The sequence below is a fragment of the Siphateles boraxobius genome, unplaced genomic scaffold, assembly GCF_051911475.1.
Source record: "Siphateles boraxobius isolate OS27281-9 unplaced genomic scaffold, OSU_SipBor_1 5, whole genome shotgun sequence".
Lineage (NCBI taxonomy): Eukaryota > Metazoa > Chordata > Actinopteri > Cypriniformes > Leuciscidae > Siphateles > Siphateles boraxobius.
The window spans coordinates 1,571,998-1,716,176 of NW_027509141.1; the positions used below are offsets into that span (position 1 = coordinate 1,571,998).

Here is a 144,179-nt window from a genome sequence, read left to right on the forward strand (position 1 = left end):
CTGAAGTACACAGGGGAATGGTCGCAGCGAACACGGACAGGAATGTGCACCTTTCATGCGCTGTCTATCTCGCTGGTGTGCTTGGCTCCGAATTAAAAAACTGAAGTGCAATCGCATCTGCTGCTCATTATATACCCGCGCTGCGTGGCTGAATAGCTGATGCAAATGATTGTACGCCAATGTGCATTGGCTCATTTAGTTTCATTCGAAGTAGATTGGCCTCTCTAATGAAATTCCTATTTGTCGGTCAAGTCGTATGTCGAGAGTGACCGACTGATAGGGAACTGAAAGAAACTGTCATTCACATTTCTGTGAATGCTATATAAAGTTCTGCCACAATCGGTGCTTTGCTTTCTTCTCATCTATGATGGTGAACAATGTTCACAAGTGCTAAATCAACACTAAAACTCATCGTAATATTGCTCGGAAATTTAGTGTGGGAGGTCTGTTAAAACGTCCAGGTGGAACACTGTCCTACACATTTTTATAGATCCCCCGTTTTGGGTGGTCCTGAGCGGCACGCATTATGTTCAGAGTTTCATAACGGCGTGTGTTCACAGAAAACACAGAGGAACACTGACCTACTTTTCTCCTCTACTCTGATTCACTGGGACAGACGCATGTATCATTCATGAGAAAAGCTGTTACTCTAAGCAGCTGTTTGCATCTCATACTCCTTGTTCAGTTAAAAACAGGTCGTAGAGGAATGGACATTCACCCACGGAAGGCTTTTTTGATCTATGGGTGTTTCGACAACATCCCTTTACTTTCCACAACAGCTGACAGCATCCTGACGCTTAGCTGTCTCATTACAGTTTCAGCGGAAATGTGAATGTAGACATGTGGTGTGGCATATGCGTATATAGCAATAAATTAACAAAGAAGGGTTTGAGCCAAAAAAGTATATTGTTTTCAGTTTTTTATGTCACATGTCAACTTTATTTAGGATTTCGCAATATGGCTTCCTCTGTAGATGTCTAGCTAAGCTTCCTCAAACATGTGGCTGTGTGGAGCTATACATTTACCATATACTGTTAAAAAGAATAACTTTTTTTGGTTCCCCGAAGAACCTTTAAGTGAACAGTTCTCAAAATAACTATTATTCCCTCAGTGTGTAGAAAATTTTAAAAATCTAAGCCAATAAAATCTCTTCATGGAAATTAAAAAAAATCTCTTCATGGATTCCAATAATGGAGTGTATTGCAGTCTCTAAAAGAAATAGTTCACCAAAAATGCGAAAACCATTTGCTATATTAGATACTTTATTTATTTGCTGGTATTTTTTCTCCATGTTACAGAAAAGGAGAATTAAAAAATGTAAAAAACGTGCATGCAGTTCTTTTTCATCGGTTAGGGTTAGGGTTAGTTACCATCCAGTTACCATTCAATTCAGATTGAATTTAGGTTTTTATTCACATGTAAGCATTGATCAGCGAATGTAATGATTTCCATTACACGAGAGTAGATGTTAAAACTTCATGCTGATTTGTACTCGGCTTTCGCCAAGATAATCACCAACTAAGACGTAGCTTTACAGTAACCTATGCTTCTCCATCCATTTACGCTTCTTTCCATCTGGTGACGTGAATCTCCTTCTGTCTGGTGTTAATAGCGTCAGCACACATAATGGCTGCAACCACAGTGCGGTCCCCCCATAACAACCCTCTGGATTGAGCGGAGTAGGGAACATCTCTAGGAGCTTCAAGTGGGCACCTTCCGTCCTCAGTGTTTCGTCGACTAGCCCACGACACCTCAAGAGGGCTCGACAGTGACTCTGGCGTCCCAGAGCCAACACCCCCGTCCCCCACTCAACTCAGCCCAGCTTACTGACCTCTACTTCCCTCTTGCTGCTGAGACCTAACCACAATCTCACAATCTCTCCGCAACCCAACCATACGCGCCAACCCGTTTGACTAAGGCTGTCGAGCCCCACTGGTGCGTTAATATGCAGTTTCAGTGGCAACGGTTCCGTATGGCATACCACCTACCACAGAAGCTCAACAGTACCTTCTTGATACGTGAGAACAAAACTCATTGGTTCTTACAGAAGCTCAAAAGTGCAGTGTAACACAAGACTGAATCTCATTGGTTCTTACAGAAGCTCAAACGTGCTGCGTAATATAAGAATGAATCTCATTGGTTCTTACAGAAGCTCAAACGTGCTGCGTAATATAAGAATGAACCTTATTGGTTCTTGCCCGTCAAGTGAACATGCTTGAGCTTCCTTTTACCACAACTGATGTGTGTTGATGAATGTTTATATGTAAATACATTTAATCTGTTCATCATATAAAGCGATCGAGTCTCTTCAGAAAATTTGGACTAACCCGTCTGAATTATGAATTAGTTTTACAATCTTTTTATGAACTTTTTGAAGCATCAAAGTGGTAGTTGTGTAGCTGTCAATCGGGGGGACAGAAAGCTCGCAGATTTAATTAAAAAGATCTTCATTTGTGTTCTGAAGATGAACGAAAGACTTACGGATTTGGAAAGACATGAGGGTGAGAAATTTATGAAAATTTTCATTTTTGGGTGAACTATCCCTTTAAGAAAGCATCTAATCAATCGATGTGGATATGTTTGCACAAGCTCTGCAATTCACCATTATGGTATTAAAGTTTGACTATAAAGTATATTTGTGACTATAGACTATATCTGACTATGTGAGACTATAGTCTGAATTAATCCCTTTTCTGTGCATAACACAGTACAGAATTCATTATCCTGACCATCGCATACATTCATTTCCTGTGTCATTCCTGTGTTCCAGGCTCTCAGGAACGCTCAAGGAAAATCCAATTTTCCCAGCAAAAACGTCAGTCCTCAGGCTTTCAAAGACAATATAGCCCCGTTAAAGTACCATAGTCCATGTGACTTATTCACTATATTTGTATAGTTATATGATAACATCCGATGCAGTTCTCAATTATAATTTTCTGTTCCAAATATACAAACTAGCACCTCGCATTTAGTTGCAGCACACTAGAACTATTATCTAATATTTTGTGCACAAAAAAATACAAAATAAATAAAAATAGCAGCATGCAGAAACGAAAGAGTGTTCATTTTAAGTGAATGATTCCTTTAAGTCCAAAATGCTGTGGTTCTGTGTTGGGCTCTGGCAGACTAATGAGCCGCGCATATTCATTTTCTGTCTTAGATAATTAGCATTGAAAGCTGAAATCCTCCCATCTGTCAGCTGAAGACATGCAGCCTTTTTTTATTTGACACGGTAATTACAAATAACAATATGCCTGGATAAGGGGTAATCGGAGGATGATAATGAGAAACAACAACATTAGAGGCACATTCATTTGTCATGTTGGACGTGGGCAGTCTTGGAATGATAAGCCAGTCAGGATGCTCGAGCGCTAGCAGAGGTCCATCATCCGCCAATCAGATATGACGTGTAACATGAAGGACGGCGGGATTCATCAATTAGACAGCTCTTTGTCAGACTGAACCGCCCGCTCGCTGTGTGACTGATGATAGTCTTAATAGAAGTTCCTGTCCTCAGTCACACCCTGACAATATTTCATGCCATTTCTGACTCCATCCTGCTATTTCTACCCTTCGTTACAGCATGGGCATCATTAGTTTAGCCTCAAACTGTCTGTCATACGGTGCGTTTTCCTCATTTACAGTACAGAAGACCTGAATGCTTAGCTTAAAGCAATAGTTTGGCCAGAATTTATTATTAATTCACCCAAATGATTCAAATATGTTAATGGGTTTCCTTAATGGTCTACTTTGAACAGAATATTGATAGTTAAACTATTATGAGATTATTAATAGAGCTACGTACATATTGTTGAAAAGATTTATGAAGAGAGGGTGTTTCATGGCAGTTTTGGGGATTGTTTCCACTCATAAACAAATTCCTAACATTGTGGGCAACTTTTTTCCAAGCTGTTCTCCAAGCTTTAGCTACGTTCCTCCCCACGAGCTGCTGTGTGTCTGCCAAACTAAGCCAACCGATGTCACGTTAATCAGGTCTCAAGTTAAAGAATGACAGCTAGTGGTTGAAATAGGTACTGCAGTCCAAATATGAAATATTGAAGATCGTTGTTTCCCCGCCCCCTCCTCCTCAGACCTCACACACACACAGGTCGCCAGTTTCAGGACACGCACAGGAACGAGCGCAATTGACAATGAAAGCAAAGGAGACTTACTCCTCACTTGTAAGTTGATTTATCTGCGTTTTAATATGCTCTCGTTCATAGAGATTTTTAGATGGATATCGAGGCTTTTTAGGTTGGGTAGAATCTGCAATCTCTGACCCAGTTTGTTTGCTGGCTGCAATACGTTGTTTTTCCTACCAACTGGCATCTGGTGGGGTCGAAATACTATTGGGTGAACTGGCAGTGGGCGGAGTCACATCGGCCAAAACAAAAACACACATTCCAACACAGAATGCACATTTAAAAGTAAAATAACTGGCTGTAGAAGAGAAACGAGAATGTGAACTTGTATTTGTATGCTTTGGAAGAATGAAAATGTTACATACAGCACCTTAAATTAAAAATCTTCAGAAGATTCTTCATAAGTTCTCCTTTTGTGTTCCAGAGGGGGGAAAAAATAGCAAATGGTTGTGGTGGAACGACATGAGGGTGAGTAGATATAATGAGAGAGTTTTTGGCCAAACTGTTCTTTTAATGTCCAAAAGCCAATTTAATTATCCAAACCATCTCTTTCTTCACCAGCGTAATGATCATTTTCCACAGCAGCTGGGCACTGATGACATTACATTAGCATTCTCGCCAGACCAAATAATAATGCTGTCAGCGTGTGAGCGTGCAGCTTTTGTTGTAAAGAAACACGGAGCAGGTGATTTGTGAGTTTCTGTGTTCATATATGTCGGCGTGGGAGTTTGCGGATGCGTGTGACGTTGAAGAGCTGTTGTCAAGGAAACTATGGTGAACTTACAGACTGTTTTGTTTTCTCATTACTTCAAATCTGCCCTGTCAATCATGACAGAAGACAATGACACAAATGGGGCAACCAACTTCAATTATTCATGGTGCCCTGCCTCTCATTTATGGCATGCAGGCATGACAGGACTGTCATAAGCTCAGCACTGATCATTTAAGATTGCAGAAGATGGAAACGCTTTGCACTCTCTGTCAGTAACAGTCTATTTGTTGTATGGTCTCGGACCGAGAAATTAAGGTTTGGTCTCTGAACCCATTAGAAAGAGCAACAGGACAGATTTTACCAGAGAACATCTCAACGGGAAATGGTGTTATTATTTTGGACTGCCATCACTGGAAGTACAGCTTGAAAATGGTCAGACATGCTTTTGTGGTTTTTTATTTGTTTATTCTTACACATGTAGTAAGATCCCAACAGTCTGAAAGTGCCACATGCAAGTAAACATTAAGTTTGGAAAAAAATTTAAAGGTACTATTTAACTTGCAAAAAACAAGCGGCATGCATTTTGAGGATGAACATTGTTTTGGTTTTTCTGGTTTGTGCTTTGGCTCTGCGTGACTGTGCGGATGAATATTTTTATCTTACTGCTCATAAAACATTCACTACTAAACTTAAGAGATATAACCAGTTTAGATGGAAATGATCTCAAGCTGACTAGCTGAAGACGTTACTGTAGTTTTACTCATTAATAGACACGCTACTTCCTTGAAAATAAATTCCGGCTCAGTGCTACAACTACCATAATGAAATGAGCTTCACAATATTCAAATTTCAATTCAATTCAAAATTATTTGTATAGCGCTTTTCACAATACATATTGTTTCAAAGCAGCTTTACAGAAAGTGCATTTCAGAAATGTACATAGAAAAAATACAGTTAGTTAATCATGTAGTAATTTAGGGCATAACATATCGCCGGCGTTGAGTCATCTCTTCACAGGCGTTGAGTCGTCTCTTCACAGGCGTTTGGTCATCTCATCGCAGGTGTTGGGTCATCTCATCGCAGGTGTTGGGTCATCTCATCGCAGGTGTTGGGTCATCTCATCGCAGGTGTTGGGGGATCTGAAGTCTCCGTGAGAGGCTGGATACAAACTGGAGCTGATGAACGCCATTTACCTCGGGACTAACGTCCCGAGATAACAGCAGAAAAGCAGATGGGAAATAATTAGCATAGCTGCTGTTCATAATATTAATGCATTCGATCTGATTCAACAGTGGTATAAAAGGTAAGCATTATGTGAATGCTTGGCTAAAGAGATGCGTCTTTAATCTAGTTTTAAAGTGGGACAGCGAGTCTGAGCCTCGAACAATATCAGGAAGGCTGTTCCAGAGTTTAGGAGCTAAATGCGAGAACGCCCTCCCTCCTTTAGTGGACTTAGATATCCTAGGAATGACCAGAAGCCTCGAATTTAGTGATCATAAAGAACGCAATGGATTGTAGGGCGATAGAAGGTCCATTAAATACACAGGAGCTAAACCATTAATGGCTTTATAGATCAGTAGTAATACTTTGTAATTGATACGGAACTTAATAGGTAACCAGTGTAGAGATGATAAAATAGGTGTTATATGATCATATTTTCTTGACCTAGTAAGAACTCTAGCGGCTGCATTTTGCACTAACTGTAGCTTGTTTATTGAGGATGCAGGACAGCCAGCTAATAAAGCATTACAGTAATCTAGTCTCGAGGTCATGAATGCATGAACTAACTTTTCTGCATCAGAAACAGATAGCATGTTACGTAGCTTAGCAATGTTTCTAATGTGGAAAAAGGCTGTTCTTGTAACATATGAAATATGATTTTCGAAAGACAAGTTGCGGTCTAGTATAACACCCAGGTCTTTTACTGTAGTGGATAAAGTAACAGAACATCCTTCTAAATTAAAGTTGTTTTGTACAAGGTTTTGTGGGTAGTTTTTTGGACCAATAAGTAATACCTCCGTTTTATCTGAATTTAATAGCAGGAAATTACACGTCATCCAGCATTTTATATCTTTGAGACACTCTGTCAATTTAGATAAGTTAGTGTTTTCATCTGGTCGTGATGAAATATATAATTGAGTGTCATCAGCATAACAGTGGAAATTAATTCCATGTTTTTTTATAATATTACCAAGTGGCAGCATATATATTGAGAATAGCAGAGGCCCTAACACCGATCCTTGCGGCACTCCATAGTCTACTGGCGTTATCTTTGATTTTTCCCCATTTAAACAGACAAAATGGTAACGGTCTGATAAGTACGATCTAAACCAGCTTAATGCCTGTCCCTGAACACCAGTGTAGTTTTGTAGTCGATCCAAGAGTATTTTATGATCTATAGTGTCGAACGCAGCGCTAAGATCGAGTAGAACTAGTATTAAGATAAAGCCTTGGTCAGAAGCTAAAAGTAAATCATTTGTAATTTTAACTAGCACAGTTTCTGTGCTATGATGCGGTCTGAATCCCGACTGGAATTTTTCATATATCTCATTTTCTTGCAAGAAAGAGCACAATTGAGCGGACACAATTTTTTCTAGAATTTTAGACATAAATGGAAGATTTGAAATGGGTCTGTAATTTGCTAAGTTATTTGGATCTAATTGCGGTTTCTAAATGAGAGGTTTTATTACTGCCAGTTTGAATATTCTTGGAACATGACCTAAAGATACAGGTAACACTTCATTCAGTAGTTTAGTGGGTATTGGATCTAATAAACATGTGGTTGTTTTAGATGCAATGATAAGTTTATTTAACTCTTCCTGTCCTATAGTTGTAAAGCGGTGTAGTTGTTCTTGAGGGGCCATAATTGAGGCTGAATCATAAGACACCATAAAAGATTGTACATTTACAATTGTGTTTCTGATGCTTTCTATTTTCTCATTGAAGAAATTCATAAAATCATTACTACTATATTGTAACGGAATATTTTTCTCTGGTTATGTCTGTTTATTTGTTAGTCTAGCTACGGTGTTGAATAAAAACCTTGGATTATTTTGGTTATTTTCTCTTAGTTTGCGGAGATGCTCAGCCCTGGGAGCTTTTAGAGCCTTTTTATAACGTGACATTCTGTCTTTCCACGCGATTCTAAAGACCTCTAAATTAGTTTGTTTCCATTTACGCTCTAAGTTACGAGTTTCTCTCTTGATAGCATGCGTAGCACTGTTGTACCATGGTGCTTTAGTTTTCTCTCTAACCTTTTTTAATCTAATTGGTGCAACAATTTCTAGTGTACTAGAGAAAATGGTGCTCAAACTGCTAGTCATTTCCTCTAGTTCATCTGTTTGTTTGGGTTCACTGAGCAGCTGAGATAGATCAGGTAAGCTATTTGAGAATCTATCTATAGTGGTTGGAAGGATTGTTATGCCTGGTCGATAACGTGGCGCAACATGACAAATTTCAGGAGTACGTATTATACAAGTTATCATGTAATGATCAGTGAGATCATCACTTTGCGGTATAATATCTATATCGGTTGGATTGGTTCCATATGATATAATTAAATCTAGTGTATGATTTAGACGATGAGTGGGACCGCTGACGTTTTGCTTGACCCCAAAAGAGTTTAATAAATCTGTAAACACAGCCCCTAACGCATCATTTGTATTATCTACGTGTATGTTAAAGTCTCCAACAATTATTGCTTTATCGACATTGACCAATAGATCTGAGAGAAAGTCTGCAAACTCTTTTAAGAAATCAGCATAGGGCCCTGGAGGTCTATATACAGTAGCCAAGGCTAGAGATAATAGGGATTTCTTTCTTACATCTAAGAGCGTAACATTTAGCACAAGTACTTCAAACGAATTAAACCTGTGACCTGTTTTCTGAGTAACATTAAGAATATCTCTATAGATTGTTGCAACACCGCCGCCACGACCGATCAGACGGGGCTCATGCTTATAACAGTATCCTGGTGGAGTGGACTCATTTAGACCGAAATAATCATTTGGTTTGAGCCAGGTTTCAGTAAGGCAGAATACATCGAAACTATTATCTGTGACCATTTCATTTACAATAACCACCTTAGGTGTGAGCGATCTAATGTTTAAAAGACCTAGCTTTAGAAAAATTTTGTTCACTGATATTGAGATTTTCTGGTTTAATTACAATAAGATTATTCCTAGATCCTACAGTAGATTTATTGTTTGGCCTCACTAAACGAGGAATAGACACAGTTTCTATATAATGTTCTACACTACTTATATCAATTAAGTTGGGACAGCAAAGACTGTGATTTGGACTTTGACTTACTAGTCATATGGTGTGTAACGTCTTGGAGATGTTGTCCGACAGGATAGCCGCTCCGATTCTGCTGGGGTGCAGGCCATCAGCACGGTAGAGCCTAGGTCGCTCCCAGAACAGATTCCAATTATTTACAAAGAGCAGTTTCTGTTCATTACACAATGACATTAACCATTCATTTAGTGCAAATAATCTACTGAACCTTTCCTGTCCTTGTCGGTACGTGGGAAGCGGTCCAGACACGATTATCGTTGCTTCAGGCGATGTGCTGCATACCGTCTCGATCAGGCTCCTGTAGTCCTTCTTCAGAACCTCCGTCTGCCGCAGCCTGATGTCGTTCGTTCCCGCGTGCAGCACAACAGCTCCGACGCGCTCGTCACCGTTCAGGATCTCGGGAACATGTGCAGCGACATCTAGAACACGAGCACCAGGAAAGCAATGAGTGCGCACCTTACCTTTACCTGAGGTAGCGCGGACATGACGGACGATGGAACTGCCGATGATCACGGCGTCGTCACGTTCCGACTCGCGAAGAGGGGAGAAGCGGTTCCGGGTGGAGATCTCGAAGACCGGGAGGGGCGGAGAGGTTCTTGGTCTGGTCCTGGCTCGTGTCTTCCGCTGAGGAATCACCAGGGGCCCATGGTGTTGTGTCGGTGCCGGAGTGAATGAAGCCAGGGATGATCGCGTCCTGGGTGCTTGCGTCCTGTACAGAGAAGCACACGGAGTAGACGAGGTCAGAGTCAAAAAGTTACTAACCACTGACTTGTGAGCATCGGCACGTGATGTTTCAAGCGCTGAACGCCGATATCGCAGCTCGGCTTGCCTCTCTAGCAGACCACGGATCTGCTTCTCCACGGACACCAGCTCCAACAGCACCGAATGCAGCTCGAATGTGTCCTCACCTGCACTCAGAGGTAACGTTAGACACACATCCGATATATTCGCCATTATAACAGATGAACTGTAAATTAGTAGTGATACTACCAATATCACTACTAATTTAGGACTGAAATCCTGGATATTACCCGTATCCTTTCAGTGAAACGGGTGTAAATGAGACTATCAATTAGCAAAAGGCCACGCGTGCGATGCTAGCGGGCTAAAGGAGAGTAGCGGAGATTCGAAAAGTTGGATCTAAGTAGCGAAATCAAAGCAATCCGATTGTTTTTTATAAGGAATAGTATCGAAGATAAGTTCACATGCTATAAAAATAGAAAGTGCTTGTTTATAAATGAGTGGTAAAGAAGAAAATCAAGGATTTATGAATCAATTCAACGAAGCTCCAAACACAAACACAAACCGCATGCGCAAATCGATAGATGATGATGCTTTACAATCAGCTCTGTTAGAGAGATACATGACAGTTTACCTGTTCAAGAAAATACATCACTCACCTGTTGAGAAATAAAAACGGCATCATCTCCGCATTGCTTCAAAGCCCTCAATTCTTGCTATCTCTGAAAAACCAACAAATCTCTGAAAAACCAAGCCGATGTTGATTCTTGTTTTATTACGAGCTCTGTCTCATTCTCTTTTTGCCAGGAGATTCTCCTCTGTTCAGCGTTTGTTTAAAACGGGTGTTTCCTCTGAGGTTGGAGATTTAGCAGCTCCATGTCAATGTCTCGTTCTCACTCGTGACAAATAACCTCTGCCACTTCCACACACACACACACACACACACTCAAATAACCTCTGCAATTTACAAACACACACACAAACACGCACACATACACACTCAGATAACCTCTGCCACTTCCACACCACACACACACACACACACTCAAATAACCTCTGCAATTTACAAACACACACACAAACACGCACACATACACACTCAGATAACCTCTGCCACTTCGACACCACACACACACACACACACACTCAAATAACCTCTGCCACTTCCACACCAGAGACGCGTCAAAGCAGCTGGAGAAATCTTTCTCTGTTTACAGATATGACGAGACACACAAGGACGAATCACGCAAGTACGCAATTTCGTGAGAAACTATAAAACACTATAAAATTAAATAAAAACTTATAAAAGGTTTACCATAGTGAATTACCGTAAGACAAAAACAGGGTTTGGAACAAGGATTGATGGTGTATTAAAAAAAAGTAAAATAAAAAAAAAGTATTGACTCATTATTTAAATTGTTTTAATTTTGAACAATAAAAAAGCATGATTTTGGAGCACTTTAAGAAAAGTTAATTCCTCGTTGATCTGTAAACTGAACTGAAATATAATTCAATCCAAAGACATTCCAACCGCCTACTAAATAAACATTAGTCAACTTGCAGGTCTTCTAGCAGCTTTACAAATATTTTTACATTTAGGCCTACCATCAGAAGTTTAAAATGTAATGTAATACAGATGTAACACAGTCCAAAATTAAATTTAACATTATGCTTAAACAATACATTTATAGTAGTTATAGTATTTTACGAAAGTTAAATACATTTATTATTATTAAGTTATTGTGTACATTTACATTTACTACCATCACATCATTCCCTTACATCCCCTTTTGAACTTAAATGTTTGCAAGATTTTAAGAACTAATTATTTCCTAAAGCTGACAAAAGTGAAGTTCTTCTTATTGAGTATATGATTATCTATCTAAAACACAATTTTTTCTCTTTTTATTGACAGTTAGTATTTCAACCCAAGTGAAATAACTTGTTATTTTTAATGGTATGCTCTCTTTGGGCTCTCATATCAATAATATTTCACATATTGCATATAATTTTTTCATTTACAGTACGTAATATTGCTAGACTCCGTTCCTCACTTTCTCAGTCTCAAGTCCTTATTCATGCTCGGTCAACATCACAGATTGATTATTGCAATTCTCTTTTATTTGGTGTCCCTGAAAAACTTCCTCAGCGACTGCAGTTGATTCAGACCTCGCTGAAAGGATTGTTACCCGTACACATATTCCTGACTCCTGACCATTTAACACCTACTCTTTTTCTACTACACTGCCTTCCTGTTCGGTTTCGTGTCCATCACAACATTTTATTGCAGCTCACCTATTGACCATTTGAGTGTTTGCAGCAGTGATGACATGTTTTGTGGCTGGAGCCTATACATATACCTTTGGCACTGTGGTCTAAATTACAATTTATTCGGCCTGGTTTTGCACTCAATTGTTAATGGTGATAAAGATAGTTTTATAGTTTTTTTTCCCAGTAAACCTGTGGTAAACATAATGATACTTTTACACTGCACATACTCACACTCCAAACTGTCTTATTTAGATACTTATTAAAAACATACATTTTCACTATAGCCCCTTTCACACATGCAGCAATCCTGGTAAATTACCGTAAAATTACCTGAATGACTTTACCAGTAAATATACACAAATATGCCGTTCACACAAGCAACGGCATTCTGGCTTTTAACCGGTAAGAGACCATTCACACATCAGCACCAAAATACAGGTACATTTTGTGATGTCAGTCATCAGAAAATATCTTTAAACGCAGCTCCGTCGTCTTCATTCATCCGGATGAGAAGCACTTTAGTTTCACTATCTGTTCAATTTGATATGTGATTGAAAGTCATAACAGATGATCAAACAGAAGGCTTGTTTGCTCTTAAAAACACGAGACGTGCATAATAGAGTGTAACAGAGCCGAGCCGCAGCACTGATGAATGGAAAAGAAGGCTGAGTCTCGAGCGGCGCGCGACAAAGATGATCATTCACATGTAGAGCATATTTAAATAGAAAAACTATAAAAAATCGTACTGTAAACAGCGCGGAGTATCACGTCATCTTCATAAGTCTTTATGATTGGCCCAAAGCAGGCTTCTTACTTCATCGCGTTCTGACCTCGTACGTGATCATAGCGGTAATCTTCATTCCACGTTCACACATAGCACGTTACCCATAATTTAATTGTAATGTTATAACTTTCCTTACTGGTAAGTTGCCCAAACCAATTTACTGGTATTTTTGAAAAGCTCCTGTTCACACATGATATGACCAGTAAAGACTGTATGTGTGAAATGGGCTGAAAGGTGTGTGTGATTTACGTTGTAGAACAAAATGTCAAAGTATATAGTCAAGTTGTGTTTACCACAGGCTTTATTTTACACATAAACTGAAAACCCCCACAGGAAAATCTCGAAGGAACCAGAGGCAAAATAGTCCTGCGAGTTCAGACCTCATACCTGTCCTGCACGTCTCTATGCACTTTGTTTTCACCTATTTCAACTTAAAAATTTGAGTTCAGTTGCTGCCTTAATTTTTCAAGTAGAATCAACTTGGTTATACAAGTCATTTAATTTAATGAATATTAAAGGACTGAAAAAAATTTGTTTAATCTTTTATAATTAAATTGTTTTGATGATTTAAATCATGTAAAAACATCAGTTGCCATGACTTACTGATCATAAAATGTTTTACAGTGGTGTATGAATTTTATATGGTTATTTTGTCATTCAGCATCCTCCTCCGCTACAACAGTTCAGTATAACCTATGAAGTGTCCAATATTCCACATTTTGCTTTATTCGGTTAAATAAGCGAATCATCCGGGTATTTAAAGTGCACTTTTTCTTCTTAAACTTCTCAGTGTGAACACTCTACTATAAAACGGCATAGCATAAGTACGTGAGATCCACTTTCATTCTGACCATGCTATCCTAACAAGCTAATAACTATGTTTGGTCATGTTAGCTGTAATATACTATAATTAACATTACCGAAAAATCTCTTGTAGGAGAAGAGTACTCTGCTCACTCTTCAAGTATTTGTTTTTCTGCCACTTTTCTGGTTTATTTTCATCTGAACAAAAGGCTGAAGTGGTTGTGGTGTAAATGACTGGGATATTTCGACCTCTGTGCAAATAGTCACCCTGAAACCATACTACTACCCCATAATCAAATAAAGCACATAAATGATGCAAAACGTCATTTATGCTTGTGCGTGAGTGTGCTGTGTATGAGATGATGAACGTTTGCTTGTAATATTCTCAATTATCCATGATGAAGTGTCTGTAGTGGGAGGTGGGAGGGTTGCTAGGCAAGCGGGTGCCATGGCGATCAGACTGGCCCCGCCTCCTTCTCCCTCTAGAACTTTCTACAGCATTCTGTTCCACCACTGGAAATAGCCCAACACCAATTGTTGCATTCAGTGATAATGCTGATTGAATTGCATTTTGTCAGTTCAGGTCATTTTATTTGTGCTAGTGTTCATAAGTAATACAGAACCACAACAGGAATGTATTCCTTAGTTAGTTTCTGAATGGCCACACTCATAAAGAATCCAGCGGACTGTTCCTGACTATGACATGTACTGGATGCCATGGTCAGGAACACTCAATTGGATGGATATTTAGCATTTTTTATTTTCAGTTCCCTTTCGAGGGAACTCAACACTGCGTCGTTGAAAACGACTCTTTGGGGACGCTCCCTTAGCGTGCACCTCTGAAGTATGAATGAAACTAATCCAATCCTGATTGGTGTTGCTTCTTGACGTAACATGTGACGGCATAACCGGATGTATAAAAGGAGACGCCGGACACACACACATTAGCTTTCGCTCTTCAGCAAGCGCTCTGTGTTGAAACTGTCTCTGTCTATTTGGTGTTGTTTGTCTGATTTAAAGCAAGAAAAATATTATGGCGAGTGAACAGTTTGTCAGATGTGTGCACCCCTGCCCAAGATTTATCACGGGTGGGGACACACATCAACTTTGTGTAAACTGTCTGGGAGTGCAGCTGGCACAGGCAGCTCTTGAGGGATCTGCCTGTGAACACTGTGAAGCACTATCTATGAGAGTGCTTCGCTCCCGCTTGGCTATTTTTAATAAGGATGGCCAAGCTCGCGATCCCTGCGGTTCAGGACCCGTGTCTGTTGAGGCTGCGCGGAGGCTTAGATCGTGGGGATCGCAAAAGGATCTCGCAGATGAGAACTAGACTGCTGAGGCACTTTCTCTTTCATCATCTGGGGATTCAATAGGGGATTCGCCAGCTCATGTTCCCGCATATGAGGAGTTGGTAGAGGTTGTGACACGTGCTGTGGCCAGACTCAACATCAGCTGGCCACAAGATAAGCAGGAAGATTCTCGTCACAGTAAATTAGACGAGAGATTCCTGCAGCACAGGTCACAGCCTCAGCGGCGGGGTTTGCCATTTTTCCCAGATCTTCACAAAGAGATCGCTAGATCCTGGGAAAAACTCCACTCCTCTCGCATCTCAACCTTACACATCGTGTGATTATAGCAATGTGGTGGGTGCGAGGGAGGCGGGGTATGGGAGGATGCCGCAGATGGAGGAAGCCTTGGCGAGTTATCTTTCTCCTGAAGCGGCATCTTTGCTTAAAACCCCGGCGCTTCCCAGCAAACCATGCAGGGAAACATCAGCTTTGGTTTGTAGGGCATATGTGGCGGCTGGTCGGGCTGGTGCGTCTCTGCATTCGATGGCTATCTTGGAGGCGTACCAGGCCGACCTCCTTAAGGATTTAGATGAAGGCGAGGGACCCACTCCATCAGATATTGCGGAGTTAAGGAAGGCCACAGATTTGTCTCTCCGGGCCACTAGAGAAATGGCACACGCTATTGGCCGTTCTATGGCAGCTATGGTGGCTACGGAGAGGCATCTGTGGCTCAATTTATCTGGGATTAAGGACAAAGATAGATCCTTCCTGATGGATGCGCCGCTTTCGCCTTCTGGCTTGTACGGCAACACAGTTTCTACTGTTGTCGACAATTTTCAGGAGGCGAAGAAACAATCTGCGGCGTTCCATCAGTTTCTCCCTCGCCGCTCTAAGTCTTTTAGGAGGGCTGGTCCAAGTTGCCAGCCACAGCCGTCAACCAGCTCCTCATACCGGAAGGAACAAAAGTAGAGCGTTGCCTCTAGAGCCCCTCCCTCGGGAGCTTGGCAACAGAGGAAACGCTCTCAGCCGAAACCCACCGGCCAGAAAAGCAACCTGAGGGCCGCCATTCAGGTCAAGAGAGCGGGGAAGAGGTCCTAACCGAGGTGGTAGGACCTCAGAGGGCTGTCCCCCCCGCTGTGAGGCAACCGAGGTTGTTTTCACAGCGGAGCCCTCAGGAAAAAGATGTTATCCCGCCATCTCTGATGCTTCGGGCCACATCAATTTCCAGCAAACATCCAACATGGTGTCTGCCACAAAAGTTTTTAAAAGAGCAACAACTATGGTTACAAAATATTTCTCATCTAGCTCCTGCCGTTGTACCGCTTCAGGAAGTCGAGAACAGTGCTCAAAAGATACCCGAGACAGCCGTTACTTTATAGTTCCAAAGAAGGATGGAGGACTGAGGCCGATTTTAGACTTAATGCATCTGAATCTGGCTCTGAGGAGGTTCAGGTTCAAGATGCTCACCATTCCCATTATAGTGAATCAAATCAGGTGTGAGGACTGGTTTGTCACGATAGACCTAAAAGACGCCTATTTTCACGTCTCCATCCTTCCATGTCACAGGAGGTTCCTAAGGTTCGCTTTTGGGGGCAAAGCATACCAATATCGGGTCCTTCCGTTCGGCCTAGCACTCTCTCCCCGAACATTCACGAAGACTCCAGGGCATACGTATACTAAATTACATCGACGACTGGCTCATTCTGGCTCAGTCGCCGGAGATGGCAGTTCGGCATCGAGATGTCGTCCTTGGTCATATTCAGAATTTAGGGTTGAGACTCAACTTAAAAAAGAGTGTGTTAGAACCAGTTCAGAAAACTACTTTTCTGGGTGTGGTATGGGATTCAGTTACGATGCGGGCACATATGTCTCCCGCACGCATCGAGTCTATCCTAACCATGGTTTCTGGGATAAGACTAGGCCAGGCCATCACTGTAAAGCAATTTCAAAGACTGCTGGGCCTCCTGGCAGCGGCATCAAACATAATACCTTTGGGCCTTCTCCACATGAGGCCCCTTCAGTGGTGGCTGAGAGCCAAGGGGTTTTCCCCCAAGGGGAATCCGTTCCGTATAATAAAGGTTATGCGCAGATGCCTTCGTTCCCTATTAATATGGAAGAAACCTTGGTTCCTGTCCCAAGGGCCAGTGTTAGGGGCGTCATGTCGCTGGAAAACCGTTTCGACAGACGCCTCCCTTACTGGCTTGGGCGCGGTCATGGACGGCCGCTTTGCCAGGGGTCTGTGGCAGGACCATCATCATTCTTGGCATATAAATTGTCTAGAGATGTTGGCTGTTTTCCGGGCTCTGAGGAGCTTCCTTCCAGACATCAAGGGTTACCATGTCCTGATACGTTCGGACAATACATCAGTGGTAGCTTATCTGAACCGACAGGGGGGACTCAGATCACGCCCTCTATCCAGATTGGCGCATCAGATAATTTTATGGTCCCAAGGGAAAATTGTATCCATCAAAGGAATATTTATCCTGGGGGTTCAGAATCAGGGAGCAGACAACCTGTCGAGGCAGGGGCTGAGGCAAGGGGAATGGAGACTTCATCCAGAAGTGGTGAAGTTAATATGGCAAAAATTCGGACGAATGGAAGTGGATCTATTTGTGTCTCGAGAGAAGTCCCATTGTCCACTTTGGTTTTCCCTCACTCATCCAACCCCACTGGGGTTGGATGCCATGGTACAAGCTTGGCCGAGGCTTCGCCTGTACTCTTTTCCCCCGATCGCTCTGCTCCCAGGAGTCCTGGAGAGGGTTCGCCAGGAGGGCATCAGTCTTCTTCTGATAGCCCCGTTCTGGCCGGCCCGAGTATGGTTCTCAGACTTAGTGACACTCCTGATAGACCAACCATGGCAGATTCCTCTGAGGAGGGATCTGTTGTCTCAAGCAGAGGGCACAATATTCCACCCTCGCCCGGAGATGTGGAAACTGTGGGTCTGGCCCCTGAGGGGGCTCAGTACTTAGATGCTGGTCTATCAGCTGGAGTAGTTGAAACCATACTTAGCTCTAGGGCTCCATCCACCAGGAGATTGTATGGCCTCAAGTGGAATGTGTTCTCTAATTGGTGTAGAGAACATAATATAGATCCAGTCAACTGCCAGGTAGCTTCAGTTCTGGAATTTCTTCAAGACCGCTTCTCTGCAGGTCTCTCCCCATCCACTTTAAAAGTATACGTGGCTGCCATTGCGGCTTTCCATCCACCTTTAAACGATGGGCCTTTGGGGAGGCACCAGCTGGTCATACGGTTTCTCCGTGGTACTTGGAGGATAAGACCGACAACCAGGTCCAGGGTTCCTTCCTGGGACTTGGCAGTGGTTCTCGAAGGGTTATCCCTGGCCCCCTTCGATCCACTTCAGTCGGCTTCACCGAAGGACTTGACTTTTAAAATGGCTTTTCTGTTGGCTATTACCTCTATAAAAAGAGTAGGAGATCTCCACGCCCTGGCAGTAACGCCGTAGGGAGTTTACCTTGAGAGGTCCTCTTCCTGGAGGAGGTCGGACCAACTTCTAGTGTGCTTTGGATCACCTAGGAAGGGATTACCTGCTTCTAAACAGACTATTAGCAACTGGATAGTTCAGGCTATTACTTTGGCCTATAGGGTGCATGATTTACCTTCACCCTTGGCTAATAGGGCTCACTCTACTAGAGGTATAGCATCCTCTAGGGCCCTTCATGTAGGAGTCCCCATTCATGAAATCTGTGAGGCGGCCTCTCCTCACACTTTCATTAGATTCTATAGTCTGCACCTCCCTAGTACGCCTGGCGCACAAGTGCTCTCGTCCTAGCTATTGCATGTTTCAGTTTCACTCTAGGACAGGTTTCGGTGCATGGCTTAGTAAGAATTCGTTCCCCAAAGAGTCATTTTCAACGACGCAGTGTTGAGTTCCCTCGAAAGGGAACGTCCCTGGTTACGACTGTAACCCCTGTTTCCCTGAGAAGGGAATGAGACACTGCGTCGTCTTGCCACGCCCCTCTACACCTAGGAGCGGCTTGCTTCGTCGCGAGGCTAATGTATGTGTGTCCGGCGTCTCCTTTTATACATCCGGTTATGCCGTCACATGTTACGTCATGACGCAACACCAATCAGGATTGGATTAGTTTCATTCATACTTCAGAGGCGCACGCTAAGGGAGCGTCCCCAAAGAGTCGTTTTCAACGACGCAGTGTCTCGTTCCCTTCTCAGGGAACAGGGGTTACAGTCGTAACCCGAGACGTTTTTCTGTTTGGCCTGAGCACAGATGCACTGATGCTTTCATTCTCTGTCTTCATAGTTTACTGGCTTTGTTTAACAGTTCTATCAAAAAAATGTATTAGACAGAACCGTTAAAGAAAGAGAGTGAATGTTATCTTCAATTATTATATTTCTCTATAATTCTCCCATCATAAACAACAAAGTGCAGATTCGATGTAAGAGATTCATGTCGCAGTGTAGTCAGTTTCCGTGATTTTAACGGGAGTTTTGTTTGAGTGCCTAAACTCGCGCTAGACTCAAGTTATGGACAGCCTCTTTATTTGGCGTGCTCTTTCTACTCAAAAGTAATACGCGCATCTGGTACGCAAAATGTTGTACCCACAAATACCCAGCATTGGCTGGGTATGTATATTTCGTATCATATGCACGCAAGTGCGTATCATATGTAGCCTACGCTAAAAAATTGCTTATCGGATGCACGTAAAAGATCATTTATGCATATAAAGAGCATGCAAAGCTCGATCGGTCACATTCTCGGCTCCCTTTCTGTATACAATTTATTCCAGTTAATATAATTTATTCATCATGCTGATAAGAATATGTGTAGTCTTAATTTTCTAATGCGTAAACAGCATTAATATAATTAATAAATGGTTCTTAGGTTGTTTTATCTGTGTAGCCAGAATATGATGTGCAGTTTCCCAAAACACAAAAACATTTTTATGTTGCCTATTCCTATTGAAGACGTTTGAGTGGAATTGTATTTACTGAATGAGATTGATCGGTATTATTTACAGAACTACAGAATTGATCGCCCTTACATTTCCCCCAAAGATAAGTTAAGACATCCTGTTTTGACAGAAATAAATTATAGCTGTTAAATATATTTACATGTGTCACTCTTCACAGTTCCTGGTAATTCATGCAGTAAATGGCTGATTTAGGTGTTTAAAAAGCAAAAAGTGCTTCACGCTGGGTCTTAAAAAATGTTCCTGCTTTTTTTCACTTGCACAATCACATCTCTGGTTATTACATATACATGTATCTTGCATACGACTCATGTTTTTACACATAATATTCAGCTTTTTATGGTTTATTGCCATTTTTTACATTTAGAATGTTATGGCGCTGCACAATTTTAATGTCTAAATTATGGATTTATTGCTATCTATCAGTCTGTCTACCTACCTATCTATCTATCTATCTATCTATCTATCTATCTATCTATCTATCTATAATTCTATCGGTTTGTCTATCTGTCTATCTATCTATCTTACTTTTTAAACATTTATTAATTCTGTTTGTGTTTGATAAACAAGGCCCAATTTATCTTTTAAAAAGGCATGTAAATGTGTGTGTTTTTGCCATCAGGCTGCCAAGCTTCCCATGTCCATCATTATTGTCGGAGTTGGACAGGCTGAATTTGATGGTAAGTGTTTCTTTAAGGGCTGTCAATTAGATCTATTATTTTACTACTATCAATTATTTAAAAAAAATATATTGTAATTATAAACTGGTCTCCCACAGTAATATGATGACTTTAAATTATTATTATTTTAATTCATCTGATTAATTAATCACCTTGTCGTGTAATTCATTTAATTATTTTTCAATCATTGGAGAGTAATAAAAAAAAAAGCTTTATCAAAGTCAATAACTCAAATCTTTCATTTCAATCTAATCATTCAACCCAGCTGAGTGCCTCAAAAGTTGTGTCTATATCGAATAGTCAACTAAGTGCTCCAATAGCAATTACCACGGTTGTTTTTCTCGTTCAGAGCTGTGTCTGTGTGTGCAGTACATATAATCAGGAGATTGTTTAACCCTCTGGGGACGGATTGGGCGGTACTGCCCAAAATGACATACTTCTGCAAATGTGTAACTATCTTAAAAACTATTAATGATAGAGAGGTGCGGTCTTTTTTGCCGTCTTCCTCAGATTCCACTGAAAACAGTGATAACAAACTTACCCGGCTTGTATACACACTTCCTTGTTGCGCAATACCACTTCGTCAAAGACCAATGAAATCGATGTTGTTTGGCAGATTCACGAGCAACAACCAATGGAAAAATTGCCGATGGAGGAATATTTTTCTTACCCAATCAGAGGAAGGTTACCATGACGTATTCTAGCAAATCGGAGGACTCTGTAGCCTTGCAAGGGGTGGTACTATATACTATTACGCAAACAGCGTTGAGTGGCAGAGACGACAGAAAGCGAACGGACGCTTCGAATATAAACAAGGCTTTACGGAGCGAGAGCGCACAGAGATATGAGAGAGAGACAGAACAATTATAATATATATATATACACATACAATTATAGCATCATTTATTGTTTTAGCACTTTTATGATGGCAAGCAGTAAACGATTTACGGTGGAACAAGCTCTGGAACAATTACTGGAGAGTGACGAGGAGAAAGCATTGCTTAGAAAATTCACATTTCAGTCATTATCATTATCAGATATAGTCATTATCAGATATATTGCAATGGAAATAAGCACATACTATCATGTCAGGGCATGTAATGATCCGTTGGACGACTTGGGAAGTCAAAAGCTACTTTAATCAATATTGAAATAGAGCTTCCTCCAAGAATAACCACATCCTGTAGCTCACGCGCTCAAGAGCTGGAAGATGAGCTCCTATCGGATGAGGTGAGCGGGTCATGTGGAGAGAGCCTGTTGTTTGAGGAGTCCGTAATTGAAATCTCTCTGTGCATTCTAGTTACACAGACCAAATACATTCAGCTGGAGTCAAAGCAGTATGAGATGATGAAGGAAATGATGGCCCTAGTAGTTTTGAGACACCTGAAATGAACTTTACAACTGAATTCATCACTGCTATGCACACAATGGCCCTCATTTATCAAAAGTGCGTACACCAAATTTCCAGCGTACACCTGGCGTACAACCCAAAACCACGGTGACTTTGTTATTTATCAATATGGACGTTGGTGTACAGCACGCTCAAATCCTACGCCAGGTCAGGAGGGGGTGTACATGTACGCACGTTTTGAGTTAGTGCGGAAATGCGCAGAAAAACAATTCCTAACACCACAAAACGCACTGACAAACTAAAAGATATGAGGAGCTCTTTTACAAAACGCGATAAACGCCATCTTTAAAAATAAATTTGTATTTTACTTCTATTAATAAACTAGTGTTGTGTCTGCAAAGATGAAATTGATGATCACCATATCCGTAGTGAACGCACCTATAGAGAGAGTAGCCTATTTCTTTTCGTTTATAATTGTTTTGTTTTAAGACATTTCAAGCTTTCTTTATAGATATATTTCTCATGTCTGTGAGGCATATACTGAGTTTCGGTTAATTTGTGATGAGATGCGCTCCAGTTCACGTGCAATGCAAGGGACCACGCTCGCGCCTCCATGTCATGACTCATGATTATTTTGTCTGCTATTTGCTTCTGATTTATTAAATCCAGGCAATTGGTTGATGAAAAAAATATTAAAATTAAGATACAATTTATACAAAACGAAATTTACTTTAAAGAAAGGCTTTCTACTAAACCAAACTTAATTAAGTGGCCAAAATCATGTCTGAGCATGTCTCCCGATATATTGCGCATCCTATCTTAGTCTATGTTCACTTTTCATAATAACCATAGATGGGGAAAAAATAACATTACTATTTTTTAACAAATATGAAACTAAATGCACTTAGTTAATGGCTACAACACGTAGCCTAATAGTAGGCCTGAATATTGTTATCATTACTTTTTTCTAAGTTCGGCACGAATTACTATTAGCCTAAATGTGTTACTAAATGATTTGAATGTATTTTTAACATTGTTGTATTTAAGGACTGTATCTGTGTGTTATTTTTAAATTATTTGTTTTATGTGGTGGACAATATTGGAACGTGACATTGGAAATATTTATTTTATTTTTACTATTTAATTTATTTTACTATTTATTTTTTTTGGCTTTTATTTATTTCATGCAGTTGCACTTATTTAATTTATATTTATTTATAGTATGAGTCCCTGATTATATGTTGCATGTTCTCTTGTTGTGGTTTTTTTAGACAAAAAATGGATGGATTTATAGCGTTTTGAAAAAAAAAATACAATTAACTTTGAATTTATCATCAACAATATTGTTGTTTGATTTAATAATAATTTTTCATGATGGTGATGGTCTCGATCTCCAGAGAAGTGTCTCCTCTTTGCCGTCTTCCGTGTGTCCATGGCGTAAAATGAGGGCGTGGGGGAAGCGGATACTTGAATATATAGGGGCGTGTTATTCTAATGACGATCGTTTTCAGCCGCGGCATTTATCAAGGGCAGGTATTGCGTACACCTGGATTTCAAAGGTACGCACAGCTTCATAAATCAGGCGGTGAGAGGAGTGTAAGCATAATCTTACACCAACATATACGCCCGTTTCTACGCAAGAATGATAAATGAGGGCCAATAACAGGAAAAGTTCACCCAAAAATTTGAATTTTGTCATTATTTATTTACATACTTTTGTGTCATTCCAAAACCATTACCTTTTTCCTCATGAAAATAAAGTGTAACATTGAATCATTCAAATAAATGAAATGTATGAATGCAAGTCCCATGATTTACTTAAACTTCCTGTCTTTTCCCACAGCGATGGTTGAGTTGGATGGTGATGACATCAGGATCTCCTCAAGAGGGAAATTAGCAGAGCGAGACATTGTCCAGGTGACACCAGTAGCAGTCTACTTTTTTTAAGCTTGTTTGAACTGCAAGCATGTTATGTTAACTTTGGGGTTTTTAATAGCTGTGACTTGTCGCCCTTTGTCTCTTTCTTTCAGCAATCAAATCCATTAAGCTTGAGAATTTTAATTACTAATTCAGTCACTGTGGAGTTGAGCCCTCGTGTAACCGCTCCACACCATAACCCACATTATTATAAAGCAATTTATTGTGCAGGTCCCCTGTGAAAGCAACCTGTCATTAGTAGTAATAAGAATATATCTGGCTACTGAGTCACAGACAGCTAGAAAACTGAAGAGAATTCACTCTCGTGGAGTTCTTTAATTTGTTTTATGCAGGACGAAAGGATACCACAGAAGAGATGATGTGATGTGATGTGATGGGATGGATGGATGGATGGATGGATGGATGGATGGATTGGATGGATGAATGGTTGGATGGATGGATGGATTGGATTGGATGAATGAATGGATTGATTGAATGGATGGATGGATGGATGGATTAAATGAATGAATGAATTAGATTGGATGGATGGATGGATTAGATTGGATGGATTGGATAGGTGGATTGGATGGATTGGGTGGATGGATGGATGGATGGATGGATTAGATTGGATGGATGGATGGATTAGATTGGATGGATGGATGGATTTGATGGATGGATGGATGGATTTGATGGATGGATGGATTAGATTGGATGGATGGATGGATTGGATAGGTGGATTGGATGGATGGATGGATGGATGGATGGATGGATGGATGGATGGATTTGATGGATGGATGGATGGATTAGATTGGATGGATGGATGGATTGGATAGGTGGATTGGATGGATGGATGGATTTGATGGATGGATGGATGGATTTGATGGATGGATGGATGGATGGATGGATTAGATTGGATGGATGGATGGATGATTGGATGAATTTGATGGATGGATGGATGGATTAGATTGGATGGATGGATGGATTGGATAGGTGGATTGGATGGATGGATTGGGTGGGTGGATGGATGACGGTTGAATAGGGAAGGATTTTTCTGATGGATGGATGGATGGATTAGATTGGATGGATTGGATAGGTGGATTGGATGGATTGGATAGGTGGATTGGATGGATTGGGTGGATGGATGGATTAGATTGGATGGATGGATGGATGGATGGATGGATTAGATTGGATGGATGGATGGATTTGATGGATGGATGGATGGATGGATTAGATTGGATGGATGGATGGATTGGATAGGTGGATTGGATGGATGGATTGGGTGGGTGGATTGGATGGATGGATTGGGTGGGTGGATTGGATGGATGGATTGGATGGATGGATGGATTTGATGGATGGATGGATGGATGGATTTGATGGATGGATGGATGGATGGATTAGATTGGATGGATGGATGGATGATTGGATGGATGGATGGATTGGGTGGGTGGATTGGATAGATGGATTGGGTGGGTGGATTGGATGGATGGATTGGATGGATGGATGGATTTGATGGATGGATGGATGGATGGATGGATTGGATAGGTGGATTGGATGGATGGATGGATTGGATGGATGGATGAATTTGATGGATGGATGGATGGATGGATTTGATGGATGGATGGATGGATGGATGGATGGATTAGATTGGATGGATGGATGGATGATTGGATGAATTTGATGGATGGATGGATGGATTAGATTGGATGGATGGATGGATTGGATAGGTGGATTGGATGGATGGATTGGGTGGGTGGATTGGATGGATGGATTGGGTGGGTGGATTGGATGGATGGATTGGGTGGGTGGATGGATGACGGTTGAATAGGGAAGGATTTTTCTGATGGATGGATGGATGGATTTGATGGATGGATGGATTAGATTGGATGGATGGATGGATTGGATAGGTGGATTGGATGGATGGATGGATGGATGGATGGATGGATTTGATGGATGGATGGATGGATTAGATTGGATGGATGGATGGATTGGATAGGTGGATTGGATGGATGGATGGATTTGATGGATGGATGGATGGATTTGATGGATGGATGGATGGATGGATGGATTAGATTGGATGGATGGATGGATGATTGGATGAATTTGATGGATGGATGGATGGATTAGATTGGATGGATGGATGGATTGGATAGGTGGATTGGATGGATGGATTGGGTGGGTGGATGGATGACGGTTGAATAGGGAAGGATTTTTCTGATGGATGGATGGATGGATTAGATTGGATGGATTGGATAGGTGGATTGGATGGATTGGATAGGTGGATTGGATGGATTGGGTGGATGGATGGATTAGATTGGATGGATGGATGGATGGATGGATTAGATTGGATGGATGGATGGATTTGATGGATGGATGGATGGATGGATTAGATTGGATGGATGGATGGATGGATTGGATAGGTGGATTGGATGGATGGATTGGGTGGGTGGATTGGATGGATGGATTGGGTGGGTGGATTGGATGGATGGATTGGATGGATGGATGGATTTGATGGATGGATGGATGGATGGATTTGATGGATGGATTAGATTGGATGGATGGATGGATGATTGGATGGATGGATGGATTGGGTGGGTGGATTGGATAGATGGATTGGGTGGGTGGATTGGATGGATGGATTGGGTGGGTGGATTGGATGGATGGATTGGATGGATGGATGGATTTGATGGATGGATGGATGGATGGATTGGATAGGTGGATTGGATGGATGGATGGATTGGATGGATGGATGAATTTGATGGATGGATGGATGGATGGATTTGATGGATGGATGGATGGATGGATGGATTAGATTGGATGGATGGATGGATGATTGGATGAATTTGATGGATGGATGGATGGATTAGATTGGATGGATGGATGGATTGGATAGGTGGATTGGATGGATGGATTGGGTGGGTGGATTGGATGGATGGATTGGGTGGGTGGATTGGATGGATGGATTGGGTGGGTGGATGGATGACGGTTGAATAGGGAAGGATTTTTCTGATGGATGGATGGATAAATCGGGGATAGATGTTGAATCTAGGAAGGAAGTATTACACATTGATCATTTAATGAATGGGTGATGATTGGTTTGAAGGTGAAAAAATGCATCCATCCATCCACCCATCCAATCCATTCATAGATGGATGAATAAATGGAGCGATGGATGATGGGGCAGCAATGGAGGGATGGATGAATAACTGTGGAATGGATGGTGGATGGAAGTATTAGTGGAGCGGTCGCATCAGCAAAATTCCAAGTGAACTGTAAAATGACTTAAAATTATTTATATTAATAAATTATTTATTTATTTGTAGAATTCATATTAAAAACAATCTCACTTAATTAAATTGCTAAAAGCATACAATTAAGATGTTAATTGAAATCGTATACTTCTAGTCAAACATATGGAATAATACAAATATTTTAAAAATAAGTCTCTCTTTTTTGATCAAAAATATAATGTAATAATGAAATATTGTAATATTGCAAAATATTAATACATTGTAAAATAACTGTTTTCTAATTGAATATATTTTTTTCCTGTGATCAAAGCTGAATTTTCAGCATCATTACTCCAGTCTTCAGTGTCACATGATCCCTCAGAAATCAGTATAATATGATGATTTGCTGCTCAGTTATTATTGGTGTTTCTTATTATTATCAAAGCTTTATAAAAGCTTCATTTTTTTGTGGAAACTGTGATACATTTTTGTTTTCAGGATTCTTTGATGAATAGAAAGCTCAAAATAACATGGAGAAAGTTCATATATATTTTCCCAAACAGTTTTACAATTTCTGTACTGACAATCTTAATCATATCTGCCAGTTTCTGTTAATAACCAGCAGTATTGGGAGGAGCTTTGAATATCTGTGGAGCCTTCGAGTCAGAGAGTTTAAGCTGTGTTAGTGAATGGATGAATAAATGTTCACATTGCTTCCCGTCCCTCACAGTTTGTGCCGTTCCGGGATTACATGGACCGGACGGGAAACCACGTGTTGAGTATGGCACGACTGGCCAAAGACGTTCTGGCCGAGATTCCCGACCAGTTCATTTCTTACATGAAGAGCCGGGGAATCAAACCCAATCCAGCGCCGCCTCCATACACACCGCCGGGACACACACACCACACACAGATCTGAGCTCCTGAACCGGAGCGTTAGGGTTTCGCTCCTAGTGTCGCCGTGTGTGTTTGAACTCTCCGAGACACTCCGAGGTACAGTGGCGTTTCATGTTCGTGCCATTTCAATTTTCTGCCCGTTTTTTTCTGGGAAGGACCGTGTGACCCAAGGGCAGCTTTTTTGTTTTGTTTAAAAATATCTATATCTTGGCCTGTGACTGTTTCTTATTTTGTGACAAGTCAGTTGACAAGAGGATGAAGAGCCGGAGGAGGAGGATGTTTGTGGTTTCAACTTGTGCCTGTGTGTGACTGTCTCAGTGTCCCGGGACAAGTGTGCCCTAATCTCACATTGGACTGTTCTCCACATCGGTACACTAGAGTGTATTAGATTCGTACCGCTTTCATTTCGTATCAGGTCAGACCTGTGTCGGTTTGGGGTTATTATGTTAAGCATTGCTTTTGGAAAAATGTTATTTGATTCTTTGTCAGTATCCATTATGTTTTAGGAAAATTATAATTTTGGGATGAGAGTTGTACTAGTTGCAACACAGGCTCTTTGGGAAAACGTGCCTCTACCAGCATTTTAGCAAAACAAAAACAAACAAAAACAGACCAATACATACAAATCACTGCAGTTTCCAGCCGAAATGAACACTAGGCAGTAAAACACCAACAACTGTTACTGCTTTTCACAGAAAGTTATGATTATAGGGGCAGATTATCCATTAACTCTTTCCCCGCCATTGACAGAATGTTCCGGTTTCTGTGTTTTCACTGTTATACGGTAGGGGGCGCTTTAAACATCTTCTGAAAGACTGCCGAATCTCCTGATCAAAACACATGCGAAGAAAATACAGAAACATGCGATATCATATGTAATCATATGCATATGTAAAATAACACGATCATCAACATTTAACAGCATATAAATCAAAACAATGTTACAGAATGAAATGTCGACACAGGAAGGGTTAATGACTGAAGCTTTTGATGGACTAGATCTACTCCGTCTGTGTTTTCATCATCGTTCTGAATCCCGTCTGGATGTAGTCTTTGACAAAAACGCAATTTTGTTTTTTTATTAAACTTACCCACATTCATGTGTTGATAAAAAAATATTGTATGAAGCTAGAATAGGGATGCACGATATATCAGCCACTATATCAGTATCGGCCGAAATATGTTCTTTTTTAATGTTATCATTATCAGCCCGATAAGAAAATGTGGCTGATTATGTTAAAGTCGATAAGTAACTTCAGCTGAGACACTTCAGATGCGCACTGTTCGACATGATGGTTTTGAATTGATTGAAATATGATTGCTTCATATTTTTGTTTTGTTTTGTTTAAAAGCAGAGGCTCTGTTCTTTCTTTTGATTTATTGCACGTTCAGATATTCATACAAGAAATATTGTAATCTGGGGGCAAACCTGCTGGTGGCTGACAACTTTTTTTTCAAACTGGCGGGGAAAGAGTTGATAAAGGCTTATTTTTGCTCGGCTCCTTGCAGAATATTATGTTATGATCACAAAACACTTTTACCATAGTGCATGATTTGTCAACTAACCCATTTTAGTGTTTGCAGCACATAACCAGCTCCATATGTGTGGCTTTTACTGATGTAGTAAACGAGCTTGTTAGCTCACCTGGTACAGCGTTGCTCGGGTACGAGTCCTGTGAAACACGAGTCACGATAAGACAGCTCAAACTTCAAGCGGCTAAAATCAGTAAATCCGTTGTTTAGCTCACATTTACCTTTCGTTAACACTATCGGGTATGTTTAGTGGAAGTGGTAATGTTACTTTCAAACTCAATAGAGCATTAACCTTTCAGCGCCACACACCGAACATTACAACAACCAATGTAATAAAACATTGCCAGATTCACATTCATCTTTCAGAGAAAACTGAACACACTTTTAGCGCCGCCCACTGTACAAGTCTCACAAGATGCACAGGACACAATGCAATATAATTTCTCAGAAATGTCACCACTGGCACGTTTTTCCAATGAGCCTTGACTATTTTCCCACAATTCCACACAGAACACCTGCCAAAAGTCAATATAGAAGCATAACCTGCATCAATAAGTTATGATGCACTACTCTCACTCATGTGCTTTTGTAGGAATGGCGTTGTGGTGGACGCTATAAGTGCGGCTCAGATACGTGTCCTCTCTCGGGCAGAAATGAGCTCAGAATGGTGTCACACACTCAACCGGAGTTCATTCACCAACTCAATTTTGTCAAGAGGCTTTTTATGAAATACGAGTGCCTGATGTATCTGTACTCCACCAGTACAGGACTGATAGAGGAGCGCGTGTAATGGAGCATTACAGGCCTGTCTGGATATAATAACCATGAGCATTATAGATGTATTCCTGCCAACCATAGAGCATCAAAACATCACTGCACCTTTTCACATCCCAGATGTCATCAATGCATTATTCTGTCTATATGTGTGTGTGTTTATCCACCTCATTTTCAAATTCATAATAATGTTTTAGTCGTTTTAGTTTCCAGTTGATTTTCTTCTGTTGAATTGGTTTGTATTTATTGCACACTATATTATTGCTATTTTTATTCTACATTTTCACGGTTTTAGTACAATTTTTTTTTGGTTTCAATAAATTATCAGATTTTTAACACCATATACATTAATGAACATCAAAGTCCTTTTTCATCATTTTATTCTGTCTATTTGTGTGTTTATTTACCTCATTTAAAAAATCATAAAAATGTCCTTTTTCAGATGTTTTTAGTTTTCAGTTGATTTTCTTCAGTTGCATCGGTTTTTATTTATTGCATACTATATTATTGATTTTTTTTAATCCACATTTTCACAGTTTGAGTACCATTTTTTTGGTTTGAATAAATTATCAGATTTTTACACACCATATACCACATTATTAAACATCAAAGTCCTTTTTCATCATTTATCGTGTCTATTTGTGTGTTTTCCACCTCATTTTAAATTTCAAAATAATGTTGTTGTTTTTTTCATTTCAGATTGAAATCACTTGATCTTCAGTTGAATCGATTTGTATTTATTGCACACTATATTCTTGCTTCGTTTAATTCTACATTTCCAAGGTTTAAGTAAATTATTCGTTTTTTCAGTTTGAATAAATTATGAGATTTTTAAACCCCATATACTACATTAATAAATATCCTGCTCTCAAGATAATCATTGGAAATATTGTTACTTTAACAGAAAGCTGCTAAACCTTTATCCCAAAGGATTCCATGTAAATGCCAGTGAGAAACCAATTTAACTATGCATATCATTTAATGATAGACCTTCATAACACAGGAATCAATCATTTGATTCCTATGTATGAGGAACATTTTCTAAATCTAGCGTTTTAGGATATTTCAATATTTTCAACACTCACACTTTGTAATTACAAAAACTATTTCACACTTAACATAGAGTCTAACTGCCTCATTTTGGCTTGGAAAATGGCGAAACATTACAAGCAGAATAACTCACAATCAAAAGCATCAATGTTTACACCTGCAGTTTCTCCAAAGCGGGATCATAGATCATCTTGGGAGCCATTGATGTTTCTCTAAACCAGGCACCGGAATTGTCTTCGTCCATTTCAATGCCTTCGAATTAATGACCTATTTCAGTAGCAATCTCACTATTCAAACTGTTCATCAGTTCTTTGTCATTTTACATCAGTGACATCAATTCCCTTTTACTGGCAGGGACGCCATTGTGCTTGTAATATCTGATAAAAGGCTTGGATCTACTGAATTAGCACAGAGGAGATTTGCCCTGTGTGTTCATCTAGAAATCACACAAAGGAGGTTTGAGCTTTTTGCATATCCCACAGTCAGAGGTCTGACAGCATCCAAATGCATGAAACAAATCATGTATATTGATGATCGCATTCAGTTTGTATTTCAGATTTCATTTACACTTTGCCACATAAATGTTCCTCCATATTCGTTATATTATTCATGCGTTATATGCAAATTCCACCGCATTAATGTGGTCAAATGAAGTCGAAAACAGGAGGGGGTGACATTTGCTTGAACAATTGGTGTGTAAAACGCAACAGCTTTGTATCAGCATTAAATTTGCAAAGCTCCCAAACCTCTGGATGCCAACTCAAATGCTGACCGTTTGCATATATAGGCTAGTCTATATAAATAAAATATATCCGTCTAACCGGCGCATGCTTACATTGATTTAAAAATAATAATAATAATAATATTAATAAAGCGCTTTTTAAACCATTTTCAAATGCAAGAATAGGCTACATCCAACACTGCAGTGGTGAATGGGAATGGGTGAATTGGGAATTGAGAGTATAGGCCTACTGGTATGGTAGCCTATTTTATGGTATGGTATATGTTTTGTTTTTCTGCACGGACCTACAAAAGTTTACAGTTAACTAGTTCTCTTACAAGAGGTTCTCTCGTAGGCTACATCTTTTTTCATCATTTTGAAGATATATCAATATCTCGTGGGAAAGAGGTTTCCCCCATAGCGTAAGATATTACGCAGTACTCCTTCCCTCTTCTAGAGAGAACCGAGGTTACGTTAGTAACCGAGTGCGTTTTCATGGTCATTTCTCTGAAACATCAAGCATTTTACTGCCAAGTTATAGGCCTGCTTTAAATGATCTCTTGGTTTTCCTTTCTTGAAGTGATATAAGGAAATCTATTTATTTTTGTTCATGCCTGGGATGTACGATAAGCCATTAAATACAGTAGGCCTACTCCGCAAATAAAATGACCAGCGTCCATGAGGATTGCATCACTTCAAAAGGCAGCGCGTGAATGTCGGATATTACAGGAAGCGCGTGTCGCACAGAGGTCGCGAGACTTTCTCATCGTCTGTCACTTTGACATTTAAAATTCCATCATAATCTATTATTACCCGTCATTTTAATTTTCAGAACTTTCAATAGCTTTTGTTTTCGTTCACATTTTCATTTTTAATCATGAACTTACAGGACGAGCATATAGCTTTTATTTAAGAAATCAGATTAACAGAGACTGTTGTCACTTTCACACACTTTTCAACACGAAGTGTTTTTTTTAGCGCAGTGACAGCCAGCGCAGGCCATTAAAACATGATCTTTTGTCAACGCAATATATTACATAAAAAAAAATCCGATTATAATAGCCTCTAGGTATAACCAAAACGTTAAAGGGATAGTTAACCCAAAAATGAAAATTATTTTCATAATTTACTCACCCTCATGTTGCTCCAAACCTGTTTGAGTTTCTATCTTCTGTTGAACACAAAAGAAGATATTTTGAAGAATGTTTGACTTCCATAGTATTTTTTCCTATTATGGATGGAAGTGGTTTGATTACCAACATTCTTTATAGTTCCCCTGTGGTGAAAATCAAGTTTTTATGTTGTTTATATGTCTATGTGATGTTTTTAATATGCTTTAATAAGACAAACCATGGGTACATTTATAATTCGACAGCATTGCTGAGCATTTTCTCCTTAAAACTGCAGTGAAACAAAGACAGGCTCAAAAACACAGTTTGAAATCGCTGGTGTTTCTGACGTCACAAACAACCTTGTAACCAATCAAAGCTGGTGTGAGTGAGTGGATGAGGGGCTAATTTGCATATTAGTGTATCTACATATACTAAATGAGGCAGGGGTCTAAAGTTACATTCAAGCTATTTTAAGGAACGAAGAATTTTTTTCACAGTACAAAGGCATTGATCAAAGATGAGTTTTAAGGGATACAAATTAACTACAGGGGGACTTTAAAATATCGTCTTTTTTGTTCAACAGAATAAAGAAACTCATACAGGTTTGGAACAACATGAGGGTGAGTAAATTATGAGAACATTTTCATTTTTGGGTGAACTATTCTTTTGGGTGCTCGCCAAGGTAGACTAATGCAGAGGCAGTTGTCATTATAGGTCTTGCACATTTTGGCAGTTTTAATTTAGTCTTTGTTTCTCTCTCTCCAACAACTAGACTGTAATTACAGTTACAAGTTACAGATCATCCTCAAAATGACTGACAGCCCTTTAGAAATCAGTCAGGAAAATATTGTTAACGCGACCTCTGGTGCCGCAGGACCTGTAACACGTACATCGAGCGCTGTCCACATGTAACATACTGTAGAGACTGTTTTCATTGGAATACTTGTGCATGTATGGCCTGAAGTTTAGTGACTGATTGGGGTTGTTTTTCTCTTCCTATTTCTGTAGTTATGTTGGGAATGTTTTCTATATATTATAATATATTTTAATAATCATTATTTATTTTCATCTGAGGCATTGGCAGCCAACCAGCAGAACATGGCCATTATTATTATTTATTAATTAATTAAAAATACACATTGTAACATACAAATAAATGACAAAAATTGTATTAATGCAACACACAATAGATATTTTTATTGTTGTAATTTCTTTTGCATGTTTGCTCCCAACAAATTCTATTGTACATGATCTTTGTCATACGGTGGGTTGTGAAATGCTTTGTATTGAAATGCCTTAACTAAATATTAATAAAAAATGAAGTCTTTTCCAAACTTGTTCTCTGGAGAATGTATATATAGCCGCTGGTGTTGAAAGGTTTGACTGGAGACTGTGGTCCTGTTCTCCGCTTCTGTGGAGTCGTGCAGGAAAACTGTGACGTGTCCAACAGCTCTTCACACATAATGAACACTATACCAGATCAATTAGAGCTTCAGGAGACGACAAGAGCCGCGTTCAGACAGACTGACAAGCGGAGACTATTTTCAGCCAATGAGTGAGTAATATTTTCAAGCCACTTTCAGTCTGGTGAGTTTCATTAAAGCAACACCAAGGAACTTTTCCTCTGCGGTCGCCCTACAGGTTGGAAGCGGAATTGTCCATTACCGCTGTGGTAAATAATTTAGCCTACCGCAGCCTACAGTCGCTCGCGCACGCTTGCTGTTTATCCAGCACCGGCTTTGGAATCAACAATGGCCACAGACAATGTAGAGTATGATGGAGGATTTTATGAAAGACATCACAAACGAAGAAAAACTACGTATGCCGTAAAGCAGTCAAATTTTGTAGTTCTTTTTGTGCTCCGGTTACTACCCAAAACCAGAAGTTACATAGTGCCATAAAAGCGATACAGACTATATCAGGCTATGGCAGACGTGTCATTTAACCTATTATAAGTCGATGTACCATCACAAGGGTCTTGGAAATATATTATGAAGGTTGAAAAACTACATAGTGTTACTTTAAAGAATGTCACTGACTTAACACAAACGAGGAGGGGAAAAGAGGGAAAATATGGAGAGAATAACAAAAATAGATCATTACTGAAATCATCGATAAAAGTACCATGTTGTGTTTCCCTTCCACTGGAGTGATTTCAAATGGTTTTGTTTCTGGTTTTGCATTGGACATAAAGTGACAAAGATGTTTACTAAAGCAAAAGCGTAAACCTGAACATTTATAGTCATAAAATAATAGTCATGGAACTGGACTTGAAATGGAACAGTTTATTGAATCTTTAGAGATTGTTTTAATGCATATGTGATTTTTATTGAGTAGCCTATCATAGCAATACATCTGGCTTTTATGGCTCTTTATATTGTATCGTGATATTGAGAATATATGAAGCTCATAATAATGCAGGAGGAAAAAACACCCGGATTTCCCTCGAATCCCAACTGAGCACAAATATGCAATTCATGCAGTTCATGAAATTTATAGGGCCAGAAAGTATGAAATTCTGATAGCTATCTCAGGCTAGCAAAAGCCTGACAGATCAGTATTGATACTCACATTTTAACAAGATTTTTCAACAACAACAAAAAAGAATAGATAATAAGTAGGCTAAACCTAATTTGCTTCTGTTCATTTTAGGAATAATAAAGCCGAACTGATGACCTGAAGGGGGACTTTCAAACTAAATATCAATCAGACGACAGAAGGCATTTTCAGAAAAGTTTTGCTTATCAAATATGATACAAAGTGTTCCTTAGGCATTTTTCCTTATTTAAAGTTCCCCCTGTAGTGAAAATCAAGCTTTTAATGTGGTTTATTATTTTAGTATGCTTTAAGAAGTATTCCTCTTTAAAACTGCAGTGAACCAAAGACAGTCTCAAAACCACGAAATCGCTGGTGTTAAAAAAAAAACGTCAAAAAACTACCTTGAAACCAATCAGGTCAAGGTGTGATCGTCAACTGAGTGAGTGAGTGGAGGCGGGGCTCATTTGCATATTCATAGAACCTAAATGAGGCAAGGGTGTCGAGTTACATTCAAGCTATTTTCAAAAAAAATAAAAAAAACGTTTAAATAGGCCTATGTCAATTTGGTGATCAAAGATGAGTTTTAAGGGATACAATTATTGACTACAGGGGGACTTTAAAAGTTGATTTACTGCTATCCTACACAATTGTGATATTAGTTTTGTGTTTTGTAATGTATTTGTATCATTGTTTTGTTTTTTCTCGCTGACCCTTGATCGGTGATTAATGACCTGCTATAGTTGAAAGCTTCTGGTCTGTGTTGTGTTTAATGGCTGTTGTGCGTCATCATGAAAAAAGACTGTAAATGAATCGGCTCTTAATGGACGAGGTTCTGATCTGCATTGTCTTTGAAGCACATGTAACTTTTTATTACGTCTCGGTTTGAATGAGTAGGCCTAATCGAACTGCCGCGTGAGGATCACAGCCTTCACCGTAACTGGCAGTGATTAAAGTTAAAGGTCAGTTACTGATGAATTGACACTTGAATCAATAAGACTGTGAGCTCTGAACGAACGTGTTGTCACGTCTTTCTTTCTCTCTTACACACAGGCTCAGTCCGTTTCCTTAATGAGAGGCTTCTCCTCTGTGACATCTGTGGGACTCTCAGATCTGATCTGAGAACAGGCACATGCACCCACACAATTACCAACACGTTCTCATATTGACTCTGAGTAAACTGTGTCGTAGCTGACAGATGAATCCAAACAGTGTGCTCCCATTAGTATCAATATCTTGAGGGATGACAGCGGCCATTTTAATATTTTTTTAGGCTACTGCATTTAAATTTATGTTACGTAGTAGGCTTGATGTTTTTTTTTTGTTTTTTTAATCTTAGACCGATTGCATTTTAGTCATAGCCTTCAGTAGGTTAGTTATTCCAGGGTTGAACTTGTGATTAGGAGCTATTTATGATGATTGAAAAGAAAGGTTAGTGAAACATGAACTGAGAAATTTCCCTGAAACAAAAAAAAAATTTGGTCAGTGAAAGGAGGTGCACTTCGAAAAATGTATATTATCAAAATCATCAGATATTTATATTGTTGGTCTCTTATTCCATAGGAAGTTTGGAAATTTAGCAACCCTGGAAACGTAATTATGAAATGCAAGGGACTAATATTAAATTAACACTGAGACAAAAAAGACAACACACATATATTTCTTAAAAAAAAAATCGTAGAGTGCAGATTTCATTCATATTTGCACTAATACAAATAGCAACATATCGCATTGTGGTTGTCGCAGCACTGAAACACATTGGTTTAGAGATGACCGACGCCTCTTGGTGGACATTTGATGTTAACACACTGTTGTGGAGCAAGAAAATCTATCGAAAGAACTTTTTATAAGAAAAGGAAAACTAGAGTTCATGTTAATAGAAGAGCAGAAGAATATTAATTCTAAAGAATATAAATAACTATGTTCAATCAAACCAAAGAACATTTTCTCTCTTTATTTAGTGCAGATTCATTTTACATAAATAAATAAAGAATTAAATGTGACATTTATTATAATGTTTTTGTGTGATAAATTGCTTTATTTAAAAGTTTAAGTATATTTAAGTGTATTTAAAAGTTCTTAATCAAGTTCTGTTAATGTTGAAAACCCATACATGAACAAATACAGTAATCTAATAATTTGGAGTTTGATGGCTTTCAAAAAATACTGTTAACTGGCTATAATTACTCATTTTATCCTCAGGGGAAAAAATCAGCATGTTGGCTACTATTTATGGACATTCCAGTATGCCTACTCCTTTGTAGTGAGCTCATTTATACAGCCACATTGTGACAGAATAAGAAAAACTGTAATAATATAGGCGGTTTTCTATTTGAATATATTTCTTTGAGTCTTCAGTGTCACATGATCCTTCAGAAATCATTCTAATATGCTAATTTTTGTGTAGACTATAATTGGAATAAATTAGGCTACATTTAAAAATATATAATAAAATAGAAAAGTTATTTTAAACTGTAATATATATATATATATATATATATATATATATATATATATATATATATATATATAATTATCAAATTATTGCAGCCTTGGTGCAATAAAAATAAGCATTAAAAAGGAAGGTTTGTTTTATTTAAATCCATCTGTGTGATGTTTAATACATACACAGCCTTATGATTGTGCAATAAAAAATATATATGTAGACCTAAGTCATTAAATTGAAAATGAAACAATTTCAATACATTTGAACAAGAACAAGTGAGCGAACACTAACAAGCGTTAGCAAAAGCACAAATAACAACAACAAAAACCCAGCAGAAATAATAATAATGCCTATATAACTAGGCTATAACAAAACTGATTCGCTGAACTGATTCATTTACATGATTTATAATGATACTTATAATGATAATATCATAAATGTTTCCAGAGTAAAGTTGTGAAGGTACAGTTCAAGAAAGATGATCATCATGTTCGCTGAGGTGTGGTGAAAGAAAGAAAGACAGAAAGAAAGGTGTTCTCTATCTGCCACACTTCTAGCTACTTCCTTCCTGTTCCACGGGCTCATCTAAATTTAACAGAAATACATTAACAGATTAAAAAATCTTTGTGTTTAGATTTTTCAGGAGGAAATAAGCTGACTACTGTAGGCTATGTCACTGTTTGTGTGCTAGTGAGTGTGTGCGTGTACAGCGATCTCTGTGAGGAGCGGTTCGAGTTTTAGACGATCACCACGACGCAAACAGGTAAAGTTCATCATTTATGGCACATGAATATTTCTGGTTAATTCCAATGAAAACACTGAGAACTTGCTGCGGGAACTGGTATTTCTCAACAGTTGTCAGTTGTTCAGATTCTGGTGCGCTGATGCAGATTATTTATCTCACTTTGGGGGCATAGAGGGGAGAAATCTGCTGCTCTAAAGATAAATGTGAGCACTGTGGATAATCTTGAGCTGATAGCTCTGACCTAGCATTTGGGCATTCATTTTTTTATTATAATTATTTATTATTATTTTTAAAGATTGCATATCCTTAACGGACAGTTATATTAGCCGTGGCTCCTTTAAGTACGCAACGCAGGGTCTGGCGTCATTTCCGTTCAGATGAGCGCGCCTTGGACCATGCGCGCGCTAGCTGTTTTGCTGCGTTGAATCAAAAGAGAATTTGGGGTTAATTCAGTTGATTTTAGATTAATTATGACAATCTTTAAAATATTTTTTGCGAGCGGATAGATTAACAATCGTTAGTGTGACAGATTTATACATTGGCGATCGCAGATAGGTCAGACATGGTCTGGTATGTATGAATGTCTTGTATTTGTTATATTTTATCATAACTTAATACAGTAATATAATATTACGATGACATATTGTGCATGTATTGCACACATACAGGAAGATATACAAATGTAACGAGTTTTTTTAAGTATTTGCCCTAGGAGTTGAACTTAACTTAGTCTTTAGTACAGGTGCCAGATATTATATAATCCTAATGTAACGTTACTGTACAGGTAAGTTATGTGTGTATAGTGCTTGCGCGCGCTCTTTGTATTAATTTACGAGGACACAAATGTGTATGTTATAATTACGTAGGCATTACGATGTAAACAGTGTTTATGAGGTAAATCAGTCGAATTAATAAACATGCTAAACAATGTTATATTGAAAATCTAAAGTGTCAGAAGTTTTCTATGAGAGTTAATGGGGTTAAGAGATGGAAATTTAAATATTATTGCCACAGTGTTAAATGCCTATAAATTCACTTAACGTGTGTGTGTGTGTGTGTGTGTGTGTGTGTGTGTATGTGTAAAGATATCTTACCAAAAAATACTTGGGTAGAATTTAAAGTCACTGTTTAGAATGTTACTTGAGTTAAAATATTTTTTGTAGGTATGAAAAGTATATATATTTTTAAATTAAACATACTTAAGTATTGTAAAAGTACAAGTAAATGCACAATACAAAAGGAGCAAAACGTATTAAAATTGTTCTATACACAGTCGGTTTGAGCAGCAAGATTATGTTCAGTCTTAACTCTTCCATTTTGTTTTCTTTGAATTGAAAAATGGAAAAATGTTTACTTGTAGGTGAAGTACCAGGGGGAAAAAAGTGGTAACGCTTTACAATAAGGTTTTATTGGTAACATTAGTGAACTACTTTTGTTGACATGGACTAAGAATGAACAATACTCTTTCTTTTCTTTTCTTTTTTTACAGTATTTTACAGCATTAACATTTGTTAATGTTAATTGCAATATTTACCAATACATGATTAAAATGAGAAATTGTATTTGTTGCTGTATTTTAGGGCTGCAACTAACGATTATTTTGATAATCGATTAATCGGACGATTATTTTTTCGATTAATCGATTAATCGGTTAGAAATTAAATTAGATTTTTTTTTATTATAACTAAATAAAACCGTAAATCAGGGTATTTATGTGTAAAAGTGTACTTTAAAAAGTGCAAAAGCCACACATTGAGTTTTACTAATATCAATATTTGCATTGTTTTTAATGATAATTGCTGATGGCAAGTTGACAAACATGATTATTGTTAAAAAAATGATATCCAACATATTATGTTTTAACACAATTTTTGTTAAAACAAATTTACACAGACATGTTGTTCAGATGTGAATATCTGAACTAAAAACAAACTAAAAACATCTAAAATATATAATTCATTTAATTTTTATTTAAAATTAATTATATATAAGGAATATAAGGATAAAGAATATAATATATATTATATATAATATATAAAAGAATAATATAAGGATAAATTGATTAAATAAATATAGAAAGACTGAAAACAATTGTGTGAATGTAGAGCCGCAGTAGATCGCGTTTGAAAAACAATTAAAACTTAGTAGACAAATGCTATAAAAAGAGAACGGAATGGAGGTAACGTTACCCAGCAAGCTAACAGGCTTGAGTAAAGGACAGGAGAAATTATGCATTAGTGCACAAGCATTCGCTGAAAACCACTGAGTACAGTGACTAAAAAACAATATTTTACTGCTGCTGTTATTAACTGCCTTTATATTTAGTGCTTCGCTTTGTAAAAACCGTTTTAATTTAACCTATTTCTGCGGTAGCGCTATTTTAATCCATCACTTACGTTGCGAGCGAACTGATTGCACAACCTGATGCTCGAGACAAAATACAGACATCCCAAGATCCCGGAAGTCCCGGGAGTCTCCCGCATATTGATTGCGGCTCCCTGATGCCCGCGAATTAGTTCAAACTCCCGAAATCTAGAGCGTGCAAGCAAGAGCGCGCATGCGAGACAGAAGAGACTGCTCCAAACCGTGTAGCGCGCGCGCTCGGCAGAGCGCCTGAGGGAGAGAGACCTTGCGTGTGTGTGCGTACCAGTAAACGCTCCCCGTGACGTAAGCAGACCAACTAATCGATAATGACATTCGTTGACAACGATTTTCATAATCGATTATAATCGATTTTATCGATTAGTTGTTGCAGCCCTACTGTATTTGAACCTGCACGTACAAATGCTTCAAAAACAGCAAGGTTGGAATAATAGTAAATAAATGCAAACATCAGAATGTTCGTTAACCAATCAGAAAGAAGCATTCAGCAGCCCCATGATATAAACCCGTATGTTCAAGTGATTGATAGTTGTCTGGAATGTTTAATTTGATATTGACTTATATTTTGCAGGTTTTAAGCAGCTGATGAACTGGTGTCAGTAGACCCAGCTCTGCTGTTGAGAATCAGGTGAGACCTGCACAAAAGTATCATGAGTCATTCAGAAGGTTGAGTAAGTTCATATGATCTTATGCCGTGTACTCACTGCATGATTTATAATAGTCCTTTACGATTGTTGCTTGTCAGACTGTACAAATATAATCCCAGCTGCAAGCCATTGATAGTCTTCAGTGTGTGTATCTGATTTGCTGACTGGTCTGGGTCTAGGGGTGTGCGATATGATCAAAATCTTACATCATGATATTACTCATTTTATTTCATGATAACAATGTATATCACGGTATAGTTATTTTTGCTTGAAATAAGGTTTTTATGAAATCAACATTTTTGATACCATTGAAATTTCACAATTCTTGTCACCGTTTTTTTTAATATCACAAACAACTAATAGGCCTATTGGTAAAAAAAAAAAAAAGCTTACTGATAAGTAAACAGTGATAAAGAAGAAACAAATAACAAGCATATAGGAAAGCAAGCTACAACAGAACAAAGACAAATGAAATAGACCTACCTAAAAAAAAACTCTTAAGAAATACTACATACACTTTATTAAGTCATCAAATGTATAAAGAAAAACAGCAGTCTTCACTGTGTAAATTAAATATACCTTTATTCTTATTAAAGTTTCAAAAGTTATTCAGTCAGGAGCAGTGAGAGATTTTCAGCTTTTTTTGTTCTTTGATTAATAGCATTAAGGTTTATGATGCTGCTGTCACTTTAAGACCGGCTGCACGCATCCAATATACTCGTGCATTTTCTTTCTCAACTGTTTACATTCACTTGTTTCAAAACGACTGTCTTTGCAAGTAAACAGTCGTTTGTCTTGAGTGTGTGTATTTAACCGTAAATGAACTCAGTTCAGTGCTCCCACGCTCTATGATCATAGGCTTCATGTGCGTGTCTCAGAAACTATCCGTCTGACAGCGCACGCTTATAGCGTTATGAGTTCTCTCACGCTGCTGTGTCAATACTGTAGTACCAACTTGTCCATGAAACACATACTTTTGGACTGCCCAATTTTCAATGTTGACAGCGCTTTTTATCAGGACAAACTTTTAAAGTGCCCCTGTGGTGAAAATCAAGTTTTTATTGTTGTTTATATGTCTATGTGGTGTTTTTAATATGCTTCAAGACAAACCATGTGCAAAGAGGGGGGCGTATACTAAACGAGGCAAGGGTGTAGAGTTACATTCAAGCTATTTTAAGGCATCAAGAGGGAAAAAACGTTTAAATATGTCATTTTGGTGATCAAAGATGAGTTTTAAGGTATATAATGATTGACTACAGGGGGACTTTAAGGACTTATTTATGGATCCATAAAAACGTTTACAAATTTTAGCACAACTTTTAAATAGTCTTTTTCAAAGAATTGTTCTCATTTTGTACATGTGCTTATTTTTGTTTGCTTTTTGTCTGTTGAATTTCATAAAATGTTTGTTTTCACTAGGCTATATTGTATTTATGATATTATGTTGTTAAATGTTCAATATGTATCTGCCATGTAATAGCCGGTGATGCTGATATGGCAATAAACTCACACTACTACTACTACTGCTCTTTCACTACTTATTATTCAACGGTTTAAAACCGAAATGCTTAAAAACGCATGAAAATGATACGATTTCTTGATGGATAGAGATGATAGTCCAAAATCCCTACCGGTTTACAAATTTCTACCGGTTAATCGTGTCTACCGGCATATCGTCCACCCTAAACCTTCTTCACATTCACATCATAGCTTTGTGTTTTGAAAAGATCTTTAAATATGCTATTTTCTTTTCTAAAATCTAGTAATGATGATATTGAGATTAATATTAAGGCAGGACAAAAAGTTAATAAATAGATATCACTGTACTTCCCCTGTTGATTGATGAGATTAAGAATTGCAAAAAGTTTTTGTATTAAGTTTTCTGAAATGTTATATATGCAAATGATGCATTATCTAGGGGGGAATCACCATTTTCACCATATATGTTGTATAAAATTAATAATATGAACAAATCCCTCAGTACAAACCTTCCGAATATGGATAGGAATTAAAGTTTGGGGAAGTGGAGATTTCTGAGTTTGAGAAAACAGCCTTTAAAGATATGTATTGTAATTGAAATCTACATAAACAAAAAGACAATGAATTTTTAAATCCGTCTCTTCTTTGCAGATTTGGACCCAGTTATTCTCTCAGATAGGACTGCTGTATGGACTTGTTCATGATGAACTGTGAGTTATTGGCCACGTGCAGTGCGCTGGGTTTTCTGGAGGAAGACGTTTACCACAAAGAACCAGACTGCCTTGGTAATGCTTAAACCTTTAAAGCAAACTACTTTACAGAAGGAATATCACGAAAAGTTTGATGCATTTTGAATTTAATAACGAAAAATGATCTTGTGACAGTCATGGTTGCGATTTATTTGTTGATTCTAGAGAGCGTAAAGGATCTGATTCGATACCTGAGACACGAGGATGACACGAGGGACATCAGACAGCAGCTGGGAGCTGGACAGATCCTTCAGAATGACCTCTTACCCATCATCACCCAGCACACGCAGGACAAACCGCTGTTTGATGCCTGTATTAGGTGTTTGAGCTCATTATTCTTTTAACGTCTTGATGAATTCGATAAAATGGCTGCAATGACAAATGATTAAAATAATAAATTAGCCAATGACTAAAATAAAAGACCTGACTGATTCAAATCATTCTCAGGCTAATGGTGAACCTGACCCAGCCAGCGCTGCTCTGCTTTGGAAAAGTTCCTGATGATCCGGCCTTCCGACATCACTTCCTGCAAGTGACATCATACCTTCAGGCCTATAAAGAGGTACAACACACAAAAAAGCCTGAAGGCTTGACCAGTGTTTCCCATATATAGATTTATTTGCGGAGGCCGCCCACTATATCAGCATTGACGGCCACAAATAGATTTCAGTGGTTCCTATTCATTAACTAGACTGTGGCGGGCCGAAAATATATTTAAACTTCTCATAATAACATCAAATGTCTTTAATTTCGTGTTTTGCGTTTTCATTATCAAAAGACTGTCTGTTTGCGCTGCGCAAGGAGAAGTAGTGAATGAATGCAGTGACCTCCATCTGTGCATGTGCATCTGGGAACGCTGTTACGCATTATTTTTACATTTGCATAGTTTACCATTACAGCATTTCACTACATTTGTAATGAGACGCATTTGTAAAATAAAAGCACGACTGCAGATTCCATCAAAATAAAAGCTCTTGCATGTATAGAAATCAGGACAAATCTAATTATGAAAGTTTCATTTATTTTTCAGTGCATTTGTTTTATAGTATATGGCTTTTACTGTCATAGGAAGAATACTATAACATTATTATTTGTAGCAGTATTATGTAGTGTTATGTAGACTGAGACAAAATCACAACTAAAAAGAGTTTTGAGTCCCCTTTAAAGTTCAGGTACAAGTCAATGACTTTTTCTTTGTTTAATTTGCACGCTGAATATGGGTTGGAGCTCTGGATTTTATCTTTAAAAGTGCACCAGATGGATTAATTTAACTTTAAAATGTACACATTTTTCTTCCCGCCTAAAGGGGCCGAGGTCCACCCACCACAGTTTCACGAATCCTGTGGGAAACACTGTTGACGCCTCCAAGATATTTGTGGTTCTGATTTTTATTTGCATTTTCATTGGCCCCACTGCATAAAATAAAAAATGAATGATTTGTTTTCTTCTTTTTTGACGTATGTAAACTGCTGCTTCGAGTGCGCAACAAACGTTTTCTTTAGCCCTCATAATTAGAAGCTGCCTCATTACTGTCTTATTGCTGTACTCGTTACCAGTTTAATTAAAGCAGCGGTAATCACAACATGCAATAAGATACGCAAGAGAAACTTAAAGCATGTCATCTTCACAATTTTCAATTCACTATCAGTGCAAAAATTAAGTTCCAGCCTCAGTAAAAAGTTCTCAAGCAATCACTGAAGACAAGTAAACTATCAGTAATACAAGAACAAACAAACAAATGACACCGGTGGCTTTATGAAATGTATACATTTTATGAAATGTATGAAACTGTGGGCACATGCATTCACACAGGGAAATATAAGAGAATCATATAAAAATCTAATGATTGTGTAGCACTTCCTGCTACCAGCAGTGGCACCATGAACATGACTCAATAGCCACATTCATTATATCCATTATGTTTAACAATGTTATCTCATATTTCACTTGTTATATTCTGTTTATAAATGCACTCCATCTACCACTATCTACGCATTCTATCTATCTCTAACCATAATACATTTTTTTACTTTTTAATATGAAACTAAACCACCATGGCGGCAATCATTGATTCAATTCAGTCAAATGATTCATTCAAATCAGTTGATTCATTCATGTATGAATTGCAAAGGCCGCCTCTGCATCATGCAGTCCTTATTGCCGAACCCTGAATATTGATAACAATTATTGAAATAATCTTCTCTGTTTGAAGGCATTTGCAGATGAGAAGATCTTTACTGTGCTGAGTGAAACGCTCTACAACCTTCTTCAACTGGTGAGGGTCGAATCTATGTTCATATGTGAGACAGTGTGATTGATTGGAAATATTATTCATAATTCCTCATGTTTTTCTCTGAGGACTGGGAGCAAAGAGCCGAAGAAGATAATTTACTGATTGAGAGAATTTTGCTGCTGGTCAGAAATGTGTTGCACGTCCCTGCAGACCCATACGAGGAAAAGGTGAGAGTTTGTAGACTTAAACATGCTCACGGGAATCTCGTATATATGATATACCACACATCCTTGAGATTCGTTGACCTAGTAATCAAAATAAAATTCAAACAACTTGACCTTGATATTTACATACACTACATAAGAGGTTACTCTACAATACAAACATGCTGCAAGATTCAAACCTAAAAAATTATTTGCTTATTTAATTACTTTATAAAAAAAATCTATGAATTTTAGCCAATATTACTTTTTTTTTTTTTGTACAGCAAAATGATTATTATTAGGGGCCAAGCACATAGGCATCTGTTATTGGCCATCCTCTGATCCCCCATCTTTCTCTCAACAAGTTTGGCTGGTCTGCTAACCCTATTTTTGCCACTGAAGATAAACTCAGAGATGCTACTATAACAGCATTCAGTTAGAAACAACTTGGGTCCTTCACAGCGCTTGCTTTTGGGAATGTTGTGTTTTTTGTGTTGGATGATTTGCGTGCGTTTGTGTGCAGAATGTGGATGATGATGCCAGTGTTCACGATAAACTGCTGTGGGCCGTTCACATGAGTGGACTGGATGATCTGCTGAAGTTTCTGGCCTGTGCTCAGAGTGAACAGCAATGGAGCTTCCACATCCTGGAAATCATCTCCCTCATGTTCAGAGATCAGGTGACATGATATTTCAAATAAGGCTGATTATGTTGCGTGTAAAGGATCTTTAAAGGAACAGTTCACCCAACAATTGAAATTCTATCATCAACTAATGCCCTCATGTTTATAACCTAATAGATTTCTTCTTCAGAACACAATCTGGGCTATGTTGGTTCTAGGGCGACCAGACGTCCCGAAAAATTCGGGACATTCCCGAAATCTAAGCTGTTGTCCCGAATCCGGCCCTAATTGTCCCGAAAATTAAACTAAAGCAACGTCTTGAGTAGTTATTGTCTGATAAATCCTTAAAAACTGTCCGTGGAGGTTGAGTCGTCTTTTTTGGAGTTCTACAAAGAGACCGTAGACACTTGGGATGTCAATTTTCACAAATTCCCATGATCGATCGTCGTTTAAATTAACGATCAATTAATCGATTAATCGTTATCCTTAATACTGCATGACAGGGTCTGCAAATGCTGCTCAAAACTACATGTTCCTCACCAAATGAATGAGAATGGTTTTTAATCTAAAAAAAGGGCTAGTAGGATTGTGAAATGTTTCGATGTGATTGATCATTTAATTAAATTTAATTATTGAATTATCAAATAACGACTAATACAATGTGTCACCAATGGAGTCTCAGATGCGTGCTTGTCAGAATGTGTGACTTTCGTGGACGCGCTCCTGGAACAACGCGCTGAAAACAGCAAATAAACCCTATGAATTCACAACGATTTAATAAAATGGTGTTCTCATGTTTTGTAATATGACAGTCCCAATCATCGCTATTATTAGCCGTGCATTGCTGTTTGAGCTGCATGCGCTGAATTAATACCGGTAAACTGGAGCACTTTGCTAGCGTGTTATTTAACTCAAAGAAATGCATCCTATGTGAGATTAATAAATAAAAGACAAAATAAACATAAAACGCGACACAGCAGCTAAACCAAAAATATTTCAGTGTTTTATTACAATATTGTTCTCTTTATAATGTTATGTAATTTGACAGTCCCAATAGTCATTATTAGTCGTGCATTGCCGTTTGAGCTGCGCGCGCTGGAAGCTGAAGAGGATCACCGTACACTTCACAATTTTTTTAACCAAATCCACTAATTAATTTTTAACCAAATGCATCCTATATGAGAGTAATCAGATATAGATAGGCCTGCACAAAATAAACACAATGTTACAACTTACATTTGCACAAAACAAAAGGCTGCGAATGCACACGCAGACTTATAGTCGTGATGGTATAAAATGGTCCCAAACATAACTCCGTCACGCTCGCTTTACATGTTTCGCGGTTGAGCAGCACGCACCTCCATGAACCTGCTTAATCGATGATCGATACATTTTATCCATTAAATGTATTATCGACAATTAATCGATTGTCGATTAATCGTTAACATCCCTAGTAGGCACGAATTTAGATATGCATCGATAAGATCGTTTTAATTCAAAATATGAATGGCTATAGCCTGAAAGGTCTGATTTACGCACGGTTACAACAGTTGAGTTCATGATTTTAATGTTGTTTTTTGTTGCAGACTAAAGACTAATGACAGACTGTTGATCTTTGAATAAAAATATGTTTGAAATCAATTATCTTTTATTATAGGCTTATGTAGTCTAATATCATAGTAGTCTAATATCATAATCCCCCCCCCGTCCCAATTTTCAGCCAATCTCATCTGGTCACCCTAGTTGGTTCATGCAATGCAAGTGAATGGTTATCAAATCTTTGAAGCTCTAAAAAGCACATAAAGGCAGAAGTAATCCATATGGATTCTTTCTGAAGCGATCTTATCATAGCTACTTTTTCTGTATGTTTTGCCATTTCAGTCTCCAGGTACAATGGTTTAAAATGTCAATTTCTAGAACTTGATGCATGTGCAGAGCTGTAGATGGTGCTAGGAAGTGTAATCGAACTTGAAATCATGAGCACCAAAGTTTTTTTAAAAGGATTTGAACTGATTGTTATTACTCAACCTAGTAGATCGCTTTTAGTTGTGTTTTAGTAAAGGTTTGGATTCACTTGCATTTATTGGACGAACAGAGCTGAAATATTTTGCTTGTGGAAGTCAGTTAGTCATCTGTTGGCATGAGAGAATTAGCATTTTTGGGTGAACTATTCCCTTGTGATTGCAAGTTTAATAGAACACCTTGGAGTTTTCCACTAAAATGCACAGGAAACATGGATCTTTTCATCTCACGTGTTTGATAATCGCCTGTCTGTGTTTGACACGACTCCTGCAGACTCCTGAGCTTTTGGTGAATGCAGGACAGATGCGTTCTGCACAGGAGAAACAAAAAGACATGCAGGAGCTGGAGTTATTGAGACAGAAAGAACTAGCTGAAAAACGCAGCCGTACGCTACTGAGAGGCACCAGGTGAGAGAACGTGATCATATTAGGTATGGGTCAGGATAGTTGACTAATTTATCATTTGTTATTGGTATTTTTTAAGCTGTTTTTAGCAGCAGTGCTTTAAATTAAGTTCACCCTCGTGTCATAATACAGCTAGTCAAGTTTGAAAGTATACATCTTTGCACTAGATCATATCTTCACATAAAACTAACAAGCAAATACAACAATCATTTATTCTCATCTCTTATTTAGACACTCTCGTTTCCGTGGCTCGTATGTCATTCAAGGATTGAAGTCAGTTGGAGAGAAAGATGTGATTTTTCACCAAGGACTTCACAATGTAAGCGTCACTTTAAAACAATTACATAAGTTAGAATTTCATATTTCAGTGGATTTTTTGTTTTGTTTTAGTTTTTGGAAATACCTCTTTTTTTATTAACACGTATGTTTTCTTTTTGATGTTTTAAATCTTAAGTATAAGAACTATTCTCATGACGTGGGTAAGCCCGTGAGACGTGTACCCAAACGCAAACAGATGGCTCAAGATTCGGAGAGCCAACGACGCTCAGCGTTAAATGTACGTCTCTTCCTGCGCGAGTTCTGCATCGACTTCTTGGAGAACTGCTATAATCGGCTTATGTACCTTGTGAAGGTGAATGACGACATCCACAATGAAACTCAAACTCTCTCTCTATGTGAGTTTTTCCTACCATGCGTCTTGTTTTCTGAGCAGGAGGGGTTGATCCGGGAACGGGCGCAGCAGCATGATGAGACGTACTACCTCTGGGCTTTAACCTTCTTCATGGCCTTTAACCGGGGTCAGGACTTCAGACCGGATGTGGTGTCTGAGACCATGTCCATCCGCACCTTTCATTTCATTGAGAAGAACATCACCAACTACTATGAGATGATACTCACTGACAAGAGTGATGCCACATCCTGGTCTCGCAGGTTGGTCTTGTAATTTTACTCTTGGTTAGGGGTAGTGATGCACCATAAATCAGAACCGGTCGTTTTTAGCTCCGAACACGTGATAAATAATTGCCCCATTTTGTGTTTAATTTGGCCGATCTCTCTCCTGGACTTGCACACAAACTGCATAATCTTTTCCCACAATGTAAAGTCTGTAAGCAGGACGTTAACACGGACTAGAGACGGGACAAACTGAAGACGGATTCAAAGGGGAGAACAGAGATGTGCTAGCAGAGAAAAAACTGCACGTCACTGCAAGAGTAACACGCGTTTTTTTGAAAAAAGCAACGCGTCAAACATATTTCCAAACATGAAAGCATTTATAAACCTCTTGTCCAACAAAAGATAACATTTAATGTCAAAGCGTTTCAATCTTCTGTTTATTCAGCTACAGTGATAGATGCCCATGGGGATTTCCTGGAATGACGTGCGTTAGCTACTTCTGCTGGGCATATGTGGTGTGTCTGTGCGAGAGCGCCCTCTGGTGTTCAGATGGAGCAGCATTTACTACCGATCACAGAGCCGTGCTGCACTGACAATGCGCATAAAATAATCGCAGGCTTTGCCAAATCGCCTGTGTTTTCATTTCGATTAATCGTGCAGCCCTGCTCACTGTTCATGAAGCCTGAAATATTGAAAGGAAAATATGAATATTTGTCGTGGGGGTTTATATGAATGTATCTCTAAAGGGAAGTGACTGCCTTCAGAAAAGCTCTGTATAATCTTGTGTATAGCTATAAAAAAAAGAAAGAAATCGCTGTTGTTCCATAAGCGCCACCTACTGTCAGGGAGTGAATTTGCATTTTCATTCAGTACCTCTGTGTTTTTGTTTTGTGCAGGTGTGTCTTATGTAGCATAGTTGCACAAATCTAAAATCAGACGACTGTTTTTACTTTAAATCTTAAAATTGTGCAATCTAATTTAAATCAAATCAACTGCTCATGCTTCATGTCTGTAGCTTCTTTTTTGGATCATGATTAAATGTAGTGGTTCCCTCTAATTTCAAGTGGATACTGATGTTTTGTTTAAGCCAGTTATAGAGCAAATAAACAACAAATAAATGAGCTTAAAGAAGAAAAAAAAGGCAACTGGTATCGGAATTGGACAATTTGCTTATTGTAAAATTGGAATCAGCAATGAAAAATCATGAACGGTACATCCCTAGGTAGGGGTTGGGGCGATATAGTAAAAATATCTAATCACAATTTTTTTCATGTAGGATCAAATTCCAGTCTTATCAATTATTTTTTCAAGGTGGTTTTTAAGACTAAATCACTGAGCAGTACAGCCAAACTAATTTCACTATTTTAAAAAGATAAAGCTCCAACAAGGTAAGCCAACCCTAACCTGGACTCAACAATAAGGATTTGCCCGATGAGCCGGTGCCAGCGTTAATGATGCTCGGGACAGTTGACTGAAATGTCCCTATCATCCCGATCGGGCCAGTGGTGCATCGTCACAAAAGTTTAAGATTTGCATGTGTTTGTAAGCCTTGCCAATTTAAACAATTAAGCGCAAAAAGACACGAAAGAGAACTGGATTCGGTACTCTGCGTCTCAGACAGCGTACGAATACAGAATTGAGTTCCTTCACATTGTCTTGCATTTGAACTGACATATTCGCACAAAAGTTTTGTCTTAAAGGGTAAGTTCGGCGTTTTACAAGTAAAGCCCTGTTTTAAGATCGTTTCTGATTAAATCGAATGGTTCAGATTAAAATTTGGACACATGCTGTTGTCCCGAGAATTTTAGGTTTTTAGGTTAGCACGCAAAAATCGCTGCAAAAGAAGCTTTCTAACAGGTTTTATCGTAGTTTTTGGAAGAATGTCCGGTTGTGAGACGTTTGGACAAATAGGTCCACAGTTTTACAACGAATGGTAAAACACCTGTTGGAAAGCATCTTTTGCAGCGATTTTTGCGTGAGCATATCAGTGAACACCACAGACCACTCGGTGAGTTTCACATCTTTGTAAACTAAAGTTTAATGCGTTTATATGAATGATTGTTCCAATGCACCTATGGAACCATTGTATAGGTGGGGGGGTGCTAACACAAAAACCTAAAATTCTCGGGACAGCAGCATGTGTCCAAATTTTAATCTTAACCGTTCGATTTCATCAGAAACGATCTTAAAACAGGGCTTTACTTGTAAAACGCCGAACTTACCCTTTAAGTGAAAACGCATGTGTATCAGTAAATTGGGTCTGTGTATTATGTCTTAAAGTGACAGCAGTCTAATATTCCTGCCCCCATCTGCGTTTTTAATGCCCTGCCACGCCAAGCCGACGGTCAGTTGTTGGCCAACGTTGGGCCATTTTTGAGGGTCAGTCGCTCCATTTTTTGCGGTCCACATCTTCGGGGGGTATTTTGGTCAGGAATGCACTGAAATTTTGTCTACCAAAAAATTTAGTTCAAAACTGCTATTTTCGGTTTCTGGCCAAAATGGTTTAGGAGGGCCGAAATCAGTGACTTAAACAGACGTTTAATCAGCTCTTATGGCATGTTTTGACAGTGTTCAGCGTCTGTTTTGTGCATACTGCGTGGATAAGCTACAACAGTTAAACATGTCAGCTTTGTGGACACTAGCTCTGGATTGACCATATTAATTTCTCGATTTTAATTGGTAATGATATGGTTTCTTAAATCTTAAATCTGTTGATGCGTGAGCAAAACTTAACCAAACATTTGTAGTGAGTTTGCCATCCAATCGCAAAAAACGTTGTTACTTTGAAATATGAAGTACAGTCTCAACTTGAAAATAAAAGTCTTTTTTTATAAAAAATTTCAAACAATGAATGTTTCAAACGTTTTGGTGCTCTTTAATACGCTGTGACACTGTAGCATCTCATTTCGAGCGGCAGCACGGATCAGGCGCACATAAATAAACAAAGGTGAACAACAGAGTGTATATTGAAAGATACATTACACCTTACCGAAATGAATCCTGTCTCATGTAATCGCTCAATCAGTGTTTCAACAGAGGAAAGACGTCAATAAAACAGCTTGTAGGCTATACAATGTCACTTAACCTTACATTTACCTCAAACAAGAGATTCAATGTCCATTAACTCATTACTTAGCTAGAAGAAAATCTAGAGAAGAGGATTTTGCTAAATATATGCACTGTATTGCTAGTAATTAATTATATTTTTACTCGACCTGTTAGTATGTCTTCATTATTTTATGTTTGAATAAATCTGTCATGAAAACAAGTTATAACCGTTTATTGTCATTTTAACTGTTTATATTTCACCAACAAACTGGAGTGGAAACAATTCTGTTATTAAAAAGCTGATATAAAAACTTCCCTATGTTCAATTTAAATGTTTAAATAGGCCAAAGAAGGGATGAGCAACATGAACAAATTCGTATTTTAATTTATTTAATTTCATTATTGATCAGTAGCATTTAAGTATGAAAATGAAAAATTGCAAAAAATATACTGGCAGGGATATAAAATGCATGCAAATAATAAACTTTCATGTTGACACGTGAGTGTAAGGGCGATAGCGGTAATAATCAAAAAGAATAATTATCAAAAAACAGCTATTGAACGACAATGTGTAATGTAGCAAAATACTAACAATCTCTGTAAAGGCAGTTTGTGGAGACTTTTTTTACATCATATCTCACGTCACGTTTTATCCAAAGCGACTTACAAAGTAGTTTCCAATTGTTCAGTTCACTACCGTCATCATTTGTAATTAAAAACAATTATTATAACATTATTATAATTACTATTATTGTTATTAAAAAGTATCTCTTTATTTCCCTTTTTGCTGACATGTACAGTAATTTGTACTGTAAACCTGAAGAAACTAAGGGTGTTTTCACACTTGTCTTGTTTGGAGAATTTGAGAATTTGTCTCGGAAAGTTTTGCATTTTCGTCCTTGGTGAAAAACGATCTATTATATTTGAACATAATAATCACAAGCACATCCGCACCCAAAAAAATCAGTCCGAGATCCCCTGATGAGTTGGTCTCGGGCCGCTTGTGGTGAGAAAGCAATCCGACCCAATGGACCAACGAACCAGGCTGTAAACTCAGAAGTGTTTCTTTTGCTAATGCCTCTCAAAATGAATCGTGGGTTAGCCCTAGAGCAAAGACGCAGTGAAATGCTGACATTTAGTCAGACAAACATATTTCAGAGCAACCATCCAAAACGCATACAAATATTTTAGTTTACAAGGTGTTTAAGGAGCATCTCAAAGAGAAGGGCTTTAATTAGTTTGATTCAATCCTGACAGATGACCCCAATGAGTCGAATCCCTGAACATACAGTTATGACACGTGACTTGCATTAATGTTTAAAATGTTGCCTTGTGAAATGTGAGCCAAGAAGAAATATCAACGTTTCGAACAGAGCAGCCTGTCTTCAGGTCTTAAAACTCCCTGAACCTTGTGTTGAACTATAAGAACCCACATCTGCATATTTGAACAACTAAAAAAAGTTAATATTACTTGGTTAAGTGAATCGGTTACCTTCTCTTTTCACCAGGATGCATTTGGCTCTGAAGGCGTATCAGGAGCTACTGCTGACAGTGAATGAAATGGATCGCTCAAAGGATGAAAACATCCGACACAGTTCCAGTGTCATCAAGAGTATGTTTTGTTTTTTTCTCGCTTTTATCCCTGCTTATTTTAAAATGGATTATATAATTGCCGCTGTTTTACATGTTTGGTTTAAATGCAGGTAATATCTTTTATCTGATGGAGTTCAGGGAGATTTTTCTGACTCTCTTGCGTAAATTTGATGAGCGAATGCAGCCGCGCTCATTTCTCCGAGATCTGGTGGAGTCCACACATCTGTTTCTGAGGATGCTGGAGAGATTCTGCAAGGGCCGAAACAATCTGGTCGTGCAGGTGAGACCTGGGATCACTGGATAAGCTGAACCTTTTTAAGTTCAAATGACATGTGTGTGCCATTCACATATACTTGTATGCATTTGGCAGATGCTTTTATTCACACAACTTGTTTCGATTGCCTGGTCCGAACCCAAGTTTGATTGCTTCTCCTGCTGGATTGTGTTCACATTATATTATATGTCTGAACCATAGTGCTTTTGCATTATCAGAGCAGCAGCTGTTTAACCCTGTTGTTTGGTGTCAATGATGCAGGACAAGGCAGCAAAATGCATAGCGTTGTTCACCTCACTTTCATATTTGGTTTTTGAACCTTTGGTTTTGTTTCCAAAGCTTCATCACATAACGACACTTGTCTATCTGCCGTGAATGCACTGCAAATGTCCTAAACAATGCAAGAGTCCATCTGTGCTGAAGGAGAGTAGAAATAAGATATACACCTGTTTGATTCACTGTAATGCACAGACAATACAACATTAACGTATATTCCGCAATAGCAGTTTTACTGGTGGTGTCGCAGTAAATCTTCAGAAATTAATTATGAAATATTTATTCGTGGTGGACGTTGTGCACAAACCCTGTTCGTAAGTTAAAGTCACACCTACAAACTTGTCGCTTTTCGACAAAATTTCGTTCTTTCAAATGTAGGCCTGTAGTAAGCGCGCTCATAATCCGCCAGAGCCACAACAACATTGCCCAACATTAAATGGCAAACGTAATGCAAGCGGAACGAAACTGCTCTTATTGTGTGGTTGACGGAGCGTTTATCAGTTTGGACCAAAGCAGCGCGAGCCGATCTTGATGAAGCGGCACTTATGCTACACAGCGCTAATAAGAGATCCAGTAAAGGAAGCATTTGAATTTGCCACAGAAGTAATAACATCGCTGCGACTCCTGCGAGATCTAGTGAGAAACATTCACATTTCTCCGTTATTAACGGATTAAACAGCACTGACGTGGAAACCAGGAAGAAACATTGTGCCATGAATGAACTATCCAGTGTCCACAGGTCAGCAACATTCACCATGGATTTACTGTAGTAACACTAACTGCAACCATGGTAGATTGGCAGGAATAGTAGGCTATAATGCCTTCAAGTAACATTATCGGTTTTATTTTGACATTATGAATACAATTGCTGCACCCTCAAACTAATCTGAACTAAAATAAACCTTTGTTTATAACTATTACAATATTACATTTCATTTTTTCCAAGGAGCTGTTTTGTTTTATATGCTCCTAAGAAGAGTCAATTATAGCTCCAGATTTGCTCAAAGTAAAAAAAAAATCATACTTTATGATGTTAGTTTTAATTTAAAAAAAGACAAAAAAAAAATTAAATCAAGGAAATAACCTAAAACCTGGTAAACAGTAATTTCTAACAACATCGGGCTATTTAGATAAACAATCTGGCGAGCATGTTGTTTTAGGCTAATACACCAACAGCAAATTTCTGTTTAATAAAGCGCTCAGAAATGTGTCGTTTGCATATTAAAATCTCAAAAATTAATATTTTTGGATCAACCACCCCCCCTCCATCACTGTCACCTTTTTTACTCTGAGGAGTTTGCAGGTCTGTAAAGTAGAGAAACACTAAGGCAAGGCAAGTTTATTTATATAGCACATTTCATACACAATGGTAATTCAAAGTGCTTTACATAGAAGAAATTAAAATAATCAAAAGAAATCAGGATAATTAAAACAGTTTAGAGTAAAAGATTAAGTACAGTACAAACAGTCACAATGGTAATTCAAAGTGCTGTACATATAATAAATTAAAATAATCGAAAGAAATCAGAATAATTAAAACATAAAGTAAAATACAGTACAGTTGGATGAACAGTGGTACTAATAAACTATTACTCCGGTAAAATTGAGGTTTCTAATGATACACAAATAAGATAGACCTAAAATTCGTTAGAACTCAGTCTGACATTATTATGAATTATTATGAACACACTTCTGTGAGATCTGAGAATATCATATTCCTCCCGGATCTTGTTTTTTTTAAATCAAGTGTTTATTGTATACTTGACTCACTTAACTGCTAAACTTCTGAATGAGTCGAATTCACAAATGAACCATTCGATGTTGTGAACCAGTTGATTGAAAATAATCTGCTCAGAAGATTCGCTCATGAAACGGACATCACTGTCGGGTCTCGGAGAAGATCTCGAATTCTTCATTTTAAAATAACGAGGAACGGCGTGTTTTCCTGAAATGAAGTGGAGAAAATGCATAGATTTGATTGACATAAAATCCATCTTTTAGACTAAGGACAATTGAGACTCTTATACAAATATTAAGGTTCAAACATTCATTGATCCTGAAGAAGGCAACATGATGCATTAAGATTTTGGGCAGGTTTTAATTATTTTTGCTGTGGTGAAGAGACTTGAAAATAAATTTTACTAGCAAGGATTTTACAAATACATTTCTTTTTTGGCTTTTAGAAGAGAAGAGTGAAACGAAGGAAACGTAGCAAGAAGAGCCTTCAGACAGAGCCCTCAGCTGAAGACTTGGAGCAGACATGGCAGATCGTGTCTCAAGAGCTCATATCTTCTGGCTTTCAGGTGAGTTGTAGAAAATCAGTAACAGAAAGAAAAATGGACAACACTCAGAGCATTTTTAATAACAAATGGGACGATGTTTAGACCATTTTGATCTTTGTCAGACAATAAAAACATTATATGACAAATTATTGGAAAGGATAAACTGCTGTTCACGTCCAATCACCAGTGATCCCAAAACATACTATAAATCGATAAACATGAAAAGACTGACATGACATCATCACATAAAATACACTCAAAAAGTAAACAATGCAAAGATACAGTGTCAGGGTCACCAAGTCAAAATGGTACATAATCAATTACACTTGGTACATAAACATCAATAGAAATATAGGCCAGTACCATAAAGAACATTTTTTGCAACTTAAATAATTGGATAGACTGTATAAAATATTACATCCCCTCTGAGTATAAAGATATATTTCTATTTCTTAGTGATCACTATTATAATTTATGATAAGATGACAAAATTGACATTTTATTATCATTGACGGATAGTTATACACCATCACATACTCAGATATCAAAAGCAAGTAGAAGCCATTATAATCACTGACACTGTCTACACTGGATACAGCAAGTGTTTTCAAAACACTTACTTGCGTTCAACAGATACTGTTTCCTATGCATGACGTTAGCCAATCATAACAGCGGGTGTTTACTGACCAGCCTTAAAGGAGCCGCCCCTTAAACATGTATCATTCCCAGACAGAGGGTTACAATGAGGGTTGAAAATAATTGTTTTTCGGCATATAATGTTAATTTATATTTTTTTGTTTTTTGTACCAAAAAAACATTGTCAACCTCAAGGAAGATATTAAAATAATTTAAAAAGCCATGTCATGACCCCTTTAGTGCATTGTATTTTTTTAGGGCTTGCATTTTTGAGCGTTGAAATTCAACATGATTTAAGCTTAAGCTGTGAGTATTTCAATTGCAAATATTTCACACAATTTCACACAAAAAAAAAATATTCATTGATCCATATTCAACTGCCAGAGTTAATTTCCGAAATATTCAGTCTGTTTACAAATACCACCCATTCGTTAGTTTTTGTCTATTTTATGTAGCTTTTCAAATTCACTTGCATAAATTCAGTGATTGAAATTTAGTATAAAATTCAACAACATTAGACATCCTGGATCTGCAGGAATAGCAGGAGATTACTAGCACATTATCTCCTGCTGTTAGTCAGCCTCCACAGCAAGTGATGGACAATGATGTGATTTTAAAAATCTTCCCAACATATTGTGTGCATATGAACACACTTTGAGCGTGCTGTTTCTCCTGTGTGCCCGCAGCTGTCAGAGAGTCTGACTGAGGGGGCGGTGCCCTTCGACGCCGCATCCGAGACTCCCGTCAGTGAGCAGAGGACAGAAGCATTGGTCAAGATTCAAGACTGCATTATATCTCGCTCAGGACCCGAAGCTTTGAGTTTACTCCGGGCCGCACGGTAAGACATCAACCACACCAAAACACCCAGAGAGTGTCGTCTTGTTTCGCACCGCTTTTAAATGCCTAACTTTGTCGAAGCTTTATCACATCATGCCATTTCTCCTCACAAGAAAAAATGTGTGACGTTGATGATTCACCCGGTCCTTAAAAAATATGTCATTTGTCACTGATGCATTAAATGGTTCGTAGAAGATCTGTCAATAATTTAAAATATGTGATGAGTAATCTCATAATTTTGGTCATAGTTAACATCCTAATGCATAGTTAACAACTAATGCAATTAGTTCAAAGAAAACTAATTACTAATACTCATGTGTAATTATTACAGCAGTTTTGTGGATGACAGTCACAAAAAAACAAAAAAGATTCAGTTTATTTCAAAATGCATTAAGCCGCTAAAAAGTATGTTATATAGTATGAATGAATATATTATGAATGAAATCAAAACGTAATGCATTCGCCATGTTGTTATCACTAGGGCTGGGGCGATATGGACTTTTTCTAACCGCGGTATAGTGGTTAAACCCCCCCCACCTTGTTTTGTTTTTGCAAGACAGACTTTGTTAAATATTGTCACCTACATCCGAAAAAAAACGAGCACAATTTGAAAGAGTCAAATTTTCATCAAGCAGTAATTTGGCATGAACCAATCACTGAATAGCTTTCCTTATTTAAGAAAGTTCTCAGATACATTTGCATCGAATTCATCATTTTCAGGAGAATAGATTATGATGTTCACATTGGAAATGAAAGATGAACACCTTTTCCAACATGTCTTAATTACAAAAATTATATTCCATATTTATGTTTACATAATATAATGTTATTTTTTTAATTAATCTGTCGATTATATGAAAAGTGAACAGCATGAGTAAGATAGGATCATAAGATGGGGCAGAAACGATTTTGACCACTTTATTAAGTTTTGTTTTGTAGAAAGTCTTGCTTTAAATTAAATTTCGTTTTGTATAAATTTTATCCTAATTTTAATCACTGTTTCATTAACGAATTGTCTGGAATTAATAAATAAGAAGCAAATATAGCAGACATATAATCAGGAGGACGTGGGCGCGGGCGCGATCTGTTGCGCGTGAGCTGGAGCTCCTCTCATAAATGAACCGTAACTCGGCGTATAGGCTAAGCCTACTTGCCTCACATACATGAAAAATAAATAGAAAGCTTAAAATGTCTACTTTTAAACAATAGGCTATATTAGGGACTTTAGCCTTTAAATATCTTTGCTGCATTGGATCAGTCTCCTTTCTAGAACAGCCAAGAGCTTTCTAGCCTCGCGACAGCAGCGCCTGGCATCGCTCATAGACCTTAGCAGTCAGCGCCGCTGATGCGGTTTTGAAAATTGATCAAAAAACTTTGGTGCGGACAGATGAGTTTTTTGATTTTGAATAATAGCCCATCCGCGCATCTCTAATACAAATGGAATGTTATTTTGTCATGAAACATTGCGCTCCCCAACTTGCGAAAGATCGGATTTGCTCCATCTTTTGATGATAAGTTTTGCTTAGAAAACCTTGAATCCATGAAAGACACAATATCATTAGACATAATCATGTCATCATTTCATTCATTAAATCAATGTCGTTAGAATCAATGAATCCATGTCATTAGACACAACATGCACACATGTGCAGGCCAATGTTGTTTTGGGGTTTTTTTGGCGGTGATGACGGTGACGAGCTCAGACCCGCGGTTGGAGTCACGTGACCGCGGTATTGTGGTAATGCGGTAACCGTCCCAGCCCTAGTCATCACCTGACCTACCAGCGTCAGTTGCATTGCGTCACTGCCAATCACAAATCCTCTCCCGATGCCTCATGGGATAGTAAAGTCTCCATCATCGTATGCATACTTCAGAATCTCGCTGGAAGTAGTAGGTCTAGAACTAGTTTTTCCTGCTCTTTTATGAATACTGTGAATTCTGACACACTACTTTTGTCACATACTGTTTTTCGCCTACTATATAGTAGGGAAGGATTCTGCTGTTTTGTTATCTGATAAAAAAAGGTTATGACGGAGTTAGGACTTTTTCTGAATTGCAGATAGTATGTACTCATTCTCTGGGATTTGTGTGTTGGATCAGGGCAGTGTGGCCTGAAGGAGAAACGTTTGGATCGGTTGAGGTGGAGCCGGAGGAGGAACTGGAACTTCTGAAGCAGATTCTTTTCACTAAGCTCCCTAGTAAGATCACAATACTACACTTTATTACTGTACCTGATACCATCACAAACAAGATTACATTATACAACTTACCCAATACCATTATGGACAATACTACTGTACTACTAAACAGAGGTGGGAGTAAGTCACGTATGTTCAAGTCACAAGTAAGTCTCAAGTCCCATACCCTCAAGTCTCAAGGAAGTCTTAAGTCGCATGTACACGCAACCAAGTCAAGTCAATGGTTCACTTCAAGCAAGTCAAGTCGAGTCCTGCTAAGGGTCAAGTCAAGTCCAAGTCAAGTTACAATACCAAACAGAAAAAAAGTTTATATTGGCCTCAACCTTATTTATTTTTGATTACCTTGATTACCCTTTTTATACATTTATATTAGGGCTGCACGATTGGGGGAAAATGTCATATTGTGAATATTGAGGTCAATATTGCGATTGCAATATAATAAACAAATGGTTTCATGAGTCAACTTGCTCGGTCCTAAAGCAAACTGCACACACACATTAGTGATAATTCTGAAATGTGTATTTCTCAACTCAAACTAGCAACAACAACTAAATGATTGATAACACCTATAATGATCAATAAGCCATTGATGTCTGGATAAAAATGTCACCCCATTTTAAAAAAAATTATAGGCATCCCAACAGTACAGTGATTCCGTCATTACAATCGAAAGCTATCAATTTTTTTTTAAACATTATTAGGCTTCAAACAATATAACAGCTTTTAATTTAAGTGAACTTCAAACAATCCTCACATAAACCCATAATAAATGTCATATTTACCTGTGCCCTTCCTGTCTAACAGGTAGTACCGTATTTTCTGCATTATAAGGCGCACTTAAAAGCCTTTAATTTTCTCAAAAAACTACAGTGTGCCTTATAATCCTTATATATGGATCAATTGGTTAATTGGATCAATTGGTTAATAACGCTCCGCGTTATTAAATTCGCCCGCGAACTCGCGCTCGTGTCAATCTTATGCCCGCTCTGTCACACGGCCAGTTCAACCTCGTATAAATCAGGTTATGTGTGTAAGTCACGTGCCCGCTCACGAGCGCTCACTCTTACTAACAGACATACGAACAGACACACTGTCCCCGGCGCTGCTTGCGCGTCACAGAATTTTCAGAAAGCGTTCCCCGTTCACAGTAACCGGGTCGTCTCATTGAAAACAGCCAGCTGTTGCTGTCAGCGAGCCGCCGCACCTGAATACTCAAATGAGTCAGGCTGCGAATGTAAGTTACGTGCCTGCCCCAGCGCGCTCACGCTTACTAATAAACGCCTCGCCTCCGGCGCCGCGCACTCGCTACATTCCCTTTAGCACATCTGGTGGATTAATAACGCAAACCCAGTCAAACTTTTGACTGCAGTATGTTATGCGCCTTATAATCCGGTGCGCCCTATATACAGTTAATGTTCTAAAATAGGTCATTAATTGAAGGTGCGCCTTATAATCTGGTGCGCCTTATAGTGCGGAAAATACGGTACATATACAGAAATTGAATAAAGAATCAAACAGTCTGCGCTGCATACATTATCAATTATATATAGATCCTTATTAAAGCTACAAAAGTCAAGAGCAGTGAGTAACTTTCTGTGTTCCCTTTGTTCTTTGATTAACTTTACTGACAGAAAGCTTCATTGGCTGCTGGCCCTTTAAGAGCAGCCTCTGCTGACAGAGATGCGGAACTCACACGCGCCTCATTCTCTCACAACTCTTTACGCCCATCATAAGACTGCTCTTGTTATGAAGAAACTTGACAAAACGTCATTTTGGTATAATGTGCGAGTTATTCTTCGTTCAAACATGAAAGAGAACTGTATTCTGGCATGTGGTCTGTGCATGCACATGATACTGGCGCGCGTCTCTCTCAGGACATTCACAGGCAGCGTGCTCTCGTTTGACTTGTCGCACACGAATGGTTTAAAGGCATTTGGACGAATAAGAGCGGGATTATGTAACACTAGCCAAAGGATGACAAAAAATAACAGATGCTGCGTTGATTGCATTAACAGCCCTGATTTATTTCATATAAAATCACAGCATTTTGCGTCATATTATCGCATAGGCTTGACATCGCGATTTCGATATGATTAATCGTGCAGCACTAATTTATATCGTAATATTAATAATATTTGTATAATTTATTACAGCATGTATTTATGATTATCAAAATTTGAAATTATTATGATTATAATAACAATTATCTGAAAAATGTTGAAGATAAAACATTTGAAGGTAAATTCACAAGTGTGATGCATTAATTATATTGGTTTTATAGTAAATGTAATGTTAAACATTGCTTATATATTTTTTATGGAATATCGCCCAGACATTAACTTTCCCATTAATAGCCCATATTTGACCAATTAAATTGATTTCCAGGGGCATTTTTTTTTTCTAACTAAGTTCTAACCATTTTTTTTCTATCCATGCATGTACGCTGCAATTAAAACACCATAAATAATGTTATGAGATTAATTATTTAAATATAATCATTTTAATATAGAAAAAATTAGATGCTAAAAAATAATGAATTATATTTTTTTAATTATGAAATTAAAACCGCCAATAGGTGGCGCCAAATCAACTTCTTAATGTACGAGTCATAGAAGCATTTCTTCAACTGATTCATTCAAAGCGGAAGATTCAATCTGGAACTAAGCAACTAGATCACTCAATCACAAAAATCCCGGATTTACTCTTTTTTTTAAACTACTGTCATTGGAGAAATAGCAAAAACAGAGAATATTTCCAATATTATGTCTAAAATGTCACACCACAATATTCACCCTTTGTTTACTGGACTGTTGTATAAAACCATTATCACGTACTGATGACGTGATGACGTACTGACGTAGTGTGTGTGTGTGCGCGTTGGGTGCGAAATTCAACATGGCAGCGCGCCGCTGCTAGATAAGACAAACAAACTTTGTATTTTTTTTTTTTTTTTTTTTTTCTTCTCTTTCTTTTCCGCTACAACATCACCCGCGTTAACCCTAACTTAAAACCTGGATTTCAACTCGGAACTGGACCAACTGGAGGATTACATTGACCATCACTTCAACAGACTCTATAACGTTGCAATGGGCCGATCAAGCAAAGCCAAAAAACCACGCACCTCGGATTCACCCTTATCAACCGATTCACCGCCGTCACCAACATCACCAGCTTCCACGCCGATCAAAACAAACTGCTGTTCCGACGTACTCTTATCAATCAACGAGCGCTTAGCTAACCTGGAATCTAGACTCTCACTAATCGAAGTACTGCACAAAGAATTTCAAAACCTCCGCCACAGCCTGGAATACAGTCAACAACAAGTCGATTCGCTCACTGAAGAAAACAAATCACTGAAAAGCTCCGTGGACACACTCACTACAAAACTCTCAACAGTAAACAGTCAACTTACCTCCGTCACCGCTGAGAACAAAGCCATGCAAGAAACCATCCTGGATATACAGTCACGCAGTATGAGAGACAATCTAATCTTCTCCGGCATCCCTGAATCATCCACCGAGGACCCCGAAAAATCTGTTAAGGACTTCCTGATCAACCAGCTCAAACTTTCACCAGAGACTGTAGAGCACATCACTTTCCATCGCGTTCACCGTTTAGGACAGAAACACATCAACTCCACCCGTTCCCGCCCCATCATCGCCAAATTTGAACACTTCAAACAAAAAGTACTGGTACAGCGACAAGGACGACAGCTCAAAGGGACTCATTACGGACTCAACGATCAATATCCACAAGAAATCATCCGCAGACGTAAGCTACTTTTCCCCATCCGTAGGACAATGATCAATCAAGGTAAAAAAGCAATCATCACAGTGGACAAATTATATATTGATGGACAATTATTTAGAGACAAAGACACTACTCCCTGGCTTTACTAATAATTGAAAATAGCAATGTAACATTTCCAATCCGTTTATGCTCAATTTATAGTCAATTCATAATCTTCATATTCTTTCATTAACCCAATTGCACCACACACGCACATTGTATTCTAAATGCACCTAAATAGCCTTGCTCACTGTTTATATGTTCTGTATTTGTTGTTTATAGGTATCCCTGTTTTATTTGTCATTTGTTGTTATAGATTTACACACACACACACACACACACACACACACACACACACACACACACACACACACACACACACACACACACACACACACTCAACCACATTCACATCCACACACACAGACTTATATTCACACAAGGTAACTATGAAATATACATAATAGGTTCATGCAATTGAAATTCATAACTTGGAATATTCGTGGTGTTGGTTCACAAACAAAAAAAAATAAAGTTTTAAATTACCTAAAAAATACACAAGCGGATATATGTCTAATACAGGAAACACACCTCTCTCAATATACACAGAACAGCTTAAAAACTACACATTTTAACCACTGTTTTTCCTCCCACTATAATTCAAAACAAAGAGGAGTATGCATCTTAATAAACAAAAAAATACAGTTTAACCACCATACAACCATTTCAGATCCTGAAGGCCGTTTTATCATTATTAACATTTCAATCAATAATAATCCAATTACAATTGGCAACATTTATGGGCCAAACTCTGATGATTCCTCCTTCTTTGTAAATTTCTTCTCTTCTCTTTCAAACATTTCTAACGGTCCAATAATTATAGGGGGAGACTATAACACTGTAATCAATCCATCACTTGACAGGTCAAAACACACAGGAAAATCTGGGCAATCTTCCAAAACAATAAAACAGTTCATGAGTGATTTTGGTCTTTGCGATGGTTGGAGGCTACAACACCCACTTGCCAGAGAATACACCTTTTATTCTAATGTCCACCAAACCTACTCCCGCATTGATTTCTTTCTAACCAGTAATTCAATCATACCAAATATTTTAGAAACCAAAATACATCCGATCATTATTAGCGACCACTCTGCGGTAACTCTAACATGGAACCTATCTGCAATACAAAAGCACCCCACCAGATGGCGTTTTAATACATCACTCTTGAAAGATCCAGAATTTGACAGCTACTTCAAGAGAGAGTGGACATCCTTCCTTGAAATAAATGACTCTCCAAAGTCATCAGCATCGCTACTCTGGGAAACATGGAAAGTAGTTTTACGGGGGAAAATTATTTCATATTCAGTACATAAAAAAAAAAAGGACAGAGAAAGAGAAACCCAACTGGAAGAAAGAATAAAAGAATTAGAAATTTTACATGCAAATAATCAATCAGAAAGCATCTATAAAGAAATTAGAGAAAAAAAAATATTGCTCAATGAAATAATAAACAAAAGAAACCAGTTTCTGATTCACAGGCTCCGTCAAGAAACTTTTCACCATAGCAATAAATCCGGAAAATATTTAGCCAGTCAAATTAAAAGAAATAAAGAAAGAACAGCCATAACCTCCATCAGAAACTCGGCAGGGAAGCTAACCAACTCACCAGTTGAAATAAACAAGATATTTCAAGATTACTATACAAAATTATACTCATCTGATCTTGATCCAAACCAAGAAGACATAACCCAATTCCTCGATAACACCATTCTACCAAAACTCAACATGGAACAAATAAACACACTAGAATCACCAATCACTGAAAAAGAACTTCATTCCGCATTGAAAAGCATGCAAAATAATAAAGCACCAGGTCCGGATGGCTTCCCTGCTGAGTTCTATGAACATTTTTGGTCAACTTTATACCCACTATTTAGCAGAACAATAACAGACATAAAACATAACGCAAAATTCCCTTCCCACATGAATACAGCACTTATATCACTCATCCCTAAACCTAACAAAGACCACACCTTCACATCCAACTATCGTCCTATCTCACTTATGAATGTCGACATAAAAATTATTAGCAAAGCACTAGCCCATAGAATTGAACAAATTATACCGTATATAATCCATCCTGATCAGACCGGCTTCATAAAAGGTAGACATGCATCTAATAATACCCGCAGATTATACAACTTAATGCACTACTCATCAGTACAACAGAAAGATACTCTCATTACCACATTAGACGCCGAAAAAGCTTTCGATAGGGTCAACTGGAAATTTTTATTCACCACGTTACAAAAATTCGGCTTTGGAGAGTCGTTTATTAACTGGATCAAGATTTTATACACATCACCATCGGCCACAGTAACAACGAACGGACTAACATCACAAAGCTTCACACTGCACAGGGGAACGAGGCAGGGATGTCCACTCTCTCCATCCCTATTCACCATTTTTATTGAACCTTTAGCAGCAGCTATCCGTCAAAACCCAGCAATCAAAGGTATTGAAACACCACAACAAACACATAAAATCTCACTCTATGCAGATGATATCCTACTATATATACAAGAACCCCTAACATCTACTCAAGAAATAATTAAAACAATTCAGTCCTTCTCAAAAATATCCGATTATGCAATAAACTGGAATAAATCTTCCACCCTCCCTTTACATAAAACCAAATGGGATGTGGCTCCCCAGCAATCACCAATACCTATTTGTCAAGATCACATCACTTACTTAGGCATTAAGATTTCCTCCAGACTGTCAGAGTTGGTAACACTCAACTTCACACCATTGCTAAAAAAAATAGAAGACGACTTGCTCAGATGGCTCAATCTCCCAATCTCCATAATCGGCAGGATAGCAGCAATAAAAATGACGATTTTACCGAAAATTAATTACCTATTCTCAATGATTCCAACCCACCCCACACTCACCTGGTTTAAATCACTAGACTCCATTATAACTCGCTTCTACTGGAAAAATAAAACGCCAAGGATAAAACTCACTACACTTCAAAAAAGTAAGGTTCAAGGAGGACTAGAAGCACCAAATTTCCAATATTACTCAATGGCTAACCAACTGCAATACATATACAAATGGATTCGCCCCACCCAATCTGATATTGTATGGCTAGATATAGAACAATCATTATGCAAAGAATTAAATATAGCTGACATACCATTCCTCACCAAATCAATTAAACAACACACATGTTTTAAGGCAGTAACTATAGCCACCACTCTGACAGCCTGGTGGAAATTTCACCAAATCACTAATTCTACATTAGCTCCATCTAACCTCACCCCACTGTGGAACAACCGTGACTTTATAAGCAATAAAAAAACATTGAACTTTCACACATGGGCGGAAAAGGGTATCACCCACATTAAGCATATTTTCAAAGCTAACACATTTAGACCATTTCCGGAACTGGCCCAGGAGTATGGCATCGGGAACAACGAATTTTTAAAATACCTACAACTCAAATCTTCTGTTCTGACAAAAATAAACATCAGAGACACAAATTTAGAACTTCCACCGGCAATATCAGACTTGGTCAACATTTCCTCTCCAAAGAAACTTCTCTCTAAAATATACAAAATGATCTCAAATCAACTTCAGACCATATACTTACCAACAATAAAATGGGAAAACGATCTATCAATAGCCCCTGATGCCAACTTCTGGACCCAAATCTGTAAAAACATCTATCACATGTCCAAAAATTCGAATCTTCAGTTAATACAATACAAAATACTTCACAGAACGCATTACACGGGCAATAGATTAGCTAAAATGGGATTCACATCAGAAATTTGCACACATTGCAATCAAAATTCTACAGATACATACATTCATGCAACCTGGCACTGCACTCCAATCAAACACTTTTGGGAAGAGGTCACACAGGCACTATCAACTATAGTTGGCTGCCACATCCCAATGTCGCCTTCCCTTTGCTTGCTGGGGGACCTCACAATAATAACTGATAAAACCATAAACTCTAAAATACTCCTCACAGCTCTAGCCATCGCCAAGAAAACTATCCTCATGAACTGGAAAACCAGAAATAAATTACACATTAACATCTGGAAAAATCTTATAACAGACTTCATGGCAATGGAACTCGCATCTCCCCTTCATAATAACACATCTGAAACTGATCCCTGCCGTCCAACACTTTCTGACCTCTTACAGCTATGAATCCTTTCTCTGTTTTCAACTCTGACTTCTCTCACCTTCTTACTCAACCCACGAATATTCATATTAGTTGTTTAAACTTGTTTCTGTCATCATTGTTATTGCTATCTTTACTGTTACTGTTATGATTACTAATTTCAATTTTTTTTTTTTTTTTTTTTTTCTCCATTGTTGTAACTACTGTTGTTGCTGTCTTTTGCTCTTACCGTTATGATCACCACTGCCATCATCATTGTCATTTATTATTATTATTAATATTATTATTATTATTATCATCATCAATATTGCCATTGTCAATGCTGTTTTAGAATTAGATATCATTGTCATCACTAGTGCAATAACTTCCCCCTTATCTCTTCATGGGTTTTTAATGCACCACAACATAGAATGAAAAAAAAAAAAAAAAAAAAAAAAAAAAGGATTAAGGATATATGGAAAAACCTCACAAACACCAAGGCAGGCTAGACAGGCGAGAAGTGGTTTCAACGGGACAGCATCTCTGTCCCAATTTGAGACACTCTCGCACTGTACTCCCTATTTTAATGCACCTTAGACATTGCACATAACACACATAACACAAAAAAAAAAAAATTAAAAATTAAAAAAAAAATAGGAAAAGATATGGACTGATGAGATGAGGGGGAAGGTTATATTATATTATCTTATATTATATTATCTTATTATGTCGTATTTTATGCAGGATTGACAATGGCAATTATTACATAGGAGGAAGGATGGAAGTAAAAAATCTACCAACACAATATTGGCAATATGGTGGTAGTGGGAAGTGGGATGGTGATGGTAATAACAATGGTAATACATAATAAACGGTTACTTTGTTTACGCATACACACACATACACATAACCACACTCACACCCGCACACATACACACTTAAACACTTAAATCACTCTTGTCACTGCTGGAAGTATGGATTTACAAGATTGCTCACTACTGCACTATGTTGGTTTGTTTGTATGTATGCCTGATTGTTAAATAAAAATAAAAAAAAAAAAAAAAAAAAAAAAAAAAAAAAAAAAAAACCATTATCACATTTGCAATCGCACCATTATTCTGGAAATATTTTTTAATATCATATGTTATAAATATAAAAAAACTCATACTAGGGACATTTTTTCCACATCTTGAATTTTGGGTGCATATTAATTCTGCTCACATTTTGCCCCCCAATCCTACAAGCCCAACATCTGACCCTGCTTCAAGAGACACATAAAACACGACAAAACATCATTAACAGTTTTCTATGCTGTTTTTCGTCATTGGAAAGATCGACAATATTTGGCTTTAAAGCATGATTTGAAAGAAACTGTGGCAAATGTCTGCGTGAATTTTACGTTATACAAAACATATGCCACCATTAATTATCATTTGAATCTGTTGACAGCCTTAAGCTACATTTGAAAACATAATATTGTATAAAGAGGCATGCTGTTTTGACCACTATTCTCTCTAGATGTAACGTTAGTCAAATTATCTATAACAAACAGGTTAAACAAGCCATAGCTTACTTTTAGACGTGGTGAATGAAGTTCGAGGTTGTGATGGTCGTGTCCGATATCCCTTGCCAGTTATTATGCGTACAGCAAATCTTCTTGTATGAATATGGTCAATTTCTAGTGTTTATATCCAAAAAGAAACTATGCTGGGAGATGTTTTAGTATTTAGCGCGCTCACAGAGGTGTATGTTTTTTCTGTGCTCTGCGTCACACAATCGTGCAGAATCTGATGACTGGCGTCAATGGTCCCGTTGCTTTCATTTTGTTCATCAATATATGTTGCGATGATTTATATAAAAATGTATATGAAGATATTTTCGAGTCAATATATGTTGCGATGATTTATATAAAAATGTATATGAAGTCATTTTCGAGTCATACAGTTCAAGTCAAGTCTCGAGTCATTGCATCTCAAGTCAAAGTCAAGTCATTTCCTTAATTTAGTCAAGCAAGTCTCAAGTCCTTTAATTTGCGACTCGAGTCAAGTCATGTGAGTCACCATCTCTGCTACTAAACCTGTAAAACTACTGTGATTCTGTTCAAGGCTGCATTTTCCTCACCTTTTATTCCCTTGAGCTTTTTTGATTCACCATCTTTCTGCTCTGTAATTTTACGTCAATGTTCGATTGTTTTTTCTCTGAGATTTTTTTAAAATGAAGAACTACCTGCAATTCTTCATCGTGTTTCGTAGATGTAAATGTTTCTCTTTTGCAGCATGGCTTTAATATTTAACTTATTTCATCTTTTCATTTCATCTTTTTATTTTCAAATAAAGTGTTTTCCAGTATCAATCGTTTTTTGCTTTAGTATCAAATTTCAAATCCAAAATAAAATTTTTTTTATTGGTTTTTGTACTGATTCCTAAAATATTGGTTTTCTGTTTTTCAACCTGATTCAATTACAAACAATACTCTACTGTTATTGCCAATACCGGAGCAGCGTAGTGATAGATGGACTTTGTGTTGTGTTGTGTAGGGTCCGTTCCTGTAGAATCGGCTCTGGAGGAAGAGGATGGAGTTGAGTTGGAGGAAGAGGAAGAGCTGGAGTCTGTTGCTGTGTCTGAGGCGGAGTTCAACTTCTTAGATTTCATCAAGAGGTGCGTGGAGAGAATTATTCACACTTAGAGCAGATTTAAAGAGTTAATTTTCCCAGCTAAAAACTAAACTTCCAGTCTTGTATTTTCTGTATTAATAAAACCAATATGCCAATAAGGATTGTTTTAATGCAGTCAGTGGTTCTCAAATCTGTTCCTGAAGCCCCCCAACAGTGCATGTCAATCTTCTTTATCTGACGCATACAATTCCCCTGTAGTCAATCATTTTATCCCTTTAAATGTAATTATGGTGATCAAAGATGAGTTTTATGACATTTCCTGAGGCAAAAAATATTTCTTCATGCCTTGAATGTAACTCTACACCCCGATATATCTGCCATTTCCAATGAACACATGAACGCACGGTAATCTCAGAGAACTTAATCCAGATGTTTTAATAAAATCCGCAAAGTCGTTTGAAGAAGCAAATAGGCCAGAGATCAGTTATCACGATTAGAAGATCTGGCATCTCAAATCATCTCAGATGTATTAAAGGGGCACTCGGCAACTCTAGCTATTTCTTCGCTGATTTTCACTTTTGTTGTCGCATGTTTTCTCAGTGAGCGCCCCCTACAGCTGTGATGCGTATATTTCACAACACTGTCATAAAAAAACTCACTTACGGCCCCTCGTCCCTCTTTCTATCGCTGCTCATGTGCGTTTGTTATTATCGGAGCCGGACAACTTTATCGCGTGGAGTGTGTCTACCGAGGTGGGTAATACATCACACACATTGAGGGCGGCGTGTGTGTTTATGACGAATTGCCGTAAAGCAGTTTGTGTTTCTCGCTCGTTCTCGCTTCTCACGAGACTTCCTATTTCCAACTTACCGGGACGTTAGTCCTCATGTTGCAAGGTTGGGTTTCCGCCTGGAAACTTGGGGGGAGCGAGGAAAGTCACCATTCTCACCAGAACAGGTTATTAAACCATCCAAATGATTTTAAACGGTTCTATTAAGTTGAAATGGTTGCCAAGTTCCCCTTTAAGCGAGGTACGAAGAACAGACCCCAGTGATGGACCTCAGCTGACATCACTGATGGTGTGTCCAGGTGCATCACAAGATGATGTATGATTCAAATGGAAAAAGCCATATATGTGACCGCTTATCGGCCTTGTTGACAAAAGCTGCTTTTCCTCCGTCGGGCCTAACCGTTCTCGTTGCTTTCTGTGCCCATCTGCCCCAGCCGGTACAGATACGGGTTTATTTTCCACTGTGTGGGTTGATAATGGCTGCTCTCTGCGTCAAATGTGTCAGTCGTTGTCCTAGTTAGCCAACAGTGCAAGCGAAAAAACGAATGGAACCGTTCTTTAGAAGTGTTTGGCCCAACAATGGAAAAGCTAATCATGCTGATCATTTATCAAAAATTTAGAAAATTCCATTTGAAATTGATTTGAAGTAAGGTTGGATTAATGTTTCTCTTGTTTTTATGTTCCAGTAATATTCCATAATTAAAATTATTGATTGACAGGTTTGCCAATCCAGCTGTTGTGCGTCCATATATTATCCTCCTGCGCTCATACTCCCAGAACTCTTCTCACACCAACCACTGTATCGCACGCATGCTGCACAGACTGGCTGTGGATATGAAGATGGATGCGTTACTCTATCAGCTGTCCGTCTTTTCCCTGTTTAATAAGATCCTGGGAGACCCAGCAGCGTCTGCCTATCAGGTAACAAACACTAATTCTGCCCATTAATCTTGTAGTTCTTAATAGTGTAATCCTGAGGTTTCTGTAGCTCAACTGGTAGACCATAATGCTAACGATGACAAGTTCATTGTTTTGATGTCTGAAAGCTCTTAATCTCATACCACTGCATATCTTAATGTTAAAGGGCTCCTATCATGCTTTTTTACATGTTCAACTTTCTTTAGTATGTATTATTACATGGCTCTGTGGAATACTTGATTTTGATTGGTCAATCACGCCATCCAGCGGTATGTTTTTCTCCCGATAACAACCAGTAAAACTGATAACACAGGCTGATCCGGGTAACTGAAGTCTTCCTAGGAACGTTTTTTCCTCATGGAAGTTTTGCGCTAATAAAATATTAAAACTCAAATCAATATTTTGTGTACAGTTATTTATTTATATCATCCGGTATTGCGGACTCGCTCTCTCGTTTCATACAAACACAGCTGCTGCCATTTTGCGAAGATTGTTTTGTATACAATAATGAATTACAAAGATAACAAATGGGGACAATTTTAAAACGGTTTCATCTTAAATCAAATCTCTTATCCCCATAATTATGTGGTGAAATACTGTGTAATAGTGGTATGACTGCACTGTATCCTTTAAATGTCTGTTTTATTTGAGCAGTCTCTTGCTAACAACTGCTCTTTCCGCAGAAGCTTTGCGTTTTTAAAGAGCTAATATTATTTCATGTCTAATAATGTTCTTATGTGACAAGTAGCCTTGTAATAAGCGGGATAATGCACATCTAGCCGGTTGAGGTTTATTTTGTGTTAACCGGCTGGATGTACATTATCTCTTACACGTTGCAGTTTCAGCATGAAAGACACTCCAAAGGAAGTTATTCTTTATATACGCAAAAAAGGGGCCTGGTTGAGTAGCAGAGATGCACCGATAACAATTTTCTAGGCCGATTCTGATTTTTAAATTTTTCATTGAGTTTGACCTGCCGATACAGATTTCTTTTTTTCTAACCACTTTACAGCACACACAAATATTTATTTTCTCTCTTTTCTTTAGTAGAACATTTTACATTTTGTATAGATCATTTTTTGAACCGTAATCGCTATAAAATATAACTAAATAAATTACTCCTGGTGTGGGAAATTCACACACATCTAAAGATCAGTGTTATGGAAAAACCATTTCCTTAAATTCATTTTCTTTTCTGACATAGCCTACTCCAGCTCAGTGAAACGCCCGCTTCACTGCTGCTCACGCGACGCTCCTGCTCTCGGTGTAAATGCACTCATTGTTTAACATGCACGTTCGGAAAAAATGCTCACGCTTGCGGTGTGAAACGGCTGTAATTCACGAGGTTTCCTACATGTGCCTTCCGTGTGCATGTGTGATGCTGATGTTGTTGCGCGATGTTAATCATGCGGCGCCAGAGTGCATTTGACCGGCCGAATCGGCATGTGTCAGACTGACTGGCCGGTCGCCGATCACGTGAAAATTGGCCAATTCCGGACACCAGCCGATCAATCGGTAGTCGAGCCCTGCGGGCTCGACTCGAAGCGTTCAACACCACAGCAGTCACTCCGCCTCCTGTGGGACCGCGCAGAAAGAAGCGCCGTTCCCTGAGACAGCCGGAACCTGTGGCCACAGCGACGCGCTCGCCGGAGAACCTCCCTCGAGCCTCGCTCTCGCCTTCCCCACCTCTCCTCACTGACGCGCAGCTGCCGCTTGCGAGCCTCACTGCCGTCACTTCGGAGGATGAGTCCGTGGGACACGCCACAAAAGACTGCTGCTCTATCCTGGCATCAGACAGCGAGGAATGGTCGCTTCACTCCGCCTCCTCGTCAATCCAGGAATCCGCCCGTACCCGCGCTGGAGCTGACGCGGAACTTATGCGCCTGCTGACGCAAGCTGTCTGACCGTCTCGGGCTCGAGTGGTCGCTGCCGAAGGAACCCGCGCCGAACAGGCTCGACGGCTGCTTCCTTCAAAGTCGCCGCCGCGCAGTTTCAGAAACCAGGCCCGCTCCATTCCTGCCGGAACTTCATGCGTAGCTGACGAAGTCGTGGAATTCACCTTTTTCTGCTAGACTTCAGTCACAGGCCTCCGCGTCGCTCTCCCGAGTGGACGGCGCCGCCGAGAAAGGGTACACAGCGATTCCCCCTGTGGAAGAGGCGGTCGCAGCGCACCTTTGCCCGCCCTCCGCGAGATGGCGGTCACGGTCAGCCCTCCCGTCTAAAGCCTGCAGAGCCACTTCCGCCTTGGTCGGCCGCGCTTATGCCGCCTCCGGCCAGGCCGCGTCTGCTCTACACTCGATGGCTGTGCTTCAGATCCTGCAAGCCGACCTCCTCCGTGAATGGGATGAGAAGGGCCGGGACCCAGCTGCGGTTACGGATTTGAGAAGCGCGACGGATCTTTCTCTCCGCGCCACCAAAGCTGCAGCCCAGGCCATCGGACGAGCCATGGCCGCGTTAACCGTGACGGAGAGGCACCTCTGGTTAACGCTCGCGGATATGAGGGAAACCATATGAGCGAGCCACCTTTCTGAACGCGCCGCTTTCCCCCACTGGTCTCTTCGGCCCAGCGGTGAACGGGATTGTTGACCGCTTCTCTATGGTGCAAAAGACCACGCAGGCCATGAACCTCTTCCTGCCGCGACGCTCGAGTTCCGCTACAGGCCGCTCTCGCGAGAGACAAAGCCAGCCTCCTGTGCGAACCAGCACCCAGCGTCCAGCACAGCCTCAGCATCAGCCTTCGCAGCGACGTCAGGGCGGCCGCCCTAGATCGCGCTCGGACAGCCGTCGCAGACCGCCGCCCCCCAGAGGGCCTCGGCAAAGGCTCACGCTGAAGTCTGAGCACGCGAAGCCCTCCTAACAGCGGGAGAGAAAAGACGCGCGTGTCCCGCTGCTGCCGGACCGCCGTCAAAGTTCATTTCCCTGTCAGTCCCCTTCGAACAGGCTACTGCAGTGGTTCAACTAGCAGCCAACAAGCCGGTTTATTCACCCTCTCGCCTGCACACAAACGCCGTTTTCACGGCGACCCAGAGAAATCTCAAAAAGAGTATAATGTCTGGTCCGGCTCACGCCGTCAGTGTTTTAAGTGTAGTGAATGTGCCCACGCCCCAGTGTTCACCCCTACACATAAGCACTCAAAATCCCGTGTCACTCACAGAGCACACTCTCATAAAGCGCAGAAAAGCCGCTCGAGTGTTGAATGTAAGAGATGTGTCCACAGGTCTGTGCCCACTATCTGCCCGCTCTGTTACACGATCAAAGAAGCTTATGAACGTAAGTCTCGTGCCCGCCAGAGAGCGCTCACGCTTGCTAACACAAACCTTCCCCCGGGTCCCGCCTGTGCGTTTAAGTGTTATCACGAAACACAGGGCGTTAATAAAATGCTCCCCATCTACTATGATCGGGGCGTCAGATACAGTTGTAAGTCTCGTGCCCGCGTGCGCGCGCTCACGCTTACAGAGAGCTCTCCCGCCCAGAGCGCTGCTCGCGCGTCAAAGTGTGGCAAAAGTATGTTCCCCATCCCTTATGATCGGGACATCTCACATAAGTCAGCCGGTCTCGGCTGTCAGCGAGCGGCCATTGCCCAGAACCGCTCTCGGCTCCGGTTCAGTTTCACAAGCCCGCAAATGGCGGCGGTCTGAACCCGGAGGCCATTCGCCCCCTGGCGGCTCACATAGCTGCGTGGGAAACTATCCCAGGGATTTCAGAATGGGTGTTGAGCACAATAAAGCAGGGCTATGCACTTCAATTCGTTCGCCGTCCTCCGCGCTTTCAAGCCCGGACCGCGACGATAGTGAATGCGGAAGTAGCACACCTACTTCACGCAGAAATAGCAAAGCTGCTGTGCAAAGGGGCTATAGAAAAGGTGCCGCCTTCTCTGAGCGAGTCAGGCTTTTACAGCCGATATTTTCTCGTACCCAAGAAGGACGGAGCCTTCAGACCTATCCTAGATCTGAGATATTTGAACAAAGTGCTTGTAAAAAGACCGTTCAAAATGCTTACGACCAGAAAAATCCTCGCGCACGTTCGCCCGAGGGACTGGTTTATTTCTCTAGATCTGAAGGATGCCTATTTTCAGATTCAGATAGTACCCCGTCACAGGCAATTTTTGAGATTCGCCTTCGACGGTCAGGCATATCAATACACCGTCCTGCCGTTCGGCCTGTCCCTAGCACCCCGTACATTTACAAAGTGCATGGACGCGGCGCTCGCCCCCCTGAGAAGTCAGGGGCTGCGCATAATGAACTATCTGGACGATTGGCTGATATTGGCACAGTCAGAGACAGAACTACTATCTCACAGAACAGTGCTTCTCAGTCATCTGGAAAGCTTGGGTCTCACGGTCAACTGGACCAAGAGCTCATTACTGCCCAGCCAGTCAATTTCCTTTTTAGGAATAGAACTGGACTCGGTGACCATGACGGCTCGTTTATCGACACAGCGCGCGCGCCGTGTTCGCCACCTAGCCGCATCTTTCCAGAAGGGCAGCTTTCTCCCTTTGAAAACATTTCAAAGGATGTTGGGCTGTATGGCATCAGCTGCAGCGGTGCTCCAGCTGGGCCTACTGCGCATGCGCCCGCTCCAACGCTGGTTGAACGCTCGCGCGCCTCGCCGAGCCTGGGTGTCTGGCGGCCAGAAAATCAGAGTGACTCAGACCTGCATAACAGCTCTGCAGCCCTGGTTAGTGGCCGATTGGTACCAGCATGGAGTGAGGATGGGAACCATCTCTTATCGGAAGGTCATCTCGACAGACGCGTCCAACTCGGGTTGGGGCGCGCTGTTCGAGGGCAGACCGGCCTTTGGCCAGTGGTCAGACCAGGAGAAGGGTTTTCACATAAACTGTCTGGAAATGATAGCGGTCGAGAACGCGCTGAAGTGCTTCCTCCCGTTTATACAGGACCAGCATGTTCTTGTCCGCTCGGACAACACATCTGTGGTATCCTATGTAAACCGTCAGGGCGGTGTCAGATCCAGAAATCTCTGCAATCTGACGGAACGCCTCCTTATTTGGTCACAGACGAACCTGCGCTCGCTGAGGGCGGCGCATGTGTCTCTGGCCATTTGAACGACGGCCCAGACAGACTGTCCAGGGACAATGTTCCCCCAGGGGAATGGTCCCTGCACCCCCAAACGGTCCAGAAACTGTGGCGCCTATTCGGCAGAGCGGAAGTCGACCTGTTTGCGTCAAAAGACAACGCTCAATGCCCGATGTTCTTCTCGAAGGACGAGGACGCGCTGGCCCAGGTTTGGCCCAGCCTCCCGCTATATGCTTTCCCTCCGGTCTCTCTGTTGCCACAGGTGATCAAGAGGATCAGGGAAACGCGCCACTCGGTGCGCCTCATAGCCCCGCGTTGGGAGAATCAGACTTGGTTCCCGGAACTGGCACGGCTGTCACATACAGCTCCGTGGCCGATTCCGGTGAGGGCAGATCTCCTCTCTCAAGCTCGCGGCACGATCTGGCATCCCCATCCAGAGCGCTGGTCTCTGCATGCATGGTTGATCAACGGGTACTCGTTGCCCTGCCAGAAGGAGTGATGAACACGATCACGCAGTCTAGAGCCCCTTCCACGAGAAGGCTCTACGCGTCTAAATGGTCGGTGTTCTCTGGGTGGTGCACCGACAGAGGTCTGGACCCGCGGACATGCGGGGTGGCGCATCTGCTCACTTTCCTACAAGAGCTGTTGGATAAGGGAAGATCCCCATCCACGCTCAAAGTTTACGTGGCGGCCGTAGCAGCATTCGCGGAATCGACGCACGGCCAGTCACTGGGAAGACATGAGTTGGTCATCCGCTTCCTTAGAGGAGCTAGAAGGATGAATCCGCCGCGCCCCCCGTCGGTTCCCATGTGGGATCTTTCACTGGTCCTCGAGGCCCTGAAAGCTTTTCAATTTGAACCACTAGACTCCGTGGAGTTGAAATATCTATCACTAAAAGCCGTTTTTCTGACTGCACTGTCGTCAGTAAAACGTGTAGGGGATCTGCACGCGCTGTCTGTCAGCGCGTCGTGTCTTGAGTTCGGACCAAATGACTCTAAAGTCATCCTCAGACCTAGACATGGTTATGTCCCTAAAGTGATGGGCACTCCATTCAGAGCGCAAGTTATTTCGTTGTCAGCTCTGCCAGCATCTGACAGCGAAAGTGATGTGAATCTCCTCTGCCCTGTCAGAGCGCTGAGGTTTTACATTACGCGCTCCGCCTCCTTCAGGCGTTCGGAACAGCTTTTCGTTTCGTTTGGTGGGCGCGCCAAGGGGCTTGCCTCCTCGAAACAGAGCCTGTCCAGATGGATAGTGGACGCTATAGCGGCAGCTTACGCGTCAAAAGGCCTGCAATGCCCTCTGGGCATCAGGGCTCATTCCACGAGAGGTGTGGCCTCGTCGTGGGCATGGTCCAGTGGAATTTCTATCCATGACATATGTGTAGCGGCGGGCTGGAGCTCCCCGTCTACCTTTGTCAGGTTTTATAACCTAGAAGTTCCTGCCTTGCAGGCTAAACTGTTGTCAGTCTGAAAAGAGGTGTATTCTGCCCAGATCTCCTGCTCAGATCACGTTCATGACTCAGCTCTCCTGGTTGAGCTGCACTAAGTAGGGTATGTGCCATATGACTATACAGACCGGCGCGCTGCTCTGTATTCCCTATGTGTGCTTATGTACAAGTGATGGCCCGCGTGGCTGGCCACCTTATTTTTTCCACTTATGGGGTTCCCCTTAAGCTCGGGGTCTCATGTGGATGCTTGGCGCGCACGGCGTTGACAAAGTGTTCCCGTAGCGTAAGCTAAACTTACGCAATACGAGAGAACCTCTCGTAAGAGAACGATACTCGGTTACTAACGTAACCTCGGTTCTCTCTAGAGAGGGAACGAGTATTGCGTAACCGGCCGTGCACACGCCACGAGCGACTTCGCTTCAGTCGTCAAAAAAACAGAGAATTCAGCCTACAGCCCCTATTTTATACGCTAAGCCACGCCTATCTGGTGGGCTGTGACGCTATAAAGGCGCGGGCGCCCTTCATTGGGCGTGACGTCACGCCGGGCGCACTGGTAGGCTGCAGCAGTTGCCCGCAGGGCAGCCAATGAGCACGCGAGATGGCCTGCTCTAGGTCTGCTAGCTGCTGCACTGCGTTGACAAGTTATACAAAATTAAGGATAATTTTTTGGTTTCAGTATCTCGAGAAGATTAATCTTTCCCGTAGCGTAAGCTAAACTTACGCAATACTCGTTCCCTCTCTAGAGAGAACCGAGGTTACGTTAGTAACCGAGTATCGTTTTTGAACATTCAAGCATGAAAAACGATTCTTGTAGAGCCCAGAAACGCAATCAAGATATAAAAAAATGGTCCCACTTTATTTTACCGGTAAGGTTAGGGGCAGGTGTGGTGGTATGGGTCGGTTTAAGGGTGGGTTTAGGTGTAAGGGATGGGTCAACAGTGTAAGTACAAATGTAATTACATATATTTTGAAAATACCTGCATGTAATTACAGCAGTAATTAAAGTACAATGTAAAAACATGTATGTACACAATAAGTCCATTGTATCAAATTATTAATTTCGATGTTAGTACATCCACTTAAAGCCACTTAATATAAAGTGGAACCAAAAAATTTATATAAAAAAATGTCATTGAATTCAGTTTTTAATGTACATGTAACAGATTAATTAATTCCTTTTTTGTCCTTACAGGAGCTTGTTAAATTTGCTAAATATGTTCTGAACCGGTTCTTTGTATTTGCTGCTCAAAACAACAAAGCGTTTGTGGAACTGCTGTTCTGGAAGAATGTGGGTGCTGTGAGAGAAATGACAGAGGGATACAATAAAGACAGGTAATTGTGCATGTGTTTAGACCTTATTAATATAAAAAGTGGATTAAAGCTCATATCTTTGAACATCATTACAGTTCTCAAGAGTTAGTGATGCGTTTTATTCACATGTCCATGTATATCAGGGAAGGCACAAAGAAAAACAGCAAGTGGACTCCGGAAGAAGAGGAACAGCTCCAGCGATTGTATGAAGAGTACAAGGACTCTGGAGGTAGAGTTGCACTTGTTTACGGTCTCTGTCGTTTGGTTTTTGAGTATGTTAAACAGTCTTCTGATGTTCTTCAGTGCCTGATGTTGTCGAGACGCTGTTACCGTTGCTGAGCAGCAGCCGCACTAGACGTGACGTGGTGACCCGCATGGTTTCCATGGGTTTGGTGGACAGTGTGAAGGATTTAAAAAAAGAGAGGTATGATTTTATTTTAATGTCTGAAATCTGAAAGTAAAGACCGGTAGTAAAGTAGAGCATGTAAACGACTGTTCAATACAAGTGCCATTTGCTCTAATATGACCAAAGTTTAGAGGAAGCCAGAATGCGTATCCATCGACAGAAACATACATGAGCGTAACTCTGTCTGTTTTCCATTATATTTTAAACAAACTATTTATATCCCTGCATCGTGAGAGAATTTTTTTTTTTTTTTATAACCGAGAACCTTTACACCCCTGCTGACTAAAACGTTTTTTCCCCCCCTCTCATTTGATCAGGAAAGGTACTCGTATCGTACTCTGGACTGAAGAACAGGAACAGGAACTCCAGGCGCTCTTTGAGGAGTTTAAAGACTCTGATGGTTAGTTGTGTGTGTGTGTGTGTGTGTGTGTGTGTGTGTGTGTGTGTGTGTGTGTGTGTGTGTGTGTGTTCATAATCAAATAAGACTAAGATTTTTTTTTTTTATGTTGTTGCTTTTTATTTCAAAATTCATTTTTACATTTGAATTATCGAACTCACTAAATAACTCCGGATGTGTTCACACTTGACAGGTTTGGTTTGATCAAAACGAACTCTTGTGCAATTGCTCTGTTAGTACGGTTCAGATGAATAAATGTGAACGCTGCAGAGGAAACCTGGTGCGCACCAAACAAGACTGGCTCCAAACAATCTCTGGTCTGCATTGCATTCATATTTCAGTCTAACCGCATCAAAGACATCTAAACGAACCAAAAACATGATGTGATGTCACAAGATGCGACCTTCAAGAATTACCTGGCTTTTCTTGTCATAGTCGCGATGTTGCCCATTACTGTTCGGGACAGGAGTCAGAGCCGCATTGCGAATGCAGCAGATCTTCATTTGTTTGTGACGGGAATTCCTGCCGTCGTTTTGCCTGTTTTACGAATTCTACAAGCTGCTCTTGAGTTCTTGGTTGATCAAACTATCATCATATGTACGCTCATACAGCGAACGCATTTATCCCAACACACAGCATTGTTTGGATGTTTAGTTCTGCCGCAAAATGTATGTCATAAAAGCATTGTTTTGTTTTGTATCTTTAGATTCGGTTTTAAAAATGACAGTGAACACTAAACAAAACGGAAGCAAATGTATCTTTTCTTTTTTGTTCTGGACCAAAAGAACCCAACTACTAGTGTGAACATGTCCTCAGTCATTTCTGAATTAACATCTGATTATTACTGAATCATCTGAAGTTGCCATCACTTTCAGTGATGTCCATTTTGAAATGAAATATGTTTTGTGCACTTAAAGTCCCTGTAAAGTCAAAATGAAGTATGTGTTCTGAGTTTGTCATATCACAGAAAAATGTGTTATTAGACACCCAGCCAAATTTAAATGATAAAAAAAGCCGGCAAGTACATAAAATAAGTTATCAAAATCTGGAAAAAATTAGCAGTAGTCTCTGCTCTAAAACGCTGGGGGCGTGTCCGCTGGCTGCGCTGAAACCACGCCCACTCGTGGTAAAGCTGCCTTTGCCACACTCAACTGTCACCCGCTACAGCCGGAATGGATGCTCCTAGCAGCTTATTAGGTTAATTATAATATAAGCGCACAAGGCAACTTACACTCATTGGTGGGCACGCACTGCCGATGATGTCACCAGTTGTCGGATGGACGGGAGGATGAAGGCCGAGGCGGGAGATAGTCGATCGGCCACATTCACCAGTAACAGCGGATTATCAGTTTGTCTCCGACGAAAGTTTATAAAACTATCCCGTGTAAAATGATCACTACAGAGGCGGGTTTTGGTGGTGATCCTCAGCTCTCCATCAAGGCTCTTCACAAAATTAATCCACCTCTTCTTGATGTGATCGTATTTAGTAAATATAAATAAGGACACCGATCTGTTTTGTACGTGATCGCATCCAGGTAGTACGCATTTCCGTGACGAAGACATAGCTAACTAGCAAACTGTAAGCTGTAACTAATAATTCTGACAGTAACTCGCGATTGAGCGGCAAACTGATGCGAATGTGCTCTATTTATATTGTTTGTGGAGCTCCTGTGCGTCATCAGGTAGGGGCGGGGCCAGGAGCTCAGGCACTCCAGTGTGTCATCAGGTAGGGGCGGGGCCAGGAGCTCAGGGGCTCCAATGTGTCATCAGGTAGGGGCGGGGCCAGGAGCTCAGGGGCTCCAGTGTGTCATCAGGTAGGGGTGGGGCCAGGAGCTCAGGGGCTCCAGTGTGTCATCAGGTAGGGGTGGGGCCAGGAGCTCAGGGGCTCCAGTGTGTCATCAGGTAGGGGTGGGGCCAGGAGCTCAGGGGCTCCAGTGTGTCATCAGGTAGGGGCGTGGCCAGGAGCTCAGGCACTCCAGTGTGTCATCAGGTAGGGGCGGGGCCAGGAGCTCAGGGGCTCCAGTGTGTCATCAGGTAGGGGCGGGGCCAGGAGCTCAGGCACTCCAGTGTGTCATCAGGTAGGGGCGGGGCCAGGAGCTCAGGGGCTCCAGTGTAGGCTTGTTCGACTTGAACCGGCGCTGCACAGACCGATCGGTTGATGACATCAAAGTACCGCGAGAGCGATTAGAGAGCAGACGGCTCCTTATGCTTTTGAATCGCTCTCGCGGTACTTTGATGTCATCAACCGATCGGTCTGCGCAGCGCCGGTTCAAGTCGAACAAGCCTTGTGTCATCAGGTAGGGGCGGGGCCAGGAGCTCAGGCACTCCAGTGTGTCATCAGGTAGGGGCAGGGCCAGGAGCTCAGGCACTCCAGTGTGTCATCAGGTAGGGGCGGGGCCAGGAGCTCAGGGGCTCCAGTGTGTCATCAGGTAGGGGCGGGGCCAGGAGCTCAGGGGCTCCAGTGTGTCATCAGGTAGGGGCGGGGCCAGGAGCTCAGGGGCTCCAGTGTGTCATCAGGTAGGGGCGGGGCCAGGAGCTCAGGGGCTCCAGTGTGTCATCAGGTAGGGGCGGGGCCAGGAGGCTCAGGCGCTCCAGTGCGTCATCGAGTACCCTTTTAGCCCCGCCCAAAAAATCCGTAAAATATCATTGGTGAAAAACTGTTTAACGGTCTAACTCCACAATTCAGTACTTCACAGTTCACAGTCTTTGTAATGTGTTTTAGCAATACATTTCTAACATTTATAATGTGTTTAGATTTTTTTTTTTTAATTGCCTTTACAGGGACTTTAAGTTTCATGAAACCTTTGAAATGAAATTCATAAAATCAGTGTAATTGCTTTCTGGTGGTGTGAAACTACTAATCATCACATCTCTCGACTCATTGTTATCCCTGCAAAGTCCTTATTTCTGCTTTCTCTGCTGTTTTTCGTAGATGTGCTTGGAAATATTCTAAAGCGGATCACAGCCAAGCGCTCACGGGCACGAATAGTTGACAAGATCCTCAGCATGGGTCTAGTGTCCGACCGCAGAGACCTGTACAAGAAGAGACAACGCAGCGCTCCTGCCAGGAGTACTGGAATGGTGCGTCCATCAACATATCAAGCCTGGTTTATACTCTCCACATCGGCATGAGTGCGAGGGTGTGTGCGTGGGAAAAATGATGCCGTCACGGTGTGGGTGATTGTGCGACCCCATTTCATGTGGCGGTGTGCATGACACTTTTTTTTTAGTACCTTTCCGCAGCGATTCTGGCCAAGCAGGCTCCGGCATCTTTGCGGCACACAGTTTGCGTTGTGTTATGAAGAATAGAAAAATGTTCTCACTAACATGGACATACCACAAAATGTAAAATTATAGAAAGATAATCTTTCTCCACTACCTGAGCTTTACAGAAATTAAAGTTAAATGACTTTTTATTTTAAGTGTCATTAATGTACAATACTAAATCAACTACTCTATATAAAACAATATATTTGACAAATAATGTATTTGACACTTTATTTGTTCGAGCAGAATTCCAGTAAAAGAGATGAATATTTATATATTAAATTGGCTATATTTTAATCAAATATATGTTATAAAAGCAACACTGTGGATTTAAATTGATTTCAGTCTGTAAGCCTTTAGGTTTAAATGAATTGTAAACATGTCTGAAACATGTTCATCTAGTTAATTTTAAAATAGTATCAATTCTGGGGGGCATCTTACCCCAAATTACAAATTTTATCTTTATACTTTAAAATAAAAAGCTAAAACTATCATTTTTATTCCACAAATCTAAAAACATGAATGCATCCACAAATCCTTTAACAAATTGACAATAAAAAATAATCACTATTTTCCAGAGAGACACAAGTGTCCCAATGTCACTAGCTGAGCAGAAATACAAAATCATATTTCACTTGGTCCCCTCAAAGTTGTGTTGGATTTTCTCTTTAGCGTAAAGGTTGAGAGATCCATCTACAACTGTTTTCCATGTTTGTAAAGTTAGTTTCTGGAGTAAATGTATAGGCTATAATCTGTGTGTTTACACAGCTTTTATTTTTTTTAAATGGCGGGTACCGGTGTTTTGTGTGCGTTCGGCCATTCAGCGTATACAAACGTAAAGCGCAGTTCCTATAGTGCTGGTTTAGACCCGATGAAGCAGGAGCTAAATTAGTTCCTCCAAAAGAAGTTCCTAGAACTAAATTCGTTCCGACGTTGAGCATTTTTTTACGTTTTCCTCTCCAAAAATCAGGTATTTCTGCCATTAGTTCTAGGAACTATGAAAAGGTTCCTCATATATGTGTGTGTGTGTGTGTGTGTGTGTGTGTGTGTGTGTGTGTGTGTGTGTGTGTGTGTGTGTGTGTGTGTGTGTGTGTGTGTGTGTGTGTGTGTGTGTGTGTGTGTGTGTGTCAGACAGAGGAAGAGTTCTTTGATGTGACTGGAGAGTCCCAGGAGAAGGACATGGACATAGAGGAGGAAGAAGAAGAAGATAAATCTGTGCGAGATGAAGACAATGAGGATCAAACTGCCAGCTCAGCCAAAGGAAGACAAAAGATCATGAGTAGAAACATTTCTTCAGAGAAAATCCACAGTCTGAGAAACATGGTCCAGACTTTACAGCAACAAGGTACTTGATCAGGCATGATTTTGAGGGGCTTTCTGAATAAAGGCTGAGATGGTTACTTACATTTGGTTTGTTAACAGGTCTGTCAGGGCCTGTCCTGTGGCTACAGAATTGCCTCAACAGAACGGCTGATGACCGGGAGGAGGATGGTGAGGACATAAAACATTGATTAAAGCCTTGGTTACTCCTGCTTATGATTAAGGCTAGAGAATGAGATTGTAAAAGCTTTTCCTTTTTTGTCATTAGCTGATCACATTAGCTTAGCACGCTCTGGAACAGGCATGCCTCTCGTGCGGCGCCCATCTTTTTGCGCCCTAGACAGACACATATGTTGCCTGTTCCACAGGTCAGCTCTGTGTCCATTGTAGTGTGTAGCATATCACTGGCCTATTCGCATTGGCCTGTTTAATCTAAAGGTCTAAATGCAGTGAATATTTGCTTGCATTTCTGTAACAGAAGCTGGTTTTATCTAACATAGCAGTCATGGTCCCACACCGGCTAAACACCCTCTGGCTCCGTCGTTTAAAGTAGCATATAATTTGAGCTGGAAAGAAAATGACGGATTTGAGCGGACCACACTTAATGTTTAGATGGTTCCTGGGAGGCACAAACACTAGGATAAGCTCCTAATAATAGCTCAGATTTATCTAGGTTAACGTTAGAGCCAGCAGTTATGTAAAGTTTGGGTTTCCCGCTGTTAACGATCTATCTCTAATTGGCGTGACTTCTCCATTTCCTGTAGTTTTTTTTGGGGGTTTTTTTTTTACTAATAAAATTTTGGTCGACTTGGCCTCTTCTAGTCGACTAACGTTTAACGTTTGCGCTCTGGATAACATCAAATGTTTCTATTTACAATGTGTTTTGCAGCGGTGAGCAATGTAGCCAATCACAGACCTGTTTGAACGCAGTGGCCAATCTGAAGCGTTTAAATTAGTCAGAATCTAGTCACCGGTCAAACACCGGAGTTTGCAAATCCTCTCATTAACAAAGTGTGTAGACAATACAAAAAAATTCATTGTGCAGTGTAGGCAGCTTCATTGATTATAACGGAGGTTTGTGAGATCGAAATGAATGAGTGACAGCTTTTTAGAGGTTGTAAAGGGAACGCTCCTTGTGGGCTTTATATAATCCATTCATTATTTGAATAAAAGTCGAAACATAACAGTAATTGATATGATTAGCTTTTGAATTGAATACTTTACCAAACAGCTAATAATGTGTTGCTAATATTACACAAACCATGTTCCTGTTCGCCATCTCAGTCAGACAGCTGCCTTCTAACAATCAGCATCCTTAGAAGTAATGACGGGAAAAGCCCCGCCCCACATGTTGACGGGATTGGTTACGCGTTTGTGACGGTAGAAATGTTTGAGGCTGTCCTTGGTTCACTGCAGTTTTAAGGAGAAAATACTCAGCAATGGTGTTGACTGATACATTTGCGCATGGTTTGTCTTAAAGCATATTAAAAACATATAAACGCATAAAGACAAAATCAAGTTTTTAATATTGTTTATAAGTCCTTCCTATCTCAGTGTTATATAAATCAGTGTTTTGAAAACATTATTCATAAATAAAAAGTCCTAATTTACAGAAAATTTATGAAATTTACTTTGCAATGTGACTGCTGTCAGATTCAATATAAACCAGCTGGATGTTCATTATCCCACTTATTACATGGCTACTTGCCACATACTCTAAATAATTAGACAAAATATTGATTTGAGTTGAAAAATGTTATTAAGTGAAGAAAACCAGACAGGATAATGTACAGTTGTACCACTTATTACATGACTTTTCACAAAATAAATAATGACGGACATTAAATATTGATTTGAGAAGAAACCATTTTAAAATCATACCTGTTTATTAGTTAATAATCCATTACACAAAACAATCGTTCTAGCAACAACAAACACTTCAACAATATTACTGTAGGCCTAAGCTGTTTAATCATTTAAAATATTGCATCTCCAGGTGTTTCTCATCCTGTGGCACTGGTTCCTCTGACAGAGGAGAACGAGGATGCCATGGAGAACAGGGCTTTCCAAAAACTTCTGCGCACAGTTGGCATCCGGCCACCCTCAGACGGACAGGTTGGGCTTCTTTGTCTCTTATTCTCGGCCTCTTGTCTGTTTCTTCCGTATTTGTATAATAGTGATTATTTGAAATAATAGTGTAATAATATAATAATTATATATAAATTATATAATAGTGATTATTTGAAAACACTATACCTGTAGTGCTGTAAAGCTGCTGTCGATCTGCATTCATCAGGAGTCTTTCTGGAGGATTTCTCCCAGTCTGAGTGTGGATCAGCTGAGGAAACTCGCAGTGTCTCTGGACCCGGCTGAGACAGAAGCTGAAGGGGATCCCGAAGGAAACCAGGACACCAGTCGGGCTGTTGAGATGGAGGAGGAGGAGGAGGAGGATGATGAGGATAACCAAGAGCTGAGAGCTCAAGCACTGAGAGCTTTGCTATTGTCTCGCCAGAGGAAACGCACCTCTGTTGAATCAAAGGGTGAGTGTGATGCATTTTCAATGAAGCCAATGTTGATCATCATCTTTAGAGGCCAAGCACTGAAGGTGTGAATGCAGTTATCTGTTAATTTGCCGTCTTTCACTCTTGAAGTCAAGTTCTGTGTGAGCACACAGATAGAGCATGTGCAATAGCAAATCTTTATCTTAAACCCTCTAGCGCAGGGGTTCTCAAACATTTTGGAGCCAGGGACCCCTTACGGGGGAAAAATATTTCCAAGGACCCCCTCATATTTATAACAGTGACTGAGCCCAAAGTTAATGTGGGAGCGCTTAATGAAATGTTTTGACACAAATAGTCTTCACCCAGGGTCGTATGCAGGGTTTTCTAAATAGTGTACTGAGGTGCCAAAAGTGATCTTGCTAGGGGGTCCAGATTGTGTTGTTAAATTGAGCTTATATCCACTGTAATTAGCTAAAAAAAAAATAATGTTAATTTCATCCTGGACACAGTATGCTTCTCTTGACCTGTAGCTGGGAGAGCGGGGAACAAAGTAATGCTTTTTGACTTTCTCAGTTTGTGTAAATTCACTTGGGGTTCAGAGTATTTATTTTTTCCCACATTAATTTCACACGTGTCTAGATCTTGTTTAGCCTACATCTTATCTCACACTTTATGACCGAATAACTGAAGCGTCATGCGGAAATGCGCATTTTGACATTGACGAGCGCGGGTAGTCTGCTGAAACCACTCAGATGAGAAGGTCAGTTTATCATCGCGATGTTTAATATCCTTGCAGCGCCAAATTAGAGTTTATATTAGGCAATTATTTCAAAACTTTCATTATATAATAGGCTACACATTAAAAAAATTACAGAGGTCCAGACCTGCACGTATCAGCATCTTCACATGTGGAGAAATGAGATTGGAACAACAGCAAGTCGACGGTATAATGATTGACCGTCACTGCCTTCATAGTGCACAACAGACAAATTAAATTAAGCAGAACTTTTTATAAGTTCGGTGAGTATTTTATTTTGATAATGAATAGGTTTTGATGTAAAATTAGCAGTGCTAGAATTGACATAGCCTATTGTGCGCGCACGCGAGACGCAGGCGCGAACACTTGGATTGTTTCCTATGCAGTGGAAACAAAGGAATACTCTTATTTATGGTCATACAGATAAGAGTACATCATTCAAAACGGCAAAATGTCAATTTTTTATTTGTGTGTACATTAAAAATGACTACAAAATGTCATGCCTTTTAAAAATAAAAAAAAACAACAGGATGCCGGTTCTGCCGTCTCTGTCTCCTTCTGGCGCGCGTGCCCAAAAAACGACCAGAACACAGCGAATACTTGACGCACAGGCATAAGAAATATAGATAGATTATCTATCTATAGAAACCTTTAAAAGCATACTTTTTTATTATTTGACATTAAATGCATTAGGCCGATAAGTCACTTTGGAATAAATAGCAAGTTTTCAGATGATAAAGAAAACATGACTTATAGTCATGGAAAAACGGTAGGCTGTTATAAATTATTTCGCGGACCCCCTGGCTATCGTTCACGGACCCCCAGGGGTCCGCGGACCCCACTTTGAGAACCACTGCTCTAGCGCCCCACAAATAAAGTTATTTTTCATTTCTTTTATTATAGGCAAAATTAATTACCAATACTCTTCTGTTAGATCTTCACCAAATTTGGTCCTGGTCATTGTTAGACCATCACTGGCAAAAAAAAAAAAGAAAAAAGAAAAGCAAAAGCTTTTTTTCACGCCCTGAATAAACGTGTGCAATTTCTTTGCTTATAACTTCCTAAACGTATGAAACTTGTATAAAGTTTCATGTGTCATTAATGTTCATCAAAGAAGAAAAGAAAAAGAAAATCACTCCCTAATCTTGACTGAATATCTTGAATCTATATTTTATTTATAAAAAGAAAATCATGTAGTAATTTTACACTTTCAATTTCTTTAGTTTTATTTATTTGTGCGATTGCTTATTTGTTGTATTGTATTACTGACTATACTTTTCTTCAATAATGTTTGAAATTTGTTAGTCTAGTTTATTAGATATTAGTTCTTTAGGTTGCTGATTTTTGTTTATGGTTTTCAGCTGCAACAGAATGTTTTGTAAAAAGTCAGAATAAATATTTATGTTTGACTTTATTTTTATTTTTACCATATTTGGAATCGAAACTGGGAATCAATAAGAATTGGAATCGATAGTCAGTATCGGAATCGAAATGCTAAAATTCAAACGATACACAACCTATTGGTCAAAATATTAAAATAAATTTTACTTTGTAGTACTTTCTAACTCTGCGTATGACCTTTTAAACTACTTTGCCTGAAAACATCCCTGGAATGCTATATTTAATCAAATGGTATGCCATTATATAATTGAAAGTGTATTGACTGTGCGATTTAACTATAATAACTATCATGAAGTATTTACTTGGTAATTGCCAATTAATCAATGTAACTGGTTTTCCCTTTCTTTATAAGACTCTCCATCATGCGAAGGCAGTTCTGATTCTGTGGAACCAAGGTTAGTGCCAGTTTTGATGGAAACTCTTTAGTGACAAAGCTTGTGAAGGTTTACGCCAAACATTTGATGAGTTTCTTAAACTAAATGTGTTGATTTGTGTTCCAGTGATCGTATAGAGAAGAGAATCTCAAAGAAGAGAAGCAGAGTGTTGGATGATGATGATGATGATGATGATCAGAGAGGTAATGAGCATCTCTAAAGCTTATCTAGATTTTCTGCAATGAATGAGTCTCTGATATATTTTTTTTCATAATTAGATGTATGTTATGCATATGCAAATAGAAAACAAAACAAAAGTTTGAGTGGTGTGGAAAATAAAGATTTCACGATTTGCAGAGTTACCACAAATTTGCTTTTTGCTTTGTCATAATGGGGTATGATCTAGATTTTTGTGAATAAAGGGGTATGAAAACAGGGTTACTGCGCGTCTTTAAAAAGTCTTTCACATAATGCCCTACAGTGGTAAATGCAGTGACTCATATGATTTTAATACTTTTTAAACTAAATGTAAGATACGTCTTTTAAGCTGTTTGTGAAATTTTTAAATGTACTTCAAATAAATAAAAACATCTAGAGCAGTTTCATGCAGCAGTTTATCTGTAATTATTAATCTCTGTAGATGTATTTCATAGACAGCAGTGAATGAAGCTGACCAATATACAGGGTTCCCACGGGTCCTTGAAATACTTGAAAGTTTGTGAATCTGAAAAAAAATTCAAGGCCCTGGAAAGCTTTTGAAAATATACATAATAGATACGGGTCCTTGAATGCTTGAATTTATTTTGTGCAAGAAGTTTTCTGGAAAAAAATCCAGATTATTCTGTCTGCTAATGTGTTATTTTGCCAACACTTTGGCCTATGCATACCAGCTTGCTTGATTTATGTTAGTTAAACACATTTACGTGATGCGTTAAAGGATTAGTTCACTTTAAAATGAAAATTAGCTCATGATTTACTCGCCCTCAAGCCATCCTAGGTGTATATGACTGTTACGAGCCTGGCTCAAAGCAAGCAACAGAGTAGGGAAAGGCCACACACGGAATAGTAATGTACTAGATTTATTAAATTAATAGAATTTTAACAGAATAAACTTTGTACAGCCAGTAATGAAGTTGGCTTTGACAAAAAAATATAAGCAATGAATAAGTGCCAATTTCGCATTTTTCTTCAAGCCCAAGTCAAAATTATAATGTTCACTAACGTCACACAACTGCTCCTTAGTCAACGTATCTAAAACCTGATCTGATGGAGCAGCGACAAAATTATCCAAAGTATCCATTTATTTACTCTGCCATTTTGCAGATATTTACACATCTTTTTTTTTTTTTGTGGCACATTTATCAATGTAAGTGAGGCCACCACACTGCAGCTACAAGACAAAGACAAACGGAGCTACCCTGCACACATCGATCTCCTTCATGCATACCCCAAGAACAGAGATTTTTAATACACGATATCAGCGGCACCTAACTTCCCCGACAAAATGCCGTTAAAGCAGGCATCCATGACTGTGCCCTCAGCCCAGGGTATAGCACAAAAACAATCAACTAAAATAACAAACAAGCGTTAAGCGCTTAGCAGGGGGTTCGCAAAGCTCCATTGGCTACACCATCAATTAGTTATTAATAATTTTTGTCTCGCAAACACTGCAGCGAAGGCCCGCACCTACAAACCAATGAACCACCCCCTAATACTATAACCTGGCTGTATTTAAACAACCCCAGGCACAAACGAACACATTTTTTTTCCCACACCGACGTACTGCAAAAAAAAAAAAAAATCCAAACCTAATTAAACTGATCCGCGTTTGTCTTTCCCAATAACCATGCGTTAAATGCCCAATCAACCTTACTGCGCCGGATCACCGTAGGATCCGAATACAGTTTACAAATTTGGCACATTAATCAAAACGGCCTACATTCAATATAACTACTCAAACCCAATTGAGAAATGGAAAACAAAAAAAACGCATATTTACCGATCGATGGTTGAGACAGACACAACACACAGCCAGGAGGAGGAGCCAGGCAAGGCCGTGACAGACATTCTTCTTTCAGACGAATACAATCAGAGTTATATTAATAAACACCCTGACGCTTCCAAGCTTTATAATGGCAGTGGATTGCATCTATTTCAACCACCAGATTGAAGCTCAAAAATGTGCATCGATCTATTATAAAAGTGCTCCACACTGCTCCGGGGGGTTAATAAAGGCTTTCTGAAGCCAAGCCATGAGTTTGTGTCAGACAAATATTCATATTTAACAAGTTACAAAGTAGAATTCTTGCTTCCGGCCAAACGGCCATATGCAGTCTACTTGCGTTTAATGGACAACTTGCGCAACTCATGACGTCAGAAGTAGCGTAGTGTGTCATGGCATAGTGTAAATATCAGCAGAACATACAAATTCCACAAGTGTAAAGGGCAACTTATGCGAGTAATGCACGTTGCACTTTACACTTAAGTCGAAACCGTGTGTTAGTTTGGCTGGAAGCTAGTTATTTTACTTTATAAAGCTTTAAATATAAATATTTTTCTTACACAAACTCATCGCTTTGCTTCAGAAGGCCTTTATTAACCCCCGGAGCCATGTGGAGATATTTTTATCCATCTATTAATATAACTCTGCTCGATAAAACTCTGATTGCATTCGTCTGAAAGAAGAATGTCATATACACCTAGGATGGCTTGAGGGAGAGTAAATCATGGGCTAATTTTCATTTTAAAGTGTTACTCCTTTTAAGTGTTTCTTGGTACCTCAAGTTTCACAGACACACCGTGAAACATTGCAAAAATAGGCTGAAACCGCTGAAACGTGATGCCTGGAAAATGCAAGTTTCAAGATAATTGGCTCATCAAAGAAGATTACAAAGAATGCTTGTTAAGATAATGTAAACCCACTAGGCAAGAAAAACTTAAGCATATTCATCTTAAAACTTCTGTTTACACGAGCCTAAGCTCTTTTCAATAAAATCCATGCAAAAGTTAATATCAGATCATTTTAGAATACAGTATATGATGTACCAAATATTCTTCAGTTTTATGCAAAACAGAAATACGAGATATGAAATATCAGATCTCTGTCAGATGGCCAAAAATAAATGCAAAAAAAAAGCTTTTTTTGTAACAATGTATCTTACAAGGTAACACGATGTAACCTTGCTCTTTCTTGAAATGTGTCCCCACATTAAGCTCTTGAATTTGAGGGTATTGGACCTGGAAAGTCCTTGAAAGGTCCTTGAATTTGAAATTAACCAAGGTGTGGGAACCCTGAATATAACTGTTATTATATTCTACGTCGTAGGCTGTGTGTAGCGCAGCCTACGACCCTCCGGCGTACCCTGACGTGCACCTCTCCAAAAATGTAACAACGTGTCAATTCTATGCAGACGCAAGCGCTGTGATTGGTCTGCTCAAACCGCTCCCTCTGCGTGCGTCAACGCGGACAATGACGTAGAAGTATAAATTAAAACCAATGCGTAGTCTATGGCGTAGAGGCTCCGACGGAGGTCCGACGCAGAAGTATAAATTAAAACCAATGCGTAGTCTATGGCGTAGAGGCTCCGGCGGAGGTCCGACGCAGAAGTATAAATTAAAACCAATGCGTAGTCTATGGCGTAGAGGCTCCGACGGAGGTCCGACGCAGAAGTATAAATTAAAACCAATGCGTAGTCTATGGCGTAGAGGCTCCGGCGGAGGTCCGACGCAGAAGTATAAATTAAAACCAATGCGTAGTCTATGGCGTAGAGGGTCCGGCGGAGGTCCGACGCAGAAGTATAAATTAAAACCAATGCGTAGTCTATGGCGTAGAGGCTCCGGCGTAGGTCCGACGCAGAAGTATAAATTAAAACCAATGCGTAGTCTATGGCGTAGAGGCTCCGGCGGAGGTCCGACGCAGAAGTATAAATTAAAACCAATGCGTAGTCTATGGCGTAGAGGCTCCGGCGGAGGTCCGACGCAGAAGTATAAATTAAAACCAATGCGTAGTCTATGGCGTAGAGGCTCCGGCGTAGGTCCGACGCAGAAGTATAAATTAAAACCAATGCGTAGTCTATGGCGTAGAGGCTCCAGCGGAGGTCCGACGCAGAAGTATAAATTAAAACCAATGCGTAGTCTATGGCGTAGAGGCTCCGGCGGAGGTCCGACGCAGAAGTATAAATTAAAACCAATGCGTAGTCTATGGCGTAGAGGCTCCGGCGGAGGTCCGACGCAGAAGTATAAATTAAAACCAATGCGTAGTCTATGGCGTAGAGGCTCCGGCGTAGGTCCGACGCAGAAGTATAAATTAAAACCAATGCGTAGTCTATGGCGTAGAGGCTCCGGCGGAGGTCCGACGCAGAAGTATAAATTAAAACCAATGCGTAGTCTATGGCGTAGAGGCTCCGGCGGAGGTCCGACGCAGAAGTATAAATTAAAACCAATGCGTAGTCTATGGCGTAGAGGCTCCGGCGGAGGTCCGACGCAGAAGTATAAATTAAAACCAATGCGTAGTCTATGGCGTAGAGGCTCCGGCGGAGGTCCGACGCAGAAGTATAAATTAAAACCAATGCGTAGTCTATGGCGTAGAGGCTCCAGCGGAGGTCCGACGCAGAAGTATAAATTAAAACCAATGCGTAGTCTATGGCGTAGAGGCTCCGGCGGAGGTCCGACGCAGAAGTATAAATTAAAACCAATGCGTAGTCTATGGCGTAGAGGCTCCGGCGGAGGTCCGACGCAGAAGTATAAATTAAAACCAATGCGTAGTCTATGGCGTAGAGGCTCCGGCGTAGGTCCGACGCAGAAGTATAAATTAAAACCAATGCGTAGTCTATGGCGTAGAGGCTCCAGCGGAGGTCCGACGCAGAAGTATAAATTAAAACCAATGCGTAGTCTATGGCGTAGAGGCTCCGGCGGAGGTCCGACGCAGAAGTATAAATTAAAACCAATGCGTAGTCTATGGCGTAGAGGCTCCGGCGGAGGTCCGACGCAGAAGTATAAATTAAAACCAATGCGTAGTCTATGGCGTAGAGGCTCCGACGGAGGTCCGACGCAGAAGTATAAATTAAAACCAATGCGTAGTCGATGGCGTAGAGGCTCCGGCGGAGGTCCGACGCAGAAGTATAAATTAAAACCAATGCGTAGTCTATGGCGTAGAGGCTCCGACGGAGGTCCGACGCAGAAGTATAAATTAAAACCAATGCGTAGTCTATGGCGTAGAGGCTCCGGCGGAGGTCCGACGCAGAAGTATAAATTAAAACCAATGCGTAGTCTATGGCGTAGAGGCTCCGACGGAGGTCCGACGCAGAAGTATAAATTAAAACCAATGCGTAGTCTATGGCGTAGAGGCTCCGACGGAGGTCCGACGCAGAAGTATAAATTAAAACCTATGCGTAGTCTATGGCGTAGAGGCTCCGACGGAGGTCCGACGCAGAAGTATAAATTAAAACCAATGCGTAGTCTATGGCGTAGAGGCTCCGGCGTCGGTCCGACGCAGAAGTATAAATTAAAACCAATGCGTAGTCTATGGCGTAGAGGCTCCGGCGTAGGTCCGACGCAGAAGTATAAATTAGCCTTTACTCAGAGTATTCCATGTGTTGTGCCTGTTGTGATGTTAAATAAAGCATTAAACCCAATGAGTAATATTCCAAAATGTCAGCTCACAGACCCTTCCACTTTTGATTTTACCCCTTCCATTCGGGCTGTATGAGAAGAGAACACATTTTTATCATTTCTTGGGTCAAGAAAGACTCAGTATATTTCCTCCTCCTCTACATACTGTGTGGATGTGCTTAAATCCACATTAAGGACGCTTTCCTGTCACATATCACACATGCGCTCTTCAAAAAGCCCATGGAACGCAGGTTAATGTGTTTACATGAGAAATCTAGCTGTGTTGATCAGTTTATGCTTAATGTGTGATTTCAGCAATCCTATAAGATCATTACAAACACACTGTACGACACGGATCTAATAAACTTGTGTACGACATGTATGTAGACTATGGTGATGACACCTATTGAATCATAGGCTAGTTAAAATAGAAGAATAAAACATCATCAGCCTGCGCTAGTGGTAAACAAATTAGCAAAATTAATCGCATTTTGGCAATTGTGGTTTTAAATGTGCACTGGGAAAAAGGAAGTGAAAGGAGAACGTGTACGCAGTCATGGCTAGGGAAAAGAGTTTGTCTTGTCATGTCAATACTGCAAATAGAGCTTGAGGAAAGTAGTTTTAGCGCCATTTTGAGTTGATCAATACACGCCATTTCATGTTGCATTTTTATTGGCCTGTCAGATTGCAATAATTGAATCTATTTTTGTCTTGAATTTGAGCCAAATCAGTTGATGGATATTATTTATCCCCACAGGAAAAGCACAGAGAATTCCCCCCATGCATGTTGGTGACTATCTTTTGTCTGTGTCACAGATATTTCAGATGTGGATCCGTTATCCAGGAGTAAGTTTGACCGAAGCCTGGATTCAGAGCGTGAGAGTCCTGCAGCGCCAGCGAAGCGCAGATATAAGAGAGTGTTGAGTGATGAAGAGGACCAAGATAACTAGACATATTAACAGTGCAGTACTATCATCATTTGCTGCTTTCTCTCTTCTCTCTCTCTTTCGTTTGAAATGTTAACTATTACCAAGTCCTCAATCTACCCTTTTTCCTGAAACTGTGCCAAAAAAAAAATGTTGATCATATTTGAGGTGTTTTACTATTTTCAGAATTGTTTTTCCTCTGATTGTCATTTACAAAGTTGTTTTACATTTTACATGCTTTTTTGTTGTATGATATTTGAACCTGATACACCATCATTCTCACTTTTTTGGTAGAATTTCTAATATTTTCTTCTTCTATTTTAGTGTCTGCAAAACAAAAATTGGTGTCATTTGAATGTCATTGATGTTACTTGATGTCGATTGAAAATGTACGCCATTAAACGCAGCATTTCTATAGGCTTTGGCGCAGTGTTCATAATTGTCACATGACTTATCCTTATACAAAAGGAAATTTTGCTATTATAAGGTAACACTCTTTGTATGTTAATAAAAGTTTCTGTATTAAATTATCAGCTTGATTATATCTAAGACTTTGCATATTTGTATGTTTGGACAGTTAAATGAGACGGCTTCGATATGATGTCTATAAATTGATTTCACAACCACTCCAACTAAGAGAAATAAAGTAATTTCATTTCAGCTTAGCATTTCCCCACTTTTCAAGCAATAGTCCAGCCTAGAAATGACGAGAGCCTGGACAAAAACTTTCAGAAGGGCCTGATGTTGTACACTGTAACCCTGCATGTTCATGCCATCTATACACTGTATACTTTTATCTCATGAAATAGTCTCATTACAAAACAAATTCAAATGTACATTTTTAATGTTAGCATAAAGACAATGAAACCATCAGAGGCTGTACCTACCGTTAAGTTGGCACTTTGGCGTAAGGAGCTCAATTTATGTTGTAACCAATGTCCGTAACTGTAGCCTTCTGGTGCTCTTCGGTCATTTTTGTCCAAAATATTTTACGTTTTTATTTTATTTTTTTACTTCATCGGAATGGTACGAAACTTGGTAAAGGTTTTGGCACTTGCTATGTGAACAAAAACAATCATGGACATGATTCGAAAAGGTTAAATGGTCATGAAAAAAAGTTGTGCTCCTTGTGGTCTAAATTGAGCGCATTGAAAATTAATAGGAGACGAATTTCATCTAGTGGAAACTTTTGGTACTGCGGCCAAACAAAATCTTTCTGAAAGCTCATTTTTTTGAGGTGTTAAACTCAAATTTGGAACACAACTTGTTTAGATTTATGGCTTTAATTTTTTTGCCGTTTTAGAGTAAAACGTGTTTTCGAAAATATTTCATATAAAAATGGAAAATATTGGGGGTTTTTTTGCATTTCTCATAACAATAAACGTAAAATTCTGTAACTTTTAAGTTCACTTTTTTAAACTTTTTTTTTCACTTCAATAATTTGCTCAGTGTCATCTTTGAAAAGAGATCAAACTTCACAAGTCTGGTGTCAAACTTAAATGTCTCCCTCAACGCACTAAAAAGCTGGTCAGTTGAATCTATTGTTTTAATTAGTGAGACACCTTACACTTATAACAATGAGAAATATATTTAAAAAAAAAAAGTACTAGTATAGTAGGAATAATCAATGATATCTCTCAGTATACATTGCAGCAGTTAAATGTAATGACTTTGCAGTAGAAATGTAATAAAAAATTCTAATAACTCAATTAAGATTCCTTTGAAAAGACGCCTCTAAGAATAACAACACAAAGATTGTTTCACTATTACACTAATACCAACTGAAGAATGTTAAGAAGGTAAAGACATGAGGAAAGAACAATAGTGAAAGAGCATCATTGACAGAGTTGTGCGTATACTCTCATCTTGTGACTCCATCATCCCAGCTCTGGGTTATATTAACAGATATGACCCAACAAGCATGATCCTCAGACACGATGCTCCAGGAAGATCATCTTCTTTCTTGTCCTCGTTCACAGAAAATGAATGGACTTTTTTTCTCACAGGATCCATACATGATCACAAGATGAAGAACTTCATTGAAAGGATGCAAAAAGACATTTAAAAATCCATAATATTTAGCAGTGATGTTGACCGTAGAAAATCTCAATGAAATTAAGGAATATCTATTGTATGTCTATTCATAAAAAATAAATCATGGTTAGATCAATTCCCACCTTTGTTGTGAATATTTAAATTCAAGTAACAAACAAATACAATATTTTAAGGAAAACCAAAGAAAAATATGCGGGTTAGTTGCAGCGTGTGTCCCTTAACTAATACTTGGTTGAAACAACTTTTGTTTCTAATACAGCAGTCGTTCTTTTTGCGTAAGAGTCTATTATCTTAGCACATCTGGATTTGCATGTTTTTTCGCACTCTTCCTTGCTAAACAGTTCCAGGATGATTAAATTGTGAGGGATCTCTTGAGTACAGACCTCTTTGAGTTTTTTTCATTGGATTTAGTTCTGGGCTCTGACTTAGATTTGAGGTTAATATCATGATGAAATATGAAATTCCTCTTCATCTTCAGATTTTTAATGGAGGCCTGCAGGTTTTGTTCTTTGGAATGTCCTTGTGCCCCATTGTCTTGTTGATGATGGCCTAAAAAATCATACAGAAACAGCTGATTTTGAATTTGGGGATAATCAGTATCATCAAACAATAATATTCGGTAACCTCACCTGAAGACATTGTTCAGACGATGTATTTAAAGACATTTGTGAGAGTATCCGCTTTCCATGCATAATAAAATGTAGTTTTGTGGCAAAAAACATGGAATTAATTTGTCGTTTTGATCCTATATGTGTGTCAGTAGACTGTAAGAACCTTTGAAATAACTGAAATACACCTTGGGTGTGCATTATTTTCTAATAATTCAACGGCCTGCAATCAATTATTCTGCTTATTCAATGGTTACCAGACCTCAAAACATTGTTCAGACGATGGATTTAAAGACATTTGTCAGGTTTTTGTCCTTAAAACGCTCTTGTTTGTGGGACTAATTTCTTAAGCATGTCATCCTAAGTGTCTGTTGCTAATTCCAAAACGTTATTTTAGTGCTAGCAACGAAGGCTTGAGCCACTGATAGTAGACTAATGCAGTTATAAGAGAGAGAGAGAGAGAGAGAGAGAGAGAGAGAGAGAGATTAAGTGTGTGTAAATTACCTGAGTCTGTGTGTCTCTCAACAGTGTTCGGCTCAGCTTCTCTATAATAGCAAACCTTTAAGTTTGCCTGCTTCAAGAAAAGCAACAGTATTACCTTGCTAGTGAGAAATCTCATGTAGCTTTTAAATTGTTAAACTATTTTACTGATTAAAATCATCAGAGAAGCTCTGACAACAGGTTTCTGTGCGAGTGTGTGTCCATACTATATGTGTATGTGTTTGAGTTGGAGATAGAGCGGAATAGAGTGTGCGCTTTCCGTAAATAATAAAATGTAATTTTGTGGCAAAAAACATGGAATTAATTTCTCGTTTTATCCTATTGTTTACTATATGTATTTTCTCAGTCATTGTGTTTGTGGGTTTTGGTTCTTTTGCTGTTGTCGGCTTTAAGGACCTTTGAAATAACTGAAATCATTTGGTGAAGTGATATCTAAGGCGCTTCGCATAAAAGTCTCTGTTAAATGAATAAATGTAAATATGAACCTGTAATGCAGTCAAGACCAGGAACTACTTTAGCCGTGCGTTTCCCTGAAAATAGTGGCACTCCTTAGAACGTTTGTCAACCAATCATATTCAAGCATTCAACAGTGCCGTAGTATAATAATAAAATAATAACTTTTCAGTAGAAGTTCGGATGTGATCGGTTAATTCCAGAGTTCCATTATTAAAGGGTATGAACACTTATGCAACCAGGTACTATTAGTTCTTCCTTTCCTTAAAACTTTTGTTTACTTGTTACTTGAATATTACATTAAAATGGAAAAAGATCTGATATGATTTTATTTGATTGATTTTTCTACATCTCAAAAAGGCCAGATTTTAACAGGCATGTATTGATTTTTTATACCCCCTGCATGCTAATATTTGGAGTGAATACAGGTTAAGGGGGACACCCAAGTTTAAGAATCTTTATTATTATGTATATTTTTTCCCATTTCATAAAATTAGCAATATCCAGAGGAACAGAGCCTGCATGGGAATCATCTCCCTGCTGAATTTAACATTTTTCTTCATCAATTGTTTGAAGAGACTAATTGTAATGATTCATTTGTAAAATATTCCTTAGCTACATTCTTCAAAGGATTCCTTGAGGGTGTGGGAGGAGCCTGTTATTCACACGTCTATGATGTCATATACGTTGGGGGTTTGGTTTTGGGTGCCGGTGTTGAAGAATGTGCAAGACTCCTCATGGGTCTCTAGAGTATAAAGCTGGATCAGTGACTGTGGTGTTGTAGTCATCAATGCATACAGCGATCATGTGGACGCCTCTCATCTTTCTCATTCTGACATTCTCCTCAGGAGCACTTTCACGTGAGTATTTCTCTTCTGTTTATACTAAATACACGTCCTGAGATGGAAAATGTTAATAGGAATCATAATAGGAATGGACAAAAATTGAAAGCATGAAATAGATTAAAGGGATAGGTCACACAAAAATGAAAAAGAAAAATTCATAATTTACTCATCTTCAAGTTGTGCCAAACCTGAATGAGTTTCTTTCTTCTGCTGAACACAAAATAAGATATTTTAAAGAATTTTGTTGACAGTAGCCATTGAATTTTGTAAAAGACGAAAAAATATACAGTAGAAGTCAATGGCTACCGTAAACTGTCGCGATACCAACGTTCTTCAAAATATCTTCTTTTGTGTTCAGCAGAAGAAAGAAACTCATACAGGTTTGGAGTAACTTGAGGGGTGAGTAAATTAGGACAGAATCTTCATTTTTGGGTGAACTGTCCCTTTAAAGACAATCACTCAAAGAGTATTTGTGTTAGACCCTCAACTGGAAATTGGTTGCAATATTTTAATTTTTACAATTTGTATTTCAATCAATTGCCACAAGGCCTTTGATCACAGTCTGACGTTGAGCGATGGATGTAGAAAAGCACATTTTAAGCAATCTTAAAAACTTTATACATCAGACCTCCCATGTAACATTTACTAATGAACAATCATTGCAACTCTTACCGTTTCTTTGTAACTGTTTGAAATTTCCTAGCAAATTTTTATAAACTTTTTTTTTCAGTGTACTTGAATGACCAATATGGCCAATGTTTTTAAAGCGACCTGTTGCGAGGCTCACTTTTAGAGCGATTGACCTTCACTTTTTTATAATTGACCATTCTTTGATTTTATTACCCATAGTGTTGGAGTGTGATGTCAGGTGGTAAAGCATGGCGCTAGCAGCACCAGCCCAAGGCTTCGATTTCCTAAGAGTGATTTGAATAAAAACATCTGCCAAATGAATAAAATCTAAAGGCAAGAAATGTGCATATAATTGCTTACACGTTCAGATGAACGTCTAGACATACAATGTGATCAGTGAGACGTCGGAGCTCTGCGGGATCTTAGGATTACACTGGGACCCTCAGCTGAAAGTCACATGAAAAGGATTGAATGGGATTGCAGAGGTCGTGTGACTCTCTTTGCCAACCCTCACATTCTTGTGCTTTTTCATCTCAGACCTTTTCTCTTCAGTCTTTTTGAACTTAAGCCAACCTTAAGCAACTGAAATAACTTATTTACTTAGTTTAGCTTATGAACGTATTAAAGAAAAATAAATTCTGAAAAATCTATTCCAAGACTGTCGTCTGTATTTACCTAATGCATCCTTTTAGTGTTTGTAGGGCTGCTTATAAAGTTGAAGTATAGGAAGTATAAGGGAATTAAATTAAGAAAAATGTGTACTTCGCACATCTAATGTTTTTTTAATAATCGGGTCTGTTAGGAGAATGAAAAATCACAAAATCTGGAGTTTCCCCATGAACAGGTTTTGATTTGAACAAATAAATTACTACTTACTTTATTAATTACTGATTTGGAAACTTATTTTAATTTCAGCAATGAGAAATTAGCTCTTTCAGAAATTAGATGATCTTCACTATTTCTTTCCATCGTTCTTCTAGAATCCAGAACTCGCTTTGCACACTATCGTTCATGGAATTCGAAAATGTATCCGGTCTGGAGGGATGGAGATCCCAGATTCAGAGATTGTTGGAAAGGTATTTGAGCACACACACACACACACACACACACACACACACACACACACACACACACACACACACACACACACACACACACACACACACACACTTAATTCACTTAATTCACCCTTCATTTCGGTTTATTGTTCAGTGATTTGCACGCATTATGAAAGTGTTAAAGCATAAGCAGTGGTGGACAGTAACAAAGTATTTTTACTTTGTTAGCCTCATAAATTTTTGTAGTAGCCTATCTAGACTTGATCAGTGTTTTTTTTTTTTCATTTAACTTTCACTTCACTACAATAATGTTGTACTTTTTACTCAACATTTCATAAAAACATGTCGTTCCTTGTTATTTTGAAAGACATGATAGTGGTGTCCGTGAACAAGCTGATTATTTTTAATGAACCTGAATCAGTGGACAATTCATTCGTGACTTGGAGCGATTCGAAATGGTGATTCGATTCATAAGCTTGCGATTCGATACCGATCTTTGATTCAATATCGTTAATTTGGCCAAATATCAGGTACAGTATAAATATTATTGTAATATATAATTAATAAATATGCAATATAGTATTAGTGCGTATATTTAGCAAAATGTTGTTCTCTAGAGTCCATAGCTAACTAACATGCTATATTGTCATTGGTTGGCTTTGTGACATTGTTCACACTGATCTATATAAATGTAATTTTTCACAAGTTTTTGTCGCTGTCTTTCGTCAGTTGAAACACTCATTGAGCGACTACATGAGACATGACACATTTCAGTATGCTTTACTGTATCTTTCAACATACCTTCTGATGTTCATTCATGTTCATTTGGTGCTATAAATAGCAATAGAGGAACACAGATCGGCTCACCAGTTCAAATTAAAATAACTTTTGACCATACATCTTTCCGCTGTCGTAGCACTTACAAATTATTTAAAAGTAGTAAGTTTGCATAGCGTTCTTAAATTAACACAGTTTGCCTAGTGTGACGTCTGTTTTTATGTTTTATGTTTATATTTGTCAACACATATTTTGTTTTTCCTGAATTCTGAGCATAAGGCACTGAGCTTAAGCTATTTTCAAATGTCAATGGGGGAAAATAATTATTTTTACACCATGTTTGCATATGAATAGAGAAGGATATGCTACATGTGGAAATTATTCATTGCTATTATTTACTCTCTTAGGTTTTTTGGAAGAAGAAATGCTATACCTCCTACCTTTCTTTTAAAATGTGTCTGCAAAACCTTTTTTTGTGATAGGCGGAGAGGTGACATTTAAAGTCAGAAGTGATTCTCCAACACTGACAGGAGCCAAAACCACTTTCAACATTGATGTTGGTTTTCCTCAGAACCAGACAGCACTTCCTGATGGACAGGTGGTGTGGGCGAGAAACTGTACCATTAATGGTACGTAGTTATCCAAGCTTCCTGGATACAATACTTTACACTATGTAATATTTTATTCCTGCACTGCCATGGATAGAAATTGTGTAAACCAATATTAAGGTTTTATATATTTTATGTAAAGAAAAATATGTATGTTTTATGTAAACACCACTTGTTATTGCCTGTAAATAAAGCAGATGAAAGAAGTGCTGCCATGTGATTCTTAAATCTTGTTTTAGGAACATGAGATATATTTATATATATTTATATATATATATATATATATATATATATATATATATATATACATATACACCTAAAATGAATTAAATGTGTCTTTTAGGAACATCATATACTATGGGCCAGACTGTATACCCTGAGTCCAACATGCCTCAACAATGGACAGGTGTCTTTCCTGACAGGACACCCTTCAATAAGACCTCTAACATAAAGCCCCGCTTCATCTATGTGTGGAAGATGTTGGGTAAGAGCACGTTTGAACCCGTAGTCTTATTCTAGTCTCAAATATACAAACATAGTGGAGAGATGGATTGACGTATGCAAGTAAAACACAGTCCTGGATCAACAACTTATGAAGACTTAAAGGGTTAGTTCACCCAAAAATAATTTGATAATTTTTTTTTTTTTTTTTTGGTGAACTATCCCTTTAAGAGTTAGAATTATGGACTTTTACAACTTTCTTATCTGTCCTTTAATTTAAAATAATTTCTCTTTGACTTTAGGGATAGCTTGGTTTGATTATTGGTTGATATTTTTTATTTATTTTTTTACTCTTTTCATGGTTTCTCTCTTTCAGGAAAATATTGGCAGGTGGCTGATGGTCCCTCCTCTCTACTGACCATTGAAACAGACAATGTGCCTCTTGGTTCTTATTCCATGGAAGTGGTAATTTATCACTGCCGTGGCAAAGACAAGTTCATTCCCCTTGGTTATGCATCTACCCAGTTCTCCATCACTGGTAAGTAGTTTGAAAAAGTAGTTTCACATTTATCTACACTTAATTAAAAATAAAAATTCCTAAAGACTTTTATAAAGCGATGCCATAAAATATTTTTTTTTCCCATTGGTTCTCCTATGGGGAACCAAACTTCCCCAAAGAACTTTTCGGTGAATAGTTCTTAGAGAAACCATTTTTTCTTAGTGTGAAGAACATCGAAATAATCTAAAGAACCTTTTTCCACTATAAAGAACCTTTTGTGGAATGGAAAGATTCCATGAAATTTCTTTATGGCACCATAGATGCCAATAAAGAGCTTTTATTTTTGAGTCTAGGGATCCTCTTATCATCCATGTACTTAAAAAACATTAAGCCTGGTTTGTTCACCTGGAGAGTAAACCAATGTTGGCATTCACTGAGCATATTCCTGCAAGCCCCTAATGAAATTTCCTCTTCTATTCTAGACCAGATTCCTTTCGCAGTGACATTATCTCAGGTTGGTGACATCAACCAGGGTGACCAAAGCTTTATCCAGAACAGAGCTGTGTCCTTTAGCATTAATGTGCATGACCCGAGCCAGTATCTCAGTGGATCAGACGTCAGCTTCAACTGGGATTTCGGTGACAATAGTGGAACTCTAATCTCTCGAGAAACTACCATTACCCACACATACCTCTCAACTGGTTCCTTCAGACCACAGGTGGTTTTGATGGCAGCCATCTCAAACGGTTGTCAGATCAATCCAACTCCAGCTGCCACTGTTGTACCTCCTGTTCCTGTCACAGGTAGAATTTTTATATTTAAACTTCATATTTCATGTAATTTCAAGAACAGTTCTTATTCCAAAAAGTGTTTTGAAGAGATTTTAGAATGACATTCCCAAAGCATTCATCAGTTGGTGCCTTTTCCTTTTTGCCAGATGATACTACAGCAGTGGAAAGCATTGTGCTGACTGTTTCTCCTCAGCCGGCTGATGTCATACCAGTGGCAGATGATGTCGTCACTGTAGCAGCCAATGATTTGGCAGTAGCAGCTGATGTCACTGTTGCAGCCAATGATTTGCCAGTAGCAGCTGATGTCACTGTTGCAGCCAATGATTTGCCAGTAGCAGCTGATGTCACTGTGGCAGCCAATGATTTGGCAGTAGCAGCTGATGTCACTGTGGCAGCCAATGATTTGCCAGCAGCAGCTGATGTCACTGTGGCAGCCAACGATTTGCCAGCAGCAGCTGATGTCACTGTGGCAGCCAATGATTTGCCAGCAGCAGCTGATGTCACTGTGGCAGCCAATGATTTGCCAGCAGCAGCTGATGTCACTGTGGCAGCCAATGATTTGCCAGTAGCAGCAACTGATACAGCAGCTGACTTAGATAATGTTGCTCAGGAGGTTGCTGAAGACACAGCTGTAGCTGTTGACATAAATCTGGCAGCGACGGTTCTCCCAGAAACCCCTGCTGATGTAGATGACACAACCTCTGTTCAGACAGTTGTAGAAACAGTGGCACCGCCTGGTGCAGCAATCATCATCATTCCTGAGGCAGTGGCCACTGAAGTTGTAGCATCTGTTATACCTGCAACCGAAGCCATCACTGGTGAGAAACTTCATATAGATGATGACCATAACTTTATAAAGAAGTCCATAACCAATAAATTGCATTGTATATTTAAACTATTCCCATTGGTGCTGTAATTGCAGGTGTAACTAGCATACCTGAGGCAGCAGTGAGTGAATCAGAAGCTGAACCGGTGGCAGGAACTGAAGAAACACAGGCAGCTCTAATCATTGCCAAGCGGCAAGCACCAGAAATGCCAGCAGAAACAAACTGTGTGATTTATCGTTATGGCTCCTTCTCTACAACTCTTACAGTTATTCGTGAGTACTTTCTTTTTTATCACTAATCAATACTATTACACTTGAAAATGAATATTTTGGGCATCATTGTTCCCAGAGAGGAAACATGCTAAAAAATTTTAAAAAAAGACTCAGTTGATCTTTAAATTCCAGCCAACTTGAACTTTGCTTCACTACAGCATTACTGGCCTGCCTTAATTGTCAAAAGGGTTTCACCCATAACCTCATCTAATGACAACAGAAATTGTGTAGCAGTATAAAGACCATGTTAACACACTGTTAACTACTAATGTATCTCTTATCTAAGATAAAAGATAAGAGACATACAAAATGTCACCATGCAGAGAGGTGTGTACGCTATGACCACTGTATCAAGAACAGAACAGACTTTCACATATATTATGATGAAACCTTTAATTGACTGACAAAAAGTAGCACACAGATCACTTCTAGGTTATACTTTATCTTAAGGCGATTTAGGTAGTTACATTGTACTTACTCAAAATAGGTACTGAGTAATAATAACTAATTCAATTCAATTTCAATTCACGTTTATTTGTATAGCGCTTTTCACAATACACATCATTTCAAAGCAGCTTTACAGAAAGTCGATGCGTATATATTATAATTTAGAGTGGTCTGTTATCAAAGGTAACTGTCTAAGTTAAGTGTTTCAGAAATGTAATTATACAAAGTCACAGTTAGATAAAAAGAAAAGTATTACTTTAAAAAATGTAATAATTTAATGCAGATATAATGAGCTCATTGAAGTAATGAATACTGTTTTTTTAACAAATGATTATGAAATTTAGAAATTAACTACAGTACATGTACTTACAATAGAGTTACGGTTAGGGATTGGTTTAGGATTAGTTACTTGTAATAATGCATTATTTACTGTTATTACTATAGTAAGCACATGTAGTAACTTGTAATACATCACCTTAAAATAAAGTGTTTACCTACTTCTACCTCAACTTTAGTGTATAGACTTGTGTAAATGTAAATCAAACTGTGTAAAAGCACAAAACATGTCTACAAATGTGTTTAATGTTCTTTACATGTATGTTTTCCCCCTTCAGAGGGTATAGAGAGTGTTGAAATTGTGGAGGTGAATAATGTGGTGGTCATGGCCACAGAGCTGGAGCAAAATGCTGTGGACCTAACAGTCACATGTCAGGGAAGGTAAATATTAATTCTCTGTCATTTATTTCATAGACTGTATATCGGCTTTACTGTTCAGAGCTGTTTTATCTGTCATTCATTTCTCACCCTCATGTCGTTCAAACCCATAAGACCTTGGGTCTTTGGAACACGAATTAAGATCTTTTTGATGAAATCCGACAGGTTTCTGACACCACATAGGCAGCAACATCATTGCAACTTTCAAGGGCCAGAAAGGTAGTAAAGACACCTTTAAAATAGTCCATATGACTACAGTGGTTCGACCTTAATGTTATGAAGCAACGAGAATACTTTTTGTGTGCACACACCAGCTATACCAGCACACACCAGCTATACCAGCACACACCAGCTATACCAGTACACACCAGCTATACCAGTACACACCAGCTATACCAGCACACACCAGCTATACCAGCACACACCAGCTATAGGTGGAGATGAGAGAATGGTAGAGAAATTCATAGGATGCAGATTATTAGAAGGGCCAATGGAAGGAATTTGTCCAAGACACCAGGGTTACACCCCTACTCTTTACGAGAAGTGTTTTTTAATGACCATAGAGAGTCAGGATCTAACGTCTCATCCGATGGACATCCGATGGATTGTTACGCTATAGTGTTCCCGTCATCATATTGGGGCATTATGACCCACACAGACCACACTAAGGGTGTGTTCACACATGTAGTTCAGTTTTTTTAGTCCAGAATAAGCGAAAAACATTTAGTTCTGGTCTGTTTAGCGTTCACATTGGCCTTTCAACACAGTCCTAACACAAACCTAAAGACATAGGGATATGTTCACAAGCTGATTGGTTGGCTTTTTTCACGTATATTTCGTGACCGAACATCCAAAACAATGCTGTGAGCTGGGATAAATGCGTTCGCTGTATGTGTGTAGCCAACATATGATGGTATTTTGACAAGCTGAGAACTCGTGAGGAGCTTATAAAATGTGTAAAGGAGTCAAAACAGCGGCAGGACACACCGTCACACACACAGACAAACCAAGATCTGCTGCGAGGAGACGCGGTTCTGATTCCTGTATAGAACTGTGATGGGCAACATCACGACTATGATGAGAAAAGACAGGTATGCTTGAGCATTCTGTCTTTTTTAGTGTCACATCTTGTGACATCACGTCCTGTTTTTGGTTTGTTTATATGTCTTTGGTCCGTGTTGTGTTCATATTTCAGTCCCGCACATGGACAACCACACAAGAGTTCGTTTGGAAGCAGAGCGAGACCCATCTTTTAAGCATCTCGATCCACTTGTTTGGTGCACCAGGGTTCAGATGACAGCATTTACGCTTATTCAAATGAGCCGTTTTAACAAAGCAATCACACCAGAGTTAGTTTTAATCCAACCAAACATGCCAAGTGTGAACACACCCTACACCTCTTCCAGCAGAAACCTTGTTTTCCAGGAGTCTCCCATCCAGGTACTGACTAGGCTCTACCCTGCTTATGCCGAGTTTACACTGCACGAATTTAGCCCCGATTTTCACTCGCCGACAAATCCCGAAATCATAGGCAAATCGGTCATTGTTCACACGAGTGACAATCACGCAGTGTAACTGATCAAAGATCTGAGATAATCGCCACGAGCTGCCGACGCCCGTGAGATATTTGGCATGCTAAATATCTGGACCTATCGGCGATTCAAAATCCTGCTGTGTGAATGTGTTCTGACTGAAAACTACATCGGCGATGACCGACAGCCAATGAGAGAGCAAGAAACAGGACAGCGGAAGGTTCGGGGAGGGGTTATAGACCACAATATCAGTATTTGAATAAATATATTTACAATTATATCAAACAGAAACAGAGCACAAACATTTGCTCAGGCTGCAGGATGATATGGCTGTGGCTATGGTGATGTATCTCCGAATGAAAAGTCTTCTGGAACAAGAAAAGAAAATGTAGGGCGGAACTTGATTTTGTCTGTGGGGAATTGATTGGATGTTTGGGGTTTGCTATTGGTGGATCTCATGTGAGTGACCGTCAGCCTCACCCTCACGGCAGTGTAAACATCATCAGAGAAGAGAGGGAGGGAAGTTGTTTTGATTAAAGATTACGAGGGCACATGAATAAAAAAATATAATTATATTCATAGAATAATGTAATTCTCATTAAAAAAATAAGATTTGCCATTTTGGATTTCATGGTGACTTTAAACTGGTTATAATGATGACAGTGGTCGAACATGAAATATAATTGTTGTTGTTGTACTTTATTGTTCAGCCTTAGCTGAAATTGGTCTTTGGTCTCGCCATACAATCACAAAACAATTACATCTATACATCTAACCATACACAGCATCCTCAATATCAAAGCTTAAAATATTCACATTCCCTACCCCTTATTCAAGTGAATGAAGTTAATTTAGTTATATTTGCTCCTCAGCCTGCCTAGTCAAGTGTGCACCGTGGTGTCTGACGCCGACTGCACGAGTCCTGTCCAGAGCCTGCAGTGTAATGACGTGACTCCAGCCCCTGAGTGTCAGATAGTGCTGCGACAGTTCTTCAACAACTCTGGCACCTTCTGCATCAATGTGTCTCTGACCAATGACGTCAGCTTGGCTGTAACCAGTGCAATGCTCAGCGTGGCAATAGGCAAGTGTCATTTAAATTCAAAGCATATCTAAAATAATAAACATTTCTTTTCCTGAACCTGCCCTAGAACCTCACAACCTCTCTTGTTTAAACCGTAGACACAAATTCACCTAGGAATACGGCAGGAGCAATACTGGGAGTCCTGGTTTTTATTTGTGCTGTGGGGGCCATTGCTTTTACATACAGGTAAGGCACCAATACACATTTCACCAAAATCAAATATGTTATTGTATGCTGCCTATAGTTAAAATGAAGTAATGACAGTAAGCCTTCAAGTATGTTTGTATGCAGGCGGTTTAAGGAGTACCATCCACTGAGAGAAGATGATACCAGCAGCAGTTTCAGTTCTGGAAGAAGCTCAGTGTCTTTAATGCTGTGGAGTCTTCTGAGCCGGAGATCCACTGCAGAGAGCCGTCCACTCCTGCTGGGACGGGTGGTGTGAAGGAAAGCTTCAAGTATAGTCTGTACAATCTCTCAACACGAGAATTAAATAAACAGTGAGGACCTCATTGCACTGTAAAAACAAACAAAAAATGTCATATGTAACATGCCTCACATTGTTGCAGATATGTCGTCATAAAAAACAGTTGCAGATTTTTCCTGTCAATGCAATTGGGCTGCAATAATCTGACTTACTTCCCTACAGTATTTGTTTCAACACTAGCTGTCGATCAAGATTTTGTAACACTCACTATCTAAAACATACTATAAGTGCAGAGCAAAAGGCCAATAGTTTACATGCATTATTTACAGAAGATTGTAAAAAATATAAAAAAAATGGTAAGGATTCACATATGGAGGGGTGGGATGGATGTGGGCGGCCAACAAATACAAATAATACAAGACTAACTCACTCATAACCAACTACATTGACAAGCAAAAAGAAAAAAAATGTAATTAAAAGAATAGTCTTCGGACACCCAAACTAATCTTCGCTCTCTAACAAAACCAAAGTGCACCCACCCTTTACCTAACAGTAATGTGGATAACAGGGCAGGAGTGTCTTTCAGTATTATAGGGAATATAAAGGTAATCATTCTATAAGTAACCCAGGTAAAGGATTTTGTCTTGTTTAAAATAATCAGATAATAGTCAGGTTATTACAGACCATGTACACATTGTCAGCTGTTCTTCAAATAATCTCTTCAACTAAAAGAAAACCTTAGATCATGTTCAGCATTTATTCAACATTAAGAATTTTTTATGAATTAAATTGATACTAACATTTAACTATTAAGTTAAAAAAATAGTATGTTTTTTCCCCAATTACCTCTGTATAACTAGCATGCCATTATTATTATACTCTTATTTTATTGTAAATTATTTATTAATATAATTTGCATTTTCAACATACCATGTGTTGTTTGATATCGACCCAAGAGGTCTGATGTTATAATGGATAATGGCCACATTAATGACTTATCATCCCTAAATAAAAACATGTCCTGTCACTTATGTGCGGTTATGTCTTGCTTGCTGGTCTTTGTTTGTGTATATGACTCGGCTTGGTGTTCATCTGCCATGTGCTCTTCTGTCTTGTCTCTTGTGTTTCGTGTGGGCACATAACCGCCGAACAAACCGCCCGTTTGTTTAGTTATGTTGTTAATGTGGGTCATGTGCTCATCTGTCTTGGCTCCACCCCCTTTGTTACCTTTCTTAACCGTTATTATTTAATTACCTCATATACTTGCTAAACTATCCTACTTGTAGTGATAGCAGTGACAGAAATGTGTGATGTAGCTAAAAAACTGTATATTTACAGTGTATGACATAAAACGTGTTAAAAAAAGGTGTATTCCGGACTGAATTGGTTTGATATGAAAAGAAAAGAAAAAGGAATAAAAAACTCTCCATTATATAATCATAAAATAAACCTCAGTGGCTGACGTAACTTTGCACATGCATTTAATAACAGTCACTCATGCCTTGATTTCAATATTGTCTGTTCTACTTTTCAGGAAGGCCTTAAAATAGTTCATTTTATAATATATTTTATACATGTTTAATTCGATTGTTATTCTCTTTTCCATAGTTTTCCAATAAACAAAACATGATCACTGGATATAAACAGAACATTCAATTGTATGTTTTTTAAAAGTATACATTTTCTGTACATGAATATATTAAATGTTTTGCCATTTCATGTTTTCTAATGGCCATGTGCCCACGATGTTGACTATAAAAGAGCCGCTGTGCCTTACACACAACACGGTCAATATCATCAGGTAAAGCATTACTATCATAATTCAGAGCTAACCCAGCAATAGATCTCAGAATGTTTCTAATGCAGACTGTTTTACACATTACAAGCATTTTAAACTAAAATTAAAATGAAAAAATAAAATCTAATTGAAAATATTAACAAAAACTATATCAATGATACTAAAATAAAGCTGCTCTGAACTAAGTTGGCTTAACTGCAATAAGTCTAAATAATAAACGGTGCAAATGAGGTCATTATGTCACACTTATTCAAAATATATAATATAAAAATGTCATAACTCAACTTTACTCAAGTTTTATCAAGACTATTAGTTTGTAAGATGTTTAGTTCAAAATTTTCAAAATATTACTTTTGTCTTTAAAAAGGTTTTTATAATCCTTTTGCCTGAAACTGATTGCAAGTGGAATACAGAAACGTATTCATAACCGGAAGCATTCATTCAAATCAGAAATATTTCTCAAATTCTCAAATATTTCTCAACTAATATTTCTAGAATTATGCTAAAGCATGCTAGCTATGTGCTAAAATTTACAATTGTTACATGGTATCATCAAGCTACATGCTAGTACAAGCTAGAACAATCTTAAGCATGCGATTAACTATTATCTGTTCCAGTCTGGATGGGTCAGATAAAGAAGACATCCAAAATGTGTTTCCAGGATGAGGGTGGGCCTACTTGGGTTACACTGATTTAAAGCAGAGCTTCTCAAGCCAGATCCCCTTACCTCGGCACTTTTTGGATTACCCTCATGGGGTCTACTCTGCCTCTAGCCTTCCTCGTGCTTTTCCTTGCCTGTGCAAAAGATTGTGGGTGATTGGAGGAGATGAATAATAGACTTGATGCATCCTTCAATACATGGACACAAAATGTAGGCTGCTTTCCAAGGATTTTTCCAATTGAGACAGCATTCAACGGTGTTTGATGCCATGGCAGCTCGAGTATGCAGCCTTCCAATTGAGAAGCACACAGCATCTTCCAAATTGAAAATGTAAAAGTTACCGTGAACCAGAAGTTGCGACCGACTACTCGTGACGTAATTTCAGAGTGAAAAGAAGCGAAGTACATTTTCAGATTTATAAAAAAAAAATGTTGTGTGTGAATCAACTTACACGGATGAATGTTCACCACAAGTCTAATAATGTGCACTTACAAAGTAAATAGGATCCATTTTTATTTTATGCCAATTCTGCAATAATGCAAACATGAAGGTAAATAGGTAAGTGATGACGTCGCTCTCAGATGAACTGTGTTTCCCTTTACATGCAAACCCGGGGAGTTTTTATGGCACCGCAGCATAAAACCTCGAGCCTGTCAGGCTGATCCAATTCTGTAAAACTGGATTGTGCCATACCACGCTTTTGCCATGATTACATAAATTGTGGCTCAAGAATCCACACATCCTACATATGGAAGTAATTTGCTGATGATATCCAGAAGATTCAGCTTGTTTAATTACTGTTTTGATTTCAACAGGTTTTGAGAATACGTGCCTCCTAATATGACAACTCCCAATTCAGGACTGAAAGTCTCTGATGGTTTTCATTGAAATGACTGCCTTAAAGCTCAAGTCAAACAAATGACTTGAGGGTTAATGGTCAGTCACTCTTTGCCTGAATGAAACTAAATAAATATGTGGACGTAACCTTTTACATTGGCAGAGCACGAAGCTTTCCATGGTCAACACAGTCTTAACATGTGGACAGACTTCAACAAAACCCTCTTTGCTTTGGCGTTCAACAGCATTTGCTGAAATTTCCTGCCTTTAAGGAGTGATGGGCAGAAACGTGTTACACGTTACAGTAATAGTTCTTTTTGCAGTAACAAGTACTCTAAATAATTACTAACAAGATTTCAGTAATAATATAACAGTCAGTTACCACCATCCATAAAACAGCACCATTGAGTGTTTGTAATAATTTCAGATTGCAATCTAATGTGGATGTTGAGGATCCCTGATAGATGGGTTACACTGAACCCTCCAATAAGTTAACACAACTAACTAACTAAATTAATAAATAAAAATAAGGTAACTGGCTGTTGATGAGCTTAAGAATCATATGTTTTCAGAGTTTTAATATTTAGATTATATGCTATATGTACCTTTTGATTACAGTCTACTTGAATATTTTCAGTTAATGTGACAGAGGTTGTAACCACCTTTCCCACGGTATTAAAGGACAATTCTGGCCAAAAATGAACCTAGGGGTAAATAACACATGGGTACCGAGTCGACCGTTCTCTGGGATGCGTTTTCATGATAATCGAATGTACTCAGTTTTAACGTTAGTTTTAGTTTAACCAAAGATTAGCTTATAACGCTAGTGTATGGGGCATCGAATAAGTAAAAATAAAAATCATAATGAGGGTCTCTACACTTACAAAGTTCTCAATGCTTCGGTTTGCAGACCCTCATTATGCTAGCGTGTTAGTGTGGGGCTAGTTTGAGCCTTGTTAGTGGTATTAACTAGCGATTTTTATTTTTACTTATTCAATGCCCTATACACTAGCGTTATAAGCTAATCTGTGGTTAAACTATAACTAACATTAAAACTGGGTACATTCGATCATCATGAAAACGCATCCCAGCGGACGGTCGACTCGGTACCCATGTGTTATTTACCCCTAGGTTCATTTTTGGCCGGAATTGTCCTTTAAAAGCCCCCTGAAATCAATTTTTTTTTTAGCTTTTAGTATGAATATGTTAGCCTTAAGGTTATGAATAAGCTGGTGTGCTCCAAACAAAACAATGACAAAATTTGCATTTAGGAGATATAAGCAAATATCAAAACTTACAGTCTCTCACTTCTGCTAAAATGGATCACGGATTTTTATGACATCACTGCGAACTTCAGCTTCTCATCAAATCTTCTGTCCAATCAAATGTTCTCTAGAATCTAAAGCTCCGCCCCCTATGCTATAAATACCACCTGGCCAAAGCGACAGTTGACACGTCATGGGTTGGAGATGTGTGTTCGGTTGCTCAAATGCTAAAGTTTTTTTCCATTCTCCAACTGTACGGGGGTTAAGAGTGAAATGGCTAGAATTGATTCACTCCGAGGAGGGAGGTATTTGTGCTAGTTCACGGCTTTGTGATACGGATCCGATTCCATGGTACTGTCAAGTACAACTTGCAATCCGTGAGGTAAACTAAACGCTATTGGCTATTTGAAAGGGGGGAGGAGCCATTCAATATATCCCGCCTTAGCTTCCTGTTTCAGTGGAAATTATGTCAACGCATCATACAAAGCTTCACGTTCCAAGGAACTTCAGTGGGCCTTTAAAGGGTAACTAAACACTAAAACAACTTTTTTTAGTTAATGATCTGTAAGAATGGAGCTTTATAAATTCTGTTAATTGATTCGAGTACATTTTTTGACATTTGGGTTTAAAGTGTTTTAATTCTACAATATATGGTGTAAAAATGTCTGAGTGCTGCAGTTGAATTTTCCTATTGGAAGTTGTGGTACCCTCTGATGTCAGAGGGTACAAGCTGACCACGCCCTCGCCTACAGAGAGATGTGTCTCAGGTGCACGCCCCCCCTCCGCTGGGCTCTGCCCACTTTTCCAGCATTTTTCAAATATTGCCAGTGGGTGGAGTCAGGCTCTGACCAGGGGTTTAGTTACCCTTTAAGTAAAAAGATATTTAAAAAATAATTACACAGAGAAACTCAGTATTTTTTAGTGTCTTTTGTATTTTTTTCAATTACACAACTCAAACACTTTAACCATTAAACTCAAAATCATGTGACTCGTGACTCAAAATCATTGTGGCAAGCTCACTCCAACAGCTTGAGTAATGTCTTCTATTGAACAGTAGGGGCAGGGCTCAGTTCCCATCTTGCGCCGTGGCAGAAATAAATCAAGTAGGGCTTTCTGCATCCTGCGCAGGACATCGACCCCATCAGCAGCCACGCCTGTGTTCAACGCGTCAGCTTGTAGCTGCGTCTCATTTCGAAGCCTGCGTCTTCCGGGGTCACATTTTTAGGCTGTATACGTCATTGAGGAAGCTTCATTTCAGAAAACTGACCACTACATTACAAAGTCATTAAGAAATTACAACAATTTATGCTTCACTAGGAATAACAGTCATTTTTAAGACTTCCTTTATGACGGTTGCAGCCTAAATGCGACCTCCAGAGGACGAAGGCTTCAAAATGAGACGCAGCTTGAGACTCCCCATCCCCGTTCCACCCTAAAAACCTGATTTATTGTATGCAGGTTTCCGACTGAAAGGGTAGGTTTTAAGTGGGTTTCAGTGTGGCTGTCATAAAAAGACAAATATAAGAAGTAAATTAAAAAGAATTAGATGCGAGGGTTAAGTCTTCTCTATGCTTCTTCCTGTTTCAAAGTTAATGAGGAAGCACGATCACAACGAAGATGATCACTAGAAAACATGTGGCAGCTTAGACAACACAAGACAAATGTCTGAACAAACTGAGGGCTATATATACACAGTGCAAACAAAGAGCTAAATGAAATGCAGGTGAAAAAAATCAGTAACCATGGAAACAAACTGGCACATGCTAGGGCTGTGTTAAATAGGGCACTATTTGAGGGGGCGGCCCTTTGTCGTGATGTCCGAAATCATAATGGACATTATAGTGCTCTCATTCAATCCCACAATGCATCTCAATACCTAGTGTACAACTAATGTACGCTCAATGGCTAGAGAATACCCATAATGCACTGTGAGATTCGCATGAATTCCCGCGTATGACCAGAAGATGGCGCGCGGCGCTGAATCATCCAACCATCCTTATCTCAAACCGCACGTCCACTGTGGTAAAAGTGTAATATCATACAGGTATAAATTTTATGTAATTGATTATTAATTGTTTAATGTCATTTATACTTAGTTTCCATGACTTGGGTTCCATGAGTTCAAGACAAATCGTTTCATCTTACTACTGGAGCTGCCTAGCCTCGCAAGCCAGACCTATCAAGATGTTGGGTCTGGGAACTCACAATTGGCATACCCCAATCCGAGGGGCGGGATAAACAGTTGTCTTTCAAATTCCCTCTGCACGCAATAGGACAGCGCTACAACCAACCAGAGCAACGGACGGCTGTGGCTGAGTGAGTCCCATGCATTTTTCCACCAGCGGAGCTAGTTGATAGACCTATATTAAACTTTTGCCGTATCCGGTCGTCAAAACTACGAACACATCTTCCTTTTTTTAAGATTGCCTTAAGTGACCTTCTCTTAACTCCAAGTCATCCAGAGTCACGGCCAAAGCTGATTCGAAAGACCGCTGTTCGCCAGCAGCATCTTCTTTGTTTTCAAGTAGCAGGTCACCAATGGAAATCACGCGGAACCGTCACAACTCTGCCGTCATTATGTTAAGCCCGCCCACCAACTCTATACACGATGTGATTGGCCTGACCAGAGTTTGTTTTTTCCAGCTCGAATGCCAACGGAGAGTTGCTAGACCACACTTTGCTTCAAAATAATTTTTGCTGCCGCTAGTGTGCGTCTAGATTTCTAGGCTAGGAGCTGCCAGTTTGAAGTTTTAATAACTATTAAACAGCAACAAACTGTGCAAAAGCGGCAGCCCTTCCGGCACTATCATTGCCCTAATTCACTCAGTCACTTTCATTCACTCCTTCAAGGGAATCATATTAGTGGACCAATGTAGGGAATAGTGTATGAGTGTAAGGGGGTCGATTTCGGACACGGCCACTAGGTCAATTAACAATGACTAAGAACACAGGCAAACAGAAACAGAACAGAACCAAACCAAAACAGAATACACAGTACAGTATTATTTATATTATTATTAAAGGTTAAACTGCAACTGATTAGTATACAAATGCATATAAGGGAATTTTTCTGAAGTTACATAGCCTAATTTTTAAGTGATGTAAAAGATTTTTGCTAAATGCTCCTCTCTAGAGTTATCTATCGAGTTTATGGTCATTGAATGGCTTTTCTGAGGTAAATGTAACGCTAGGTTATTAGCTGTTTTATTGACCTCTTTCTGTGGTTGGAACCCTGATTGAGTAATTGAGACACGATACATTTCAGTAAGTTGTTATGTGTTTCAACAGGGCTGTAGCATCTAAACTTTAGGCTAACATTTTGTCAGTAGCTGAAATTATGTTTAAAAAACAATTATAACTGAATAACACGTAGGCTACTGAATCAAGGAATTCATTACAAATTTGTGGCAATGATTCCAAGAATTTTTAAAACTAAATCTCGCATGAGAATGATGTTGGTGTGTGTTGGTTAGTCGGAGCAGGAGAAAGTGCATCATCTCTTCTTCACTCGCTCTGCGCTCGATTTACAGTAAAACCACAGGACGCCACTGCGCGCGCTTGACTCAACTCCATTCAGCTCCACACATTATTTCATCTTTCGACACCACTGGAGCTCTTTGCAGACTGGGATTATGGCTCACTGGTTGCAATATACAATATTTCTGACTGCTTTTCTACGTGTATGGTCATCTACTGAAACGAGCAGAAAACGAGAGTTCACTGAGGCACAGGTAACAAATCCGTGATTTGAAAGCATGTTTTTTTTTTTAGGTTTTAGGTCCGCAACACGTTTAAATATCGGGAAATCCCATCCATATTGTTAACTTTTATTTAATTCGAACAACAACAATATTTTCAAATATGTCGGTACATTCATAAATACACAGGTCTAAATAAGGATTAAAAAAGAAAGCATTTGCGTTGGATGAATGCTATAAAGGTAGGCTACTTTTGAAATACTTTTAAAGTATCGTTAAAGTAAAGAGTTGTACTTTTACATGAATCAAACAGCCAGAAGACAACGCTAAAAATAATGCAGACTAAAAAAATAAAATAAAATAAAAAAGAATCCTGAATGATTCTTAAAGATTACGGGAAATTAAAATAATATTGAGAATATATGTAGTAATATATTTTTGTCCAAACTCTTCTGAAGGTTTTGGGTCAAGTTTCACAATTATTTGAATTTGATCTTTTACCTTAATACTATATTACTATTAAATTTTAATTTATATATGCCTATCCATGTTTTTAGCATATAGTTTTCAAACTAGATTTTTTGTATTATTATTATTGTAGACTCTAGATTACTTATTGTAGATTGAAACATACATAAATAAGAATCTCAAACTATTCTTTTGGCTGAAATTGTAATTATTCATTAACTTTTGTATTGTAATTAACTGTGCAAATTGCTTTTGCATGTATTTCAGTGTGGTTTTGTTGTGTCCATCACTTGTGTTAACTGCTATCACAAAAATATGATAATATTAGAAGTTTAGTTTGGAGAAAAATTCAAATTAAACAAAAAGATTTGAAGCAGGTGTTTGAAAGCATATTTGTGTTACTGAACTTCTGACTTAAAATGATTAGCCACAGTTTTCTGGTTCTGACTATACATCTTTAATATTTTAACATTCATAACACATGCAGTCCATTTTTTTTAATGATTAATGGGGTAGTTTTTTGTTAGACTGCATATATTTTCACATTTCATAGATATACCTGAGGCGGTTTGGATATCTAGATACTCCACTGAACCCGGAAGCTCAGAAAGATTCCAGTGAGTGGGATATGAAAGTGGCTGTTAGGTAAAATCAATGTTGTCATATATATATATATATACACACGTTTTTTTTTTTTTAAATATGCATGCTCAAATGCTTGATTTTACTACCGTTTACTACCGACTTGATCCTAATTTTATAAAAATTCTTGTGGAGCACACTCACTTTGTAATCTTCGTTGTGTCGTGTTGTATTTGTGAAAGTCTCTTTCAGAGGGTGTCAGGGCTGTCAGTCACAGGAAGTCTCGACACAGCTACTCTTCTTAAAATGAGGCAGCCACGGTGTGGTGTTGAGGACCCCTTCAACCAAAAGTCTTTCAATTACAGGCGATTTGGTGGTGGGTGCCTATACTTCCAGAATGTTCAATAATACAGTCATCCTTCTTTATCACTAAATCCGTAACATTTTCTATGAACCCTTCTATTCATAAAAAAGGGTCATCTTAATGCATTGCGATGCATGCACAATGACTTATAATATGTTGTATCATCTTGTATCATGAATAATGATACAAAACAACATTTGATACAAAACAACATTTCACATTATTATTATACTTGCCTATTTGTTTTTATAACTTTGAAGAGTATGATGATTCATAACACATGATTTACACGTTATACCCACTTAAGTGAAGATTGTACACTTGTAAGAATGAGTTGTGCTGTCCCAGTGACAGTCCTGAAAGCCAGCGTCAACACCTTACATTTAATTCTGGATGCAAATGTGGGCCAGTTATTAACTTATTATTAGACTTAATTTAGGCTTTTACATTGATCAGTGAACATGGTCCTTGCAGAAGTTCAAACGTGCTAAACAATAATAAATAATTTAAAATGGTTATTTACAATCGATGCAGTAAAGGATAGAATGGAATGGTAGGCATAACCAAAGTAATCAGCTTAGCCCTTTACATGGAGAAAACAGCTGTTTGGGTTTTTAGTTCGACTTTCAAAATCGACTGCTGGCGGTAGATCCTGTTCCTAATTAGCACCAAAACTTTGGTGCTAATAACGTCAGTTAAAATCTAGACCAAAAGCACATCTCTTTGGCTTAGCGTACACATAACACATTATAGACTTCTATAATTCAATGTTAGGCTGCATAGTTTAGAACAGCCGGAACCGGGAACACTTCCCATAAATCCTGATGTACTTGGTACATCATAAGAAGGATGGCGTCTACGCTAATATTAGTCTCTCTGTTTATCACGAGGTTTACCGCAGTCCGCCGGATCCAGGCCGTATCCGGATCTGATGAAGGACCTGCGCCTGGACACGACGACGACGCAGTCCTGAAGTCTCCACTAGCCTGTGAAGGCCTCCTTCCCTTTACCGCTGTACTGATACGCGGAAGCGATAAAAAAATTCTCAGAGCCACCAGGCACTGTTTCATGCGAATGAGAGGCCAGATCACATTAAGGGTTTTCTGTTAGTTAGAACGGTGTCGTGTTAGCGGCCCCTAAGTTAATAACTAATGATCGTTTCGACGGAAGTGAATCAATCAAAACTAACTTTAGCTGGACAATAACTTTATTCTAGAGCTGCTGTAAAGCCAAAACAATCTCTGTTACTTTAATTTCCTATTATCACTGTAAAGCTGCTTTGAAACAGTCCATATTGTTAAAAGCGCTGTATAAATGAAGGTGACTTGACTTGACTTTCTTATTTCATAGGATTTTGGCGAAAGAAAAACTTAACATATCGGATTTACAGCCACACACCAGATATGGGGAAAAGCGCGACACAGACAGCCATACGCTCAGCCTTTAACTACTGGAGTGACGTCACCCCACTCAGCTTTAAAGAGGTCAACTCTGGGCTTGCTGATATTAGAATCTCATTTCACAAGAGAGATGGCTGTCCTTCACCTTTTGATGGTCCTGGTAAGTAAATCTCACCAAATGAATCGTATTATTTAATATAATAGTAAAAATGCTACATTACAAAACATAATGGAACATAATACAATTAAATAGTGTTTTATATATTCTACTCCTGTCATGGCGTTTTACATTTCAATAAGATCTAATGTTAGACACCATCTGGTCAAAAAAAACCCCACTTTCTCTATAGAATCTTGTTTCTGTCTGGCGCTTCATATATAGAAGCCCTCAAAACCATCATGGGGTCATTTTATGGATTTAGTTTTCATGAATTCATTTTTTTATTTAAATTTAATTTGATGAAACTAAACAGCTTTTTTAAATTTGCTATTACTTACTGAGTAGTTCATCTTGTTTCAATATTAGTTAATAGTAGCTGAAGTGTTAATGTAGAACTCATTTGTTCTACTTCCTTCATAGGAACCTATTAATGACGGACCATTATTCTAAAGTGTTACGTAATCATCTTTTGTTAGGCCATGTTCTTGCCCATGCTGAAGCCCCTCCATCAGGAATAGTTCACTTTGATGAAGATGAATTCTGGACTGAAGGGAAGTATTATGGTTCTAATCTGCGCATTGTTGCGGCTCATGAGATCGGCCATGCTCTTGGCTTGGGTCATTCTCAGTACAGTGGTGCTCTTATGGCAGCGCACTACACTGGTTACCGAGCTAATTTTAGACTGCACATTGATGATATCAGAGGAATCCAAGACATATATGGTGAGATAATCAAGTGATTTTTAAAAATGTTTTTAATTTGCCGATGGCTATGACTAGTTTTTGCTAATTACTCTCATGAATTCAGGTAAAAAGATCTCTAGTACAACTACTGCTGATGATATCTATGACGAAATATATCCCACTACCATGGCCCCATTCCCCAGGAGTGATGTGCTAGATCCATGCAATGCTAAACTTGATGCTATAATGCTGGGTGAGAAAACCGTGCCGTATAACAGTACACATGACCTCAGTTCATTCAAGTTTATCAAATGCAGTAGATTTGCTTGTTCAAAAACGAATTATACAATGAAATATGTTATAGAAAATGTAATTATTTGTCTTAGGTCCCTGGCGCAAGACGTATGCGTTTAGTGGGGATTATGTGTGGACGGTAACAGATATGGGCCATAACTCTCCAGTCAAAATAAGTCTGCTATGGAAGGGGCTGCCAGGAAACCTGAATGCAGCTGTATATTCCCCAAGAACCAACAAGACATACTTCTTTAAAGGTAGATCATTCTACATTAAAGTGGTGTTTTATATGCTTTTTAAAATGGTTTATTGGAAATTGTTGGAATTGTATTGGAGCCATAATAATTAATGTAATACAGGTCGAATCGGAGAAATAGGAATTCCCAATATGGCAGCTGTAGTCCCACTTTACAATTAAAACTTGTCAACTTGATTTTATTCATATACAGTAGTGCTTTATAGTAACCAAAGGCAAGAATGGCAAGGAACCAAAACTCTATCAGGTGATACACTAAAAAACACTAAAGAAATGGCAAGTGATACACTGAATTAAACATCAAATTTTGAAGTGAAAAAACTAAAATAGTATTTTATTGTAAAACGTACTCCAAAAATCTTTGTTTTGTAACTTTTGGCCCTCTAGAGGTTAAAAAACAAAACTGCATGCATTTTGCAGAAGAAAATTGTTTTGGCTTTTCTGGTTTGTGCTTTGGCTCTACGTGACTGTGCGGATGAAGATATACTTAAGAGATATATAACTTTACCCATTAATAGACACAGTTCTTCCTTGAAAATTAATTCCAGCACAGCGCTACAACCAAAATGAAATGATCTTCACAATAGATAATGCTTTACCGTGAACTCTGTTAGAGAGCTACATATTCAAATTTTTATTTGTTCAATAAAATACATCACTCACCTGTTGAGTCATAAAAATACCATTTTACAACATTTCAAATCCCTCGGTTCTCTCCATCGCCTAAAGCGAAGCCAATGTTGATTATGGTTTTATTACGAGCTCTGTCGCATTCTCTTTTTGCCAACAGACTCTCTCCTCTTGTCATGTCTAAACCTTGTTTAATTTGATACATTTTCGTCTTCGTCGGACTAAAGAACTCAAATGCAGGCAATTCATAGAAAGAGCAAACAACATGAAATAGTGAAACAGACAGTGTAAGCATAGACTCCACTTTTATTATTCTGCTGCTCTAAAGCAGTGCAATAATTTGCACAATAATCTATGATTTGTGTAAAGGGATTAAGGGAATGAGTTATGTGTATGCTTGGTTAAAAAGTTGGGTCTTTAGAGTTAAACTAACAGAAATGTCTGCTCCCAAAAAACTGCTAGAAGGGCTATTTTAGAGTTTAGGAGCTAAATACTATCTAAAATACTTGTTTGTGTGTGCTCTGTGTTTTTGTGTTCTGTGTCTGTTGTGTCTAAGGATTAGTATTTTGATGTATCATAAAATCGTAGTTTCCTTTTTTTTTTTTTTTTACACATTGTTTCCGTTTTCTTATCCTGTGTTTTGTTCCTGGCTGCATCCAAAATCGCATACTTCTCTACTATATACTTGGCGAAAAACAGTATGTGACAAATGAAGTATGTCCGAATTCAAAGTACTAATAAAAGAGTAGGCAAAAAGTTCCCAGATTACCTGATTCTCCCGGCGAGATCCTGAAGTGTGTATAAGATGGACACTTTACTATCCCATGAGGCCACATTACATGATAATGACAACATGGCGAATATAGTAAGTCCAGATTACAGTCATACTACTCGCATTCATACTATGTAGTACATATTTATTTAGTGGTCGTGGAGTAATAATTTACGTGATTCGGATGCAGCCACTGTTTCTACTGGTGTACATCGTTTCTGATAATGTTCACCTGTGTCTTGTTTAGTTGCTCGTTATCTCTTGTATATATAGTCCTGTGTTTCAGTTCATCTTTGTCAGTTTGCTAGATGTTGCGTTCTTCAGTATTTGATGGATGTACTGTTGTTTCTCGGCTACTATACTATCAAAAGCCAGATTATATTCTATGGTCTTGCGTTTGTAGGTTTTTGGTACAATAATTAAATTTAGTATGAAATGGAAATTTCGCTTTTGCCAGTATACTAGTGTATTGAATAAAATACATTAGTGTTGTTTAGAAAAGTAACCAGACCTTGCAACTTTTATAGCTTTTCTGTAACTAGCAATGCTATCCTTTCACACAATGCGAAATAACTGTAGTTTGGTATTCCTCCACCTGCGCTCCATGTTCTTGGTTGCCCTCTTGGAGAGTGTACAGTTGAAACCAGATATTTACATTCACTTCAGAAAAAAACACAAAAACTTTTATTTCTTTACTGTCATACATTAAATCAGAGTAAACTTTTTCTGTTTTAGATCAATAAATATTAACATATTTTTTGCATTTGTTAAATGTCAGAACCGAGCGAGGGATAAGTTTTATGTATTTTTTTTTATCACTTTCATCAAAGTCAGAAGTATACATACACTTCCTTAGTATTTGGTAGAATTGCCCCAAAACTTCTTCACTTGGGCCAAACGTTTTGGGTATCCTTCCACAGGCTTTCTACAATAGTTTGCTGGAATTTTGGCCCACTCCTCTTGACAGAACGGTGCTGCGTTCCAGTCCACTTTTAGACATGCACTTGCGAACTTCCCTAAGCACTTCCCCTCGGGGGAATCCCTGCCGCCATTTTGAAGTGCGTTCCACTTCGTGAAGTGGACGAGGGAAGTTTATATGGACAGACACTAGTTCCCTCGATTTTGACCGACGGAGCGAGACTACTTCATATGTACACTTCAGGCAGTTCCATATACCACAATGCAACACGATTGTGACGTCAGCGCCAATCTCGTCTAATCACCACCACCACAAACAACTCTATGATATATTAATTAGATTTTTTTTATATAAAACAACCCAAACACACCTATATATATTTGGATGCTGCGTTAAACAAATTCTTAAAGGGAAAAAAAATTTAAATAATAAATCAACTCCATAGCTGATTCCTAGTAATCAAGGGCTTAGGACGTTCCAGTTCAGCCCATTGCAGTTTCTGCCAGTAGTGGGCACTCGTGCAACGTAAGCAATGACGCACATCCGAGTGAACGAGACGGAGGGAAGTTAGCGAGTGAAGGGCATGTCAATTTTGGACTGGAACGCAGCCCTGGTGTAACTGGGTCAGGTTTGTAGGCCTTCTTGCTTGCACTCGCCTTTTCAGTGCCGCCCACTAATTTTCTATGGGATTGAGATCAGGGCTTTGTGATGGCCACTCCAATACCTTGACTTTGTTGTCCTTAAGCCACTTTGTTACTAATTTGGAGGTATGCTTGGGGTCATTGTCCATTTGGAAGACCCATTTGCGCCCAAGCTTTAACTTCCTGGCTGATGTCTTCAGATGTTGTGTCAATATATCCACAAAATTTTTTTTTCTCATGATGCCATCTATTTTGTGAAGTGCACCAGTCCCTTCTGCAGCAAAGCAGCCCCACAACATTACACTACCACCCCCTTACTTCACAGTTGGGGTGGTGTTCTGAGGCTTCAAAGCTTCGCCCTTTTTCCTCCAAATATACCGTTTATCATTATGGCCGAACAGTTCAATTTTTGTTTCATCAGACCACTGGACATGTCTCCAGAAATTAAGATTTTCTGTCCCCATGTGCAGTTGCAAACTGTAGTCTGGCTTTATTATGGTGGTTTTGAAGTAATGGCTTTCTTCTCCCAGAGTAACCTTTTAGCTCATGGTGGTACAGGACTCGTTTTACTGTGGATAATGACACTGTCTTACCAGTTTCAGCTAGCATCTTCACAAGGTCTTTTGCTGTTGTCCTGTGATTGATTCGCACATTTCACACCAAAAAACGTTCCTCTCTGGGACTCAGAATCCGTCTCCTTCCTGAGCGGTATGAGGGTTGTACATTCCCATGTTTTTTATACTTGCGTATTATTATCTGAACAGATGAACGTGGGACCTTTAGGCATCTGGATATTGCACCTAAGAATGAGCCACACTTGTGGAGGTCCACAATTCTTTTCTTGATGTCTTGGTTGATTTCTCTTGATTTTCCCATGATGTCAAAGAAAGAGGCTCTGTGTTTGAGGTGTGCCTTTATATGCATCCACAGGTGTGCCACCAATTAACTCAAATGGAATCAGTTAACCTATCAGAAGCTTCTTAAGCTCAGAATGGAATCATCTGGAGTTTTCTTTTTGTTTAAAGACACAATAAACTTAGTGTATGTATACTTCTGACTTTGATGAAAGTGATGAAAAAATACATAAAAATTATCCACCCGCTTGATTCTGACATTTAACAAATGCACAAAATATCTTAATATTTATTGATCTAAAACAGAAAAAGTTTACTCTGATTTAATGTATGACAGTAAAGAAATAAAAGTTTTTGTGTTTTTTTTCCTGAAGTGTATGTAAATATCTGGTTTCATGTATGTGTGCTAGTTATATCACGGTGCTGGTATTTTCTCCTTAATCTTCTTTAGCCATAGAGGAGACACAGAAACCAGGGTGCTAGAGAGAACAGAAACCATACTGTTGCAGTGTCAAATTGGTATGCTGTAGATTTGAGACAGATTGGTAAGATTATTAATAAAGTGGTCAAAGGAATAGGTGTGTATCTCCACAAATGAACAACTTCAATGAATTTTCGTTCAAAGGTTTTTTTTATTGAATGACAACTTTGCAAAACAAATACTGTACAATGGAATATACATACCCCCCCCCCCCCTTTTTTTTTTACCAGAACATACCCCACCCATATCCCACACGCCTACCCAATTACAAACAGACCTGCATTAAGAATTCCTACAAGAGATGATTTAAATCACAGTTTAGATTATAATACATAAAGGTGAGATAGTTAAGAATGGAAGAAACTAAATACACATCTTGAAAAAAAAATAAAAAAAGAGAGAGAAATAAACGGTAACACTTTAGAATACGGTTCCTTCATTAATGAATAACTACACAAGAACCAATGAGTAACACAATATTAACAATCTAGTAACTATTATTAACTAACAAGAAACTCTGATTAACAAACTAGTAAGTAATAGCGCACAGATGAAAGTGGTAGTTCACTATTAACTAATCAATAACTACTATTTTTTTAATGCTTCCCAGAGAACTACTGAAAAAGTTTATTAACAATCTAGTAACTACTATTAACTAAAAAGAAACTCTGATTAACAAATTAGGAAGTAATAGTGCACAGATGAAAGTCATACTTCATACTTTTATGGGAATTACTAATTATTTGGATCCGTATTCTAAAGTGAAGATCATGGGAACTAACTAGTAATGACTCAAGTGTTACTACATGATCTAGTCATGATTTGTGCAACCAAACACAAAAGTCATTTCAAGCGTTTGAGATTTTTGGTGAACTTTAGTATACTTTCAGAAAATTTCTTTAGAAGTATAGTAACACTTGAGTCATTACTAGTTAGTTACCATGATCTTCACTTTAGAATACGGATCCAAATAATTAGTAATTCCCATAGAAGTATGTAGTAACACTTGAGTCATTACTAGTTTGTTCCCATGATTCTTACAGTAGTTATTAATGAGAAGCCAATAAAATGTAGAATCTTCTCACTCACAAGACACACACACACACACACACACACACACATACATACATATATATGTGTATATATGTATATATATATATATATATGCTAGGAGACATACATAAAAACAAATTTTTTAAGTAAGTTAAATAATAAATTCACTCTATATGGTATTCGGATGGCTGATGACTCAATATGTTCCAGTCGTCACCGTGACTCTAGTGATTCAGTGCCAGTCCAAAGGAATGCCAGAAAATTGGCCACAGGACAAGTAAGGTCCCGAGTCCCGTCAACTGCATTTAAAAATCCATTTCTTTAAAATTATTCAGTTGATAAATAGACAGCATAGGCCAATTATTAACAGCTTACATATTGATAATTTAAACAACCTTGTATATTCGTTTACGGTAGCAGTTCAAATGTTAATGTAGTGCTAGTCATTTATCCTGCATTGGTTATTGATTAGTTTTCTATGAATTATGAAAATTTTCAGTAGTTCTCTGGGAAGCATAAAAGAATATAGTAGTTATTGAAGTACCACTTTCATATGTGCACTATTACTTCCTAATTCGTTAATCAGAGTTTATTTTTAGTTAATAGTAGTTATTGATTAGTTAATAGTGAACTACCACTTTCATCTGTGCGCTATTACTTACTAGTTTGTTAATCAGAGTTTCTTGTTAGTTAATAATAGTTACTAGATTGTTAATATTGTGTTACTCATTGGTTCTTGTGTAGTTATTCATTAACGAAGGAACCGTATTCTAAAGTGTTACCAAATAAACATAAAGAAATAAAATGGAATGAAATAAAATAAAAGAGGGGAAAGGGGTAGCTACTCTGATATTGTTGTAGTTGGTTTCTCAAAAAATGTCAAGAAGGGGCGCCATATTTTGTCAAATTTATTCTCAGATCCCTGGGTAGTGTAACGTATTTTCTCTAAATTCATACAGGACATAATGTCCCTAATCCAATGTGAGTGGGAAGGAGGAGCAGGACCTTTCCACTTGAGTAAGATAGCCCTACGATCCAATAAGGAGGTAAAGGCGAATACTTTCAGCTTCACTTTAGGCAAGCCCAAATTCGGAGCAATGCCAAAAATGCTTGTAAAAGGTTGGCTCAATTTGATGAAGTACTTCAGAAATCGTTTGAAAGACTGATGTCTAGAACTCATTCAAGGCGGGATACGTCCACCTTAGTGAATTTTAAAGCCTAAAAACAATTGCCAGAAGTAAAAGCTAAGAAAAAAACAACAACAAAAAAACCCTGCCAGAAGTAAAAGGCTGCACCACGGTCCCATGACTTTAATGTCACCATCACTAAGCTTCCCACAACGCAAGTAATTGGTCAAATGATTTGTGCGGTAATCCCAGTAACATTAGGCCACAAGTGCTGTTGATTGAGCTTAAATTGTACCAAACTCTGAATATTCCTGTAAAAACATCTTGCCTGATCTGATGCACAACTGCATACAGCTTTCATACACAAATATTCATTGGATAATTTATGTCAGTACTTAACTGATGTATTTTCTTCTACCCACCTGCTTCTCTTTCTCAGGTGAAAAAGTCTGGAGATTCACAAATTACCGCCTTGACTACCGATACCCCAAACCACTAAAAAGAATCCCGGCCAACATCGACGCTGCATTGTACTATGAGAAGAACAAGAAAATTTTCTTCTTTAAGGTATAGTGAGATTTTAACATTATTATACCCAACACAAAAATCCTGATAAATTCATAAGACCTTAAAAAGCTTTTTCACAAACTCTTTTTGTTGATAGATGTTTTCATGAATGGAGCTCAGCTCCATTTATGAGGACATAGAGCACTACACAGTTCCCTTTCGTTGTTTCTCCGAGTTACGTCGGATGGCGACGAATGGGGTTTCGTTAGAACACCTATCGACTTCGAGTATTACAAAATGAGCCAATGGCAAAGAAATGCCATGGGTCTGCGGAATTTGCATAGCGTATCTCCGCCTTACCTCGTTGGTATAAAAGGAGGACTCCGGCAACATGCAGATATATTTTCGCTTCGGAGCCAAGAATATTTCTTCACACCACAGTCATCTCTGACTTCGCTCTACGAGACGAGCCTCTCTCTCCGATGTTGGTGTGACGGCGATCTGCAGCGAGCTCACAGTGCCTGCTGATCTGTGCAGTGATCTGCCAGTGTGTTTGTGTGTGTCCCTGTGCGCTTCAACATCGCAGAGTTTTTTTCTCCTCTCATAAAAGAGCTTGCACGCGACACGTCTTTTTAAAGACGGCTCGCCCGTGCATTTCTGGTTGCAGCGGACTGGTATCGGACTCTGATGTGTGTTTGGGCTTTGATCATGCTTGAACAGCGCTCGTGGGTGACTCATGTTCTCGCTGGGAACGTGATCATCGCGTCATATATAGGTCGAGACTCGGTGAACTCGCAAGAGTGAGAGTCCCCTCATCCACCCCCCGATCTTCAGCTGGTGGCCAGGGTGACCTGAGGGTTACGGTCTGGAACAAGGCGCCGACTATGTGTCCGCGACCCCAGCCCCCCTCTTCAATGACGGTGCCCGTTAGTGAACTGCTGATTCCCGCGAGTCTACCCTCTGGTGGCCCGCGTGTTTCAGTTGAAGCTACAGAGGAAGATGCCATGTCTGTTGCAGCATCACTAGGTGGGTTTGAGTCTTCTGGAAGTGAGGGCTCGTCACAGCTGCCACCTTCCGGTGTGCATACGGCTGTCCTTGGTTCTGATCCGGAGATGACGGCCATGCTTTCCTGGGATGATTGGTTTTTGGGTAAGGCCGCCGACCCTCGTCCATGGCAAACCCCAATACCTTTCTTCCCGGACGTGCATGATGAGATCTCGAAGTCCTAGAAGACCCCCTTGTCTTCTCGGGACCGCTCGCTGATCTCATCCGCCTTTCCTCCCCTCGATTGGGCCGCTGCCCATGGGTACACTGGGGTCCCCCCGGCTGAACGCTCTGTTGCGATGCTATGTGTCCTCAGAGTGCTTCTTCTCGGCGCAATCCTAAGCACCCGCCCGTGGCCTGTAGTTTTTCGTCTACGCTCGTGGCGAGATCCTATAGTGCCACGGGACTGGCAGCCGCCTCACTGCATGCCATGGTCATTCTGCTGGTCCACCTGACCCAGATGCTCATGGACCTGCACGAGGGCAGGACTGACCCAGGGCTCTTCACTGAGCTGCGCGCCGCCACTGACCTTGCTCTCCGAGCGACGAAAGTGGCCGTACGCTCCCTGGGTCAGGTGATGTTCACCATTCTGTGGCTGAACCTGTCTGATGTGCTGGATGTCGCGCGGACCCGTCTGTCCGACATTCCCATATCCCAGGTCGACCTCTTCGGCGGTGCGGTTGAGGGCTTGCCCAACAGCTCTCAGCCGCCCATGAGCAGACTGACGTTGATTCTGTCCCGACGGCCCCGCCGTCCGCTCAGATCCCTCGGTCTGCCCACCGCCGAAGGCGCTCTCCCGCGGACGCCACAGTCCTCTCTGGGGGCCGCGGGCGGACGCCACAGCCCTCTCCAGCCCCACCCCCCGCTACACGCCGGGTTAAGCGGCGCTCCTGAGACGGGCTCCTCGGGGATGGAGCAGACTGAGGTTGATTCTGTCCCGACGGCCCCGCCTTCCGCTCAGAACCCTCGGTCTGCCCACCACCGAGGGCGCCCCCCCCGCGGACGCCACAGTCCTCTCCAGCCCCGCCCCCCGCTACACGCCGGGTTAAGCGGCGCTCTTGAGATGGGCTCCTCAGAGATGGGACTCAGTTCTTTCCAGGAGTTGGTAGCAGGACCACTCCTTTCCCCGGGGGAGGGTCGGGGAAGAATCCTTATTCTCCAAAGAACTGACTCTCCCGTCTCTGAGCACAGAGAGTTCTCGGACGTCACAGAGCGCCGCCCACAAGCCGTGCTCTCCTCGTCCCCCTCTGTCCCAGAGGTGGTTGACACGGCGTGCCGTCCACGGACCGCTTCGCCCCTGTCCCCAGACCCCTGGAAGAGCAGGCCACCGCGGGACGACCAGCCTGGTCCTCCCCTGGCCCCCTCTGCCAGGGCGCAGTTGCTAACTGTGCCCCCACATCGGGGCACTATGCCGTCCACGTCTGGGCCAGTTACTCCGCTTCGCTGCCCCTCCGGGGGGACGCCTGTGGTTCGCATGATCGCGCTGGTTCAGTTCCTGGGAGCCTGGTTAGAGCTCCCCGTCTGTCCCGCTGGGTCGCGCGAACCATCAGGTTCGGCTATGCGATTCAGTTCGCACGGTCTCCTCCCTGCTTGGGGAGTCAGCTCCACTTTGGTCGGTGGCTATGCCCCCATCGTGAGAGCAGAGATTGCCACCCTGCTGGCGAAGGGTGCAATCGAGACTGTCCCTCCAGCCGAGATGAGGTCCGGCTTCTACAGCCCCTACTCCATTGTCCCCAAGAAAACCTGTAGGTTACGGCCAATCCTGGACTTGCGCGTGCTGAACCGCTCCCTTCACAGGATGCCGTTCAAGATGCTCACCGCCAAACGCGTTTTCGAATGCATACGGCCCCAGGATTGGTTTGCAGCGATCGACCTGAAGGACGCCTACTTTCATGTCTCCATTCTTCCTTGACACAGACCGTTCCTTCGGTTTGCTTTCGAGGGGCAGGCATACCAGTACGCGGTTCTCCCTTTCGGGCTAGCCCTGTCTCCTCGCATCTTCACGAAGGTCGTCGAGGCTGCCCTTGTTCCCCTTCAGGAACACGGGGTTCGTATCCTGAGTTATATCGACGACTGGCTGATCCTAGCTCACTCTCGAGTTCAGGTTTGCGAACACAGGGACCTAGTGCTTCGGCACCTAGCTCGTCTGGGCCTTCGGGTCATGTGGGAGAAGAGCAAACTTTGCCCCGTGCAGAGGATCTCTTTTCTCGGTATGGAAATCGACTTGGTCGCCATGTCCGCGCAGCTTACGAGTGAGCGTGCGCAGTCACTGCTTGTCTGAGACAGTTCGAGGGCAATAGTGCGGTTCCACTGAAACTTTTTCAGAGGCTCCTGGGGCATATGGCATCTGCAGCCGCGGCAACGCCGCTCGGATTGCTTCATATGAGACCGCTTCAGCTTTGGCTTCGCGACCGAGTCCCGAGTTGGGCATGGCAACACGGCACCTTCCGAGTACCAGTTACTCCGACCTGCCGTCAGACCTTCACCCCGTGGTCGAACCTCAGTTTTCTACGGGCCGGAGTGCCTCTGGAACGAGCTTCGCGGCATGTTGTTGTAACGACAGATGCCTCCTCCACGGGCTGGGGCGCCATGTGCAATGGACATGCTGCCGCGGGTTCCTGGATAGGACCCCAGCGCCTATGGCACATCAATTGCTTCGAGTTGCTGGCTGTACGTTTTGCTCTGCGCCGCTTCCGGGCCATGCTCAAGGGCCAACACGTACTAGTCCGATCAAAAAAGACAGTACCGCGACTGTAGCGTACATCAACCGCCAAGGTGGTCTGCACTCCCGCCGTATGTCGCAACTCGCCCGCCACCTCCTTTTATGGAGTCAGAAGCATCTGAGGTCGCTTCGTGCCATTTATATCCCCGTAGCACTGAACTGTGTAGCCGACGAGCTCTCACGGTTCCAGCTCCTCCCGGGAGACTGGCGGCTCCATCCCTGGTCGGTTCAGCTGATTTGGGACCAGTTCGGGAAGGCTCAGATAGATCTGTTTGCCTCTCACGACTCGACCCATTGTGCCCAGTTTTATTCCCTGACCGAGGGCACGCTCGGCACAGATGCTCTGGCACACAGCTGCCCGCAGGGTCGCAAGTATGCGTTTCCCCCAGTGAGCCTTCTTGCGCAAACCTTGCGCAAGGTCAGGGAGGACGGGGAGCAGGTCATTCTGGTTGCGCCTTACTGGCCCAACCGGACCTGGTTCTCCGAACTAGTACTCCTAGCGACAGCACCTCCCTGGCCGATCCCTCTGAGGAAGGACCTCCTTTTTCAGAGACAGGGCACCCTATGGCACCCTCGTCCCGATCTTTGGAACCTCCACGTGTGGCTCCTGGATGGGACGAGGCAGGTTTGAGTACCCTACCACCTACGGTGGTGGCTACCATCACTTCCGCTAGAGCTTCGTCCACGAGACATCTCTATGCGTTGAAGCGGAACCTCTTCGTCAACTGGTGCTCTTCTCGTAAGACCCCCGGAGATGTTCGATCAGCGTCGTGCTTTCCTTCCTACAAGATGGGTTGGAGCGAAGGCTGTCTCACTCCACCCTAAAAGTCTATGTTGCCGCCATTTCCGCACAGCATGACTTCGTTGAAGGTAAGTCTTTGGGAGGGCACGACCTGATCGTCAGGTTCCTGAGAGGGGCAAGGAGACTGAATCCTCCTCGCCCTCCTCTCGTTCCCTCTTGGGACCTCTCAGTGGTGTTGACTGCCCTGCAGAGTGCTCCATTTGAGCCTCTGCAATCAGTAGAGCTTAAGTTCCTGTCAATAAAGACTGCACTCCTGGTTGCACTGGCCTCCATCAAGAGGGTAGGGGACCTGCACGCATTCTCCGTTGACGAAGCGTGCCTGGAATTCGGGCCGGCTTACTCTCACGTGATCCTGAGACCCCGGCCTGGATATGTGCCCAAGGTTCCTACCACTCCCTTCCGGGACCAGGTGGTGAACCTGCAAGCACTGCCCCTAGAGGAGGAAGACCCAGCCTTGGCACTGCTCTGTCCAGTACGCGCTCTCCGCGCCTATGTAGACAGGACGCAGTGTTTCAGGACCTCAGACCAGCTCTTTGTCTGTTATGGTGGGAAGCTGAAGGGAAAGGCTCTCTCAAAGCAGAGGTTGTCTCACTGGATAGTGGACGCCATTGCTTTGGCTTACCAGCAGCAAGGTCGACCGTGCCCCCTTGGTGTGACTGCCCACTCCACCCGGAGTGTAGCATCCTCTTGGGCTCTAGCGCATGGCGCCTCGCTGACAGACATCTGCAGAGCTGCAGGCTGGGCGACACCGAAAACATTCGGCAGATTCTACAATCTCCGAGTGGAGCCTGTGTCCTCTCATGTACTCGCTTCAACCAGCTAGTACTGGACCCGCTCAGGTGTCTTCGCTTGCTCGCCATTCCACTCCACGGACTGGATACGTGCGATATTCGCCTCAGGTGAGCTTCCCCGAAAGCCCTGAGTTCCTCCAGCACTCCTGACGTCGGCGCCGGTGTCTATTGCCTGTGCGTCGGCTAGGTGCCTCGCGTGTGCATGGTCCCTCCTCTGAGCGACCCCCACATGTGTGTTTCCACTGTAAGCCTCTCTGAGCATGTGTCTTTCCCTTGGCAAGCCACCTTGCCACCCCTGGGGTTGAAATATTCCACCTGCGGCTGGACACCCCAGTGTTCTCCATATACATCCTTCGGGTCATATGTGTATTTTCTAAGTCCCCCCCTCTGGGTTGGCAATAATTGCATATTTCCTCTAAACTATGGGATATGCTCCCCAGTGTACCTTGGTATTCCTATGCTAGATAGGAGTCCTTCGTCCGTGCCAATCTCTCGACAAGGATCTCAGATTTACGCAGGGCACTGGAAGACAGCCGAGAAGGTGGTGTGATTAGACTGGTAACCCCATTCGTCGTCATCCAACGTAACTTGGAGTGACAACAAAAGGGAACGTCTTGGTTACGTATGTAACCCTCGTTCCCTGAGTAGGGAACGGAGACGTTACGTCTTCCTGCCACTTTCCGCTGTACCGCGTGGATCGCCTGAGCTCAGTCTTGGCTCCTCAGCGAAGAAACATATCTGCATGTTGCCGGCGTCCTCCTTTTATACCCACGAGGTAAGGCGGAGATACGCTATGCAAATTCCGAAGACCCATGGCATTTCTTTGCCATTGGCTCGTTTTGTAATACTCGAAGTCGATAGGTGTTCTAAGCGAAACCCCATTCGTCGTCATCCGACGTAACGTCTCCGTTCCCTACTCAGGGAACGAGGGTTACATACGTAACCGAGACGTTTTGTCTTGTCTTATTTACACACCTGATTCAAATCATCACCTTGCATGAACTGAACTTATGCTGTGTCTCCAATCATTTACTCCTTCACCTATATTTCTTTAGCAAATGGGGGTTATGTGCAACAAACTTCCGTGTTCTGTAAAACAGGTTGCTTGCATCACTTCCGGTACAGGTTTTTTGAATGTGCTTCATCAAAGCTGCAGTCCGTAACTTTTTGGGGTTAAAAATTATCCTAAAACTTACAGTATGTTTCATTGTACAATGATTTCTTATTCTGTATGTCAAAATTTGATAACCCAATTGATTAAATCATTGTTTTTCAGGGCTCAGGGTATTGGCAGTGGGATGAGATGGTTTATAATGACCTCAGCATTTACCCCAAACCCATTTCCCGTCTGTTTACTGGCATCCCAACAAATCCTGATGCAGCTCTCACATGGACCAATGGGAAGATGTATTTCTTCAAGGACGACAGGTACTGGCGCGTGAATGAGCAACTCTCTGCTGATTCTGGATATCCACTCAGCAAGCGTGTTCGCTGGATGAGATGCAGCTAATCTGCCCTGTCGTGTGCCTTTAAACTCGTGAACGTTTAAAGCTAAAGTGTGCAACTTTTGGCCCTCAACTTCGCACCAACAACCAAAGCCCCTTTTTTCTGTGTACGGATATGATGTGAATGATGCGTGTATGCAATTTCCCACGTAGTCCATCCTAACAGCTCTAAAATTTAATATTTAATGTAGGTAAAAGTGTATTTGGGCAAAGACATGGTTTGGAAGATGAATTTGCACTCTCTTATTAATGACATTTTGTTATTTATTATCAAAAAAAGTTAGAAAGTGAAGCTTTAACTATAATTTTTGTCTGATGCTTTCATTTCTTTGATGAAGACACAAGGTACTGAATACTGAAGTTCTTTTGGTCAGCATGAAGTCTGTTAAAGCTACAGTTACATTGAGAATACACTAAGAGAGTTGAATTCATTTAAGCATCTACATTGTGCATCATAGACATTATATTGGATGTACTGTATGTCTAAAAGAAGGCAAACATACATGCGTTTAACCCTTTTGCATCCTTATGGACATTTTTGGCGTTTTCAGTTTTTTATTTTTTTTTATCACTTTGCCTGTGTTAATGCTAACTGCATAAAATTTGGCACAGGTGTGTATTTTTATTGGAATTTTACTATTTAACTGCCATTTTCTTTAAAAAAATCTATTTTGCACTAGGTACAGAAAAACTTCCCTCTCAGCGCCTTTTGGACAAAAATGGCCCCATTGAAACCCATTAAAACTGCAATTTTTAATCCCAGGGCCATTTAACTATAAAATGAGGCAATCTTTGTTAAGAGGCTTTAATTCTGTTGGCAATGCTTCAAATTTTAAATTTGTACTATTTTTTTATCAGATGGTGCCATTTTTTCAGGTTTGGCCTATAAAGCAAATACTCGCTTTATTCCTGTTTTCTGCTTCGGCATATTATAGAGCCAATTTGGATAAATTATGCAACGATAATTGTGTGGGTGTTTTGTTATGGATGTCAGAGTGTGGTTAGTATGTGTGTTATAAAAAAAAAGTGTGTGTGTGAGTGTGTGTGTGTGTGTGTGTGTGTGTGTGTGTGTGTGTGTGTGTGTGTGTGTGTGTGTGTGTGTGTGTGTGTGTGTGTGTGTGTAATATTGAGAGAGAAAAATCCAATCACTGTGTGCACCAGTGGAGTTTTGCTGCACCCAATGGGGAAAATGTGTTACTGCGCCCAAACAAACTCTTACCGAAAGCTCATTTTTTGAGATATCAACCTCAAATTTGGAACAACTTATTTAGATTTATGGCTTTGATTTTTTAGCCGTTTTAGAGTCCAATTTGTTTCATAAAATATATATTTTATATAAAATATTGTTCATAAATAATTTTCATAAACTTAAATCTATATAACTTTTTTTTTATTTACTTATTATAATTTTTTTTACTTCAGCAATAATCTGCCAAGGGTCATTAAAATGATACCAAACTTATGTCTGTGCTTCCAAGATTCAAATTTTTACGACAGTTTTTTGATGTGGACATTTTTGTCCACTATGTAGCTATGTGTAACTTTTTTTAATTGATGCACAAGGGTTAAAGACGTTTAATAGCCATCCAAACACAGCCCTGAGGTCTAAGCTAAAACAAGGCAAAATCAGTGAAAAGTTTATAGACGTATAACCATAGCTCAAGAGTTCACTAGTCATCTACACCATGAACATGTCAAAGAAATGAAATCAAACACCTTGTAATCACTGTTGACTTTGCTTACATGATGGAATATCAAACATCTCACAAGTTATTTTGGCAAAAAAACCTTTTTTTTATTTAGTACAGTGCTGAATACGATATGTTATACAAAAGATGTTTACATTTATGAAAATTACCCTGTTCAAAAGTTTGCATATGCATATTTGCATGACACACATTAATACTGCGTGTCGTTACCTGGATGATCCACGACTTTTTGTTTTTGTTTTATGATGGATGTTCTTGTTCTGTCTTGAACAGTTAAACTGTCCAATGTTCTTCAGAAAAATCCTCAAGGTCCCACAAATTACTTGGTTTTCCAGCATCTTTTGCATATTTCAACCCTTTCCAGCAGTGACTGTATGATTTTGAGATCTATCTTTTCACACGGAGGACAATTGGGGGACTCAAACACAACTATTAAAAAAAGGTTCAAACAATAAGAGGCATTAAGCATTGAGCTGGGGGGAGGGGGGTGAAAACTTTTGAACAGGATGATCAGGGTAAATTGGGCTTGTTTGTCTTCTGTCTTCTGGGAAACATGGAAATATGTCCGGTTTTCTTTGTATAGTTGTAGATTCATTTTGTTATTTAATATCAAATCAAATATAATTTAATCAAATACAATCAACAAGCAAATCAACTTGGATGACCCTAGGTTTCCTAGTTCGTAAACTTTCTAAGGAGAAATTAAAGATTTGCAATTGGTTTTGATTTTGGGTACTTTTTTATATTAGTTGGACTGCTGCACTCTTTACAAATCTTTGAAATAATTTAATAGAACAACACAATTCCCTGCATGCATTTCTACATGTCACTTGTACAGAATATAATATGTGATTATTAGGAAAAAACCAAACAAAACCATTTTGTATGCAGAAAAGATTGCATCTTTGGAATACAATGTATATTATATTTACTATATACTAAGATGCTTTATAAAAAAAACTGCCAATAATAATTTAACACTTCATCTATTCAAACACACTCACTGTATAGTTATAAATATCCCACTTTTTTTTCCTCACAAATTTGAGTTTATATCTCACAATTCTAACTTTATTTATCACAATTCCAAGTTTATCTCTCACAATTTTAATTTTATACCTCACAATTTTGAATGCATATCTTTATATAGAATTAATTCTGATTTTTTCCCCTCACAATTCCAAGTTTATATCTCACCATTTTCACTCTGTCACAATTTTTAGTTTATATCTCACAGTTCTAACTTTATATCTCCCAATTCCAAGTTAGACTCCCAATTCTGACTTTTTACATCACACATTTTTAATTCTCACAATTCTGACTTTTTACATCACAATTTTGCGTTTATATCTCACAATTTTGACTTTATCTGTTGCAATTACATATATTATTGTGTGAAACGGTGACCATAAAGTGTTTGACTCTTTGTGTGCTTTATGAAAATTACACCCACAAATGATGATCCATTATCAATGACACACATTTGAAAATCAGTCCTTTCTCTAATGACTTGACATGAATGTTTATGTCGCTGAAACACACTGTGTGGGCTGATTCTTCACACCGAGCTGTCAGTGTCTGAAGCAGACTGAGTGCTCATGGGAGAAAAAGAGAAAACTACACAAACCTGGGAACTTCAGGAGCAAGTTTGATCAATCTGAACTCCTCACACATCAGCTACTGAAATGTGCTGAAGTTTTGAGTACAAGATGATGTATAACAAGATGCCACCAACATCCATTACAAATGGTTGTAATTAATCTAGGTTTATCTATGTAATTCATCTTTTCAAACACAACCACTGTATAGCCTATAAATATCCCACAATTCTAACTTTATTTCTTACAAATCCATGTTTATATCTCATAATTCTGACTTTTTCCCTCACAATTTTGGGTTTATATCTCGAAATTCTGACTTTAATTCTCCCAATTCCAAGTTTATATCTCCCAATTCTGACTATAATTCTCCCAATTCCAAGTTTATATCTCCCAATTCTGACTATAATTCTCCCAATTCCAAGTTTATATCTCCCAATTCTGACTTTAATTCTCCCAATTCCAAGTTTATATCTCCCAAATCTGACTTTAATTCTCCCAATTCCAAGTTTATATCTCCCAATTCTGACTTTATTTCTCACAAATCCATGTTTATATCTCATAATTCTGACTTTTTCCCTCACAATTTTGGGTTTATATCTCGAAATTCTGACTTAATTCTCCCAATTCCAAGTTTATATCTCCCAATTCTGACTATAATTCTCCCAATTCCAAGTTTATATCTCCCAATTCTGACTTTAATTCTCCCAATTCCAAGTTTATATCTCCCAATTCTGACTTTAATTCTCCCAATTCCAAGTTTATATCTCCCAATTCTGACTTTAATTCTCCCAATTCCAAGTTTATATCTCCCAATTCTGACTTTATTTTTGGCTGTAAAGTTAAACTATCGTACTAGAAGAAATCAATTATATAAAGGTGAACCAAGAAAAAAAAAATTAAGAATTGTATAATTTTACCAAGACTGAAGTCATGAGCTCTCCATGAAGAAGAGTATAAAGACAAGTGTCTCAAAAGCTTCTTATTACTGAAATCTGTAACTTAATGCACCTATAGACTTCTATAGCACCTATATACTCTACGCTATAATAGTGTGGTCAGATTTACAGATTTTAACAGCACTTGTGGCAGTGCAAACCCTCTTTTGGCATTAAAGAAATACTGTCTGGTTTTACTAAAGACACACAGCCATGGACTATTTTTGTGGCTGATCTTATTGCATTTGTTAGAGTTTTCCTTTC

General features: G+C 39.6%; 4 protein-coding genes across 5 annotated transcripts in view; all 4 read left to right on the forward strand.

The window, feature by feature from the left end:
• The window catches only part of cpne5b (copine Vb), a 216,653-nt gene extending 185,412 nt beyond the window's left edge, over positions 1-31,241 (forward strand). Inside the window, exons 18-20 of one of the 2 annotated variants that reach the window (XM_077204388.1) lie at positions 20,608-20,665; positions 23,860-23,933; positions 27,891-31,241. In XM_077204388.1, the coding sequence (XP_077060503.1) occupies positions 20,608-20,665; positions 23,860-23,933; positions 27,891-28,079 (321 nt within the window). In that variant the 3' untranslated portion in view covers positions 28,080-31,241. The remainder of the gene's footprint in view (positions 1-20,607; positions 20,666-23,859; positions 23,934-27,890) is intronic. The other variant, XM_077204387.1, reaches the window with a different exon arrangement.
• Positions 31,242-39,338: 8,097 nt separating this feature from the next.
• Positions 39,339-99,337, forward strand: timeless (timeless circadian clock). The gene is made up of 31 exons (XM_077204380.1): positions 39,339-39,543; positions 41,927-41,983; positions 44,133-44,266; positions 44,396-44,549; positions 44,678-44,792; positions 46,443-46,505; positions 46,589-46,690; positions 47,190-47,345; positions 49,584-49,717; positions 49,946-50,033; positions 50,169-50,345; positions 50,427-50,644; positions 55,165-55,268; positions 55,360-55,529; positions 57,983-58,102; positions 59,404-59,555; positions 61,655-61,752; positions 72,258-72,378; positions 73,845-74,046; positions 81,716-81,855; positions 81,978-82,063; positions 82,138-82,258; positions 82,558-82,640; positions 85,570-85,718; positions 87,036-87,249; positions 87,327-87,395; positions 89,221-89,339; positions 89,521-89,764; positions 92,236-92,278; positions 92,384-92,460; positions 98,684-99,337. The coding sequence occupies exons 3-31, from the start codon at positions 44,170-44,172 to the stop codon at positions 98,815-98,817; spliced, it is 3,750 nt and encodes a 1,249-aa protein (XP_077060495.1). The 5' UTR covers positions 39,339-39,543; positions 41,927-41,983; positions 44,133-44,169; the 3' UTR covers positions 98,818-99,337.
• Positions 99,338-103,155: 3,818 nt separating this feature from the next.
• Positions 103,156-114,387, forward strand: pmela (premelanosome protein a). Its single transcript, XM_077204371.1, has 12 exons — positions 103,156-103,270; positions 104,866-104,961; positions 106,203-106,349; positions 106,672-106,812; positions 107,146-107,307; positions 107,751-108,071; positions 108,206-108,877; positions 108,982-109,158; positions 110,220-110,322; positions 112,724-112,932; positions 113,031-113,118; positions 113,224-114,387. Exons 1-12 carry the CDS (start codon positions 103,201-103,203, stop codon positions 113,372-113,374), a joined length of 2,337 nt encoding a protein of 778 aa, XP_077060486.1. The 5' UTR covers positions 103,156-103,200; the 3' UTR covers positions 113,375-114,387.
• Positions 114,388-121,420: 7,033 nt separating this feature from the next.
• Positions 121,421-139,882, forward strand: mmp19 (matrix metallopeptidase 19). The gene is made up of 9 exons (XM_077204229.1): positions 121,421-121,648; positions 122,637-122,728; positions 122,908-123,041; positions 124,380-124,589; positions 125,066-125,311; positions 125,397-125,525; positions 125,659-125,823; positions 132,739-132,866; positions 139,442-139,882. The coding sequence occupies exons 1-9, from the start codon at positions 121,550-121,552 to the stop codon at positions 139,673-139,675; spliced, it is 1,437 nt and encodes a 478-aa protein (XP_077060344.1). The 5' UTR covers positions 121,421-121,549; the 3' UTR covers positions 139,676-139,882.
• Positions 139,883-144,179: the final 4,297 nt, after the last annotated feature.

Coding starts and splice junctions, on each gene's coding strand:
- timeless (XM_077204380.1), top strand. CDS start 44,170: ATGGACTTGTTCATGATGAACTGTGAGTTATTGGCCACGTGCAGTGCG. Junction 46,691..47,189: donor CAGACCCATACGAGGAAAAG/GTGAGAGTTTGT, acceptor GTTTGTGTGCAG/AATGTGGATGATGATGCCAG. Junction 49,718..49,945: donor ACGCTACTGAGAGGCACCAG/GTGAGAGAACGT, acceptor TCTCTTATTTAG/ACACTCTCGTTTCCGTGGCT.
- pmela (XM_077204371.1), top strand. CDS start 103,201: ATGCATACAGCGATCATGTGGACGCCTCTCATCTTTCTCATTCTGACA. Junction 108,072..108,205: donor ACCTCCTGTTCCTGTCACAG/GTAGAATTTTTA, acceptor CCTTTTTGCCAG/ATGATACTACAGCAGTGGAA. Junction 113,119..113,223: donor GCCATTGCTTTTACATACAG/GTAAGGCACCAA, acceptor GTTTGTATGCAG/GCGGTTTAAGGAGTACCATC.
- mmp19 (XM_077204229.1), top strand. CDS start 121,550: ATGGCTCACTGGTTGCAATATACAATATTTCTGACTGCTTTTCTACGT. Junction 124,590..125,065: donor TTCACCTTTTGATGGTCCTG/GTAAGTAAATCT, acceptor ATCTTTTGTTAG/GCCATGTTCTTGCCCATGCT. Junction 132,867..139,441: donor AGAAAATTTTCTTCTTTAAG/GTATAGTGAGAT, acceptor ATTGTTTTTCAG/GGCTCAGGGTATTGGCAGTG.